We start from the raw sequence: 140,468 nt of genomic DNA, 5'->3' as shown, positions 1-140,468 counted from the left end.
AGTACGGGGTAAAATTCCATTCACTTCGTTTTCACTTGCAATGGCCATTGTACGCATCTATCGAACAGAACCTGAGAACCATTGCTAAACCCTTCCCTTCCATTTCTCAAAACCCTAATTTCTAGACGTAAATCAAACAAATTCCCAATAAAAATGTTGAGAAGAAGGCTATCGCTATTAATCGCAACCTCAATCCACAACGGTTCTTCAATCCACGCCAAACCCACGTCAATCACCCCACGGTTACTTCCATCACCACCACCTCCTTCGCATTTCTTGCAAAGTTCGAATTTTACCCCTCATTCCCATGTGGGTATTTTGGGGCATGATCTGAATCTGGGTTTGAGGGCTTACAGCATTCTGAGTTGAATGATTTGAGAGACAACAAAGGTGCTAGAAAGAAGAAGAAGGAAGGGTCGGGGGATTGGGTCAGGCAAGGGGAAGACTGCTGGAAGGGGTCATAAGGGGCAGAGGGCGAGGGGGACTATGAAATTTGGGTTTGAAGGGGGGCAGACTCCGATGCGGCGGACGATGCCGAAAAGGGGGTTTAAGAACCCCTTTAGCCTCACGTCTCAGGTATATTTGGTTTAACCTTTTCTGGGTTTTGCTCCTATCATTCATGTGATTGGTTTGGTTGCAATTTCAAGATTCTGTTCTGTAATGTCATTTTATGGAGAACACATAGAACTTGTTTGCTCTATTTTGGAAGTTTTTCGGAATCGAATCCCGTCCCATTTTGTGGATCAAACAAGAAGATATCTTATCATCCGAGGCCATTTCCCCATCAAAGTATAAAATGACTCTGTTTTTCTGTTTATTTGTTTGTTAGCCAGACACCAAAAAAGCATCAAACACATTGTAGAAAGAGTTCGATGTGTTTGAATTAGATTTTTGTTTCCTAATTATGGAGTCATGGACACAAAAAAATAGTGTCGGACACGTGTTTGAGACAATCCGAGGAGTGTGTGTCCGAGGAGTGCCACCTTATTTTAAGTGTCCTTGCTTCTTAGGTGATACATCTCTAAGTTGAATTATATTGACTTTACAATGGCTGTTTTTTCTTTTTATTCCTTTCTGCCCCCTTCCTCTTCCTTCAAACCTCAAAGAGAGTTAAAATGTTAAGCATTTGCATGAATGAAGGGCTTCTACAAACTCTACACCATTAATCTTCTAGTTAAATATCAAAGTTACAAATATCGCACTTCCATGTCATAAACTTTTGAGCTAGTAACTTAAGTTAAATGGGAACAGGAACCATCGGATTTATAAAAAAAATTGCATAATATAATTAACACATCGATGCTCACTCTTTTGGCTAATTGACTGGTTAAACGCAACATATAACTATATAAGTACATGGAAAAGGTAAGAGATGAATAGTGTCCACTTGATTGCCCTAAATTTTTTATAGTCATACTTCCTAATGCTCATGGGATGTTTATGGCTGACAAATACTGTTTGTTGGCAATATACCATATGCAGTATAATTGTATTCAGTAATTACTAGTTGATCCCCTATATGTTTAGATTTTTGGCACTTGTGTGCCGCTGTCTTGTTGCTTGTGGATGCTATTTTCAATCGACCATATGGAGAATTGTCTTCCTGTTTATATATCCTGTCATAGAAATCCCATTCATATGTTCTTATGATGCAAATAGCTAAAACATTGGGAAATATTTCCGTACTGATCGTTAGGTCTTTTGTGTTTGAAAGAGGTTTTGGTGTCACTTTTCAATGAGTTCACACCTTGATGAATTGCCTTTATTTTGGCAGTCCGTGGGACTAGGAAAGATTGCGAAACTGATAAATGCAGGGAAGATAGATTCATCAGAGTTGATCGCGATGAAAACTCTTAAGGTAGAAACTTTATTACGGTTTTATTTTCTAACTAAACTTATTTTATGCTTTGGTTGATTGTGATGTTTATTACTATGGCCGTAGGATTCTGGAGCCATCGGGAAGCAGATAAGAGATGGTGCCAGATTAATGGGACGAGGTTCTGAACATATAAAGTGGCCTATTCATCTGGAGGTAATCTTTGTTCAAACACTACGCGTGTTGCTTACACTTTTATGGCCATGAACTGGTGCCTTAATAATGTTTCTCTTACTTGGTTTTGTTGTCTTTGTATGAATTTGGATTTAAATCCTCTCCATTCCGTACATGGGTGGAAATCTGCATTCTTTTCCTTGTTATGTTGACAACTCATCTCCATTAAAAAGGATGTGTCAAATGAGGCCTCTTCACATGGATTATATAAGCTAATGCAAACTACCCCGGTTTCACCAATAGTGGTTAACTAAAATCAGTTGTTCAAACAAACTATCATTTGTACTTTTTAAACTAACAATAGCCATTTTTCGGTTTCTTCCCAGCAACGCTACCCTTCGTGTCTTTCTTACAAGGACAATATAGTTGAAGTGTCTCTTGTTGTGATTCTGTCTTAGCATCACTTGATGCAATGCCTTGCAGAAAAAAATGGCCGTACAGTTGCAATGAGGACAACAGTTAAACAAGTTGTTAGCGGCATGTGCTTTTTAGTAGTTTACATATTGGCATTCTTTATGTAAGTAGAAGCAATGATGACATCATCATCAAGAAGTTGAGCTGTGGCAAACATAGTTGTCAGAATCGTACGATTCACGATTCGTATCGTACGATTCGGTGGGTAATCGATACGAATAGGCTGCCGAATCGGAAATAGCTGAGAATCGTAAGTGAATCGGTGATTTACGATTCGTATCGTACGATTCGATACGATTCGGTGGGTAATCGATACGAATAGGCGGCCGAATCGGAAATAGCTGAGAATCGTAAGTGAATCAGTGAATCGTTCGATTCACTTAAAATTTCCGAAATTCATTTTTCTCTCGTTTTGCTTCTTTTGTTGTTTGAAAAGGGTTCAAATATTTTTTTAAGGTCTAGTATTGTTATATGTCATCTATTTTCTATGTTATATGGATAGATAATAAGAAAAAGAGATTTATTACAAGAGTGAATCGAAAATGAGGAAGATAAATGGAATAGACCTTCTAAGGGTTTGTTTTGTACTTATAACTCTTTCGTAAAAAAGAACCATAAGTAGGCTTTACCATCATCTCTTGGTAGTTGCAATAAATGCAACTTACCTAATATTCCACGTTATTATCAAATCATCATTTAGAAGAAAGTATTTATTGATTTAGGTCTAGATTTTTCATTTGTAGTATATATTGTTGTTACCCTAATCAATAAGCATAGGTTTCTATGCATTATAGAAGTCATGACTGAATCAGAGCGATTCACGATTCGAAAAATGACCATTTCGATTCTCGATTCGATTCACGATTTGACAACTATGGTGGCAAATGCAAAGAAGAGTTGGCCTTGATCTTTTAATGCAGGTGCTTTGAGTGCAATGCACCATTTTTGTGATGTAAAAGCGGGAAAACTCCACCGTTAAGTTGAGAATAGTTTTCCTGCTTTTATATCAAAACGACATAGTGATTAGTTTTTAAAACCCATGTGAAGTGGCATCATGACATCATCTTGTGCATTCACTTTAAAAGAGATGAAATGTCTACATAGAGTGGAATGGAGATGGTATTCCATATAAAAGGCTGAATCCATGATACTCTTGCTTGAGGTGTCAACATTTTATAGATTGAATGGAGTGTCGGAGACATCAGTTCATGCATGGATTGGGGAGACTTGAGTTATTGAAGTTCTTGCTTATCCTGATTCAGTCTTTCTGTTTCTTTCTTTCTTTCCTTCCCGTTAGTCTTCTTTTCTTTATTTTTTTTTGGGTTGAGGTTGCTTAGAAGTACTTTCCACTGGACAACTTTTGGTCATGTTTGAATAAAGTTTGTGTGTCATGCAAATGAAACAAACAAGTTTCTCCTTAGCAAGCCGATGTAATCAGCTCATGGTTATGTTTTATGTTTTCCTATTTGTTCTTGTCCCCATAACGAAGCAGTAGTCTAGTCATGATCAAAAGGTTGTATCTGTATGCATATGCGTATCAAGACTGTCTTTCGTTGCACGCTTATCTCATCCACTACACTTTACTGTTTGGATTTTGTTTGGTGTCTCTTACTTCTTGACCCATCCAAAAAAATGAGAAATTAGGAGTAGCAATGATCCCAAACTTCCAAGTGAACATGTTTGTAATTTTGTAGTACAATCTTCTTTTCAATTTACTTTTGAGTCACTACTTTCCTCTTGCAACAGAGAACTGATAGTGAACGGTTGCAGGTTTCCAGGGTGCCTATTAGGGCAAAGGCGGCAGTTGAAACCGTTGGAGGGTCTGTGAGGAGAGTGTACTATAACAACTTGGGCTTCAGGGCACTGCTCAAGCCCGAATGGTTCGAGAAAAAGGGCAGGTTGCTGCCAAAAGCAGCGCCTCCCCCAAAACAGAGAGATAAAGTTGATAGCATTGGAAGACTCCCTGCGCCCACAAAGCCAATTCCTTTTACACCAGAGGAGATAGAAGTGATGTCCGCAGCACCTGTTTCTTGAACCTGATTTCGATTTTGTAGAAAATTGATGAAATCGTCTTGTAAACGGATTTTGTTCTGATGTTATTTTAAGTTGCACTTGTGATGCATGCTGAAAAGTTTATGTCAGTGTGTTGGGAAAGATGTATGTTTGATTAGGCCAGTGCCATTTGGAGGCCAAACAGAAGGAAGCTCTCAATTTTTTTCTTCTTATTTTCGTAGAACTAAAAATTGCTTGTTGAATCTCCTCTTCTTACTTCGTTTTCGGTTTCTTGTTATCCTGCATAGATACGATCTGATAGTGATGTATAACATTTTGTTGAATCACATTGGGATTATATGAATCCGTCCGCTTCAAAAGGGATCGAGGGCAAAAAAAATTGTCCTCTTTGAAACGGAATAGAAAAGAGTCTGGTCGTTGAAACCGAATGAACCGATGGAAATTTGCTTGGACCTCGACTTGATTTTCACTTCATCGAGATAAAGTTGAACGTAGTTTTGAAGTTTCGTAGTTATGCGTTGGCCTTGAATTCGAGTTTGAGAACCTTATGATCAGTCCAAGAGTGAATAAATAAATCAATGTGGGTTGGAGGAAGATCGATGATAGTATTTCAGAAATCACATTGGAAGTTCCTGCCATTGTCAGAAACTTCATGGGGACAAAAATTCCAAGGGAGAACAGGTAAATTCATGACGGAGGGAAAAGACATTGTCAACAAAATGAAGGGAGGTAAGTGATATTTCAAAACTCACATTGGAGTTCCTGCCTTTGTCAAAAATTCCAGGGGGTCAATTAAATTTCAAGGGAGTGCAGTGAAATTTACCCCAGAAAATAAATTCTTTGTTCAGATTCTCCCAGGTCCAAGTTTTAGACAGGAGAAGAGAAATCAGTTCTAATACAGGCCGCACATTGAAAAAATCAAAGGTTCATATCTGCTCACAAACTCTTCGTGAGAAGAATTCAAATCTTCATACGAGCAGTTTCTAAACATATCTGAACTATTGATTGCAGCATTAGACGGTCAAGATTTCGACTGTCTGCTCACGTCACTGGCGTAAAAGATGGGCATGTGCATAACACCAGTGCAAGTTGCAACCACTACTTTAACACCTCACTTAACAGTCACCCAACGAACACCGCACTATGTATGTCCTCACCCCCATATTGCCTAGCTTTAAAGCAAATTATGAGTTGGTTTCTGCCCTTTTTCCTCACTCCTCACCGACCATATATCCCTTGACAGTATGTTTTTATCAATCAATGAATACCTTTTTTCCTCAGAACAGAGAAACAAGTGTTGGGAAAAATTCGGCAAAAGGCAAAAAATCCAGAGAACAATTTCATTGATAACAATTACATGATCGAAACAAATTACAAATACATAACAGTAGATAAATTGTAAGAGCGAGATACAAACAGAATTTTCAAAACCAAACCGAGTCCTGTGTGGTACCACAGTCTCCTTAAGAAAGATTCGCCGCCTACCGTCGGTGTTGTAGGTTCGTGTTCGGCGTCTTCCTCCCAGGGTTGGCTCGGCTAAACCGCAAGCCGTCGGAACACCGCCGTCGACCGCCTTGGCGAACTGACTACCGTCTGCCTTTCTCTCTCAAAAACGAAATTCAGAATATGCAAGGATTGTGGAATTGCTTGTGTCCTGATCAAAACGGGATGCCTCAATTTATAGAGAGATGAGGGCTGAATAACTCCACACATTGAATTCTGCACAATGAATTCAGAATTTGAATTCTGCCATCAAGGAGGGAGGTTACGGGATTGATTACACCATCATGGCCAGGGGTTACGAAATCCCACAATTCAATACGTCTATTGATTGTGGGGTGTCCAGATACGACGAACCCGGGACTGGTTGCCTCGGTAGACCCTCCAAAATCCCGGTTTCATTCACCTGAAATTTCGTAAATTTCCAACAACAAGATCAAACATTCAAAATCCAAACCTACCTACATGCGCTTCTCCAACAACTGACCGCCCGATTAATTTATCTCTAGATGTATCCTTTATTTGTTTTGGATATGTTATTTGTCTTTAACGTGTTTATTATGTCTTTTACCAATTGTATTAGATTCACATGGTAGGTTGTAATCTTGTTCGTTAATGAAGTTCTTACTCTCCCACCAAAAAAAAAAAGGGATAAAATTGTGTCGAGGGAAAATTCCAAAATTGGCCATGTTTTCTCCAAGTAATTTTTTGTCAAAATGGTACTTAGAAAACACACTTTCACGAGAGTACTTGAGTTTTTTGGCAATAATGCTCCAAATCACTAGATTTTTCTGTCTGAATACGCAACCCCAATAATGGCTTTAGAGAAGTAGAATGGAAGCAGGAGGCTGGCAGCAGGGAAATATGAATTGCGCACAATCTATTCTTTATCCCTTCTTTATGTTTTGGAAGAGTAAAAAACTCATTAATGCCGTACTAGCAACAAAATCAAAACTCTTGTGTGCAAACTATTACAACGTGAAGAGAAAAAATGCCCAATGTACACCGACAACACTACAAAAACCAAAGAATATATTATGTCGGAGATGTGAAAGCAAAGCCTAGAGAAACAGTTGCAGAAGTGATTCCACTAGCGACAAGCTGATCCACATTAAACGACCAATAATCAACCAAGTAACGAACACCCAAATAGAGGACACTGTGTGCAGCGATAACACATGAAGACTAGCTAGATCATAGAACCTTCTTCTTATTTTTACCATGATTTGAATGGTTTGTTTTTCTCTCCTTTATCCCTTCTTATGATCTGTCACAATATTGCATGGGAAATGATATTGACACTCTAAAAATTGATGCAGGCACTCCAAAATCAGTGTAACTTCAAAGTCACTTTTCTTTATTTTTGGAGTGCCAATATCATTTCCCTGCATGAGAATTATTAAGAGATTTCCACTTTCACATATCCGTAAAGAGAACCATATATATCACATTCATTCCAAAACGTACACACAACACTCAAGTGTCTATGTAAATAAAATACTGCAATTATTAGTCATCACCATAAAAAAAGGGAAATGATATTGACACTCTAAAAATTGATGCAGACACTCCAAAAAACAAAGGAAAGTGGCTTTGGAGTTGTACTGATTTTGGAGTGTCTACATCAATTTTTGGAATGTTAATATCATTTCCTTAAAAAAAATGAGGCAACTATTGTCTTGACTGACAGTTTGAACACCAAATGGGTCGACGGAATGAGGCAAGATTTTTTGTGCCGAAAACCTGTGTCGCGGGGTTTTTCAACAATTGGATTGTGTGCTTTTTTTGTTTTTTTTTTAATAAACTTTTTTTTTTAATAAATTCAATGGCCTGAAAACCCCTCGGCACAAAGGCACAGGGAATTTCACGACAGAGGAGATCGGACCCCTTACGGAATGCCAATCTCGACCCGTTTGATGGATACCAAAAACTGATCTACAAAGATTATAACACTCTTACTTGAAAAAACCCGTGGGTATCCTCTGAGGTTCGATTTTATACAATATATCTGCACCAATATATATTTCATAAATGCCCTGAAATACACACACGCACGCAACGTACATACTTTCACGTAAATGCCCTCAGGTAAATATATACACAAAAACGGTCGGCAAAAACTGAACCGATCTGATCCCCGTTGGATACAATTACGGTGTAGGTGAAGGAAAACCCGTCACGTTTCGGTTTCGGTTGCAAATTTTAGGTTCAGCTCGGGTTTGGTTTTAGTTGCAAATTTTAGGTTCAGCTCGGGTTTGACGAAAACCCAGACTGCAACGACCCGAGATGGGTCCCGTCCAAACCGGTTTAACTTAAAAACCAAAAATGAAGTCAATACAAGCACACCATTTCAGACATTGATGAGTTCTGATTTTGGGTCTACCGAAGACCAAGATCAGGCCTAATTCACGACCCATATAGTACTCCGGATCATTTTACAATCACACGTTTATGTGGGTCCATACACTTAGCGATAGACCTTACAAAAATACCATGTAGCAATGCTTCCGGATTATTTTATAATTTCGCTAAAAGGATTCATGTTCACACGACTTTGTTGAATATAGTATAAGAACCACATGTAACTTCGTTCATCAAATAATATGCCCAAGCATAATGGACCATCTACCTTAGTCGTCCTCTTACACGTACGCAACGATGTGTTCACCAACACCCCCATTGCAAGTACCTTTCAAGGGTTACTGAAAAAATAGATACCTCGTCTCAAAATATTTATTCGGTCTGCAAGACAAGTACTTAAAAATAATGTACTTCGAACTTTTTTTATAAATTGAAAGAACTCCTTCATATGCAGTAAATTATTGATAAAATTCTGAATTTTCCCAGGAAAACTATGTCATCTTCGGTCCTCATTTAATGAACCGGACAAATCATTTTGGTACGGAAGAATTTCTATTATGAAAGTACCTTCTGCATGGACACTGCACCAAACTAGGTAATCTCCTTGCACTTTTCAATGAAGTCTCGGACCTCGGAAATTAACAAACCGGTATCAGGAATTTGGGATCCGGGAAAACCATAAAACCCATGAAACGCATTCGGATAGAACACGGACTTCACTTGCTTCCCACAGCTCCTCAACCAATCACAATAACTCTGCTGCCGATCCTTAAACGGGTCGAAACCGCCAACCGCTACCAACGTCTCTGGAAAATCCAACCCGGAAATATCAATTCTATTCGGCCCGCTCACATTTGACGCCTCGTGGTCCCGGTCCGACCCAACCGGCAGAAACGCCTTCCACATCCAATCGGCCCGGTCCAAATTCACAATCGGAGCCCTGTAAAGAGCTTTTTCGGATTCAGTACGATCTACTCCACCATAAAACGGCTGAATCCCCACGAGTCCCTTGATTTTCAACCTACTGAATTTGTACTTGCAAGACCTGAGTTCCAGCAATTTATAACAGGTGTTTAGAGATTATCATAATTGAACTAAGGCCATCCACAATGGTATAATCAAAAATGGATAATCAAAAGTTGACACATCAGCTTTTGATTATTCATTTAAAAGGTTATTAAGCTTACCAATGTTGAGGTTCACAATGGTCGCTTCTAATCCATAACCAAAATAAGGGGTCCACAGCCTAAAATTGGTTATCCAAAGCTTAAAAATGCTTTTGATTATTGAAAAATGTTGCTAGTTTTGGTTATCCAAAACCTAAAATTTGATTATTTTTAAGGATGTTGCTAAGTTTGATTATACCATTGTGAGTCATATTTTGCACAAATATTGTTAACTTTAAAAACAATTAACATTTGATTATACCACTGTGGATGGCCTAATGAAGCATTGTTAACCAATAATAATATACACAAAATCTCACTTATTAGGAAACAATATATAGTTTGCAACCATAAACACATTCACACAAATACAAACACGCATACATAGAAATACTCTAGAGTGGGCTCTACATGCATGTAGAAGCGCGTGTAGAGCATACATGTATTGTGAGTGTTTATGTGTGTGTTTGTGGTTGTACCAAAATTGATTAGTAAATGTGTGGTCAAAATACATAACATACATTCCAAAAAAAACTACTACTTCCGTCCGCATTTTTTGGTCCATCCTTGAAATTTACTTGTATGTCATTTTTTATTGCTCATATTTTTCAATATGGATTTTAAAAATTCATAATACGAATTTTTATAAATCTCAATTAGTCGTATTATAAGAAGTTCGCAAAATGATGAAAACCAATATAAATTAAAAGATATAAATAATAAAAAATGACAAATTTTAAAAATGGATCAACAAATGTGCGGGCGGACGGAGAACCACAAATAATACGTACTTGACAACTACGTGGTGGGCTATGTTCCCACCAGCGCTGTCTCCGGCGACAAAGCACCGGCCGAGGTCCGCGGCCGGCAGCAAAACGGCAGCGTTGTCGTCGAGGAATTTCAACGTGTCGAGCCCGTCCTCGTAAGGAGACGGGCAGCGGTGCTCCGGCGTACGACGGTAGCTGACGGAGACGACGACGGCGGGTACCTTCTTGGAAAACTGGCGGCAGAGGGCATCGAAGGCGAAAGAATTTGGGGCGGAGTTGAAGAATCCGCCGCCGTGGAAGTAGACAATCAGCGGTAGCTGGAGGGTGGCCGAGGAGGAGGAGGAGGGCGTGAAGAGGCGGAACCAGAGCTTGCGGTGGCTGGATTCCTCAATGGTGGTATCGGTGGAGGAGACGCCGTCTTTGGGTTCGGCGGAAGCAGGGGTTTTCGGGTCGAAGAGGTCCAGTAGGCAGCGGTTGACGGTGCCGTCGGGGCGGCGGGAAAGGTCACTGACGATGCCACGGACCACAATCAAGAAACGTACTATCAGCGGAAGGTCCGGCGGCCATTGAGGGCTGTTGGGATCCATTGCCTTCCCCCCTCTTGAATTCATGTATGCTCTCCTGAACTCACAAATCACAAGTTCCCTTTTCAATTCTTCGTGTTATGCAACTTCTGCCTAAATATGTTTAGGCATATAGAACATACTGCCAAACTACTCGAGTTAATGACCGCCGCAATTTCTCGAATTTAGATAAGGTGAAGATGATCTCTTGTTTGGTGTTTTTGATGTGGATCATGCGAACACGGGATGCGAACGCGGGATGCTGTCAAACACCCCTTGCAAAGTGGGCTGCCGAGTGGCACGGTCATTTGTCACGGCATGGATGGCTCATATTGAATCTGAGAACATTTAAATTTGAACTGTCAATTGCTCAGTTAAGATCCAAACCGTCGACTTCCGAGATGAAGGGCCTGATCGAAGGCTCGGTACTGTTGCCAAGCACCCCCGCTTGGCAGCATCTCCCAACCTGATGTGCGATGGGTTTAGTTAAGAATTCGTTTGATGATGCAAGTCATTCATTTGACAAGTCTTAATTCGTTTGATGATGCAGGTCATTCATTTTATAAGTCTTGATGTTTATGTTATCTGTATAAAATAATGAGATTGATGAGACCTCGACATCTATATGAACGAAGCATATTTGTCACAACAGAAATGGACGGTCACACTACGACTATTTATTTTTCTTTAAACAAATATTGCTTCGATCAAATTTTTGCAAACATTTGATCGATTTGATTTCTAACATCAACAATATGGTTACAGAGACATACAAAATGAATGACTTGGATTGTCAAATGAGATTTTCACAAATCTCATTTTATGAGGTATTAGGAATGTTGCAAAGTGGGCTGCCGAGTGGCACGGTCATTTGTCACAGCATGGATGGCTCATATTGAATCTGAGAACATTTAAATTTGAACTGTCAATTGCTCAGTTAAGATCCAAACCGTTGACTTCCGAGATGAAGGGCCTGATCGAAGGCTCGGTACTGTTGCCAAGCACCCCCGCTTGGCAGCATCTCCCAACCTGATGTGCGATGGGTTTAGTTAAGAATTCGTTTGATGATGCAAGTCATTCATTTGACAAGTCTTAATTCGTTTGATGATGCAGGTCATTCATTTTATAAGTCTTGATGTTTATGTTATCTGTATAAAATAATGAGATTGATGAGACCTCGACATCTATATGAACGAAGCATATTTGTCACAACAGAAATGGACGGTCACACTACGACTATTTATTTTTCTTTAAACAAATATTGCTTCGATCAAATTTTTGCAAACATTTGATAGATTTGATTTCTAACATCAACAATATGGTTACAGAGACATACAAAATGAATGACTTGGATTGTCAAATGAGATTTTCACAAATCTCATTTTATGAGGTATTAGGAATGTGTTAAATTTTGGCTCATGCTAATCATTGCCAAAGATAAAGTTGCAACATGGAAGATATCGATATTTGATTGGCTATTACAATCTTGGACTTTGGAGAAAGCATTTATTGCCATCTTGTATTGTACTATATGACTACGTAGATGGGTTTAGGCAGAACAAGTGGGAAGAAATAATACGCATTTTTGTGGGGAGAGATGATAGGGTTGTTGGGTTTAGAGATAATACTACTAGCATTTATTCTTGTGGAATCACCCACCGCCTTCTATGGTGGAGGCATGATTCGAGCCCCACGGTGGTGGTGGGTTCATAATTATGGACAACTTCTGAATTCTCATTGAACTAATTTGTAAACTTTTTCTAATTTCTGCTGATGTATACCGTGTGACAAAAAAATTTTTAGTTCTTTAGACTGTGAGAGTGGGAGTATGAAGTGGGCCGAAGCAGAACATCAAATTGGGCTGACGGGCTATGCAGGCCCGGCACTCTTCAATGGACATGTGGTCGAATCGGAACACAATGTTGGGCCGAAATGGCATGTCAATTGGGCCAAAAAAATAAAAAACGCTCCTGTGACGGCCTAGTAAATAAGCAACCAAAGGCAGGGCTGAGACAAGTCAGATGAGGTCCAGCCCTTTGTAGAATCGGAGAGTCAACACGGATTGTGGAAGATAAAGTCGGGTCTTGTGATTATTAGGTGGCACCCGATGCGTTATGGATGGCCTCACTCCAAGAAGCGGTTAGACCATGTACGGCTAGGGGTGTGCAAAAAATTCGTAAATCCGACGGGTCTTGGGCGGCGTCGAACATGTGGTTCGTACGGGTGCAGATTTATTTTCTATTAAAAAACAGATTGAGGTTTGGGGTTCGGGTTGGTGCATTTCTCACCCTTCGATTCGGACCAAACCCGACCAATGCATAAAGGAAAAACCAATTTTTGGTGTAACCCGACCCGACCCCAAGTAAAGAATCGGGCTCGCGGACGGTTTTTACCACCTATGCGGTTCGGTTTGCAAGCCTAAATATTCTTACCCGACATGGTCGGGTCGGGGTTCTGCTTTCGGGTCAAAACCGACCCACCTCATCCCGCCCCGTGCACACCCCTACATGTACCTAACACGAGCTTACTTGGAGGCTAGTTCTAGTCATTATATGTAAAGTTAGTTCTAAATCCTAGAGAGGCATCAGAGTGCCTAATTAATGGTAATTAATTGACTTCGGCCAGTTAGGAAGTCATAGTGTTCTGTCTTGCTGATCAAGCTTAGGGAAGGCCGGGCTCCCTCCAAATCCTAACCAGAGATCCAGAGGACATTCGAATAAACACCATCCCACAGTATACAAGGGAGTGGGTTTTATAATTTAGCTAATGTTTTTATTGCACTGATTATTTTCTCATATAATAAATAACGGATCTCTCTCATGTAGGGCTACACATGGTCTAAATTGGTTCAGTTTCCTATAAATTCGAGGATTGATCGAACCGCGTGTCAAGGTTCCAAGTATAAAATTTTGGACCGAATGCAAAAGTTCAGTTAAAACGATTTAAAGCCATTAAAGATACAACATAATTGTCTTTCTCTAATATTCTGTGTGTCAATGAACTTTTTGATATTTTTTGTTATAGAATTTTTTTAGTTTATAGACATTGCTCGTCTAGACGAATGAAAATCCAAAATATTCAATTGATTTCTATATGCCATAAAAGATAGTAACACGTGTAACACCGCATTAGTGTGATGATATTGCTTACCAAAAATAAAAATAAAAAAATTGTGATGATATTAAACTCCTCGCTATTGGGTAAATGTTAATATCTTACAAGAATAAATATCTGTTTATTAGTACTCCACTATTTAAGTTTGTAAGACACACGAGTTTTTAAGGATCTTTCTGGTAGTGAATTTTTTAAAAAATGTACGGAATTGAGAATGCAAGGGGATATAATATGAAATATTAACTGCATGTCCATAGGCAATGTTCAAATTCCTTAATTACCTAAATGCAAGGCACATAATATGAAATTGATTGAGTTTCTCTGTAGTTGACCGGAGAGAATGATGTACCGTCTAATTTGGACGGTTAATATTGGCAATTAGGTTCCGTTCTACTAAGATTCTTATTTGGGTTATTGTTCAAGTACTTATTTTTCACTTTACGATATATGTCATTCTCTCATAATATGTCACTTTGAATTCAAAAAATAAGTAAATAAGTATTTATTTCTCATAGCGGAATAGGGCCTTAATGGTTTTGTTGAATCTTTCATCGGTAAAAGTATATTATTACAGTTAAAATATTCAAAACAAATCTGGATAATATAAAAGGAAAATTCTATAATCAGCTTAATGGACTAACAATAATAAGCGTGTGAATGTGTATTAAACGGTGTAAAAAATACACAAAATACGTATTTTCCTTATCCTCTAATGTGTTTATTGTCAGCCTAGTGGGCTGACACTCTACCTCTGTCATATTCAAAACTGAATTGAAAATACAAACCAACGATTGCGATTATTTAGACTCTACCTCTGTCATATTCAAGACCGAATTGAAAATATTAACCAACGGTTGCGATTACTTAGACTCTACCTCTGTCATATTCATGCGAAATAATGGTTCTATGAATGTGAAGTGGATGATCAAAACAGAAAAAGAAAAAGGTGGAGTGAAGAGAGAGTTCTGGGGCTCTGGAAGAAACACCGTATACTCTCTGTCCATAGTAGGTGGCTCACTCCCAAAATCACATAAAGAGTGCAAACAAAAAATGTAGGAGTATATCAAACAAGAATGACTTCGATGTCTTCGGTCATTTTGGGAACACCGTAATTTTTAGCATAACAAAATCATTATGAGTATAACCAAAACTTATCATGAGCATAACCAAAACCATTATGAACATAACAGAACCATAGCAAAGCATAACTTGTCTTTTATGTCTTGATTGGGTTTGGTTATGCCTTATTTGGTTTTTTGGATATTCTTTGGTTATACCTTATTTGGGTTTGATTATGTTTGTAATGGATTTTAATTATGCTCATAATGATGTAATTATACCAAAAATTACGGTGTTCCCAAAATGACCGGGGACACCATATCATCATCCATATCAAACACATCCTAAACTATTTAGACTCCGTGAGCGTGAATATTTAATTGAAGAAAGTACATAAATATGGGCTTTCACATAATTCGGTGAAAGCCCAAACATAATGCAGGTGAAAGTACATAAATATCCTACTCCCTTCGTCCCTAAATAAGTGTCTGGCGCGCAAAACTAGGTTTTACAAAACATGCATATTTTCTATTAAAAAATTTAATTTTTTTTCACAATCTAATAGAACTCATTGCTATCTATTGATTTGTGAAAAAAAATTAATTTTTTTAACGAAACAAATGCATATTTTTGAAGGCCTAATTTTGCGCGCCGAACACTTATTTAGGGACGGAGAGAGTATCAATTATCATTCTTTCTCGTGAACACCTCCTCACATTTAGAAGCGTCCATGGAGAAGTGTTTGACGGATGCCAAAATGGACAAGATAAATGTCAACGGCGTTATTCTTGTGGGTGGGTCTACTAGGATTCCGAAGTTCCGGCAATTGTTGCAGGATTTCTTAAGGGGGTTGTTTTTTTTGTTTTTGTTTTATCTTCTGATGGGGAAATGTGCATTGAATGTTGTTGTATTGGGAATGTAGTTTGAATGGAATGCGATCGATTTGTTCCCCTATTGGGTTGGAAATGGGGATGAGTTTCTTATGAAGGCATTAATGGGGAGGAGTCAGGGTATATTCGTATAATAATAGAAAGGGTATATTCGTCAATTCATCCATTCCGTTAACGGAGTTTGTTTGCTTCTAAATGTGATAATTAAAAAGGTGTTTATGTACTTGCACCTGAAAATGTAGGAATATATTAAACGCACCCTAAATTACATAGACTCTGTGAGCGTGAATATTTAAGGAACATAAGCACGGTACGAAAATTGACAGGCTTGAGCCCGGAATATTTTGAAGTTTCACGTGATAAGCTCACACCATCCACGGCCAACAATGTTAATTAAATACAGTAGTAGTTAAAAAAGTGTTTTCAGTCCACGAACTCTCTTTTCCATCAGTGGTCCGTACCACTAATTTTGACTCAAAACCATAATCTAACCTACAAAATTGACTACTCTCAGCACTAATTAACGCGCCCCCTCTTCACTCCGGTCTCTGTATAGTCGTCTCCTTCGCCCTTCCCCGCAATTTTCCTCCAATCCCAGCGCGGATCTCGCTTCTCTCTCTCTCTCTCTCTCTCTCTCTCTCTCTATAATCATATCGAATCTGCAGTCACTTGCGTATAGTATAACTGTATGTATATATCTCTTTAGTCTTGTTTTGTGTGCTTCCTCTGCTAGTAGAGTAGTAGTATTTTTTACTCCGACATTAATTGGTTTGTCTGTTTTCAGATCAGATGCTGCCTTCCCCAAGCTGAAGCTTGGATTCAACGGAAAATATGAGAGCAAATACAGGAGCCAGCCCCGTAGAGCCCCGACAACGACTCTCTCTCACTAGGTTACTCTCTCTCTCTCTCTCTGGAGACGTATATACACAAACACGTAAAGTATTTTCAGTGAATTAAGTAAGGTGAAGCGTAAACACCATGAATGCCGCGTGCATCGATATTAAAACCTAATGGAGAGAACGTAGGTTATACTGTATACTATTCCAAGCCGAATCGAGAAGTGAACTAAGTTAATCGACTCTCGAGTTCGTGTTGTTTCAAACCATGCTCAAACGAGTTACCACTCTGTCGCGTTCGGCTCGTTTAACTCATAATGTTTTTGGAAATTGGAATTGCGTGAGATTAGCTCGTTTGAATGTCGGTTCACTTGAGAAGCAAACTAAATTTGAACGTATTGTTGGAGCTGGTTAAGTTTCGAACCAAGCTTGAACAATTCATAGCTCGGTTCTTCTCGTCCGGGACGTTTGTCGATCCTGGTGGATCCTTAGGATATTTATGAATGTAGCTGTGAAATCACTGATATGGTTTGGATATTGGATTTTGTAATTTTGGTTCAGACAGTATTCTTATTAAGTTTGGTTCATAGGTAGTATATTTGTTTGTGTATGCCCCGCTTACTATTACCCAAGCTTGACAATTAGGAGTCATTTTCTTTAGTTGTTCTTGCAATGGTTCTGTTGGCTGTGGGATTGTGATTGGGAGTAAATCGGGGTGGATGGAATAGAGAGGGGGTGGTTGTTTGTGCAGTTGACTGCGAGGCCCTTAGTGTTAGTTATTGGTGTTATATGAGGTTAGTGAGAAACATGCGTTCTGTTTTTATACTATGTACGTACAAATATCAACTGAACAAGTTTTTTTTGCCATTTACCTGGGGTGGACTATTGGATCTTGTCGATTCAAATAGTTATCTTCCCAGTCATTCCAGATTTAAGACAGTCATATGGGAACTATTAACTTCTATATAATTGTTTCAACTATGTGATGGGCAAATTAAAAACATATAAAATACTTCATTACTTCTTCACATTACAAATTACATGTCATATCTCGGTATCCCTATCCAATTCTTTTAGTTGAGCCCACATATCCTGCAAGCAAGAAAATTAGTGGGTCTGACATCTAGAGACTCTAGATACCTGTTGAGTCCAACATTGGTACTGGGGTTTTGGGGCAACAGAGAGTACGCTACAAGTGTTACCAAGCGAGTAACTTATCACGATAGAAGACGCCATATCGTGCTTTTTATCTACGAAATTGAGTCAGTGATTATTTCAGTGAATATGGGTCAATTTACTTAGTGGAAGCCATACATGAGGAGTTAGTATCATTTTCTGAGTGGAAAGAACATTTCTGCTTAGCTTGATTGCTAATTTTCCTTTAGTGTTGCCTGAATTTTTCTTCTTGTCCTTAAAGTGGATTGACTCTCAGTAAGGAATCTCTGCAACATCAGTTCAAAGGTTCCTTGCTGCAAATTTCTTGAACGCAACATGTTGCTTATCATGTTTTCTCGTCAATGCTATCATTGAGTTATTGTACAACTTTGTTGTTTCTTCGTGCCTCTCTTGTTCTTGCCTTTGGTCCTATTTAATTATTCTCTTTATTAGCTGACCATCTGTTTGTTGTGATTGAGTTCTCATTTTCTATAACAGTTTGATTTAACTCTTAAAAGATTTGTAATCATAAATTTTTTGGAATCTTTGGTTCAGTAACTAATTAGATTCTGGAATCAATCAAGATTCAAGACAACATTATGATAATGAAATAATGACTTTTGCATTGGATCACTCCAGAGTATTTGACCTTTGAATTTAGGGAAGTGAGAATTGGCAAAAGTGTTACGCTATGAGAAAATGGTATCATTTGTTGCCTAAATTGACCAATTCCAAACTGTTCTCTGTAGTTGGCAGTAAAAATTACTCAAAGTGGATAGTTTTCTACTTAGCCAGTTGGCTCCTGTATTTTTTCCAATTATAGTGCTTTCGGCTGTGAAACAATACTCTTTTGGGTTTAGTACATGAAGTTATGAACCTATGATATTGGACTGGGAAGGAAAAGGGGGGTACATTGCTTTTGCTGCCTTTTTTACTGCTGGTGATGAGACCAAAACAGTGTTCAGTGGATGAAAATGCTCGGTTTTTCTTGTTTATGTAATTGGCATACCATCCATACTGTTTTCCTAATCTTAAGCTACAATTTTGGATGAGGTAATCCATCCTGTGTCTGGAATACATATGCGATATCATACGTTCATAACTCTGCCAACTGCTATCTTGAAACTGTTATTGTTGCTTTCTGATCTTTAATGCACTCCTCACCTGTGTAATGTACTAATATTTTTTCTTGAAATTGGTCCAGTGACGATGCAGGCAAACGGAAATCTTTCAGAAGTAGAGTTTTTAAAGATAGTGTAAAACCCTTCTACATATCCAGCCAAGATAGGAACTCAAGTTGCAAACTCTCCACTTATCTTGTGTTAGTGACTATTATTATTTTGGGAACACTTTTCACATTTCTCCACTCTCCAGCGGTTTATAACACCGACCATATATCCAAAGAGGGGTCTAGGTATGTTACAGTTTTGTACGTTCTTTGCTTTTGCTGCTTTCAATTGAGTTTAGTACAATTTAAAACTTCTTACGACATTGTCTGCCATGGAGAATTGTTTTACTTTCCACATCTGTTTTGTCTTGCAAGAGCTCATGTTATGTAAGCATTTGAGTTCTCAATACCTAGTTTAATGCAATTCGGTATAGTAAAATTGTTTTTAATACAAAGTCATACATGATGCAGAACAACTTTCGTTGACAGTTGGATAAGGGATACGTCAACCTCAGATCAGCGGTATATCTCACATGTAGATGTCAACTGGGATCATATTTCTGAAGTAATTGAGAAACTAACCGACCAAAACGAGTATCAGGGTATAGCTCTCTTAAACTTCAATGGAAGTGAAATTGAACAATGGAGTCTGTTTATACCAGAAATAGAGCATGTTATTCTGAACCTAGATCATGTCTCAAACAATATCACTTGGGAGTCCCTGTACCCAGAATGGATTGACGAGGAAGAGGAATTTGAGGTTCCCACTTGTCCTAAATTACCAAAGCTTCAGGTCCCTGGAAAACCACGACTGGATCTCATTGCCGTCAAACTTCCATGCAACAAGTCAGGGGACTGGTCAAGAGATGTGGCCCGCTTGCACTTGCAACTTTCAGCAGCAAGGCTCGCTGCCACAGCTAGAGGGTATCATCCAGTGCGTGTACTTTTGGTGACGGATTGCTTTCCCACTCCAAATCTTTTCACCTGCAAAGAACTTCTTGTACGTGAAGGCGATGTATGGCTGTACGAACCCAATCTTAATATGTTGAGAGAAAAGCTCCAGCTCCCAGTTGGGTCATGCGAGCTTGCGGTTCCTCTCAAGGCTAAAGGTCAGTTGAAGTTGTTACTTTCTTACTTTTCGTTATAATTTCATCCTCATCAAGGTTTTTATGGCAGTGAAAGTAATGTTGATTGAATTGACTATGATTTTTGTGGCATGTGCAATTATCACGAAAACTTGGATGATGATAGGGTGAGTAAACAACATTGTCATATTTATTAAATCATAAGATAAGGGCCATTGGGAAATGTATGAGCATGTCTACTTACTTTTAGTATGTTTCACTCAAAATTTTGAAAGTGCTGCGTCCTAAATGGACTTGCAAGTGATGCCATTATGCAAATATAGAGTATTCAAAGTATGAAAGCAGGGACAGTTGTAAACCATGACTCTATGCTATCAGCAAATATTACCTTTTTCTTAACATTTAAGCCTGATTTACTTTTGCTGAGTATGTGATTTTATGTTCTAGTTATTCGACCTTGCTTCCCACACTGCCTGAGCCCCTTCCAATAAATAGTTTGATGGGTGACTGGGAAGTACAGTATTTTTCATGTAAGGCCCAGAAAATAAGCTGCTCTGTAAATCAAGTTGCTCTAACTTGAATAAAGCAACAACTTAACATAACATCCTTGTGCAGAGAACTGGTACTCAGCAGACGCACGACGAGAAGCGTATGCAACCATCCTTCACTCAGCTCACTTATATGTTTGTGGAGCCATTGCTGCAGCTCAGAGCATCCGCATGGCAGGTTCAACTCGAGATCTTGTAATACTTGTCGATGACACAATCAGCGAATATCACAGGGGAGGCCTGGAGGCTGCAGGGTGGAAAATCCGTACAATTCAGAGAATTCGGAACCCAAAAGCGGAGCGTGATGCCTACAACGAGTGGAACTACAGCAAATTCCGACTCTGGCAACTGACAGATTATGACAAGATTATATTCATCGATGCCGACCTTCTCATCCTTAGAAACATCGATTTTCTTTTTGAGATGCCGGAAATATCCGCAACGGGAAATAACGGGTCATTGTTCAATTCTGGTGTGATGGTTGTCGAACCGTCTAATTGTACGTTCCAATTGTTGATGGATCATGTTGATGAGATCGAATCCTACAATGGTGGGGACCAGGGGTATCTGAACGAGATCTTCACATGGTGGCACAGGATTCCAAAACACATGAATTTTCTGAAGCATTTTTGGGAAGGCGACGAGGAGGAGAAAAAGGAGAGAAAAACAGTTCTCTTTGGAGCGGACCCTCCTGTCCTGTATGTCCTCCACTATCTGGGATTGAAGCCGTGGTTATGCTTCCGTGACTACGATTGCAACTGGAATGTGGACATATTGCAGGAATTCGCAAGCGATGTTGCGCACAAGAAGTGGTGGAAGGTCCACGATGCCATGCCGGAAAACGTTCAAAAGTACTGCTTGCTGAGGTCAAAGCAGAAGGCCGCATTGGAGTGGGACCGGAGGCAAGCCGAGAAAGGAAACTACACGGATGGTCACTGGAAGATCAAGATAAAAGACCCACGCTTAGAGACGTGTTTCGAGGACTTTTGCTTCTGGGAGAGCATGTTATGGCACTGGGGTGAAACGAACTGGACCGATAACGCCACTGCTGCTGCTCCTCCACCACCGCCCGCAATCTCCACCGCATCCCTCTCTTCTTTGTAGTAAATACTGAGTTCTTTTCCTCCAATACAAGTTTTCTCTACAGAGATGAATCAAGAGCTTCTACAGTTTCAGATTTTACCCAATGCAATGAAGAAGTGTATTTTTTAAGTCTTCTTGGACAGCTTGAAGCTATTAACCCTTGTGCAATTTTTAGTAGGAGATCAAACATTTCACCTTGTACGGAGATAAAGGGTGTGAAAGCAGGAATACATTCGTATATTGTGGGTCATACTTGAATGAATATGGATTACATAATTCGAAATTTACAATCTTTGATACTCATCTATTCTTTTACAAAACCTACATTAAATAATCGTTAATCAAATAAACTTTCTTTTGAATTTTTTAGTATAAAAAAAAAGAAAGCAAAAGCACAACGGAATGCTTCCTCTGTCCTATTTTAATAATCCCATAATTCTATTATGGAACGTCCCAAAATACATGTTCACTTTTCAAATTCATTCGTAGAATCTTGGTGAAATTTCATTCTCCCCCTTGTGTTTAAATGAAAGTACTACTACTTCCCGTCCTTAAATATATGTCCATGTTTTTATTCTGGACATTTTAAAAAATCATTTATATCTTCCAAAGTATATTATTTTTTTATATACAAATATAAATATTGTTTGATAGATTTCAATTGGTTCTATTATACAAAATTTTGAAAATTATGAAAAATGGTATAAATTAAAACATATAACTAATTTTAAAAAATTTGGAAAAAGAAAAAATTAAACATTTATTTAGGGACAGAGGGAGTAATATTTACCTCAATTAGATTTGAAATGTCAACTAACTCAACTCTATTAGATTTCACAACGTACATTAGTGAATACTTTTTTGGGATTGAAGGATATAATTGAAAAGTGAAATATTTTTGAAGCAATAATCTAGGACTTTTTAAGTTTTGTCCTTATTCAAAAACAATTTGAGTTCGTTAGTTTTGCGCAAAATTTTTGTGAATTATTGATTCGTTTCAACGAGAGAAATCAGAAAAGTAAATTTTTTATTTTTACTTTTCTCCACATATTTTTAAAAATATGCACTTTTAAGCCAAAGAAATATACTACAAAAAGTGGCACTTTTTAGTTAAAAAAAAAAATATTTTAAATTATTAAGGTAAAAGTAAATTTTTTTTTTTTGGGTTTTTCAATACCTCTCATTCAGGTGAATCAATTTTTCATAAAAATTAAACACAAAATTAACAAAAAAAAAAAAATGAAATAAGGATAAAACTCACTTTTTGATTAGTGGAACTCAATCCCATTAATATGTTTCCTTAAAAAAGTGAAATCGACCATGAAAATGGGACACGGGGGAGCACGAGACTTTCGTACAAAGCTCACGTGCCAATCGACGCCGTCTTATATTATCTCCCTTTCATTCTCTCTCTTCAATAACCACTGGCGCAATCAATACAAGGTGCAGTCAATCTAATCAATTCCTTCGCTAACGAACCCTCTCTCCACACTGGACTCCAGCACCACGACGACCTAGGGTTTCTCCCGCGATCCGTCTCACTCTCCCACTGCCTTCCGACTCTGAGGTAAACCTCCCTTCTCCACTTCCCCTTTTTCCTTTCTGTATCTATTCTGTCGTACGCGCGCAATTAGGGTTTCTTGAATTCTCGTGTAGTTTTGGCTCGCTTTGAGTCGCTGCAATGCGCTCGCTCGAACCGAATCTGGCGTGCGCTTGTTTAGAAGCAGCTCAATAGTCGTGCACACAGTTAAGGGTTTCTTAATTGGCTTGTTTGAAGAAATGTTGGCCTCATGAATGTTTGTAACGTACATATGCCTCTGTGTGGGTATCGGGCGAAGATGGGGGGTGTGGACATTGCGCGCGCGCGCTGACATGAGTGGTTAGCATGAATCATGAAAGCTAGGTGCCGTCTACTTCAAAAGTAAATAAGAACCGTGAGTGTATTACTTTAGTTGCCCACATTAAATTGGCAGAGTTCGAGGACTCTTACTTGCTAACCGCGATAAACCTCTGCTTCCCTGATTTCTGGCTGATATGAAGCGGCCTACGAATCTTAAATGTTGTTTGTATCCCTCACTCTACTTTGTGCTTGCGGATGTTTTCGAAGTGGTTCAACATCTCTCGATTTTGAATCTATTCTGGTTCCCATATAGTAGCTCAGGGTTTTAAAATAAGTCTATGTTTGGGTGGTATGGCTTAAAGAGAGGAATGAGAATCCCCTTGATTTTAACAAAATTCCTTTGTGGAAGCATTCAAGTGTTACCTTTATATTTTAAGACGTGAAATTTCCATAAGCATGGGCTCATCTTTTTGCTTTTGATTCCTCCATGAATGTGAGTCTTATGGTGTGGGAATGAGTAGCTTTGTATGAATCTCGTTCTGTCTCGGATATGTAACCTTGGATATTTTTCTCTCAGAGGACCCAAACCAATGGAATTAGTGACACGGGATGAAATTTCATTCCTCCACCACCCTTCCATTTAAGCCAACTTTCTTTGATTATATGGTGTGTATTCAATATATTTGGTCGAGAATGAGTTAGCTTGTTTCAAGGTTTGTAAGTAGTATTAATTTGTGTGCAGTTACAGGGTTAATGAGATAGGGTGCATAGGCTTCATCGACATGGTAGTCATGGAGGAGGGAGTGATTAGAGATGGGATTGTCAGGTTCAGCCTAATTTGTTTTGGAAGGAAGGGGGCGGCAGCCATGACCAAATGACATGGAGTTTGGAGATCTTAGTGGTCGATAACGATACTTGAGAGTGGTTTTGGGCTTTCCAATCACTTTCATAACTCTATTGCTTTGAAGAGGAGCCTTTATGCTTCGTGTGTGGCTTTTGATCCCTAAAATAAATTGCGCTGAGGATTGGTGGGACTTTACATCCATTAGCGTTATTGGTTGTGCTTATAAGCTCCTGGCCAAGATTTTGGGTTCTTCATGAGATCATTTTGAATCCTCAGGAGGACTTTGTTGAAGGCTATCAAATCTTGGATGCTGTTTTGATTGAGTGGAATTCCATATTGCGTGAAGGTCAACAAGGCCGTTTAAGCTGGATTTTGAGATGTCGTACAATCAATTCAGTTGGGATTTCCTCTACTTTTTTGTGATGAGGGTATTTGGAATGAGTCGATTGCCTTGTTTTGCTTGTAGATGGATCTCTAGTAGGTTTTATTTATACATTTGAGGGGCTTAGAGTAGAGGGATCCTCTCTCCTCGCTTTTTCCTCTAAGGGATGGAGGCTTTGAATCATTTGATCTTGAAAGCTGTACAAGGAGGCATTTTGAGAGATTTGAGATGGGGATTGTCTTATGGACCCTTTGTTCTCTTCTCATTTGCCTTACGTAGGCGGTAGATTCAATTTTTGTCAGATAGACCTGGATTATCTTAGAGTTTGTTGGGTTTGTGAAGCCTTATTCAGTCTTGGTTTGCCTCTTTGCTATCTATGTTAGGGATCCGCGACAACGCCCGCGACGGGTGCTCAGGGGCAACACCCAATGTACAAGGTGCAACACCCAATGTACATGGTGCAAACCCTACGATATAGTTTCATGCTATACGCAGCACCCAACGTAATCTTTACACTTTCTTCATGAGGTACATATTGAAAACTAGTGTGAGCCGTGAATGTACCTAATTGACCAATTGCGGAACCACAATCAAATCTTTGTGTTGTTCCTTTGTATTCTTGCTTGATTTATTCTTCGGCAAGTGTGTGTATGTGTGGTAGGTCGAATTCTCGAGAACTTGTATCAGAGCTCCGGGTTTGGAAATCAGGGGTTGCACAATGGTCGAAGAAGGGAAAGTCGAAGTTGAGAAGTTTAATGGTTTAACCTATGCTTTCTTGAAGATGTAGATTGAGGACGTCCTTAATCAGAAGACTTGCATCTTCCGATTGTGGGGGAGAAACCAAAAGTGATAAAGCAAGCAGATCGGGATATTTTGGATTGCAAAGCCCTAGGGACCGTGCAACTGAGTCTCACGTCTTTGGTGGCCTTGAATATCGCCAAAGACAAGACGACGACAAGTTTGTTTTCAGCCTTAGAAAGGATGTACGGAAAACACTCTGCGGTAAATGAGGTCTACTTGATGAAGAAGTTGCTTAGCCTAAAGATGTCTGAAAACGTCATTGTGGCTGAACGTCTCTGTGATTTCAACATCGTCACGAATTAGATGATTTTCGTTGGTATTGACTTTGATGACGGGGTCAGAGCTCTTGTACTCGTAAGTCGTAATGAGTTTGCCATTGGAAGGAATTGGTCATGGCAGTGAGTGAGTCCCCCAAGTTTGCGAAGATAAAAGTAGAGGATGTTGCTGAACTTGTGTTTGGAGAAGAAGCTCTAATGAGAGCTATGAGGGAAGATTTTGCATTAGTTCAGCTTCCAGTATTGGGGAAAGGGGTAGAAATGATGATGCAGCGAAATTTCGGGAAGGTCTATTTGGTGGTGATGAGGCTTGCAACATTGTTGGAAAGGAGATGTGTGAAATTGAAGGATGTTGGACTTGTGCTTAGTAACATTGTTTATCGCCGACGGAAAGTGGAGTGGAGTTGTAACATTATTTCGGCTCGTCAGTTGTTGGAGAGTGGAGTTGTAACATCGTTCATTGTTGACACATGGAAGATGAGTAGGGGCTCCTTGGTTTTTCCTACGATAGAAAGAAGGCACCCTGAGTAGGGGCTCCTTGGTTTTTCCTACGATATAAAGAAGGCACCCTAAATGTATCCTTGGGTTCTCTGATACCGCTTTTGTAACGTCCCAAAATCAATACAGAGTCACGTGACCAGCCAGTGATAAGATCACCAAGGCCTCCATAATCAATACCATTCAGAGCATTCCAAATACTATTTTATAAAGAAACAGTGGAAGCGTTATTATGTACAACTCTAGAGTGACTAAGTGACATAGCTTGACATAACTTATGTTAAAACCTCAAACTCAAAACCAATTGGCAGTGAATGGAGAGGCCGCCTAGGCTCATATACTAGTTTTGGAGGAGATAATTAACTAATGTGGGACAAACTCCAACACTCTCTCACGTGCGACCTCTGACTCGCATGTGGAGAGTTAAACAAAAGATCCGTAACACATGGATCACAAGAAACAACTGTGCACTTATGGCACAAACTAGGGGGAACATCTGATACCATGTTAAAGCATCCAACTCAAATCCAATTGACAGTGAGTGGAGAGGCCGCCCAGGCTCATATATTAGTTTTGGAGGAGATAATTAACCAATGTGGCACAAAATTCAACAATTTACAATGACAGTAGTGGAACCAAAATTACAGAAGTATGTAGCACTCCTTATTTACAAACTTGACTTCAACGACTATAACTCAAGCAACTGTACATACCCACGACCTTGCTATCTACATCCATCTGGGAAAAAAAATAAGGATTTTTATAAGCCAAAGGTCGGGTGAGGAACGTATACCAAGGTTATAGGTTTGACCATGGAAATATTCATATTAAAAGATATTCGTAACTTCCAAATATTAAAAGTAGAAGGTATAGGAAACCATTAGATCCATGCTTTTTAGTCCAAGAAAGACTCTTTCTTCGGTCCAAGAAGTAGGACCCATTCTCATTCACAGGTCCATTTACAATGATTCCATTCAATGGTTTCTTTTATTGCCAGTCGGTTGGGGAGCGACCACATTATAGAGTGGTATGATATCGATACCTGTTTAGCGCCTGGCTGCACCTCCAACCTTATAACCTCAAGTCACTAGTTTCTTTAAACGTCCCCTAGCGCTTGGGACACCGTTCAGATGAGTCACGTCATTATAAGCATGTATTGGCAGAAGAGTTCACACTTTCAAATATATTGCCATGGTCTAGATAAAAAAAAATGTCAACATCACAACTGTACGAAACCATTTCTAAATTTGCCATTTCTCAATGCTTTCAACTCATGTAGAAACATATGTTTCACATTTCCCAGCACTTAAAAAAGCAATTTGCAATCCAATTCAAAACATTTAAATAAGTGCATGTAACCAAGGTATGCATAACTCACCAAAAAGTAGCTGTAACTTGACGCGCGTCACTTCACTCCACAGTACTTGCACCTAAACACATTATTATAATGACGATTACTCACAAAATTACTTTTACTACTAACTTAATTAAAGCTAGGGTGGTATCATTATTAGTACTTAGTTTCGGGCATCATTCCTGAACCATCTTAGGGTACAATTCATAAATTAGGGGCTGTTTTTCCTTATCCCATGCCTGGGGTTATACATCATAACTTGAAGGCCAGGATTAAGTTGTCTCTTCTTCAATAGAGAAGGGGTTTCAATAGAATCGCTGGGAAAATCCCAAATTCCCTTCAGTGACTTAAAAAGCAGAGAGTAAGGGACAATGTTGGTATTGTATGCCCCCTTAAAAAGTTGAGTTCTCCGTACGGAGCAAACAAAATGAGACCAAGGGAGTAAATTTTGCTGTGCATTTGTAAAGAAGCGGAGTGTCAGATTATTGTCCTAAAATAATTGGTTAGCAACCAAAAGGGAGATTAGTGGTTGAATGATTGTTTGCTCATAGTGTAGTTCGTTGAAATTGATGTACATGACAAAATTGATTATGACATGTTTGTGAAAGGTTTCAAAGTATGATTTGTGGATGGCAACGATGAAATTAAACTTGTTTGCATTTCTTTTAATGAAATCACATTTATGATTCTACTAAAGGTTTTCTATTTGGAATCATCTTTGGAAAATTACCATTACCATTGCTAAATTGTAGAAGTTGTGGCTAGTGGAATGTCCCCATTAGAAGATTTTCTGTGGCTGTGGATCACCCTTGCAAGTGAAGTGCAATTCCAAGGCAAACCCTAGGACACCCCAATGATCAGTCAAGCAAACCCAACAAGGTACATAGAGTTCATTATCCAGTAAGCCCATGAATACAAAGTATACATCTGCGCTGCCAAATGAACACCGACACCACCGACGCCCAAAGGCAAAGCTAGCCAAGCTCCATCACACAAGCAAGGCTCAAGAGAAGGCACATTAGCACCACGCATTGACCCAAGGCTGATGACATCACATGCATGGTGTAGTGCAATCAAGTTGAACAGAGTGCCGAACATTGAAATCAATTGGGAACAAGTTAAATCCTACTTAAATCAAGTTGTTGTCAAGTAGCTCACTCCACGTAGAGGCTTGACAAGCCGCCCAACTTAGAAATGGCCAATCCTGAATCGCATGTCCATGCAACACACATCATATGCTTATTGGCGTACCGATTGCCCACCTAGTGAAGATCGAATATGCAAGATGCCCCACTAAGATCCTCTGTAGTCCATAGCAGATGGATGTCAACCTTGTCGAAAAAGCAATGCTCATGTTCGTCACCATTTGTCGTATTCTTGCCTTGTCCACAGTCAACCCCAGGGGTGGTAGAGTCAGAACAAGGACTCCTTGTTCATCACCAGTCAGGCAGGATGAAACATCCCCCCTATTTGAGAAGTACTAACTTAGGCCTGACAGTCCTAGAAATTGGACTTCAGACTTGTTAGCTGCTCCAGAATGAATTTATCATTTGTTGCTCCGGTGATGTTGGGTTATTTGTTTTTCTTATTGCTGGAAAGGATTTCCTCTTCCTCTTGTAGATTGCCTTGGTGAAAATGGAGCTTTTTGACAAAATTTCTTTACTGTACAAAGGTAGTGCCCCTTTTGGTGTATGTTAACTAAAAAATGTAATCTACGTATTAAAAAATCATCTTTCTAATATGATTGAAAATTGAGTTAGCTAAATAATAGGTTTCTTGAGGGGAACAAAGCCGCAATCACTGCTGGATCATGGAAAAATGAAGCCATAATCTGATAATCTTGTGATCCGGTCAAGAACTATAAGAATTTAGATGATAATATCATGCTGAATGGTTTAGTTTGATGGATGGCCATTAGTTGGTTAGCCAATCTGCGCAATATTGAGACATGACGAAACCAAAGTGACCAAGATACAACAAACTTTAGATACTTATTTTATACTCTCTCTTTTTATCTACTACTAATTTTTCTTACCTTGGTGATTGAAATTCAGAGTGACAGAAATTTGCTCTGAAAAATTTGGCTCCTAATGTATGTCGTCGGATAACTTTTCTGTCAATTTCTTGCATATGACAAAAAAGGACACATAACCATAGTGACTAGGAAACTCGTTTCGACCAAAAAACTTGTTCCCATGATGGAGGCAGAACTCTTGTCAAATTCTAAGGAGACTTTCAGAAACATTTCCTAATTGTTCCAGAAACTCTTGGTCCATTTTTGTTATTTGTCTGGAACTTTTGGCAAATGTTTTGAAAGCTCCCTATAAAGGTGCTAATTTCAAGAATTTTCTCATGGTGTGACATTTATACCCGATATGCTGTACAGTGAGTTTTTTCTATGCTTCGTTACATGGACTGGAGTATGGATATTGGAGTCCTGTCCAAGCATCAGATCTTTATAAACTTAAATATTAGGATAGTGGGAAATGTGTCCAAAGGACACATTGTTTACACTTTTATGTTGCTTATTGTATTACAACAATATTAGGTATGACATTCTAAATTGTGAAGATATGTATTTAGAAGAGTAAAGGGACTCTGGTTTAACTACAAAATACAATACAAATGTAAATATTTCCCTTCTTTTCCTGTTATATAGGTCAAAAAAAATTTGAGGATGGTATTGAGGTGAGTAAAAGAGTCTGGTGGTCACACGTACTTTGAGGGGAATAGTAGAGTCCGTGTAACATTAATAAGTTTCCATATACAAAAATTGTGCACCATAAGTACTTTGATTGCTTTTTAAATATCCAATTCTTTGTTATGATATTTCTCCTGATCTTAATTTTCTATTTACAGAAACCCTATTCAACAGTGCATTTCATTTGTCATTATTGTTATGTTGTGGATCACATTTGACGTTCTGTTCTTTGTATTGTTTATACTTTATTTTCTTTTGGTTCCCATCTTGGCAACCATGCGCATCTATTACAAATAAGTTTTATATGTTATTTTTATTTTTGTTTGGTGCTTATCAATTATCATTGATGAACTTAGAGTCTTAGACGGCTGGGCTTCTTAGTATATTGTTATTTCTGTTACCCAATTTGAAATTTCTCTCAGATAATTACCTATTTGTGGTGCTTGAGAGCTAGAATTGGCTAAAAGGCTTTGTCATTGTTTCTCACACACTGTTCTGTATCTGTATGTAGATCTGGTGATTTTATTTGTGTTGTTGGACTTTGAATAGAAAACATTGGAAACAAAATAGATTGACTTTCTTACTGTGATTTTCTGTATTAATAATTTTCATCCTCTTTCGTTGTCCAGCTTAAACTGCATGTTGTTGCCGTGAAGTTAACCTACTGCCTTAACAAGGGAGTACACAATGAGTGGGAGCGCCAGAAAACGTAAATCTCTATGGGATCGCATTGGAGAGCCTCAGCTTCCAGCTGAAATCAGCGAAAAGGATTCTTGGCGTGAGAAAGAAAGCTATTCCAACCTCCATGTTGGTCATGGTTCAAAGTGGTCTGACTTGGAAGACGACAATGCATTCAGGACCAAAGGAAGCGGTAACCAGAAGGATGACAGGAGAGACTTAGATGATTTTCCTGAAACAAGAAAGCCTTGGGATGGGGATAAGAGCCATCATGTATCTTCGGCCTTTGATAGATTGCAACCACAAAACCACAGCCATTCTCCTGAAAATAGTAGGAACGTGTCATCCAGGTTTGTTATTCAAAGAAACCCATATATTTTCTATAACTACACCTCATATTTCTTTCCATGAATAGTTTTTGCCATTTATTCTTAATGTCGTACTCTGTAGTTTTTCTTCATATAGAAGAGGGATGACCTCTGCTTCAGTGGTAAAAATACTCAGCCTACTAATGTTTAGATTGTGGGTTTGAGTTTGAGGAGAACCACTTTGTGCATCTACTGCCAAAGGTTTGGTCCATACCCAGCTCCTCCCAGAGCTCATTAATGGGTCTGGCTTGGTGTAATAGTGAATATATTTTTTGTAGTTGAACTTGAATATTGTGATTGTACTCGCTACACGTTTGACATTATTGAGATCTTTATGTTGGCGTCTTGTTGTTTTGATGTAGGTACAGAAGGAGCAGCAGGAGCATAAGCAGGAGCAGGGACAGGGGCAGGGGTAGGAGTAGGAGCCCTAGCCGAGGAAGGGGCAGGAGTAGGGACAGAGACTGGGACAGGGGTAGGGACAGGGGTAGGAGCAGGAGCAGGAGCAGGAGCAGGAGTAGGAGCCCCCTTGGTAATTACAGACAAGAATCCTACAGATGGACTGACAGAAGTAGAAGTGGGTTGTCTCAACCATGTAGAGACTTTGCTTCTGGTAATTGCAGGAGAGGCAGTGAATGCAAGTTCCTTCATCAGGATAACCTCAATCACAAGGATGGGGGGCGATTTGAGAGTGAAAAATCTGAAAGATGGAGAAGTACACAGGAACGGGGAGGAAATAGTTATGATGGAGGGAAGGACGAGCCCAGGAGGAGCAGTGGTAAATCTACAGTGCTTTGTAATGATTTCATGAGAGGTAGGTGCAGTAGGGGATCATCATGCAGATTTTCCCACGATGATGATGCTATGGGTTACAATAGTGAAAGAAGCAAAAGAGATTCTTCGTTTGATCATGAGTACAAGCGGCAACCACGTACGAATGGCAATACACCTTCCAAGTTTGGCAATACGCCTTGCAAGTTTTTTTTAATGGGGAACTGCAATAGAGACAACTGCAGATTTTCTCATGATGGTGCAGGGCGAGACGTTTTTGAAGGAAAGTCACAGGATGATGGTAGGGGTAAAGTTTGTGACGACACGAACAAATCATGGAATGGTCCAAAATGGGGCGAAGGAACTGCTGTCTCAGACGTTTTGCAGTCTATTGGTTGGAGTAATGCTAGAAAAGAGGCTTTTTCTGTTACAAATGATGATGAAATGAGTAAACCGTGGAATGGTCTAAAATGGGGCGAACCAACTGTTGTCTCAGACGTTTCACAGTCTACTGGTTGGGGGAATGTTGGAAAAGAGACTTTTATTGATCCAGCACCGGCTGAGAAACGGACTGATGATAGAAGGTACCACAGTTTCGAAGACGAGAACAAAAAATGGAGTGGTCCCAAATGGGGTGATGCAACTGGTGTCTCAGAGATTGAGAGGTCTACTGGCTGGGGTAACAGTAGTGGTGACAATACGAATTTAGCTGATCCGGCTAATGCTGAGAAACACACTGATACTCTCCATGGTTTGCAATCTAAAACTCCATACCGAATATCAAAATATGTTCGTGAGCAAAATATAGGGCAAGAAGCTTCAGGTGGGCCCCATCCTACTACATTCATGCATTCAGCTTTTCCTGAAGATTCTATTATTCAGCAGCATCACAATCCTTTGGGGGATAATAATGCAGTAACTGATGATTTTAATTCACATGGGGTGGACGTCTATGCAATTGTTCCGGATCCTACTTTTGTGTCTGGACAGAACAACAATCGAGAAGCTGATAGTTTTCCAAGTGCAGGTGGACTTAATCAAAGTCAGCACATGGTTTCTGTGAACCCCTCCAATGGACTTGATATCGATTTGAACGGACCGGTGCAACAGAACTACTCCCCATCCACTCAACATGGAGAATCTGTCCAGAAAATAGTGAACTCCACCATACCTCTGAACATTGTCAACAATGAGCAGGGCGGGCAAGTAAGTAATTTTCCATCGTCTCTGATGCAGATAATTGGGAATGGGCAACTTCCTCAACTATATGCAGCACTAAACCCCCCGAACTCCACTGAATCTGTGCCTTCACTTCCCCAGGATACTTGGCCCGATCCAGCTTCGGTATCTCAAACTCAATATAATCTCAGAGCTGATAGCATAGAGCCGACCAAGAATAATTCCAAACAAAACAGTGAAATACTCTTGAAATATTCATCTTCGCAACCCGCTGTTGGGGTTGACGCTGTCAAACCCCACAAGAATGAGTTTACTGAGGATAACTCTCATAGAAGTCCACAGTTGAGACAGCAGAATCCAGTTGCAGATTCAGTATCAATAGCTGAGAAACAGAAGCAAGATCTGGAAAACACTCATCCAGGAAATGTGGATGCAAATCCCAGGATCGTAGATGGCAATACTGAGAAGGATGAAAAGGCAATGCGGCCGTTCAGAAATGCGCTCGTGGAGTTTGTTAAGGAGATTTTGAAGCCCAAATGGAAGCAAGGCCAGATGAGCAGAGAAGTTCACAAAAACATTGTAGGGAAGGTGGTTGATAAAGTGACCAGTACAATTCAAGGTGCTAATATCCCGAAGACGCAAGATAAAATCGATCAATATCTAATGTGTTCTAAGCCCAAGCTTACTAAACTTGTAGAGGTGAGTTCTTAGTTGGCTGCATCTATTTTTACTGGCACATCATGCATTTCAGATAGTAAACCTAATAGACAAGTTTTTATTGGGTCCATTTAGTTGCCATGTCAAATTTATTAAGTTGGCCAGTTGATTTTTATCTTGTTCTTGTTTAGGTAGGGAGGAAAATTGGTCCGTGTTTCCTTGAACTTTTGCATTTGTCCTGTGAACCAGCGGCACTATCGTGTTTCTTTCCACAATAAGTCGTGTATTTGCAACTATATCTTGTGAAGTTGGTATTTATGCAAACTCTTGAGTTTTAGGATTCTAATCCTTGATTTTTCCACCTCGCAGGCATACACGGAGAGATTTTGTAAGGGCCCTTAGAGCACCAAGTGCTGCTGATATTTCCCTTGCTGTATTGGACCTTCAGCAGGGTTAGATGTTAGGTTTTGTTGTTTATATGTGGTTTTACCTTATAGCTTTCAAAAACTGTGTAGTTTTTGTCTTTAGACTAATTTTTGCAATTTTTCTCCATCTGATTTTGTATTCTTGATTGGGATGTGATATTAGAACTTATCTCATACTCGGTGGCTTAGATGAAATTACGACAATGATTGTTCTTGCCTTGTTTGTGGTTATCTTTTCAAATGACGCTTGTAGCTCATTTATCTGCAGTATGGATGCTTTTACTTCAACTTTATCATGTAAGCGGTTTCGTACTTCCTGTTCTGGCTTTAGATTCTTTGCAGCCAGCTAATTACTCATCCCGGGATACAGCTAGATTTCTCAGTCCTCCTTTGAATCTTCTTATTCCTCTTATGTTTTGCTTTTTCATCTTGTAAAGGATATGTTTTTCCTTCTTCTCCTCCTCCTTCATTTTGTATAGGATACGCCTTGTGTTCATGGATGTGCCCCCCCTTTTTTTTTCCTTGGTTTCCAATTGATTTGTTTCCCATCGCTGTCGGTGTCATGATTTTTCAGGATAGAGTTCAGACTTATTTGACACTCACATGGCCTTTTGCTCTCGTGGATTCCCTCTTTGGCGTTGGTCATGGCAGTTTCCTCGCAATGAGACGACATTATTTTCGAAATCTGATGCTGTTAGTCTCTTAGAAATGATGATCTTGAAGACTCCAGTCCAGCCTATATTGTTTTGATGCTCCATGTTTAGGGTGTCCTTGTTGCTTCCACTGTGGATTTACGTTTTCTTGATTTGTATTTAGTCATTGAGCTAGAAATTGGGCAAGTTCAGCTTCTGAATTTTTTCTGGGGACTTCGTGTCCAGCTTTCCGCTGTTTTCAATCTTCAGATCTCCGTTCACTTCAGCGTTTTGTAGGAAAGAACGTTAGTTGTAGATAATATTGGAAGAGAGTTTTGTTATTTTTTACCGTTATTGTTCACAAACAGCTATACAGTCACCGAACCAAAAAGCAGTGGTTGGCCACCGATCGTCATGTGGGGCCCACTGAGGGCTCCGTACGGATGATCCGAGTTGTTCAATAATTAAAAAAAAAAACAAGGGGATCGCAAAAAATCAGCTCGATCCGATATGTATAAGTGCTTGGATCAATCTTCTCATCTTTGGAAAATTGGAAAAAATAGAAGGATTGGTTTTCCGATTTTTAAAAAAAGGATACAAGTTTGTCAACAACTTATTACTTGGTGGAAACGTTGTTGAAATAAATGTTCCTTTTTTGAGTGTTTGTTTTGTGAGAGTAAATTATATCCACCTTAGGTGGGAAACTTGGGTTTTTCACCACCATTAATTGTAGGCTCCACTGTGCGTATATTATAATAATTTGAATCGTTCATCTCGTAAGGCTCGCAGAGTAGTATATCTTTACAAAGAATCAGCTTTATCGGACTTGGATAGGTATAAAAAATTAAAGTTTGGTTTAAAAAATCGACGGTAGATAAGTTTAAAATTAAACTATCCATAGCCGTCTATTTTATAAACTAAGATTTAATTTTTAATATACCTATCAATATCCGATAAATATGATTTTTTGTGTGAATGTACGACTATGCGGCTCCTACAAGACGAACGGTTCAGATTACTGAAAAAAATACACAGCGGAGCCCGCAGTGCGTGGTGGAAACTATGGGGTTTGCACCTAAGGCAGAAAGAATATTTTCTCTTCTTTTGCATGCATATTTATGAATTATGACCAATCAAATTGAGCTTAGAGGAAATTAACTTATACAATTAAGGTGATTATGTCCCACAAAAAGACAAAAACACTGGCATTTACGGTCTCTTTATTTCAAAAAAAAAAGGGGGTGGTAGAAGATGGGAAAGAGAGAGCCGTGAAGAAGTGAAAAGTCTTGGCCTTTTGGGGGGGGGGGGGGGGGGACCATCAATCCATTTCCCTACTTTTTTTAGTTCTATCCATCTCTCTTTCGAATTTCAAGAAAACAAAATAGACGGACAAAAGTTGTTTGGTCTTGCTATTGTCAGCCTACTAGGCTGACGATAAGCACATTAGAAGATAAAAAAAAATACGTATTTCTGTGTACTTTTTATACCCTTTAATACATATTCACACACTCATTATTGTCAACCCATTGGGCTGATTTTAGAATTTTCCAAAGTTGTTTGCTTCTATCCGGCAGCAGCAGTGGGGGGTGGGGCGCGGGGCACCTTGCGGCGGCGATTGCGGTAAGATGAAGGGACGTTAAGCTCCAAGATGCAGATTTGTTTTCTCCAATTTCCTCCCGGCCACATCCATGAAAGGAGAGTCAATCGAATAAGTCAATGAGGGAAGGTTTCACATTAGATTAGAGGGAGAAAATAGGGCTAGTGAGTCAAGAAGGACAAAGAAAGTGGGTGGGGCTATCAAGATTTAGAACCAGAAAGAAAAAGAAACAAGGAGTCTCAGTTTCAATCAAATAGCTAAGAATCTAACAGAAAAGACAGAAGGAAGAGGCTTTGCCGTGGGTTCAGGGCGAGGAGAGGCATCCTATGTCTTAAAATAAACGGATCAGTGGTTCTAACACTCTGCAACTGTTTCTACCAATTTTTCCCTTCATTTTTTGTTTTCAAGTTTTTTTTTAAAAAAAAATTCTGTTTGGGTCTTTTCTTTTCCTTTTCGGACCTATTTGGGTCTTCGTTGTACCACGTATGTGTTTAGGCCCATGAGCCTCGTAGTTTGTATCTGATTTCTAGTATCAATATAAGTTGCATTTGTTGGTTCCTCAAAAAGAAAAACAAAGAGGGGGACAAAAGTTGGTAGAGATTTATCATTTATAATTCATACATATTAGTATGAGAATAAATTCTTTACACCGTCGGTGTAAATATTTATTTCTTCCAAATCAATTGCATTATAATATGTATTAAAACAGTGGTTTCAATTAATAAAATATGACGACGTGGTGCAATGCAATTGATTTAGAAAAAAAAAAAATTGTGCCGACGTTATAAAGAATTTATTCTCTATTAGTATTTGTCTGGTCCCATAACTTATTAGTATTTGTCTGGTCCCATAACATTTTGTGTAGTGTCCAGTCAAAGGATTCCCAAGAGGCCAAAAAGGCCGTTTGTCCCATTTTTTTATACTCTCTCTCTCTCTCTCTCTCTCTCCTCTTTTCCTGTGGGTTCCCTTCTGTTACTAATCTATATATTATGGAGCAACAATTTTTTAATTATCTATATTTTAGACCATTAAATTTTTACATATTTTTTCTATAGCTGAGATTTACAGGAAGTAAGACTAGAAATATGCTTGAAAATGATGAATATTTGGAAGAATGATGAAAAAAAAACTAAAATTAATATTTTCTAATCTTATTCTGATTCCTTATTTTCGAATTTTCCTTACTTTTCTAACAGGCTAACAGTTATCGGTAAAAAATGTTTACCAACATTTAGGGTTGTCTCTCTCTCCCTCACACGTTAATTCTAAAATGGATTCCAATTTTGAATCCAAAACTGCTTTCTCTCTTACACATACGTTTAACTCTCTCTCTCTCTCTCTCTCTCTCTCTCTCTCTCTCTCTCTCTCTATATATATATATATATATATATATATATATTTATTTATTTATTTATTGTGGGCCTTGTCATTTTTTGAAATGTATTCAGATTACTAAAAGGTTAGTTGGTTCAGAAATTGAGGGGAAAATTTGATTAATTATATATTTGGTTATTTGATTCACTACAATATGTTGGTGGCACCAAATGTATTGATTTTGTTACATCTTGATTCTAAATCATAGTTTCATCTTCGCCTTCATCGGGTTGAAAATTGAAATCCAACGAAAATATACATGTGCCTGTGTTTTTGCCGCATTGGAGTTAATTTTTTTATTTAACTTAATTTTCTATAGTACATAACACAAGGGTGTAGGGCCCATCCATACTTAACAAAAGACAAGTTGTTGTAGTGGATGATTACTTTGATCCAATGGTTTAGGCACATTTTCCTCCTTTTAAGTAAACTGCTCACACTTTTTGCATATACTCCCTCCGTCCCAAAATGATTGTCCGGCCCGCAAAACGGAGTGATAAAAATAATGCAATTTTTTCAAGAAAAAATTCAAACTTTTTTCACAAATTAAAAATACTCATTGATATCTAGTAAGTTGTTAAAAAACTTTTGATTTTTTCTTGCAAAAATTGTATTATTTTTAACACCCCGTTTTGCGGACCAGACAAACATTTTGGGACGGAGGGAGTATTACACAATTGCCGTGTGGGTTTATTTACTCCCAACAATTGTACATTAATGTCTCTGTAATTTTTCAAAAAAAAGGAGAAAAATACCAAAGCTTTTTAGATTATGTGTAATTTAAAGAATATATATATATAGGAGAGTATTTCGGGGACAAAAAAGACTCTCCATCTCAACCATTGAAGCCAATATATGGCTGAGATTAGAAGTTCACAAAAAATTACTCCTAGCCGCAAAGAATTATTCATGGCCACGATGAATTACTCTTGGCCGCAATGAATTGCTCGTGGCCTCAAAGAATTACTTTTGGCCTCATCGAATTGCACTTAACCACATTGAATTGCACTTAACCACATCAAATTGCACTTGGCCAAATCGAATTACTTTTGGCCTCATCAAATTGCACTTGGCCGCATCGAATTGATGTGGCCAAAAATAATTCGATGCGGCCAAGAGTAATTCGTAGTGGTCAAATACAATTCGATGAGGCCAAGTTCAATCGATGTGGCCAAAAGTAATTCTTAGCGGCCAAGTGTAATTCTTAGCGGCCAAGTACAGTTCTTAGCGGCCAAGAGTAATTCTGTGCGGTCAAGTGTAATTCTTCGCGGCCAAGAGTAATTCTGTGCGGCCAAGTGTAATTTTTCGCGGCCAAGAATAATTTTTCGCAGCAGGAGTAATTCTTCGCGGTCAATAATAATTCTTTACGGCTAGGAGTAATTCTTTGCGCAGGAGTAATTCTTCTTGGCCAATAGTAATTTTGCACAGCCAGGAGCAATTCTTCGCGCCAAGAGTAAAATTTTGCAGCCATGAGTAATTTTCTTCACGGCCATGAGTAATTCTTTGTGACCAATAGTAATTCTTCGCATCAGATTCTTTTTCTTTTTAACTAATAGGTAAGAGAACAAAATTGTTGTTCAATACAACTTGAGCTCGTAGTTTGGATAATTTAGAGTTTCATGATCTGTCTGGGATTGAAGATTGTAGATTTTTTGTTGGAGCCTTTTGGGTAGACAGAGTTTCAAACTCTACTCCTTACTTGGTTATATGTAATCTTGAAACTACTTTTCTATTTTTCTAGGTTAGTTAAAGAAACAAATGCGATAGGGGTGTCACTTTTGAGTGAGTAGACGTTCAAAAAATTGAATTCGAGTTGGAATCCCGTGTGATTATTCATTCTTAATATTTCTGATGTTATCCCTAAATGCAACTAACGGAATTAAACAGATTTGATAACATTTGTTGTGTTAGACTATTTTATGAACTTGATTAAATGGACCATGTTTGAAACTTATTTTTAAAATAAAAATTTCCGAGAAGTTGATTTTGTTGGGAGAAGGGAATTTTTTCTAATTCACGATTATTTGTAATGCTCCTCTCGCATGAGGTGAGATCATACGCATATCCGAGACTCACCTCATTTGAGATGACGTTAAAAAGAACCGCTGTATCCACAAATTAAACTCAGAAAAGTGGAGTTTGATATTTCATTTAGATTATATTTAGAAAACATTGCACCGTGCCTTTAGGTATAGGCAATTTCTAGTTACTACATATTTGGGAGGCAGCTGAAAAACTAGGAGATCACTTTCTCTTAATAGGAAAAATGATTCAGCTGTTAGTTTGAAGCAACATATTGTGGAAAAATTATACAATACTCCCGGTGGATACTCCCCCCGCATATAACATGTGGGGCACACGTAGGACCCACATGTAGGCCACACATGTGATGTGAGGGAATGAAATATACACCGGAAGTACTGAATAATTACCCTTATGGCATGTGTCCATGACCCTCCCGATCAGCTAGGACGTGTTGCAAGGAATGGATGAATGCCGATTTTTCCTCCCGTCCACAAACCAACATGCCCAATGCTGTTTGTAATGTTGCATAGATCACATTGTCGGCCAGTTCGATACAGAAACACTTCCCCCGGCGCCTCCCCCCGCGGTAAGAATACAGAAACACAGTGATTGTTAAGGTGTTTGTTTGATAGTAGTTGGTATGATCCACGTACGTATAGCGTCACTTATGGGATGTCGATTTCAAAATTTATCGATCCTCCTAGAATGCGGGAGCTAACATTCTGATTTTGTGTAGAGCAGATTTGCGGTGTCTTGGATCTTACGCGCTGGGGCGAGGGCTTGCAATTTGAGTTTGAGGTTAGCTTCCTTGACGTTTTCAGCATATATGTATGTGTGAAAAAAGGAAAAAATGAGAAGGAAACCAGGTTAATCAGAACAATTTAGCATTGGCATATGTAGAAGACTATGGTACACACCTCCAGAAATTTTGGTAATAACAAATATTTGGTTACCAAAGAAATGCGTAACCCACCAAAAAACATAAAAAAAAACTTGACTAACACTAGAAAAGCTCTTAGCTGACCAAGAAAATACGTAACTATTTGGGTTGTATTGGTACTCCACTTTGCGCGTAACTTCAACCAAACAAATGCCATTGATACCATAAAAATGCTTAAGTACGAAATGAGCCAAGAAATATGCATATGTACGTAACCGTACATGTACAACAAAAACATTCATAACAAGAGCAAAGAAACATTCGTACCATGCACTCTCCAATACTATTCGTACCATATAATTCCAAGGGAAACCCATTTTATAACTAACCAAAAACGTGCGTAACATACACCAAAATTACAAGAGTCGATCGAGGCAAATTAATGATAAGCTTGCATGACTTTTTAGCTAGTTCTCTGTAATTTAATACTCCCTCCGTCCCAATTTATTTGTCCAATTGTCGAAATACGTGTTTTTCAAAAGTATACTTATATCTTACAATTTATAATGTTTTTTTATGATTTTGAAAATTTTGTATAATAAAACTAATTGAGATCTATCAAATAAGATCCATATTGCATATTAAAAATATTACGAATTGAAAACTATAGCCAATTCTTTGAGAGGTCAAACGCTCTCACAAAGTCAAAAAGGGGACAAACAAACCTGGACGGAGGGAGTATATTACTACTACTATTCCTTAAGCCGATCCTGGTTTTTAGTTTGCAGTTGGTGAATTCATAACGGGGCTCTAGAAAATTATAGTCAATGGTGTTTTCCACTTGTATTTTGACAAAAAATAAAGTTGTAGTATTACTATATATATAGTATATATCAACTTGATCTTTAGACTTAGTTTTTCATCTGTCTGTGAATTTCTCTGCATGGTGGATGCATGGGAGAGTGGAGGGTGGGCATGGGAGCCTCAGAACGAAATGAGAAATTCTAAGTATAAAGAAAACGTACCTCGAAATTATCCTAAAAAGATAAATTAATGATACAGAATCACTTTGAAGTGCATTTGGACTGTTGATTTACCTTTTCGGGATTTTTTTTTTTTTTTTTTTGTACCCAGCACAAAACTGTATCAACTTGAAAACACATGGTTAAGAGGTACGTAAACATATTGAAACGCCATTTGAAATCTTTAATATGGTGTAAAAGAATCATTAAAAAATTATTAAAAATATAATTTTTTTTGTTTAATGTAAAATATTGAACAATTTCTCGTAATAAAGACACTTTGAAATAGACGGATGTGATATTTAGGTGTCATTTTGATAATTTCAGCCATTATTTATAGAGCGTCAAAATAGAACATGCCTAAAAGAGACTACTAATTCAATTCGAGATCAGTAATTATCTGATCGAATCACCCTTTTTTTTGGGGATCAAAAAAAAAAAAAAAAATCACCCTTTTTTTTGGCCTAAAAATTTGGACGGTCAACAAAAACTGATCAAGGTTTCTATATCCAGTGGACCCAATATCTATCTACACATTTAATTGGGAAAACTTCACTTACGCCCCTTGTGATTTGACATATATGCGGATATACCCCTAGCATTCATTTTGTTATACATAACCACCCCGTGCTTTGTAGAAGATTGCCTCCGCACCCAATTCCGTCTAATTTGACAAATTTAGGAAATTGGATGTATATGTTTTCGTCTTTTTACTTGAATCTAATTAATATTAAAAATTTCATCTGAGCTGTTTTCATAATATATTAATCAAAGAGTAGGGCATCCCTATAAAAAATTATGTCGATTGGACATCGATAACCCAGAATTGGAGAATATTATTCTTGCTAAAATGGAAAGGTAGTAAATTATATTGGACTATGAGGTTTTCATTGTCCGATCAAATTGAAAATTGTTCCGGATATAATACTTGTGAAATTCTACAATATAAACGATTCAGATCTTATTTTATGTTAACTTTAACGAAAATCTTGCCGTTGCACATAGTACACAAATCACAGGGAGTTGGTATGTTCTACACAATGAAATTCAATGGGTCTATCAACGTACCGATCAAACCATAGCGGTCTATAAGTGAAGTTTCCTTTATTTAATTCGTTATTCAATTTTGTCCAAATGTGGATCAACAAAAAAAAATAAAAATAAAAATTGACCAATCAACTCATCATGTATATATTTTGATTCATTTAATAGATAGTACTACTATATAAGACGAACAAATCCAATCATAAAAATGAGATTGGCAGTTTATGGACTCGCCAATGCTCCCTACTTTACTGTTCAGATTGTGAGCATGAGAGAATCCACATCTTTGGGATTCAGTGTTAATTTTTTTTTCCATTACTTTAAAGGAAGAAAATTCTTCCTTTTGTTCTGATACTGACTCTTTTTGACTGGTGCATTTATACTTTAGCAGTTTTGTGAAGATGCCAAGTGATTCTCATTAACAACAATTGATCCTTCGTCTTACCAGTCCTACCCAACCTCTCTCTCTCTCTCTCTCTCTCTCTCTCCCCTACCTATTGCCCCTCTATCCTAAAGGAAACAGATTTGTTCCAAAAAGCCGGCATATCCTGCCAAAGAGTCCCACACGCATGCATTTACGCCCCCAGCAGAACCCTGCAACTTAGGAGTAAACTACATCTCTCTTGCACATTATAAAACTTGTATGTATCTTACCTAAAGGTATATCTGAGCTGTGCACCTAATTATAGTAAGTTCCCTTTCGTTAACAAAAGCCACCCAGAATTCACGTGCCCTCTCCCAACAGAATTCTTTTCAATTTGAAATTCCTGACCCATACCCTTTTTCAGTATTTGCTTTTCTTGGAGTTCCATTGGAAGAGTGTATAAAAGGTCTCTGGGTATTCAGTTTTTCATCGAGAATCTTGGGAATTCAAGTGAGAGATCAAATGGGTGTGTGGTGGTTTTGTGGGTTGTTCGTTGGGTGCTTGGTTTTTGGTGTGAATGGGTACCCGAAGGAAGATCTGGTGGAGAGTTTGCCTGGGCAGCCTAATGTTGGGTTTAGGCAGTATGCTGGGTACGTGGATGTGGACTTGAAGAATGGGAGGAGTTTGTTTTACTACTTTGTTGAAGCTGAAAAGGACCCCGATCATATGCCCCTCACTCTCTGGCTCAATGGAGGTTTGTTTTGCCTTTTGTTTTCTTGATTTAGGCCAATGTACATTAATTTCTCTCTCTCTCTTTCTCTCTCTCTCTCTCTCTCTCTCTCTCTCTCTCTCTCTCTCTCCATGATTAGAGAAAACAGCTAGTTCTGATTCTGAAAATTGTCTTACTGTTCCATATGATCACTTTTCCCCCTAGTAAATGGGTTAATCCGTTAATACTGGTCAGACTACTGTGGTCTTCACTAATATCAGGGAGAAACCAGGATTTTGTAAACAAGGAGCCGACCTATGAAAAACAAGATTTTAAGATTTCAAGGTTCGGGAAGGCATTTAAATGTCTAAATAACACCCAGCTATGAGAGTAGTTCCGTCTCTGACTAATACCCCAAAGTCATAGTTTTCATGTGGCCAAGTACGCGGGTTCCAAATTTTACAGTGACAGTTTTGTGTTCCAAATTTTACACTGACAGTTTTGTCTAGCTACCAAAGCCATAATCTTTTAGCCTAGTCAGTGGGTTCCAATTTTAAGAGCAAGTTCACCCATGAGTGACTCATTAGCCTACCAAAGCCATAATCTGTCTGAATTTTTTGGTAATATCTCAGTTCACCTGTTGCTTTGGCACGAAGGATGGCTTTGCCAAATATCTCACATCATCCAAGCCAACTCAACTGATATGCATCGAAAAATGAGATTAGTTTATTTCAATGGTCTAGATTGGAGATTGTGCCAACATTGCTGTTCTTTGAATTTTTGATACTACAGCTGGTAAAAATATGATTTTGGCAAAGTTATTTCGACAGTAAGGGATGGACTTGCTGTCATGTGTAAGTTATCTATGATGCTTAGTCTGTAGCTGTTGTTCACATTGTGTTCATGGGTCTTATGCCTTGTTTGTCTTTCTATTCCGAACATCTACTCACTTTTAGTTTTTGCTAATTTCCTCAAGAATCTTTGAAATTTTAATGTTTTTAGCTTTCTGTGATTGTTATTGATATATACTTTGCCAAATAGCAATTTGTTGCTTTGAAATCCCTTTCGTTTTTTCGTCTTGGTTTCCATTCACTTGGCTCGACTTGAGATGCTTTGATGCTCAACTGAATCTAATATCCAGAGAGCATAATTCAGAATTTAAGAGTATTTTAGGGTTTAAACGACGATTGCAGCTAGAATCTTAGAATAGAAATAACCCACAAAATCAGATCTTCTTAGGCAATTGGATCCAGTAAGGATTCAGTTGAAAACTTAAAGAAAACTTGGGAACACATTGCTGTGGGTCAGTGGGTGTAGTTATTTTCATTCATCAAAACTTTAACCATAGTTTACCAAAAAGAAAAAGAAAAAGAAAAATTCCAATGTCAAGTTAGTCCAAAAAAAGAAAGAAAGTCAAGTTAGTCAATAGTCATGTAAAAGTTAAAGGAGGGAAGCATTTCTCCTTTTTAAGCTTTAAATATAATTAGATCCTCTGCAACTATAGTTTGATATGTTTACCATGGATAAGGCAGATGCATTATCCTCTGTAATGCTGGTAAGCAGAATGAAATGTTCAAAACTATAAACTTTAGTTTGTGAAGGTAGAAAATTAAATGCTGCGAAGTTTGAGGTTGGCTTTCTGTGTACAGGCCCAGGTTGCTCCTCAATTGGTGGGGGTGCCTTTACAGAGTTGGGACCTTTCTATCCGAAAGGCGATGGCAGGGGCCTCAGAAGGAATTCAATGTCATGGAATAGAGGTACTTTGACATAAAATGATGTTTGGACTTGCATCCACGGATTATGCGTACAGTAGTTCAGTTTTACTGATTAAGTTCCTGTTTTTATCTTTCGTAGCATCAAATCTGCTTTTTGTCGAGTCTCCAGCTGGTGTAGGTTGGTCATACTCCAATACTACTTCTGATTATGACTGCGGTGATGACTCCACAGGTAAGAAAATAATTCCAAGCTAATAAGTATAATTTTTGCAATTGACTAACTTTTCAAAATATTGTGTTATGAGGATAGATGAGTTTGAAGATGAAATGTGCCAATAGTATGCAAAACAGCAGAAGGTTTTACTCAATTCTCATTTCTTGTTTTTGGCAGCCAGGGACATGCTCACGTTCATGTTGAAATGGTATGAGAAGTTTCCCGAGTTCAAATCCAGGGATTTGTTTCTGACAGGAGAAAGCTATGCTGGTAAGAAAGTGGAATGGAAATTTCTAAGTTTATGGACCTTTTTTTGGGTGAAAACCCTGTAAATGATATCCTTTTTAGGATATGGAGAGTTGGGAAACTGTAATTGAAAAATGCTCAATTAACAATTTAACATTGCTGCAAGGCAAAAGTATGAGTTCCTCATTGACATTAGTTTTTCCCTTCACTATGACTGAAACGGCTTGCTTTCTATGGTTTGGACTGTGTCTCCACAAAATAGACAGGAAATGCTAGATTTCTTCAGTTTCATTCATGTGTTTCTGCATCATGTTGGTTAGCAATCTTCCCAAGTTCCAATCAACATAAAGAGCTTCCTTATCTACCTGTATCTCATGGTTCTTGTTCTGATTCGGCTTTCCATGAAACCAAAACGGAGATCTAGTCACTTTGTAGTTTCAAGGCCAGATTCGATCAATTCTGTTACCGTACTAGCTTGAATATGAACTTTAGAAATTGGCACATGAATCATAACAATGTGACTGAAAATAATTAACTAGTAAGCTATTTCTGGTGGTGATCCATATCATAATTTCAGTGTTCCCTATTTAGCCCTGTCAGCAGTTTCATTTACATGACAAATGTGTCTGTGCAGGGCATTACATACCACAATTGGCTGTTGTCCTTCTTGACCATAATGCACATTCCACTGGCTTTAAGTTCAACATGAAAGGCGTTGCTGTAAGAACAACTCGAAACTTGTCTCCCTGTAAATCATCTTGTTCATGTACTTTGATTCTACTTAATTAATCGGTACTCGCTACTCATATGTTCCATGTTTCTTTAACATTATTTACACTAGATTGGGAATCCACTTCTAAAACTTGATCGGGATATTCCGGCAACTTATGAGTTTTTCTGGTCACATGGAATGATTTCTGACGAAATTGGCCTTGCCATCATGAACGACTGTGATTTTGAGGATTATACCTATGCTAGTCCGCACAATGCCACCGATTCGTGTAACAATGCTATAGAGGAAGCAAACAGTATTGTAGGTGATTACATTAACAATTATGATGTGATCCTTGATGTTTGTTACCCTTCTTTGGTACAACAAGAGCTGCGGTTGAGGAAATTGGTAAGTTTCCTTTTCTTACGATCACCAACTCTTCCACTGTTTTCATGAAGATTGAATGATGAATTTTGTGATTGCAGGCTACCAAGATTAGTGTTGGAGTTGATGTGTGCATGAGCTATGAAAGGCGCTTCTATTTCAATCTTCCTGAGGTTCAGAAGGCTCTTCATGCCAATAGGACCAAACTACCATATAGCTGGTCTATGTGCAGCAAGTAAGTATCCTTTCTAAGAAATAAAAAGAATATGAGGTTTATGCCTTTTTTAGATAGCGATTTTATGTTATCTTCTCAATGGTAGTGTGACGGCCACTTCTTGTGCCTGTGTTTGGATCTTTTGTTTGTGGATGGATTTGTGGTGAGAAACAGAAAGGAAAAAGTAAAGAAAATACAAGAAGATAAGTGACGATGCCAAACTAGTAATTTGGTTTTTCCAATCATTTTGGTTTCCCTTGGTAAATCACTTCACAAATCCATAATTCAAAATCAATCCAAGTTAACTCAATTGGACTTATCAAACTGAAGTTTATTGTAGGACTTTGATGATGTCATTCTTTCCTTGTAGTGATTCCAATCTAAATTTGAGTGGTTCCTTCTAAGCCGAGTAACCTCTTATTTAGGTACCAAAGCTTATCATTGATAGGGACGCAGAAGGGGTGTGTGAGCCACCTCTGCTGGTTGGGTGGTGGTCCAGTGGGATGGGGGAGGGCAGCCGAGGGTTAGAGCTAGGGTTCGATTTTGTGGCTCTAACACCCCCAGAACCAAGTATTTTCATTGGTTATTGGATTACCTTCAAAGAAGGATTAACTGAATGTTTCTACTACCGTCGTACAATGGGAAACAAATCAAAGGCCAAAACAAGTCTGCTGGAAATGAAGCCTTATGGCCTGTGGTTTGTGGATCACGGGATCCTAATTTTTTCTATTTCCAACAGTCTCATGGACATATATTTACTATTTTCCCCCTCCTTTATTGGCAGTGTTCTGAACTACAGCAACGATGATGGTAACATCAACATGCTGCCTTTGCTTAAAAGGATAATCCAAAACCACATCCCTGTTTGGATTTTCAGGTACTTATTTGTTTATTTTTAAAAACAGAATTAGTTCCCTTGTGCAACATATTTCTATACATGATTTGACGTTTTCAAATTCAACAACTGTAGTGGGGATCAAGATTCTGTGGTGCCATTACTCGGCTCACGGACACTAGTTCGCGAACTAGCTCACGATCTACATTTCAAGGTTACAGTCCCATATGGAGCTTGGTTTCACAAACAGCAGGTACTTTTGCCGTCTTGTTTCTCTGTGTGAACACTACCATCTTAAACCAAATGACCCTTTTTTTTCCCACCCCACCCCAATCTAATTCATTTTGTTTTCTGGATTTAAATAGGTGGGAGGTTGGGTGACTGAGTATGGAAACATATTAACATTTGCCACAGTGAGGGGTGCAGCTCATATGGTACCCTATGCACAGCCGTCAAGGGCTTTGCATCTGTTCAGCTCATTTGTCCGCAACCGGAGATTGCCAAACACAACACGTCCTGCCATTGACGATTGACATGAGCCGCAAACTGGGTCACTGTTGATTTCGAGTCGTTTTCACATTTTCTTGAGTTTCCCTAAAGCCAAAGGTTTTCAGCACTAATAACCAAAGGAAAAAGGACGAACAAAGATAGATTTCAATTTACCTGTGAAAACTCACGGGAGAATTTTAGTGTTTTTAGTGTAGGAATTTGTCTTTTAATTAATGAATGCATTGTTTCCAACTGTGATTCAAGAACTAATTGGCTTGATTGAATTACTGCCGATTTAAGCTTTACATAGCAAAGTGAATTTCTCAGATGCATATGCTTCTGTAATTAGAAATTTGGGTTAGTTGGTGAGACTGAGATGTCAGCTTTATCCTCTAACTTTTTCCCCACTGAAAGTTGCTTACAACCTTGTTCAGCTGCCTTGTTCCATAAGTTCTCCCCACCTGCTTCTTTGCTAAAATAGTGAATTCAGTATGCAATACAACATTCTCCATTTCCCTCCCTCCTAACTAGGTCATTCAGGACTTCGCTTCGACTAATCTTCGTATATAGGTTGTCTCCCGTCCACCTTATATCATGCAGTTACTGAGGCTATACGTTATGTGTTACGCCTAGGGGAAATGGGAAATGGAGTGTTGACTACTAGTGCAACGGCATTTCGGATCACACTCATGAGCTCTGGCCAGCGGGCATAATGCGGTTTAAACATGAGCGAAAAGATGCCACTAGACTTTCTTTCTTTCTTTCTTTTTTGTTGGAGAGTGTCAATAAAGATTCCACTAGTCTGAAGCATTTGTTTCTTTGATTTTTTGGACAATTCTCCCATCATTCACCGTTAAGCTTGATTTGTGAGTTTGGCTATGCTTACAAGTATATAGACGTGATACACAAGGATTTCCTTTTTTTGCTTCAATTGGATTTCCTTTTTTGCTTCAAAATAGCAAAAAGAAAAGGATGAAAAAACAAGGAAGCATGTCTTAGAATGAGAGTCAAGTCTCAGGAAACTTGGAAGCATTGTATACACAACGTAGTCAGAGCCTTACTACAAATAAGCACTCAAAAACACAGCCTTCTCCACCAGTCCAAAAGCTTGTTCATTTCATTCCACAACATTCAAATGGCTTCCTCTGACACTAACTTCCCCCAATTCCCTCCCCCACCACCCCCGGCAGGAAAACCCCCGCCCCCTCCACCGCCTCACATCCTCCCTCCTCCGCCTCCCCACATCACTCCCCCACCACCTCCACCATCACCGGACAACGGTCCGACTGTCATAGTCATAATCTTCATCTCATGTGGCGGTATCTTTTTCCTTGCATTCCTCGCTATTGCTATCTACTGCTTCATCAAGAAAACAAAGAAGGAGGTTCAAGAAACTGACATTATACATGTCGATGAACACTTGAAGGTGAAGGAGGGTATAGTGCAAGGCCCCCACGGAGCGGAAGCGGTAGTGCTATCGTTGGAGGATGATGTGCATGTTGTGGAAGAGATAAAGAAAAATGAGATGTTTGTTGAAGGAAAGCATGTTAAATCAACAGACGAGATTTCTAGTGCCCTTGAGGAAGGCACATCCACTTCGAGTTCAAGGCAGCACGACCATCTGGAGCACAGGCTCTAGTAATGCATTGGTTTCTCAAATGGTTTTGTTAAAACCTGAGGACCTTCTGCCAATACTAAATAATGCCATGTAGCTAATATAAGCTATTGGATGGAACATCTAATAATTTGGCTTGTCCAGCCGGCCAAAATGTTCGACTCCCATTGAATTTGTTTGGAATGTGACTAATAAACGCAATGAGTTTGTTTGTAATAGTGGTTTGGTGTTGCGATTGTGATTTTACGGAACTTTCATTATAAAGAGGCACAATGTATATTCCTCTTTCTTATCACTATGGAAGCTTAAATAACCTCCAAGAGTGAGCTGCAACAAGTGCTATGATCTCTTGCCTCCAGTTTTTTCTTTGGCCTAAAAACTTTATCCTCCTGTTTCTATTGAAAAATCGTCGAAACAAATGACCTTCTGAGACAGAATTTGTCACTTGCTATCCTCTTGCCAAACATGCAAAGATTTTACCTACTCTTTTCCTAGTGCATACCAAAAAGGAGTACAGAGGGGGAACATATTCAAGCTTCATTAAGAAAAAAATGTAATCATCTCATGAATTATGAATATGTCATTGATATGATTTCTCTTAAGTATTTCCCTCTCTCTCTCTCTCTCTCTCTGATTATCTCATCTTGAAACCCAGAATCTTCAAAATTTAACAAATCAATGATGTAAGCTTTAGTCAATGATGTAATAGTAAGTGTGTCTGTAAACTAATAAGTCATAGTAGTTGTACAAAATAGTTGGTGTCAGGTAGACTAAAAATAGTAATTCACAATTATGCATAGGTACTACCCGATTGAAAGACTCAACTGAATAATCCAAACTTGTTTTGGGATAGCATATCTGGGAGTGTGGCCTACTACTTCATATTCATCAGAATTGTTGAGCTGTTTTACGATTTTGATTTTCGAAGAATCGAGTTGTTCAACCACCATGAAAAATTGAATGGGTAGAAGGATTTATACCCTTTTATGCTTTCAAAAATAACGAGATCCTCACAGATATATGTTTTTTCGTGGATAAATTGAGGTATTATGCAATGTCATGCAGGTCAAGGGAGTATACGTATAAAAGGTCCAAAACAATGTATTCCAATTCCGAACTAGTTTTAGATAACGGTCTTGCTATTGTCAGCCCACTGGGCTGACGATAAACACACTAAAAGACAAGAAAAACACGTATTTCTGTGCACTTTTTACATCTTTTAATACACATTCACACACCTATTATCGTCAGCCCATTGGGCTGATTTTAGAATTTTCCTTTAGATAACAGTGCTATGATTGATTTTTTTTTTTTTTTTGGATACTTCGGAATATACTATGACTGATTTGATTTCTCTGGACATGATCAGAGAGTGTTTATTTGCCAATTGAGTGGTTTGCTTTGGGATACATGAATTTTAATTACCATTGCTCCTAAATTGTGGAATGTGATTTTGTATTTTTATTTTTGGCTTATGGTGCGCGTGGGTAATGGGCATCATTCTTTACCATGCAAATTAACAAAGTTGGATTAGATGCGTGTCACAAAATCATATATTTTAAATTAAGATACGTTTACAAATACATATAGGTTTACGTACCTTTACACATACCAAATCTTAAGATACGTATCGCATCAAAGCTATTACAGCTTCATTCTTTTCTAAGCCCGTTCATTTTAATTTTTTGGCCTTTTTTCAAAATTTTGTCCTCATTTTTTTTTTTTTTTTTTTTGTGTTGTTGTTGTTGTTGTTGTTAGTCTTATGCCAAACTTCTACGGATTATTGATTCGTTTTGATAAGAGAAATTGAAAAAGTAAAGAATTATTTTTATCCAAATATTTTTGAAAATATCCAAGATAAAGCTCATGACCCGGCTTTTGGGGCTTTTTGAGCTTTATCTTGGATATTTTTAAAAATAATTGGATAAAAGTAAAAAATATTTACTTTGCCTATTCGTCTCGACAAGACTAACAAATAATCCATAAAAGTTTGACACAAGATAACAAACATGAAAAAAATTGAATAAAGACAAAAGCTTCCAAAAGAGCTAAGGAATTAGTATTAATTGAACTAAAATACTAATTCCTTAGCTCTTTTGGAAGCTTAATGGTAGACAAGGTTTTCATATCTAAAGACAAGGTTTTCATAGCTAAAGACAAGGTTTTCAACCATCTTAAACATGAGAGTACTTCACGAGGTTCGGGAGCTTAATGGTATACACCTTAACAGTAGTATGATAATCATTGGAACACGACTTCTCAACACATTATCCATTACAAAATACACCGAGAGAGCCTAGTTTCAATAACTGATTTTCTCTCTTTTGGTGGAGCATGATTGTATATTTAACAAAACAGATTATACAAAATTTGTGTTTATAAAAAAAATTTATAAACACAGTGGGCTTGCAAGACAAATTTTTACTCACAGAGATTATAATCAGAACGAGGCCGTAGAAACAGATCATCTTTTATTAAGTGTAACAGAGACAGAACTAAAGGAAACACGAACGAAAATGCTACGCTGCTAATTAGAAGAGAGTACTCGTTACGAATTACGAAACAAAACATCAAGGCTGATAATTAACAGATGTATCATATGATAGACACGAAAAGTCTACTGCATCGGACGCCACGGGATTCCCTTCGCTCTAATGCTCCATGCGGATGATGCATCGAATGCTTTCCCCTTTGAGCATGTAGTCGAAGGCCTTGTTGATCTCAGAGAACGGGACTTCATGAGTGATGAACTTCTCCAGTTCGAGTTCCTGCGCATGTTATTAGGAAATCAAGTAAGGACAAGCGAAAAAACTATGGATATGGATTTTGCATTCAAGGATAGCGGGAAGTTGGAAATTCACCTTGTTCATGTATTTTTCTACGACGCCGGGAATGTCTGACCGGGGTTTGTAGTTTCCAAAGAAGGTCCCCTTGAGTGTCCTTTCGTTTAAGAAGTTCATAGGATGTGTCTTGAACACTGCATCTTTGTGGGGGACTCCCACCAAAACAGCAACTCCCCAGCCCTGATATTGCACAGATTGTATTCGTTACCACACGTGTGTGTATCCGTGTATAAGAAAGTGTGCACGCACGATGGGGGGAGATGAAGAACAGATAAAATAGCAAAAATTTGAAAAGATTACTAAAGACTGATAGCATCGGAAAATGGAGAACGACGAAATGGTGTTTGTTCCTTTATAAGTAGGTTGAGATAATGGAAGTGATGGGGAATGGGAAACTCACATCATGAACACATTCGAACGCTGAAATCATGGCATCGATGTGCCCCGTACATTCGATGGCTCTGTCGACTCCTCCATCAGTCATCTCAGCAATCACCTGAAGAGCAGGTCAAGAACGCAAAGAACCTTAATTAAGATACGGATGCAACTGAACGGTTATGAAGTTAAGACGGAAAAAAGAAGAAAGAGGCTTGTAAGATTAGCGAAGGGTTAAAATAAGTACAGATAAGTACCTCTTGAACTGGTTTGTTGTGGTCTTTGGGGTTCACATACTCGGTCACACCAAACTGCTTTGCTGATATACAGAGAGAACATCCATATTAGAATCCATTGTTTTCAACCGGCATTTGAATCACAATGATTGTCCATAATCTATTCTATATAGTACTGCATGATGCACTTATTCATTTGCGTTACTCTAACTAAAATTGAAGAAATACTACAATTGATGCGGCAAAAGCGGTGAATGTACTATAATGGAAAGGGCAAAAGCCAAGAGCTGAGTGTTACGCCTTTGGCAGAAATAGGACTTCTCTTTCAAATGATAAAAAAGGGTCGGTCAGTAGCATAGCTCTTTCTTTCCCCAGTCTCCTTGCGAGGAATCATATAATACATGCTAGGGATTTCAAAAACTGAACAGAACAAAGATACATTCATGTGTGGCAACATTTACTTTAATTTTTGAATGGAAGTGAGGCACGTTATAAATGCAAGAACTCAAATATAAGTCTAGTGACCCTTAATAGGATCTGGTACCTTGCTCAAATCGGCTTGGATTCAAGTCCACACCAATAATCCTCGAAGCACCAGAAACTCTAGCTCCTTCTGCAGCCTAATCACACAAATTACCATTCATCTATCAGTCACATATACTGGATTGTGTCGACACAACAGAACAAAAAGTATTTGAAATTGAAACTAGAGAAACTCACTGCTAGGCCTACTGCTCCCAATCCGAAAACAGCCACAGTTGAGCCCTTTAGTGGTTTGGCAACATTCACAGTGGCACCAAAGCCTATCAAAACAGGCGGCCCGATCAAGACTCTTATTTTTCAGCAAATCAACATAATATCGGCCAAAAATTCTGATTTTGTTTCTAAATTAACATCCATAAACTTGCATAACAACATACAAGGAGCTTTAATTGATTCGAGAAAAGACGGGGTTGATGGTTGAGTTTCATTATACAAGGTCACAAAAATTTAAGTAGAACTTTTTACAATCTAAAAGTAGTAAATTTGAAGTTACAAGGAAAAAAAAAAAAGAAACATAAAAGCAGCAAAAACTGTTTACTGTTTTTTTTTTTTTTCAAGAAAACCAACAATATAGTTTTTCCAGTTGTCCTAAACTGTTTTCGAACAATGAAATGAAGATATTGTATTGATGTGTGTTATGTCAAACTTTATGTTGTTTTCATATTTGGAAACACGAAAACTAAAAACTGAAGATAGCAAATTCAATACAAAACAAAATCTACTAAAATGAGATTGTCATTGTCTCATACCTGTGGAGATACCACAACTAAGAACACAAACTTTGTCAAGAGGAGCAAGCGGGTTGATGTTGGCAAGACAGCCAACATGTACCACCGTGTACTCGCTGAAGGTAGATGTTCCGACAAAATGGTAAATGGGCTTTCCGTCTTTAGAGAATCTTGATTTCCCATCATGGATCATCACTCCCCTATCCGTGTTAATCCTGAGCAGATCGCACATGTTACTCTCTTCCGACTTACAGTGAGCACATTCTTTGCATTCCCCAGTGAACACTGGAAGCACATGGTCTCCTGGCACAAGACCCGTCACTCCCTCTCCAACACTCTCCACAATCCTAAAAAAAAAAAAACACAGAGAGAGAGAGAGAGAGAGAGAGAGAGAGAGAGAGAGAGAGAGAGAGAGAGAGACAGAGACCATTCATGAGATTTATATATCAAAATCAAGCGAGACCAATATCCTCATCAAACAGATGAACGATAATCTTTCATCAAATTCTCTTGTCATATTAAATGAAATTTTGGAAATGGTAATATCGTTGGATGGGTTTCTTTCATGTAATATGTCGTGAATTTACATTCGCTGACAAAATTACGGTAAGGGTTATAGGGGTCCATAGCTGATCAAGATTTTAACCAAAACTTCACTAAAATAAAAGATTCAAGATTGGATATTGCCTAAGAAATCTGGTTAGTAAAATTATCTTGGAAAAAAAAACTCACCCTCCAGCCTCATGCCCGAGGATTCGTGGAAACAAAGGGTTCTGACCCTGCAAGATTGAAACCAAACCAATCAATTAAGGCGCAGAATCACTTAAGGCATCATCATTCATCACTATGGAACAAATCAGTTTTCATTTGCATTGCGAAATTGAATACTAATTGAGAGTCAATTACCTTGGCTTCCCAAAAGTAAACATCGGTGTGGCAGAGAGAGGTGAAGAGGATCTTCACACGAACCTCCATCTTCTGCGGTGGCGCCACCTCCACTTCTTCCATCACCAGTGGCTTCCCTGCTTCCCATGCCACAGCAGCTGCAAACCCAAAATGACACAAGGCATTACTGGACAATCAATTTTTCGTTTGCCCATGTGAGAAAAAAACAAGAGAATAGTGAATCCGAATCGAAGAAAACCCCATCAAAGAACACATTAGGCTGTGTTTCGGATCGTGCAGGGATCCGTCAATTTTTCTTTTTTTTACTTCATTTTCTACTTTCTTTTCATTAACCGTACACGGTACACAAATCCTTATCCATACTTGTACTTCTTGATTATCATTGGTCTGTCCTAAGTTTAGACTCCTTTCACCAGATTATTAGTTTCCCTTTGTGATCTAACCCGTGCAGGATTTGGGACAACTTAAACTAAACAAAATCAGAAAGAGAAAGAGAAGCAACTGAAATGCGAATATCAATGCGATGATCGATCATTTACCAGAAAATATACAAGACCCATCTGTGATTTAGGATAACTTAACCATAAAAAATCTAAAGGAAACAAAAAGTGAATGATGTACAAACCTTTGCAACGTATGACTTGACCAACAGTGTTCGACATCTCCTCCTTTTTTTTTCTTTTTCTCTACTGGAAAAACTGAAAACAGAAGCAGGCTTTCAACTCTTTAAAGTTGTTTGTATGAGAATGAGGTTGAGGATGGGAAGGGACTATTCTTTGTGGGGTATTTATACTGTGAATATGGAAGGAAGGAAGAAATAAATAAATTACGAATCTTCTATAGTACATAGTAATCTGTTTATGGTAGTAGCGGTTATCCCACAATGACTTGTTCCTCAGGAAAAGACATCCAATTTTTTGATAAATAAAACATACTGTAATACTTTTGTATATATATATTTTGAATTTCTTTGCATCCAATTAAAAGTACTTGATGAGTTCCTTAATTTGATGGGAAAAAAATCTCAAAAATTATGCACCAAAGTATTTTATTTTTTTATTCACAAATTACAGATTGTCATTTGTATATAATTTTAATTTTAATAATTAGAACCTAGTAAAAGTATATAGTTGTCTTTTTGCCTATCACCAATGGAATCATTGGCTAAATTACAATACAATAGGCGATGCCAAAACCGCTCCCTGGTTTTAGTTCGTGGTATAACTGTTGCTAGTTTTTTTATTCTTGCAAATTTCACTTACACCCTCCTGTGGCTTGGCCTATGTGCAGATACGCCCCGACAGTTTAATTTGTTGGACATAACAATCATTTGCTTTGTGAAAGATTGTACCCGCACCAATTTTATGTAATTTGACAGATTTTGGAAATTGGACATAAATATCTTCATCTTCCTTCTTGAATCAAACTAACATAGTGATAATATATACTTCGAGTCTTTCGTAATACATTAATCAAATAGTAGAGCATTTCTGTAAAAAACGATCAGACATGTTTAACTCAGCAGAAGGAGAACATTATTCTTATTAAAATGAAAACAGATTTAAATTTAAAATTATTTTCGTCATTACAAATTATTTTCGACCATGAGATTCCATTAATCGATTAGAATTTTGGTATAATTGTAGTACTCGTCAAACTCTACAATATGAACGGTTCGAATACAATTTCCTGCTAACTTTAATTAAAAACTTAACTGTGCACATAATACACAAACCAGTGACCACAAGTGAGTTTTGTGCTACGAAATGAAGTTCAGGGGATCCGTCCGCATGTTCATCAACCCAAAGGAGGGTTTAAGTGAAGTTTGCCCTACATTTTATTTATGTATGAAAAGTCACACAAAAACTGTGCTTATCCATCTATCATTAATTCTAATGGTTTTGTGGAAAACATAGACCAATGGGAATCAAAAATTCTTTCTCTATTTTGAAAACGAAAGGTTGAGATTCGCTAAGTACATGGGATCACAAATGAAATTTAACATTTCAATTTGTGTTTTAGGCCCCGTTTGTTTCGACGTAAAATCTTTTACATTGTAAAATATTTTTTCGTAAAATGATTTTTGAACAAATAATTTTCATGCAAAGTATTTTTTAGTATTTGATACACAAATAAATCTACCATAACAAAATATAACATGAGAAACAGGATAAGGGAGGAAAGAGAAAAATATCCAATGATCACCACCTGTACACTTCATTAAAGGTTAATAAACTCTTTAGAGTTTAATTTCCAAGAGTGCAGGGGTAATGAGAGTGAGAGAGAAGGCCGGCGTAAAATGATTTACGGATAATTTAAAAGGAAAATATTTTCAGTCATATAGGGTAAAATGTTTTACTTTGAAAAATATTTTAAACTGTTTTTGTCCAACCAAACGACGAAAAATGATTAAAATATTTAACTGGAAAACATTTTACATCAAAACAAACGAACGGAGCCTATATAAAAGGCTAATTTTTTTTTTTATTTTTTATACTTATAATCCTTGATTGTAGGGCTGCTGACCAAGTATACACTTTGAGTGGTTAAGGTGGTGAGAATTCTCTTGAACAAAAATGTAGGAATAAAGACCGTGAAACAACAACTTCCGTCCAAATCGATAGTGCATTGGCTTGAAACAATACACTCGTATTATAATGAGAGTCTCTCCCTGCAACCTTCTAAACCCTAAATGGGGCTTCACTTCCCTAACCACAAATTATGGAAGTGGTACAACTACTTCCATCCAAATTGATCGAGCATTGGCTTGAAAGTTGAAACATTACACATGCGTAATGTACAGTTACATAAAGCATCAATTTTGGGGGTAATGCACGAAGAGAGCTGGTGTGCATTCCAAATTTATGCCTGGAGGTGAGACGGTCCCAATAGTTGTTATGGGTATGGGTGACTCTACCATCAAATGAGAGGGTTCAAGATATAATTAGATTTTTGGTCAACATTATATGCACTGGGCTATTAGTCCAAGGTCACAATAAATGAAAAACATTCACTTAAATTTGAGAGTAAGCAAAAAGTTTATACTCTAAAAAAAAAAAAAAAATCAGGACAAATAAATTTTCAACTGAAATAAAAACTTTGTATTTCATAAAATTTGTATCATGAAATTTTGAACCACAAAATTTCTAGACATTTTCGTGATTGACCTAAAATCCTAGAACCGTTCTTGGCAAGAGGAGACGAAAAGAGAGATTGAGAGCAAACTTTAAAGTCCTAGACATTGACAATCTGGCTAATCCATTGGTTTAGTAAAGTATCAAATTCTGATTCGGGAGGCCTGTGGTGATCCAACTCATGATAGGGTTGTAGTGCCCAAAACTGTGTTGTTTTGGGGTTGCAAGGGTAGGAAAAAAAAAAGGCTGCAAGGCTTGGTTTGGGGGAAAGTGGAACAAAAAAATTTAAGTGCTTCAAATTTTAATTTGTTTAAATCGGTGCGAATATTTTATTTTTTAAATTATTTTATCCTAAATTGTTATAATTAAATTTTAACTTTAGGACTCTCGTTAATTAGCTCTAAAAAAGTCGTAGAATTAAATATTTCTTAGGGCTAACTAACGAGAGCTATAAAGCTAAAAATTAATTATGACCTTTTAGGATAAAATGATCAGAGAAATAGGATCTTCGCACTGGTTCAAATGGATTGAAAATTAGAGCCCTTAATTTTTAAACCATTTTTAGATAGTTTATATATTAAAAAATATTGTTAAAAAATCAAGTACTCCAAATTTTAATCTATTTGAACCGGTACGAAAATCTTATTTTTCTGATCATTTTATCTTAAAAAGCCATAATTAAATATTAACTCTTGGGCTCTCGTTAATTAGCACTAAGAAAGTCGTAGAACAAAATATCTCTTAGGACTAACTAACGAGAGCTATACAACCAAAAATTAATTATGACCCTTTATGATAAAATGATCAGAGAAATAAAATTTTCATACCGATTCAAACAGATTAAAAATTGGAGTATTTAATTTTTCAACCATCTTTATACAGTTTATATATTACTCCAAAAAATATGGTTAAAAAATTAAGTGTTTCAATTTTTAATCTGTTTGAACCGGTACGAAGATTTTATTTCTTTAATTATTTTATCCTAAAGGGTCATAATTAATTTTTGGCTCTAAGACTTTCGTTAGTTTGCCATAAAAGATATTTATTTCTACGACTTTTTTAGGGCTAATTAATGAGAGCCTTAGAGTCAAAAAATAATTATTATCCTTTAAGATAAAATGATAAAAATATATATATATATATATATATATATATATATATATATATATATTTGCATCCGTTCAAACGGATTGAAATTTGAAGCACTTAATTTTTTTCCTCGGCTTTCCCCCAAACCAAGCCTTGCAGCCTTTTTTCCCAACCCTTTGCATCCTCAAAACGACACAGTTTTGGAGCACTATAACCTTGTGTCGAGTTGGGTCACCACAAGCCCCCGAATCCATCAAATTCTTGCGTAATTTGTGTCGGTCACATTTAAAGTGCTTTTTCAAGATACGTAGCAGAGTCGGTAATCAAATGAGGTTATTTTGTTACACATGCATGATGCAAATTTTTTTTTTTAACGGAAGAACAACCTTACAGTCACATCATTAAATAGATCCGATCATGTAATCCAAAATTTCGGGGAGCTAGTGCGGTCACACTAATCACGGGCCGCCATTCATTTCAGGGTACTTATCCAGTGAAAAATTGAACCCCAAACCTTAAAAAATATTTCCAAAACCTGAACATTCTCTCAAAGGACCCAAACCTCCGAGACAACTCCTAGGTGTGAACATGCATGATGCATTTATTTATGACATCCATGATCTTTAGATTAGAATAATGCCGGTAATGGCTATCTAATCGTGGTGTTATCCTAAAACAGGTCGTCTACCCTCCGCATGTTTAGGAAAAGCTTATCCTGGTATTGTTTGCTGGTTTCATTAGTGCAAAACAGCCTTGTATGTTTTCTAGTGGTTTTCTTATACAGCTTTGAAGACGGGTTTGTACATAGCAGTGGACTAAATTAATTGAATTGACTTAGTTCTATTTTTCAAAAATTCGTTAATTAACTGAGGACCATTATTTTTTCGAATTCTCACTTGTCCTTGTTTTTTTTATAGACAAAAAGTTTATTCAATAAAACTTGACAAATAGTATATTATAAGTCGGGAAAGAGGGAAAAAAAAACACCTTATGGGACAAAGCACAACATCACCCGGTGAGCCAAACCCAGAACACCTTAAAAGGGTCCAGCTCAACCCACGAACCCAAAACTTAGATCTAATCATCTAAAACAAGTTTCGGCCAACCCACCACCTCCAGAAACCTGCAAGAAAAACTCGAAAGCCCTTATCAGATCCAAACCTACACTCAAAACTGAAATTCATAGTCGGCCTCCACACCACCACCTCTAGGAGGGGTCAGAGGGCTGATCGGAAGAAAGAGAGAGAGAGAGAGAGAGAGAGAGTGGTAGATTTATTAGATATTCTTGAACTGAAAAATATGAGAAATGCTAGGTGCAAAGAAAATGGGCAAAGAAAATACCCTTTAGTGTATATGAACGGCTTAGATGTACTACACGGTGAATCTGAGCCGTTCATGTACACTTTAAGGGTATTTTTTTTGCCAATTTTCTTTGTCTCTAATACTCATCGAAAAATATACTATCAATCACTATTAATTCTCACTCATCTTCACGAGAAGGATTAAAAAGTAAAAATTAAATGACCAAAAATATTCCATCTGTCCAATTTTCATTTTCATTATCTATTATTTTGTTTATCTCTTTTGCTTATATCTTTTAGTGTGGATCTTGAAAAATATGTAATATGAATCTTGTTTGATAGATTTCAATTAGTTCTATAATACAAAATTAGAAAAATTAGAAAAAAAATATTATAGATAGATATAAACAATTTAAAAATGGACAATGAAAATAAGACGAAAGTAGTAATATATATATATATATATATAAAAGAGTTAACTAAAGACAATGCTAAAAGGGATCAAAAGTTCTTACGAATATGATCACATTTATATGGAAACAAAATGAGTGCGGAATATTAGATCACAACTTGAAGAGCATATGTTCTCAATCAAAATTTTTATGCTATTTCGTATCCAATTGACTTGATTTCTTGCGTGACTGTATTATAAAAAGAGTTTTGTAGTGTCAATGAATCTGATTATTGAAATTGGCCCGAAATAAAATGAAACAGGTCAGATTGAAAGGTGCACTCCAGGCCAAAAACGGCAGACAGGCCGTGTTCTATTTAATAAAGAGGTGGGAAGCCCCAAAATAAAGATTGGGTGGATTGAGTGTCGATTGAGATGCGTTTTGTTCGTTATGATGCCTAGTCTTTCTATCCTTTTAATCACTTTATCTTTACTTCTTGTAATTTTACTGTGGTTAATAAAAAATTTCTTCGCCGTTCAAAAAAAAAAAAACCCATCAAGAAAGCCTGCCTAAAAAACAGCCCCAAGCACAGCAAAACAGCCCCAAGCACAGCTCCATCCCCCCGCTGCCCACCCACCATCGCCAAACGAACGACGTCGCCAGACGAAACTACACACCAACAAAACCTGCTAGAGAATCCTCCATTAGGTTTGGACTTGAGGGGGATTATTGGTGATGTACTCAAGCGGGTCACGTGTCATTTCTGCTTGTGTCTTTTTGAGTTTTCTTGAAATGAGTTTTGCTTCTTGTTCTTCTCGCATCTGACTCTGGTATATTAATTGAAAAAAACTGCCTCTGACTCTCTGTTAAAAAAAAAACCAAAAAAACAAAAAAAAAAACAAATCACACGAAACAGAACGGCATTTATTTTGTATTTTCTTTGTACTCTTTTACTTTTTTTACTCGAGAACGGCGTTTTCTTTTGCTGCTGTTTTGATGTAATTAGAAGGTTTAACATCGCCCCCTGAACATGTACATTGTGCTGAATATATGTAGCAGCTGCGGTGGCATGGGAAGGAGGGAAGCCACTGGTGGTAGAAGAGGTAGACGTTCTACCGCCACAGAAAATGGAAGTTCGTATCAAGATCCTCTACACATCCCTTTGCCACACCGATGTCTACTTCTGGGAAGCTAAGGTCAGAAATTGGACTTCGGGTCCAAGATTACTCTTAAAGAGAAGAAAGAATTTAACAAGAATGGTATTTCCATTCATAAGACGACGCGAAAGTTATCTTCTAACACAACAACAACTAGAGTGATGTTTTGTTTTTGATGGGCAAAGAAAATTTCATTGTCACGAAAGATAAAAAATGAAATCAGCAACATGGGAAAGAAAAATATTGTGAGAGCTTCAAGAGTACACAAACTCTCCTAGCTCTCAGGCTCACGTTTTTGAAGAGCGACCTCATATTTTTGAGGAATACTCATAAGATAGAGAGTATCGAAGTATGTTTTAAATACAAATGAGGCCATTCTCGATGTATCATAGAGATTTTCAAATTTCTGGGGTGTTATGAACCTATTGCGTACCTCATGTTTTATGAAGTTCATTGTCCAACGGTAAGGAATCCCTCTGCCAATTATTTGCATTCGACTGCCAGAACTATGATCATGCACGCTTTGGAAGTCAAAATCTCATGTCTAATCCGACCAATCGAATAGGACTCTACTTGCTACTACTGTTGTGTGCGTTGATAAAGCAAGCACTTGTGAAGCTATCTCTTGCACTTAAATTACCTGGAAGTAGTTTGAATTTGTTACCATTGTGTGATGACTGCAATTTATGCTTCATGCTGTAGGGACAAACACCTCTGTTTCCTCGCATATTTGGTCATGAAGCTGGCGGGTACGAAGGTCCCTAGAAACAAAAAATACGGAAAACTTAAATCAAGAGCTAGTTTATGTGCTTGGAGAACAAATTAGTTGCTATTTATACTTCTATAAATAGCAACTAGTTTATATATGCACAGCTCTGTAGTCATGAGTTTACTTGTATGGTTTTCTAATAATCAGAATTGTGGAGAGCGTGGGTTTGCGGGTGACTGAGCTACAACCAGGGGACCGCGTTGTCCCCGTTTTCACCGGGGAGTGCGGAGAGTGCCGCCACTGCAAGTCGGAAGAGAGCAACATGTGTGAGCTTCTCAGGATAAACACTGATAGAGGGGTCATGCTTAGCGATGGCAAGACAAGGTTCTACATTGATGGAAAGCCCATCTATCACTTTCTTGGCACGTCCACGTTCAGCGAATTCACCGTTGTCCATGTTGGTTGTGTTGCCAAGATCAACCCCAGAGCTCCGCTCAACAAAGTTTGTGTTCTCAGTTGCGGAATATCCACAGGTAAGGAGATATGATAGAGAAAATGACAATTGAAAATTGTTCAAAGTGACTTGACAATGGCGTTTCTTCTATTATGAACCAGTATAGTAGGCATTTCGTTTGAAACTGAAGGACCATAATTGGCCACTTCTTTCTGTATGGGAGTTCTTTATGAAATTTCTCTCTACAACGATGACTTCTGGCTTAATCTTGATTTACTTATCATTGGATTTTTCATTTGTGTGTGTTTGAAGGACTTGGTGCAGCTCTAAATGTAGCCAAACCACTACAAGGTTCAACTGTTGCTGTTTTTGGGTTGGGAGCTGTAGGGCTAGCTGTAAGTAAACAATTTTTTTGCTTGTTTTTCCATACTATAGCAATTCCGATGAGTTCATCAGAACAACATTTGGGCAAAATTTTCAGGCGGCTGAAGGTGCTCGGATATCTGGGGCTTCAAGGATCATTGGAGTTGATATGAATCCTAATAGGTTCAATCAGGGTGAGTTTCTAATCTATGTTTTCTTCTTTTTTTCTTTTTTTACTTGTTGGCTTTGCTCCCTTTCAACTTCTCATATTGCTATTTATATTACTTATGATGATGTTTCAATTTGTTTACCCCAACAGCCAAGAAATTTGGTTTTACTGAGTTTGTGAACCCAAAAGATCATGACAAGCCTGTTCAACAGGTGATTTACAACACTTCCTGTTATGTTTGCTATGTTGATTCTTGTGTTTCACACTTGATCGTTCCAAGCAATTCAATTCCAACTTTGCTTCGGGAAATGACTTACATTGAATGCATTTGTTGCTAATACCCTTTGAATAGTACTGAACCCTAAAAAAAATTGCTTGTTTGTTTGATTGATACTGAGATTTCGATGTTGATTGTCAGGTGATAGCTGATATGACTGATGGAGGTGTGGATCGTAGTATTGAGTGTACCGGAAACATCAATGCCATGATCTCTGCATTCGAATGTTTGCACGATGTAAGCAGTTTCTTCATTTCATTGTTGAGTCTTACCATTTTTTTCCCCAGATCCTACTAAGTGGGAAAATCATCAATCATAGCCCACCAATTTACCATCTGAAATTGAATATGTTTATACAGGGTTGGGGAGTTGGTGTGCTTGTTGGTGTTGCAAGCAAAGATGATGTATTCAAAACTCATCCTATGAACTTTTTGAATGAGAGAACTCTCAAGGGCACCTTCTTTGGGAACTACAAGCCCCGCTCTGACCTGCCTTCTGTCGTGCAAATGTAAATGAATAAGGTAATCTCATTTTCTTTCCGTAGTAGTCATTTATCGAAAACCTATTTGGGTACTTTCAATTCCCGGACAAATTTACCGTACTGCATTAGTGAGAAGATTTGGTGGCAATCAGTCGAGGAGAATACCTCGAACGTGGCATGTGGTTTCATATTGGACTTGGAATTACTACGCATGAGTGGAGGACGGACCCTCAAATGAGCCTAAATTAAAGGCAAAGAAATTTACCAGCTTCTTCGCCGTAAGGGGAAATTTAACTGAAATGCTCGCGAACTATGTTTGTCACTCTCAGCTAGTCTTGGTATGCTGTAGGAGCTGGAGCTGGAGCTGGAGAAATTCATCACCCATCAAGTTCCATTGGCGGAGATCAACAAGGCTTTCGAGTACATGCTGCATGGTGAAGGCCTTCGCTGCATCATTCGCATGCCAGCTTAGATCATCCGAGTTGAGGGTTCCTTGCCTTGAGAGTTTTTTTTAAAGTTTTAGAGCTTTGCAGTCGGTTTCGGGTAGCTTGTGAATGGAGAACGACTTAAAGGCTATCTATCTAGTAGTAACTTGTTTAGTGTGTTCTTTGTCGCTTCGTTGGAGGTTGTAACTTCTCCTAGCTTTTAAAGGAAATGTCTCTCTCTTATGTATATTTTTGTTTTGTTTTGTTTTTTGTTTTTTGGCCTAGTTCCCTTGGTTTGTTGTTCTTTAAATGTTTTCAATTGACTAAAGGGTTTTTAACCTGCACAATATATATTTGATGAGACGAAATTGCTGTCACATGGAAATCTGATTTGAGAGTTAAACTGCTAATTTAGTAATAGATTTTTACAGATTTAGCAATTATTTAACCTAACTAATTTTTTTTAATAAAGACAAAATAATCCAAAAAGTTTGTTAGGTTTGGATTATTTCTATCTTTAGTGAATTATTTAAAGATTTTGATCACAAATCTTTACTATTTCATTTTTTTTGGTCGAGATGAATCAATAATCCATACAAAATTAACTCAAAAATCAAATAAGGCAAAAAATATTTAAACAAAGACAAAAAAACCATTAATTTCACTAGATTATCAAGTCAAAACGCCCTCTTCGATTTGAGATTTCACACACTTAAGTGAATCTAGACCTTTCATATGCTATTCTTAGAGAATTTCTTGATTCCGTTGGGTCCATGTTTTTCATACTTCAAGGGCATATGCATCACCCATCTTTTTAGACGTGCCCGTAAGTGGTGGTCTTGTTTCCATTAGAGCATCTGTAATAGTAATAATCAAAATTAATAATCAAAATGTGTCACATCAGCATTTGATTATCCATTTAATCTATAATCAAATTTAACAACATTTACATCCACATTAGTTATTTTTGCATCCCTAACTAAAAAAACCCCCACAATAAACAATACACATTTGTCCAATCGCAAACGTGTTCCAATCACGCACCCGACTAAATTATTCGTTTCGATGAGACGATTACAATGTGGGGTGTTTCTGAGTTATTGAGTTTTGAATTTGGTTATTGCGTTTTGGTTATTGGTAAAAGTTGTTAAGTTTGGTTATAGAATGGGTAAAATTTGGTTATTTGCTAAAAGACTTATAACTTTACTTATTACAATGTTGGGTATTTTTTGAGCATTATTGTTAAATCTGCTTATTTACTCTCATTTGCTTATTACAATGAGATGATGCTCTTAGTGGAACCCATTCATCATAGGTCTGACATGTGCTCTTCGGTAAATTATTGATTAGGTGGTCTTGGGGCACCGAATGTGATGTTTCACATCCTTCTCCGCAACACATTTTGTGGGATCAATACTAAGTGTATGAATCCCATAAAATTGGGCGGTAGAGAAAAAAGTGTTAGCGCACCACGTCACGGCACCTCGGACCACCGAGTAATCACTCTTGTTGTTGTGGACGGAGTGGGTACAATCCTTTACTCGAGGCAGTGTCCTAAAGCATCCAATAACTTTTCACTGCCCAGTACCTGTATCTTGACTTTTCATTCATATAGATACAATATGTTACATCCATCAAATATTATACTGATCATGAGAGAAGAAAAGCAAAACCTTCAACAGTAATACCACGAACCAAAACCGGGCAACGGTTTTGGCATCGCCTATTGTATTTTCAGAAATGCTAATTACAAAAAAAAAATTACCCCGAAACTATCCCGAAAAGATTAATTAGTGGTTGAGACTCACTTTGATGTGTGTGACACAATTATCAAAGTGATTCTCAACCATTTATTGCTGTTTTCGAAATACTTTCGGAATAAATTTTCTTTGTAACTAGCATTTCCTTTGTATTTTACTAATAATTTAGCCTATGATTATTTCATTGGTGATATAGTCCAAAGACAACTGTTTGTAAAACCCCGGTTTTCCACTTAAATAATACTCCAAGTGAAGTCCATACAAACAACTTCTCAAAGACTATAAATACCTCAGAGTGGTAGTCTCTTGGCATTCTCACTCACACAAAAAACAACTTGAAAGAGTTGAAAGCCTGCCTCTGTTTTCAGTTTTTCCAGTAGAGAAAAAGAAAAAAAGGAAGAGATGTCGAACACTGTTGGTCAAGTCATACGTTGCAAAGGTATCACCCCACTGATCAATCACTCTTTGTTTGCTTCTTTTTATTTCCTCTAGGTTTTGAAGGTTGAGTTATCCTAAATCACAGATGGGTCTTGTATATTTTCTGGTAAATGATAGATCATCTCATCGATCTTCGCATTTTAGTTGCTTCTTTTTCTCTTTCTGATTTTGTTAGTTTAAGTTGTTCCAAATCCTGCATGGGTTAGATCGCAAAGGGAAATTACTAATCGGGTGAAAGGATTAGACTTGGGACAGATCAACGATAGTGATCAAGAAGTAAAAGTATGGATAAGGATTTGTGCACCGTGTACGGTTAATGGAAAGAAAAGTGGAAAATGAACTAAAAAAGCAAAACTGATGAGTCCCTGCACGATCCAAACACAGCCTAATGTGTTACTTTGATGGGGTTTTCTTCAGTACGGATTCACTATTTTCTTTTTTCACATGGCATACGAAAAATTGATTTGTCCAATAATGCCTTCTGTCATTTTGGGGTTTGCAGCTGCTGTGGCATGGGAAGCAGGGAAGCCACTGGTGATGGAAGAAGTGGAGGTGGCGCCGCCGCAGAAGATGGAGGTTCGTGTGAAGATCCTCTTCACCTCTCTCTGCCACACCGATGTTTACTTTTGGGAAGCCAAGGTAACTCCTTGACAATTAGTGTCCATTTTCTAAAATATAAATAAAGTGATTTATACCGTGATGATCCCTTCAGTGATTCTATATACACTACTATATGGTGTACCTCAAAAATGGTTTTGTTTCAATCTTGCAGGGTCAGAACCCTTTGTTTCCTCGAATCCTTGGGCATGAGGCCGGAGGGTGAGTTTTTCTTTCCAATATTATTTTAGTAACTAGATTTCCTCGGCCATCTCCAATCTTTTCGCTTTTCTTTTAGTAAAGTTTTGGTTAAAAGTTAAAACCTTGATCTGATAAGGAGCCCAGTAATCCTTACCTTAATTTTATCATCAAATGTTAACTTGCCGAGGATATTTGATAAAAGAAACCCATCCCCGATATTAACGCTTTTCGAAATTTCATCAAATATAACAATTAATTAACAAAGGAGAATTTGATGAAAGATATAGTTCATCTTTTTGATGAGCTAGGATATTGGTCTCGCTTGATTTGATATAGAGATCTGATGAATGATTGGAACCCTTTTCTTTTGTGTTTAGGATTGTGGAGAGTGTTGGAGAGGGAGTGACAGAGCTTGTGCCGGGAGACCATGTGCTTCCAGTGTTCACTGGGGAATGCAAAGAATGTGCTCACTGTAAGTCTGAAGAGAGCAACATGTGTGATCTCCTCAGGATTAACACGGATAGGGGAGTGATGATCCATGATGGGAAATCAAGATTCTCTAAAGACGGAAAGCCCATTTACCATTTTGTCGGAACATCCACCTTCAGCGAGTACACGGTGGTACATGTTGGTTGTCTTGCCAAGATAAACCCGCTTGCTCCTCTTGACAAAGTTTGTGTTCTTAGCTGTGGTATCTCAACAGGTACTAAACAATGGCAACCTCATTTTAGTAGATTTTTTGTAGTCTTGCGTTTGATATCTTCAGTTTCTGTGTTTCTAAAAATGAAAACAATGAAAAGTTTGAGAAAACGCGCATCAATGCAATACTGTCTTCATTTTCTTGTGTGAAAAACAGTTTATGACAACTTGAAAAGTTGTATCAAAGAGAGTTTCATAAACCAATCGGTCAACAATACCATTTTGCTGCTTCTATGTTGTTTTGTCGTTAAGCAAGTCTATGGATGTTAATTTTAGAAACAAACCAAAAAGTTTGCCTGATGCTATGTTGATTTGCTGAAAAATATGACACTATGTTGATTTGCTGAAAAATAAGTTTTGGGGCATTTGTTTCGATAGGCTTTGGTGCCACTGTGAACGTTGCCAAACCAAGAAAGGGCTCAACTGTGGCTGTTTTCGGATTGGGAGCAGTAGGCCTAGCAGTGAGTTTCACTAGTTTCAATTCAAATACTTTGTTGGTGTTGTGTTGACAAAATGTAGTATATGTGTATGATATTTGAATTGTAATTTCGTGTGATTAGGCTGCAGAAGGAGCTAGAGTTTCAGGTGCTTCGAGGATTATTGGTGTGGATTTGAATCCAAACAGATTTGAGCAAGGTACCTGATCCTATTAAGGGTCACTAGACTTATATTTGAGTTCTTGCATTTATAATGTGCTTCAGTTCTATTCCATACAAAAAGTATACGTGCCTTGCATCTTTGTTCCTTTCCATTTTTGAAATCCCTAGTGTGTATATGATTCCTCCCAAGGAGTCCGGGGAAAGAAAGAGCTATGCTACTGACCGAACCCTGTTTTTCGTTTTTTTAAAAGAAAAGTCCTATTTCTGCAAAACGCGCTACACTCAGCTTTTGCCCTTTGTTTTCTACTACATTCCCCCCTTTTGCGGCACAACCCTTATTTCTTCAATATTATTACATAATTAGAATAGAGAAAGAATAAGCGCAAGCATATAATAGGATAGGCAATTATGCACAATCATTGTGATTCAAATGCCAGTTGAAAAAAATGGACCGTTAGCTTCTAATGTGGCTGCACTCTCTGTATAACAGCAAAGCAGTTTGGTGTGACCGAGTTTGTGAACCCTAAAGACTATAACAAGCCTGTTCAGGAGGTACTTTTCTGTACTTATTTTCAGATATAACCTTCTCCTTATATTTTTGTGGACATTGCTTCCATATCTTAATCAAGTTTCTTCTCGTTCTTGACCTGCTCTTCAGGTGATTGCTGAGATGACTGATGGAGGAGTCGACAGAAGCGTCGAATGCACTGGACACGTTGATGCCATGATCTCAGCATTCGAATGCGTCCATGATGTAAGTTTCGCATATCATACTCCCGTCCTTTCCATTATCTCTACAAAACATATAATGGAAGAACACGTACTGCTTTTGCGTTCCCCTCTTTTTGACGCTTCAGTTTTTTATTAACTGTTTCAAACTTCTGCAATTTATCTCTTCTTCATCTCCTCCCATAGAGCTTGTACAATTTCTTATACGCATCCGTACATTGATAGGCATATGTTTATTTTGGTGCATCGGAAATTCGCGTTGATAGACATATGCTAATGAATACAATCTGCACTAACAGGGCTGGGGAGTTGCTGTTCTGGTGGGAGTCCCCCACAAAGATGCTGTATTCAAGACTCACCCTATGAATTTTCTAAACGAAAGGACACTAAAGGGAACCTTCTTTGGTAACTACAAACCCCGATCAGACATTCCTGCTGTCATAGAAAAATACATGAACAAGGTGAATTCTCGAATTCCTACTTCACTTGAAGGAAATCTATATTCATAATTTCGCCCCCAAATCGTTCCTAAAATTTCTGTTACATTTGCAGGAGCTTGAACTGGAGAAGTTCATCACTCATCAAGTCCCATTCTCGGAGATCAACAAAGCCTTTGATTACATGCTCAAAGGGGAAAGCATTCGATGCATCATCCGGATGGAGGATTAGAATGAAGGGAATCACGTGGTCGTATCCGGTGCAGTATAGTTTTCCATCTGTCATGAAATGATCATAGAAAAACTCAGTCTTGTTGTTTGTCTGGCTATAAGTTTAAGATGCTCAGTCTTCTGAGCATAGCACTTTTTTGTGTTAACTTCACTTCTGTTTATTACAACACTACTCTGTTCAAGTAATAGAAGAGTGTGCATAATCTATTCCCTTTTTTTTTTTTTTTTTGGTACTTTGCATAATCTATTTGTATGCCCCAGTTCTATTAACTCATTGTGTTCATCCGAAATGTAGTGCAAGTTTGGTGGGATGCAAATACTGTCTTGTTAAAAATGATATTCGACACATGAATTAGAGAAGAAAGCTTACCATAGAACGTTACTTACTTTTTACTTTTTTGGTGTACGTTTACGCGTAATATAAAGCAAATAGTGACACTTTTTACTTGGATTCTCCCACCTAATCTAGTCCAAGAGAGGGAAAAAAGCAATGGAGAAAATCAGGGGGACATATTTGTGCATCTTTTTTACTTTTAAGTTGTTATGTCCCAAAAAAATTTTAATGACTCAGAATTTCTGTTTCAGCATTCAAAAGTTGACAAAGAAAACCAGCTCTCCAATCCTATGTGCGATTAGCAAAAATATCTCAAACATTGGCTTCGAATTTGAAGGATTTAAAATTTATAAGCAGTTTAGTTTGCAAATGAACATCTCCATATTTTACTTCCACAAAATCCTCCCTCTCCAATCATAGCTTTACATTTGGAGAGGTCTTTTCTTTTCTTTTGTTTTTTTTTGTTTTTGTTTTTTTGGTTGAAAGGATGCGTTCACAAATGGCGGATTTTTCAAATCAAAAGAGATTTGGCAATGCCTTAAAAAATGGCCCTGCTGAAACCATGCCAAATTCACGTGAGAGTTGGTTTCTCCCTTTGGGAGGTGGGAACTGTGCAGTGTAGCTTTGTGCTGCACAGCCGTCGGCGAGGCCTTGCCGGCATCGGTCCGACAATCGGAGACGTCCACTGCGTAGAGCTCGTTGAGTACTACAAGTGTTCTAGAAATCAACCCGATCAAATATTATTGAGTGCCTCATCGGAATACATATAACTTGAAAAAAAAATGAATCCTAATGGATACGAAACACTGGATCAAAATTACTGAATCCATTTTTTTCAAGTTATATGTGTTCCGATAAGGCACTTAACGATATTTGATCGAGCTGATTTTTGGTGCACATGTAGAACTCGACGAGCTCTACGCGGTGAACGTCTCCGATCGTCAGACCGATTCCGGCAAGGCCATGCCGATGACTGCGCAGCACGCTGTGCAGCACATAGCTGCACAGCACAGTCGCCCGATCCCTCATTTTGCAGTTGGCTTGGAGCATTGTTCCACTTCAAATTTGGTTGTCGTTGTTGCCACCTAAGAATCGAAAACTCCGTCGGGGCTGCTCTTAGTAATTGGTCCCTGGGTAAGCTCCCCTTCGTACCCGCCAAACTCATCTATTTTGGCTTCATCACGGATTCCAAAATAAAAAGATCAAATTCTTTCATCTCATGCGTCTCACATTCATGAAAGCTAGAGTAATCAGGCCGTGCACACCGTAACCGTTTACTAATTTAAAAACGGTCATGGTGTGCACCACCTATAATTCCTTATACTCCTTTCTTTAGCCAATAAGTCATCACTTGCATTAGTTATACTTTTTTAGCCTCGTTTGCCTTTTATTTTCTGTTAATAAAGTTCTCAACGTTGCGAAAGAAGCTACTATCGAACATCACGTCATCACCCATCTTTCCAACCAATCTTCCCAAATAAAGTTTTGTCAATAGTTTTTGAATCCATCTTTGGTTTCCCAAACCCACTAGATATATCTTGATATTTTATGTAGATACATGTACCCATCACTGTTAAGGCTAAATTAAAATAACACTAACAAATTTTTTTTTTTTTTTATAGTCAGATGTCCAAACCAGCTTGTACACACCTTGACTAATTTCGAGACCTTGAAGTTAAGGAACGGGCAACCTCCGGTGACCCCAAGATTTGAAATGTTAGGCCTTCGTTTGATTCAAACTTGTGACCTCTCAGGAAGAGGCATCATTCTTTGGTCGAAAAATAGCGAAAAAAGAACAAAGAATTCCACAATCGGAGAGCTGGGTACGAAATATCTAACACAGTCAGCTTGATACTTGATAGCGTAGCTCGAAACACAGTCAAGAAACACAGTCAAGAGTATGATTACTTGATTCAACATTTCATTGGGCGAATTATGAGATTCACCTTGAATCTTCCGTATCCTAATTCATATCTAGGGTTTGAATCATGAGCATATAGATATTTGTATGTGTTGAATAGCTAATCTTACTTCTGATAGCCATCAACCAGAACGAGCTCAAAAAGAAAGCCAACATGGAAAAGCTCGCACAGAAGACCAATAAGAGAAAGCTCAAACAGGAAACCAACAATCCAAAAAGCTCAAACAGAAAGAGCATACAAACCAGTGGACAAATTCAACATATATGAACTATTGAGATTACACTACATATTGGAGTGCACAAGTTCATAAGTGCAACCACCAGAAGAAGTACAACCAGTGCAGGGAAAGAGCATACAAACTTAAAACTAGAAGTTGATGCTAAAAGAAAATTACCGGTGGCCTGACAAGGAGAAATCCCCCCAAAGTGGAAGATCTCATTGAAAACATGGACCAACACGAAACTTGAGCCGGGGTTTACAAGGTGAGGCGTGACAGAAGAAGGGATCTAAAAAATTTCCTAAATTTCGCTACGTCTTGAGGAATGTTCCTAAAATCAAAGACAAAAAAGGAGGCAAGGATAGCAATCCGATGTAAGAGGAGAGAGGGATCGAAAAGGTTCACATTCCATTAGAACGGGGAAGACTACAAACCCAACGCTCATTGCCTCTGCTGGTTCAGAAGTTGTTCCTTTGCCTGGAGGCGCTAATTTCGAAGCAAGTTCTTCATGTACTTTATTTTTTGCTCGGCTATGTTCTTGCGGTGCCGTCCTTGCTGACATTCTCGAGTGTCCTCTGCCTTGTTTTCAGGTGGAAAACTAGCCATTGAAATAGACAAGAATATATGAGATACAAAACAACACACAATGCAGGAGAACCTGAATTCCAAAACAAACAAACAGAGGAGATAGTAATACTTCAAGGAAAAGTGAACAAACGAGAAACTCCTCTTCTTAAGTCGGTGGAGTAGTTAGTTTTACTTACACTGCAAGACAGTCATGGATCATGGAGCCCCGGAGACAGTAGCTAGAGCAAGAGAGAGGATAGGCCGCAAAGGCCAACACCTCGATTACGGAGCAATAAACACGCATGTGGCGAGGAACATCACCTTCTGCCTCCCAGAGGGCAGCCAACTTTCCGTTTCCCAGTGAGACTAGAAACGGAGTTGAAAGCGCCGGCGGCATCCAGGGGTGACAACCGTTCCCCTTATGATTCTTTCCTGTAACCACCACTCTCTGGGGTTGGTTGTTAGGCTTGGAGAGATCCAGGCCAAACATAACCCCGGGATGGGCGTAGTCTAGATAGTAAAGGATCCCGTCCGCAAACGCGGATGCAAAAGTCCGCGGTGGGAAGTCATTATGGTATACGCTCCACGAATCAGTATCGACATCGTACGAATACAGTTTGGTTGAACCAGAGGAACGCATGATAACAATCCGCTTCTTCTTGTCACCGTTGTCGTGGTCGCTGAGGTCGACAACTGCGTGCCCGTTTATTAAATGAGGCACATCTACAATATCTCCAAATAAATCGGTTGGAGGATCTCGCAACACACGCCAAAAACCTTCTACACCGACGGATTCCATGTAAACCTCGGGCTTCAATGATCTAGTTACAGGAGGATCACTAAGATGATCTATGGACGACTTGAAAGACCCATGACGTATAGGTTTCCGTCGACAGCGACGCCGTGCGTATAGGCCCTGGGATAAGTCATGGAACGGTCTAGCTTGTTCCAGCCCTGTTTGGGACGAAGGGTGTCGAACCAATACACGTCGCTCACACGCTCAGGCGACCGTTCGTCGGGGTCGTTTGGATCGCCGCCGCCGATGGAATATATGGTGGAGCCCATTGCTGCACAGCGAGAAAAAGGGCGGAAAACGGGGGCTTGTTCTGTGAAAACGGGACTTAGGGTTATGTCGTGCGCCGGTGGTCCTCCTCCGATCTTGATTAAGAACCAGCCCAAGGTGCGATATCCCATTGATGCGCGAACGTATATGGAAGGATCTCGATCGCATTCTTCTCTCTGTGAAACGGTGGATATTCTCTTGCTTCTGCTTCTGCTTCTGCTGCTGGTGGTGGCGGCGGCGGCAGCGGCCATCTCGAATTTCTTCACTAATTCTTCACTAATTCGATCACTCCTGCTGTCCCCCTGAACGCTCCACTTTCCACCATCTCGCTCATCTCTCTCTCAAATCAGTTTTGTGAATTATTAGGCCTTCCGATTTAGGGTTTCAGATTTGTGTGCAATCCCGCCAAATTTGAATTTATTGTACCTCGAAGTCGAAGGTCGGTTGTGAGGACCGGTCCGGTTAATTGACCTTTTTGCCGGGTCATGCGTCCCATTCGGTTGCTCCGGGTTAGGGATCCTCTTTCACCCCATTTTTGTAGTAATTGGGAAAAATTGTTCAGTGGTTGCACCTAGGCCACCGCCAGACGCTGTGGTGGACACAGAATTTGTTTTCATCAGAGCTCAAATTACTTTTATTTTAACATTTTTAAAAAGGCAATTGATTCTGGTACTCTACTTTTTTTTTATGACACTCCAAAACTTGTCTTTTAGTGTGCTTACACTAAAAGACAAATTTTGGAGTGCCATCATAAAAGAGTGGAGTACCAATATCATTTTCCTAATAAAAAATGGTTTATAATATAAATATTGCTACTTATAAGACAAGATTTGTGTACATATACACACAATCGTATTTAATTCTATAATCATGACCGAAAAATGGTTAATTACTTGAAATTTTAGGAGTTTTTTTTCACACATGTATAAAAATTTTATCAACTTTTTTTTTCACTCGAGAGAGACTAATCGTATAGAACTTTTCCAAATCAGAAGCATCCATCCACTTCTAAGAAGCAGTGAGTTTGAGTCCCTTGTGAAACTACAAGCAGAAGGACAAAGATGTGCATCCAACGAACCAAGCATACTATTAACCTGAAATTATAGTGTAGTTAGTGGGATAATTGGGAGGTGTGCGAGGAAGTAGCCCCGGCTTGCACCCCCTAGTCCGCCATTGCCAGACATGATGCTCCACGTGCCTCCAACACCACACATTTACACGAGTCCAAATTAAATTTACACCACACATTCTGTGGATGTTAATTTTAGAAACAATCCAAAAGGTTTGTCTGATACTATGTTGATTTGCTGAAAAATAAGTCTCGGGGCATTTGTTTTGATAGGCTTTGGTGCCACTGTGAACGTTGCCAAACCAATAAAGGGCTCAACTGTGGCTGTTTTCGGATTGGAAGCAGTAGGCCTAGCAGTGAGTTTCACTAGTTTCAATTCAAATACTTTGTTGGTGTTGTGTTGACAAAATCTAGTATATGTGTATGATATTTGAATTGTAATTTTGTGTGATTAGGCTGCAGAAGGAGCTGGAGTTTCAGGTGCTTCGAGGATTATTGGTGTGGATTTGAATCCAAACAGATTTGAGCAAGGTACCTGATCGTATTAAGGTCACTAGACTTATATTTGAGTTATTGCATTTATAATGTGCTTCAGTTCTATTCCATAAAAAAGTATACGTGCCTCGCATGATGTATCTTTGTTCCTTTCCATTTTTGAAATCCCTAGTGTGTATATGATTCCTCCCAAGGAGTCCGGGGAAAGAAAGAGCAATGCTACTGACCGAACCCTGTTTATCGTTTTGTTAAAAGAAAAGTCCTATTTCTGCAAAACGCGCTACACTCAGCTTTTGCCCTTTGTTTTCTACTACATTCCCCCCTTTTGCGGCACAACCCTTATTTCTTCAATATTATTACATAATTAGAATAGAGAAAGAATAAGCGCAAGCATATAATAGGATAGGCAATTATGCACAATCATTGTGATTCAAATGCCAGTTGAAAAAAATGGACCGTTAGCTTCTAATGTGGCTGCACTCTCTGTATAACAGCAAAGCAGTTTGGTGTGACCGAGTTTGTGAACCCTAAAGACTATAACAAGCCTGTTCAGGAGGTACTTTTCTGTACTTATTTTCAGATATAACCTTCTCCTTATATTTTTGTGGACGTTGCTTCCATATCATAATCAAGTTTCTTCTCGTTCTTGACCTGCTCTTCAGGTGATTGCTGAGATGACTGATGGAGGAGTCGACAGAAGCGTCGAATGCATTGGACACGTTGATGCCATGATCTCAGCATTCGAATGCGTCCATGATGTAAGTTTCGCATATCATACTCCTGTCCTTTCCATTATCTCTACAAAACATATAATGGAAGAACACGTACTGCTTTTGCGTTCCCCTCTTTTTGACGCTTCAGTTTTTTATTAACTGTTTCAAACTTTTGCAATTTATCTCTTCTTCATCTCCTCCCATAGGGCTTGTACAATTTCTTATACGCATCCGTACATTGATAGGCATATGTGTTTTTTGGTGCATCGGAAATTCGCGTTGATAGACATATGCTAATGAATACAATCTGCACTAACAGGGCTGGGGAGTTGCTGTTCTGGTGGGAGTCCCCCACAAAGATGCTGTATTCAAGACTCACCCTATGAATTTTCTAAACGAAAGGACACTAAAGGGAACCTTCTTTGGTAACTACAAACCCCGATCAGACATTCCTGCTGTCATAGAAAAATACATGAACAAGGTGAATTCTCGAATTCCTACTTCACTTGAAGGAAATCTATATCCAATATCCATAATATCGCCCCCAAATTGTTCCTAAAATTTCTGTTACATTTGCAGGAGCTTGAACTGGAGAAGTTCATCACTCATCAAGTCCCATTCTCGGAGATCAACAAGGCCTTTGATTACATGCTCAAAGGGGAAAGCATTCGATGCATCATCCGGATGGAGGATTAGAATGAAGGGAATCACGTGGTCGTATCTGACGCAGTATAGTTTTCCATCTGTCATGAAATGATCATAGAAAAACTCAGTCTTGTTTGTCTGGCTTTACGTTTAAGATGCTCAGTCTTCTGAGCATAGCACTTTTGTGTGTTAACTTCACTTCTGTTTATTACAACACTACTCTGTTCACGTAATAGCAGAGTGTGCATAATCTATTCCTTTTTCTTTTTTTTTTGTACTTTGCATAATCTATTTGTATGGCCCGGTTCTATTAACTCGTTGTGTTCATCCGAAATGTAGTGCAAGTTTGGTGGGATGCAAATACTGTCTTGTTAAAAATGACATTCGACACATGAATTAGAAAAGAAAGCTTACCATTGAACATTACTAACTTTTTTGGTGTATGTTACGCGTAATATAAAGCAAATAGTAGGAGTAACTCTTTTTCGTTGGATTCTCCCACCTAATCTAGTCCAAGAGAGGGAAAAAAGCAATGGAGAAAATCAGGGGGACATATTTGTGTATGTTTTTTACTTTTAAGTTGTTATGTCCCAATAAAATTTTAATGACTCAGAATTTCTGTTTCAGCATTCAAAAGTTGACAAAGAAAACCAGCTCTCCAATGTGTGATTAGCAAAAATATCTGAGACATTGGCTTCCAATTTGAAGGATTTAAAATTTATAATCAGTTAAGTTTGCAAATGAACATCTCCATATTTTACTTCTACAAAATCCTCCCTATCTAATCACAGGGCCGGCTTATGGCCAAGGCTAGGGAAGCCCGCGCTTCCGGCCCCCCAAAAAAGTTAAAAACGAGGGTCCTGAAAATTTTATGATCGAAACCTAATTTTTTTTTAATGAAGACAAAAATAAGCCAATAAGCCAATTTTTTCTTTTTTATTCAAAAAAAATTGGATTTTGATCATAATTTTTTACTTTTTAGATTCCTCTCGGTATGAACTTTTTCTTATGTTCATTTTCATTTTATTTTTGAATTATTTGGAAAGAATTTTTATATTATTTGACTGGATAAAGAGCACTTTTTCCAAACAATGTTTTCTTAGTGAAGAGGAGGCTTTCGTTTTTACAAAAAATTATGCCGATAGAAATGGTTTTGCCATCCGAAAAGGCCGCTTCATCACAAAAAATGGAGAAGTTAAAAGGTGAGATTTTTTTTTTTGCCATCGTGAAGGAAAGACTCCTTTGAAAATTGTGGATCCTTCCAAAGAACAACGTAATAGACTATCATTGAAATGTGGTTGTCAAGCTCATATGCGTATCAAATTACGCAAGTCTTTTGATATTTTCCCACAAGAATGGCATGTCACTACATTTGTTGTTGATCACAACCACGAGTTATTATCCCCTTCAGAAACCCGATTCCTTCCATCAAATCGTACAATAACGGAAAAGGATGAAAAGCGTATATATCCTCTTGCTCAAAGAAGGAGGACTTTCAGTTAAGTTAGGCAAATTATGCGGGTCATTGAGCTTGAAACACATGTCAATCATGGTTATCTTCCATTTTTAGAAAAAGATGTACTGCGCGCGTAACCTTTTTACTAAAGTTAGGAAGAAGCAAGATGCCAATGATGCAATGGATCTTTTGCAATATTGCAAAATTGCAAAAGAAGAAGGGGAAGATTGCAAGTTTTAATATGTGTTTACACCGGATTAAGAAAGAAAGTTAGAGCACATTTTTTGGTCTGCTGCGCATTGTATTGATTGGTACAAAAAAATATGGTGACGTCGTTGTTTTCAATACTACTTATAAGATCTCAATGCATACCAAATGCCTTTCGGAATTTTTGTGGGAGTCAATAATCATGGGAAGACTATTCTATTTGGTTGCGCCTTACTTCGAAATGAGACAACAAGTACTTTCCGGTGGTTAACGAAGGTAACCTATAATTTAATTTTTTTAATAGTTATTATATGTCAATTTCTTGTGGCTATGATACTAATCTCTTTTAACTTTGACATGTAGCCTTTTTTGTCTGTGATGAAGAAACCACCTAAAACCATCATAACAGACCAAGATCCATGGATGACGGAGGCAATTTCAGAAGAATTGGCATCCACCAAACATAGTTTTTGCATATGGCACATAACTTCTAAATTCAGTGGTTGGTTCACCTCCATTCTCCGAAATAGATACCAAGATAGGTGTGCTGATTTTTATAAGTTATATAATTTGGATGCACCTGAAGACTTGGAAAGAGAGTGGCCTCAAGTGGTTTCAAAGTATGAGTTGCACACCAACAAGCATGTCATTGGGTTATACAAAATTAAGCATTTTTGGGTGTCAGCTTATCTTTGCGGCTATTTTTTCGGATGCATGACAACAACGGGAAGATCGGAGAGTATAAATGCATTTATAAAAACGGTTTATCAGCTCTCACACCAATCTTGGACAATTTGTTAAACAGGTTAGTAGACATGTTCATATTATTTTTTTACATTCCGATATAAATATCATTGTTTACCTAAAAGTTGTAATAAAAATTTAGGCCGATCTTGCAATTGAAGACATTGACCAAGTACAATTGCATGACACAATGTTGGAAACGTATAGAGGTTCCTCGTTGAGAACAATGTCATCATTGGAAGAGCAAGCTCATAATGTTCTTACACAGTATTGTTTCAAAAAGTTCCAAGAGCAGTTTGGGAGAGCTACTTTATATTCATTGACCCATGAGGATGGCCATATGTTTGTGTTGAAGTATTACGAGGAAACACGTTACAATAAATGGCACAAAGTGTTTTGGGATGGGGAAATGACAATATGTAGTTGTAAGCATTTTGAATTTTGGGGAATCCTTTGTTGGCACATTTTAAGTGTGTTTCTTCGTAAGGATTGCTATAAAATTCCTTCTCATTGTTTGCCATCATGTTGGTGCCGTCAAGCATTGCAAGTTGAGGATCGTTCCAAGTTTTGGGAGAGGATTTCCAAGTTTCGGGAGAGGAATTATTGCCGGATGAAAATGTTGATATAGAAGTTGGTTGTCCTCCGATTTCGAAAACCAAAGGTCGTCCGAAAAGAAAACGAATGAAAGGTGGAAGGGAAGGAGGAAAACAAACAAACATTTGTAGATTGTGTAAGGGTATCGGACACAATTTTACTACATGTCCAGAGAAGGAAAATATCATTACTGGTTCACAAAAAAAGAAGAAAGCCACTTTGAGCGACATAGGATTGAATCCTATATTTTGTGTGAGGTATTAGAAATTGGAGACTTTGAGCGACAGAGAATTGAATTCTATATTTTGTGTGAAGTATTAAAAATTGGAGTTTTGGTCAATTTTTATTTTTAATTGTTATCTTGCCCGAGTTTTGTACGGTTGTTATACAACTGTAATTTTTGTCCTCTCTTTTAGATGTTAAAAATTGAAACTCTTGAATTTTTATTTAAGAGTTTGTGATAGTATTATCCAATTATTAATTTCCCAAATTATACAGATATTCTAATGTTAGATTTTATTTTTTCTGATTATTGTTTTGATATGGTTGACCCAACTGAGCTTCTTCGTCATATCACCAAATCCAAAAGCGAGCATTCCCTCTCCTTGTTACGTTGGTCTTTACAGCAGAAAAAAGAAGAAGAAGCCAAGATTGGTACGTAATCTTATCATTTGCACTGAAAACTTTTCGCCTACCTAATTTTTAAATGGAAATGAGGGTAGTATTGTCATTAAAAAATAGCATTACAAACATTTATGGGTAGTTTAGAAAATAGTGGTGAAAATTAATATTTTGTGAGTGCCCATAATTAACACAACTCATGGATTAAGTATATTTATGGGAAAAAGACATGAGATTATGCATGTCAATGGACCGGATCCGATCCGAATCCGATAACATAGATCCGATAATCCGAATCCGGTAATCCAAATACAAATCGGATAGGATTAAATCCGTTATCAATCCGAATCCGAACTTTTTTTTTTTTTTTTTTTTAAAACAATAATTTTTTTATTTTGAAAAAAAAAAGTTTAAGAAATTTTATTTTTATTTTAAATTTTTTGTTTACCATTGGGCTACCACTTCACTTGTCTCGATAGGGGCATTGTTGTGTGATAACGTTTACATTTGCAACTTCAAACCAAGCATAAAAATCTGGATCATTTTCTTTAATTTCCTAGTATTTATCAGTATCAAACAAAAAAAGGGGGATTTCCTTTGAATCCTCTCCTTTGCGTTCCATTTGCAAAAACCCAAAATTTTCAAAGGATTTAGCTCCAGTGTAAAAAGGTTATACTGTTGGTTTAAAAACTAAAGACGAACCAGCTAATCAAGAAAACGTATCAACCCACCCAAGGAACTTCAATTGCAAGGAAAGATTAAGCCATTAGCACAAGCTAATGCTTCACTGCCATTGCCTTCAAGTACACTATTTGTATGTGCCAACGAGAGCTTCTTGCACGAGACACCTTCTCAAGAAAATCATGCCTAAGCTCTATTCATTGTTGAAGAAGTGATGAAAAGGGTGTTGCCGATCCAAAAATAACAAATAAATGAGGGAGGGAGTTATTTCCAATCACATACGTGGGTAAACAATCAATCAATCCCTAACGTGTAGGTTTCAGGTGCAGGTACCCTTTCATAATCCATTGATTACAGTTGATAATTTTCTTTGTTTCTTAGGACAAATACATCTACTCACATGGTTGAGACATACTCCCATTGAATTTCATTAACTATGTCAGGTCATAATATAGTATGCTGCTCATGCACGTGTTTATATGTTCATGAAGTGTCCACGTAACACGCACGCTGCCGTGTCTGATATCCTAAAATTTAGGGTTTAGGGAGGTCCGTAGTTAGAGACGCGGCACACATATTACGCGACTACTCGTACCTGAGTTCATGAATATAAACACGCACCTAGTAGTAGTATGTTTGCTTAGTCTCTAATTGGTACATAAACTGTGAACCTCACCAATCTTCTTGTGTATGAGATGTATTGCAGCAATTGTAAGTTCACCAACAAATTACACACACTGACACACACAATTCATAGTTTCAGCTTGTTTTTTTTTTTGGTCACTTAAAACAATCTTTTGCTGAACAAAATGATCTTTCGGTATTAGCAATCTCAGAGTTCCGCAATCACGATTTGCTCTTGTACACAATCTCATCATCCACGTCAAATGCCGGATTACAGATGCGCCTGAAGAGCCTACCAATGCCCTGCCACAAGAGAAAATGCAAGAGTGATACTATGGTGCATGTTTTTCCCATTTCAAAAAGAAAGAACAAGACAGTTCAGTAAGCAATCTAGTTTGATTCATGTGCTTTTTAACAACTTTTAAAGATGAAGACAAGAAATGAAAAACTTTACTCAATGAATCCATCGTACAAATACACTGAGAGATTACAGCTATTTATACAACTCTAACTGTCATTAGTTACAAACTAATCACAGCACCACTAAGTAACAACCACTTAGTGTAACAAACTAATTCTCTAACTGAATTAGTGGAGTGGAGAGGTGAGCTATATCTTCTGACTCATCTGCTGACTCAGCTTCAGTGTGAGTTTTTGAACTTAAACTGTGTTGGACTGAGTTGGTTAACAGCCGCCCGCAAGCTGATGGGGGCACTTGTGCAACCATTAGCTTGGCCCGAAGAAGAAGAAAACGATCACTAGTGAGGGGTTTGGTAAAGATGTCAGCAACCTGGAAGCCGGAGGGCACATGTCTAACTTGCAGCTGCTTATGACTTATCTTTTCTCTGATAAAATGAAAATCGACCTCAACATGTTTAGTCCGTGCATGAAACACTGGATTAGTGGCTCAGGAAATCGCAGAGACATTATCACACCAAATAATAGGAGCAGAGGGAAAAGAAGGAACATATAAGTCTTTGAACAGTTGTAAGAGCCACACAATCTCTGCAGCCACATTGGCCAATGCTTTATATTCAGCTTCCGCAGAGGAACGAGCAACTGTGGCCTGCTTTTTTGCTGACCAAGAGATGAGATTAGCCCCAAGATAGACACTGTATCCACCAGTAGACCTCCTATCTAAGGCATCCCCAGCCCAATCAGCATCAGTGAAGGCAGTAAGATTCAGTGAACTCGTGGTAAAACATAAACCAAAGTCTAAGGTGCCCTTGATATATCTGAGTATTCTTTTAACCGCAGTAAGATGCTTTTCCAGAGGGTAATGCATATGTTGACAGACAGAATTCACAGCAAATGCAATTTCTGGGTGTGTAAGAGTTAGATATTGGAGAGAACCAACCAAAGACCTGTAGAATTCTGGATTAGAGATGGGTGTATCACCCTCCAGGGCTGCAACTTTGAGAGAGGAAGGAGTACGACAAGGTCTGCAGTCCTCCATACCAGCTTTGTGTAACAGATTAAGAGCATATTTAGTTTGGGAGAGAATCAAACCATCAGGTGTCTTAATAGCCTCAATGCCCAAAAAATAGTGTAAAGGACCCAAGTCTTTGAGAGCAAAAGATGAACTGAGCTGCTGAATCATGGTGGTAATAAGAGAACTATTGTTGCCAGTGACAAGGATGTCATCAACATAGACTAGAATATAGAGTAAATCTTGATCCTTATGAAAAACAAACAAAGAAGAATCAGCTTGACTATTCTGAAAGCCAAGAGATACCAGACATTTGGAGAGCATATCATACCATGCCCATGGAGCCTGTTTAAGCCCATAAAGGGCCTTATGTAGTTGACACACATGAGTGGGAAACTCAGAACTGACATACCCCTGAGGTTGCCTGAGATAAACTTGTTCTTGAATAGTCCCATGGAGGGAAGCATTTGACACATCAAGCTGTCTAATGGACCAACCAAAATGTAAAGCCAAAGTCAGGACCACTCTCACGGTAGGTTGTTTAACCACAGGGCTAAACGTTTCTGTGTAGTCGAGACCCTCTGTTTGCTGAAAACCCTGAGCGACTAACCGTGCTTTGTACCGAGCCACCGATCCATCAGAATGTCTTTTAATTTTAAATATCCATTTACATCCAATAACTGGTGCACCAGAAGGAGGGGAAACAAGGGACCAAGTTCCTTGTGACATAAGAGCAGTGTATTCTTCAGACATAGCTTGTCTCCATTCAGGAAAGATCATTGCTTCTTTAAAAGAAATAGGTTCTGTGACAGGAGGAGTATGAGTAAAGAGAGAGAAGGGAATTTTAGGAACAGTAATACCATTTTTGCCTCGTGTAAGCATGGGATGAGTAGGAACTAAGGGAAGAGAAACAGGAGAAGAGGAAACATGAGGAGTAGATGAAGTATGAGGAGAATGAACAGGAGGTGAAATAGGAGAAATAGGAGAAATAGGTGGAGAAGTTACAGGAAGTGAAATAGGAGAAATAGATGGAGAAGTAAAAGAAACAGGTGGAGAGGTAGTGATACTAGTGGAAGAACTAGCTACAGACATAGGAAAAATAGAGGGAATGACAAAATGAGGAACAGAAGTAGAGAAAGAAGAAACTGAAGATACAGGTTGAGCATTAGATAGAAGGGTATGATAAGGAAAATCATGCTCAATGAACTTCACATGCCTGGAAATATAAACTCGATGAGTGTTAGGATCTAAACAACGATACCCCTTTGTACCAGAACAGTAGCCTAAGAAAATGCAAGGGGTTGATCTAGGTTCAAGTTTGTTAGAAGTATAGGGCCTTAGCTATGGAAAACAACAGCAGCCAAATGGTTTTAGAGCCATATAATCTGGAGCCTCATGATAAAGTCTTTGAAAAGGAACATCAAATTTGAGGGAAGAATGGGGTAAACGATTAATTAGAAAGATAGCTGTGGTGATTGCTTCAAGCCAAAACCCAATAGGAAGATTGGCCTGTTGCAGAAGAGCTATGGCAGTTTCCACAATATGACCATGTTTTCTTTCAACAAGACCATTTTGTTGAGTAGTGTGGGGACAAGTGGTTTCATGAAAAATACCAAATTGAGCAAAGAAAAATGACATTACTTTGTTAAGAAACTCACCTCCTCGATCAGATCTGAAGGTCTTGATAGAAGTGTGAAAATGATTGGACACAAACATGTTAAAAGCTTTAACATGAGTAGAAACCTCGGCTTTAGTTTTTAGAGGAAATAACCAGCAATATCGAGTAAAATCATCCACCAAGAGCAAGTAGTACTTATATCCAGAGAAAGACAAAACAGGAGATGGTCCCCAGACATCAACATGTAAGAGATCAAAGGGTGCATTGGTGTGTGTAGTGGAAATAGGAAAAGCAAGTCTATGACTTTTGGCTTTATTACAAGCATAACAGTCTAAGCTAGAAACAGGAGAAACAGACAAGTTGTATTTATTTGACAAATGCTGAAGTAAAGCACTGTGAGGATGGCCTAACCGCCTGTGCCATAGTTCAGCACTAGAAGAGGAAGGGGTGCTGAGAAGAGCAGTAGCTTGGACTGGGGCTTTAGAAGAAGGAAGATGGGGATAGAGACCCTGGTGGCAGGGCCCCTGATGTAAAACTTGGTGAGTTTGTTTGTCCTGGATGAGATAGCCAGAAGAATCAAATATTATTTGACAATAATTGTCCAAAGCAAAATGATAAACGGAGAGTAAATTGTGGGAAATTTGAGGAACGTGAAGAATATTATTAAGGTGAAAAGAGTGAGAAGGGGTTGGAAGCAAACCTTTTCCTGAATTAGTGACAGAGATTGTCTGACCACTGCCCACTGCCACAGTAGAAGATGATGGTGCAGGAGATGATTGTGAGATATGAGAGCCATTAGTAGTCATATGGGCAGTAGCCCCTGAATCAAAATACCAAGGACTAGAAGAAGAAGAAGCTTGATCACCATAGAATCCTGGTCCATTCCCTGGCTGACCAAATGAAGCACTCTCAGAACTAAAACCATGAGGATAGCCTGAACCAAAATAAGGTGGTGCTGCATAACTTGGACCAGTGTGATAGGTAGGAGCTGAGCTGCTAATGAGCACCAGTGCTTGAGGTCTAGGGGCTTGAAACCCCTGGACATGAGAAGGCTGAAACACTTGATAACCCTGGAATTTCCAAGAAAACCAAATCCCTATCCATAAGGTGAGAACTGAGAATTGTAACCTAAAGAAGGTGGTCGATACCCCAGATTTTGTCTATAGTAACAAGTAGAAGCTTGATGATTAAATCTCCCACAAATTTGACAGCTACCAACTGGAAAGGGGAAGTCCATAGGAAAATTATTCTTTGGGAAAGGAGGACCCCTTGACCTATTCTGATTCCTGTTAAAAACATTCCTGTGTCCCACAAAGTTGTTGGAGCCAAAAGTGGGATTAAAATTATGTATCTGTGAGGGAGAAGATCCAAACTGTGGTGGTGGCTGTGGACCTAATTGCATAGGATACTGAAAAGAACCAACAGATGATGCCATTTAAGGATTATGTGTGACAGATGTGTTTGCAGCAACATTAGGTCCCTGACTCATAGATCCTGATGTTGTGTAAGAAGGATAGTAGATGAAGAGGATGCATCTGAAGAATGATCCAAGTATAGATCTTCTGACAGGAGCATAGCAGAAACTGCACTAAATGATAAAGGCGTAGTAGCACATTGTGCTCTAATCGTTTGTTTGAGAGACAAATAGTCCTCAGGAAGTCCATTCACAGTATGAAAGACAATCTCTCCATCATCCATAGTAGAACCAGATGCCTCTAGCTTTTGCACAATTGCTTTCACAGAATCTAAGTACTTTTCCATCGATGTTGTTTTCTTAAGACTGTACAGGCGTTTCTTGAGATCTAGAATATGTGTTTGAGAAAGAGCACTAAATTTTTCCACCAGTTTAGTCCAAACTTGAAATGTGTGACACAAGCCAACCACATGTGGCAAAACAGAAGGTGTGAGAGTAGCCATAAGACAAGATAGGAGCATGCGATCAATTGTTTGCCAACGCTCAAAGCTAGGGTTTGGAATCGTGTTCCCTGTAGCATCTTGTGTTTCAGGAGATGGAATCACAGATGATCCATCAGCAAATTCAAACAACGAATTAGCCTTCAAGGCATTTTCTACTTGAGATTTCCAAGCGAAATAATTCGAAGATTCAAGTTTTATGGTGATAAACGATGGAAATTTGCAATTAGAAAAGCGAGAGAAGCAGGTAGATGCTCAGTTGTCTGAGACGATGCTGGAGTTTGAGTTGATGGCGAAGGTGCCATGACTGAGAATTGAAGAGAACAGCGAGCAATCTGAAGCAGAATCGAAGAGAGAGATCGAGATCTGGCTTTCGCCTCTTATGGCTCTGATACCATAACAACTTTTAAAGAAGAAGACAAGAAATGAAAAACTTTACTCAATGAATCCATCGTACAAATACACTGAGAGATTACAGCTATTTATACAACTCTAACTGTCATTAGTTACAAACTAATCACAGCACCACTAAGTAACAACCACTTAGTGTAACAAACTAATTCTCTAACTGAATTAGTGGAGTGGAGAGGTGAGCTATATCTTCTGACTCATCTGCTGACTCAGCTTCAGTGTGAGTTTTTGAACTTAAACTGTGTTGGATTGAGTTGGTTAACAGTAGTTCTGAAGTCATCTCTATCCTGTGTTATTAAGGAATAAAACGCTTCAGCACGAAATGAGAATGCCCCGGAGGTAGACAAAAGAGGAGGAATGTGCAAAGTTAGAGACCTCAATCTCCAAATAGCACCGGAGGTAGACACAACTGACTTTCGCCAATTAAAAACATAATGCCCCTATGGACCACTTCTCATCCAATTTTGGCCAACTTCCTTTATATATAAGCATAAGCATACATATTACAACGAAGAGGGAGAGCCAACTAGCAAACTACTGACTTTCGCTGATGGAGTAGGTTACAATTCACCGAAGAAGGAGAGCCGCTAGCAAACTCCTTTTCGTTCATTCATGTGAATAATTCTTTTGTAGACACCTGTCCCTTGTAGTATGAAAGAGAAGGAAGAACTTACGGAATATATTGATGGATTATTTAGGAGTGCTTGCTCCCTTTTTAGGCACTCTCTTGGAGTGGCTTGGTTCTAATGGGGGGAAGCTCGAGGGGTAAATAATTTAATCCGTGTACAACTCTTTTGAGTTTTGTTAATTGCTTTTGACATCTTTTTTTTTTTTTTTGGCAGGTACGAGTTCATGGAGTTTAGTGAAGCGCCATTTTAGTATCTTGCTTTAATATCAGAGCTTTGTAATAGATATGTATGTATGACGACACTAGTACGTTTTATTTGGGTTTATATGGGTGCTACATTGTTAATATGCATGTATGACGACACTGATACATTTTAATGGGGTTTATTTGGGTGATACATTGTTGAAATGTTTGACATTCTTCAATACATTGCTTATAAGCAATCTAACACCAATAAAAAACAGAGTACAAAATACACCAGTATCCAGATTTTAGATACCTTTTAGATACTTTTCATGCGAAACATCATCGTCAAACCTTCGATCTTGACTTTATTTTTCTAGCTACTATCCACCCAAACTTTCAAGATGGAAATAGAAGACAAGAAAATTCATCACTAAGACCTTTGGGAAAGACAAACAGATCATTGACAATAAAAACATAAGAAATTCATCATGGCAGAGTAATCTTACAACATGATTTCACATTATCAATTACATCATTTATATTGAACTCATAACTTAAGACATGCTTTGAATATCAAATTACCTCCTTTTCGGACGGTTTATTGTAATGCTCGTCGAAGTTTCGAAAATCCCTAAGAATCTTCTTGAAGGACCCAAACTTAAAATCTTCTTTCTCCTTTCCAAGCTCATTCTCAGGAACTAATTTTCCCTTTCCTTTTTCACGAGTTTTTCGGTCTTCCGCAGCCTTCTTATAAACCTCCACAACACGAGGATCATCAACAAAAGACAACAAATTGAAGTTCTGCTTATCCAGCTCACAGTCAATATAATTATTTGATTCCCAAGCAGGCAGAAATTTGTTCATCACAATAACAAGATCATACAATCTTCAACTTTTCATCCGGCTTCCAAAACGCCGAGTCATCGAGTAACCAATGAATATCAGTCAACCTGGACAAACATATATATATTATTTAAGCATCAAAACATTTAGAGAGACCAAAACTAAACACAACTGAAAAAAAATGCAGGAGATTACTTGGCTTGTTCTGTAATCAAAAGAGAGAGAAAACTGTGTAGGTCATAAGGAATGTTTTGCATCTTAAAAAATGGATCCTCCTCAGATTCAGTAACACCACTCCCTTGTCTATAAGGCCAGGTTATGGCCATGACATCTCTCAACTCTCTTATATTATGGTCAGGTTATGCTCCTCTGATTTTGTTTCACTTCGGCAAATAGTCTCAAATGCAGTGGCTAAATTTGAGAAATGCAACATGGGTCATGGAAATTAATCCTTTGAAATGGTTAATATTTTGTTTTCCCCCTAGTTTTTATGTTTTCAAATTGGATCCTTTGATTTGCTTTTAATTTTGTTTCAATTAGTGTCAAATGCAGTGCTAAATTTGAGAAGTGTAACTTTTGTTTTTCAAATTAATTTTGTGTTACCCTTGTTTTGCAGTACCTTATTCTTCATTAGAACTTCTATTTTATAAATAAATAAAAAATTTGAAATAAAGTGGACAAAATTTAAGTTGTCAAATTGGATCTTGTGATTTTTCTTTATGTTTTGTTTCCCCCCTTGCTTTAGTAACCTAGAAAATCACCTCAATTGGCCCAAGAAGAGATAAAACATAAACTATCATAGAAAACCCTCTTCAATGTAGGTCAGATGACCTACCAGAGAAAACACTTCTTCAGTCTATCTCTTCATTCTCTCTTGTCCGAACCTTTCTAATTTCAGATAATGGATCGGAGGAAAATTCTTTGATTTTATATGTATTTCTACTCCCTCGCATTTTTTTTGGGAAGTGTTTTGGGTAATATAATTCGTCATTTCCTTAGCGAACTTTAATGGTTTTTGATTGTAAGAGCTTTGTAATGTTTTTGCAAGGATTTTTGGTTTTAAGGGCTTTGTAAGGTTTTGTGTATTTTTTTGGTAAGGGCGTTGGTTTTTTTATAAGGGTTTTTGTTTTTTATTTCTAAGGTAATGGATCAATGGAAAATTCTTTTATTTTATATGCATTTCTACTTCCTCGCTTTTGTTTTTGGGCAAGTGTTTCAGGGTAATATATCCGTTATTTCTTTTGCGAGCTTGTAATGGTTTGGGGTTGTAAGGGCTTTGCAAGGTTTTTGAAAGGGTTTTTGGTTTTGGAGTTTGAGGGCTATGTAAGGTTTTTCCAAGGTTTTTTTTTTTTTTTTTGCGAGGTTGCAAGGGCTTTGGGTTACAATTTGGATTCTTTTGTTTTTACAGAGATGCCAATTGCCAAGGGGTAAATGTTCTCCGCTGTTTCTGACCGGGTCTGTTTCCAATTGTCTACGTGGGTCGAGTGCTCGTTCGTATGACCAAGTTTCTGAGAATCCAAGCGGGCAGAGTCCTGAACCTAGTGTGTAGAAGAAGTCTCCGTCGAATGAGCGTGTTCTTGAGAATGCCAGTGGTCTGATTCGTGGTGCCAGTGGTATGATTCGTGGTGCTATTGGGTTGATTCGTGGTGCTGGGCCGAGTCGTGGTGCCAGTGGGCTGATTCATGGTGCTAGTGGGATGATGCCGAGTAGTAAATGTTCCCCACTATTCCAGTGTGGGTTTGTTTCAAATTGTCTACGTGGACCGAGGGCTCAGTCGTATGAGCAAGTTCCTGAGAATCAAGACTCCGCGACTCGGCCCACTCGCACCACAATTCCGCCCAATCGCACCGACTCTGCCCACTTGCACCGCGAATCAGCCCACTGGCATTCTAAAAAACACACTAGCCCCAGGACTTTGCCCCTTGACTTCTCAAAAACTTGTCACTTGAATTCTCAAAAACTTACTGAGCCCTCGGCTCACGTAGACAATTGGAAACAAACCCACACTGGAACAGTGGGGAACATTTACCACTTGGCATCTCCACAATGGCACCACAAAACACGACTCGGCCTAGCACCACGAATCAGCCCACTAGCACCACGAATCGGACCACTAGTGCCATGAATCGGACCACTGGCATCCTCAAGACCACGCTCACACTCATTCGACGGAGACCTCCACACACTAGGTCCAGAACCCTGCCCGCTTGGATTCTCAGAAACTTGCTCATACGACCGAGCACTCGGCCCACGAAGACAATTAGAAACAGACCCAGTCAAGAATAGCGGGGAACATTTACCCCTTGACAATTGGCATCTCTCAATTGGCATCTCTGTAAAAAAACAAAAGAATTCAAATTGTCACCCAAAGCCCTTACCAAAAGGGCTTTTAACCTCGCAAAAAAAAACAGAAACACAAACCCTTGGAAAAACATTACATAACCCTTAAACTCCAAAACCAAAAACCCTTTCAAAAACCTTACAAAGCCCTTATAGCCCAAAACCACAAACAATTACAAGCTCGCAAAAGAAATAACGGAATATATTAGCCAAAAACACTTACCAAAATAAAAAAGCGAGGAAGTAGAAATACATATAAAATAAAAGAATTTTCCATTGATCCATTACCTTAGAAATAAAAAACAAAAACCCTTACAAAAAAAAAAACCAACGCCCTTACCCAAAAAAAAAAAACCAAAACCTTATAAAGCCCTTAAAACCCAAAACCAAAAACCCTTACAAAAACATTACAAAGCCCTTGTAACCCAAAACCAAAAACCATTACAAGTTCGCAAAAGAAATAACAAATTATATTACCCAACACACTTGCCCCCAAAAAAAGCAAGGAAATAAAAATACATATAAAATCAAAGAATTTTCCTTCAATCCATTGAGTCCGGACAAGAGAGAAGGAGGGGATAGACTGAAGAAGTGTTTTCTGTGGTAGGTCGTCTGGCCTACATTGAGGAGAGTTTTCTATGATAGGTTATGCTTTATCTCTTCCAGGCCCAATTGAGGTGATTTTCCTGGTTACTAAAGCAAGGGGGAAACAAAACATAAAAAAAAATCACAAGATCCAATTTGACAACTTAAATTTTGTTCACTTCATTTCATAAAATTTAAAATTTATCCAATTTGACAACTTAAATTTTGTTCACTTCATTTCATAAAATTTAAAATTTATTTTATAAAATAGAAGTTCTAAAGAATAAGGTACTGCATTAACACAAGGGTAACACAAAATTTTTAACCATTTGAAAAGGACTAATTTGAAAAACAAAAGTTACACTTCTCAAATTTAGCACTGCATTTGACACTAATTGAAACAAAATTAAAAGCAAATCAAAGGATCCAATTTGAAAAAATAAATTTTGTTCGCTTTATATCATATAAAATAGATAGTAGTTGGGGGAAAACAAAATAAAGGATTAATTTCCATGACCAAAGTTGCACTTCTCAAATTTAGAACTGCAGACTATCTGCCGAAGTAAAACAAAATAAGAGGAGCTTTAAGGATTAATTAGTAAAACAAATTGCTGAAAAGACATTATGGAGTATGAAATGCAAAAAACAAAAATAATATCAGATCATTTTAAAACGACAAAAAAAAATCTCAATAATAGCTTTTATAGTAAAAATGTCAGTTCTGACCTTTCCAGAGCACAAAAAATTTAGAAATGGACGGAAATTTGCCACAGGAGTGATAGCCTCTGAAGAGAGGCCCAACCAATCGCGTGCTCCTTCCAAAAGTTTTCCACATCCGAAATCAAACAACCAAAAAACCTGATATTCAGGTAAATTTTTACTAGGACTAGGAAAGTAAGATGAAGGAAAAAGTAGTAGGCGTTATAACTTGGAGTATTTATAACCTTGAATCTGACTGGATCCATAGGCTGCGACCAAGCTTTGTTTTTTCGTACACAAACCCGTGTGAATGATGGATCTGAAAAAACAAAGTAACCATCTCCATAGACAAAAAAAAATATTGAAAGCAAACCACCAACACCATAGGAAGCCGCCGTTCCGATGAGCGCAGGTCATAAAAACTCCCAAGGGCTACAATCTACAAGGCCCTCTCATCTCTGAAAACGTATAGATCGAAGACCTCAAGGTTGGCAGATAGATAAACCTTGGGAGGAGTCATAACTTGCGATCCAAATTTTGAAGAATTTGAGCACCTGGGGAGAGAGAACTTTGGTTTTTTTAGGAGGAGAGAAGAGGAGAGGCTGTGAAGAAGAGAAGTCTGGAGATGAGCAAACTTATTACTTACCCAACCCTACCCTACGTTATATTGTGGGAATTAGGGTTAGAAACGTAGGGGCTGTTTGGATGGGTATAACGAAAATTTTAACTTCATACTCACACACTTATTTACACGCTCTCAATCATAATAGAAGTGGGGCCCAGATATATTGAATGTGTAGTGTATGCGGGCTTCATCTCTATTATAAATAAGAGTGTATAAATGAGTATGAAAGTAGAATAATTTTTTCTCAAAACACGTTGTTGCACACCTTGAATGAAAAAAAATATCAACAACAAATAAGGTGAAACACGTTGTTGCACTCCCTTAGGTGGTGTTCCAACTAAATAAAAGGAAGGTTTTGGAAAAAAGAAGGTAATTTCAAGCTCAAAAACCATCTGTTTACGCAAATAATTTTTCTACCAATATGGATCTTGTTTGATAGATTTCATTGAGATATTTTATACGGTGCAAGAAAAATTAAAAAATTATTTTTTATTTTTATTATATTTGAGTTTGAAAATTGAAGAAAAAAAAGTTTTAGAAAAAGAATGTTACCTGGAACACCCCCTAAAGGCTACCACGCCTCAAAAGGCCAAACAGTACTGGGGCATCATGCCCCCGTTTTTTTGCAAACTATTGGATTTTTTTTTTCAATCTCAACTCTTGGATCCATCTCCGTCTCTCTCCGGTTAACCTCCTGCACCTGTTAAAATTATTTTGAAAACATCAAAAAATGTTGAAGTACAGTTTTTAGTTGTGGTAAGTATGCCTTATTTAGTGATAAGTATCTGCATAAAATATGATAAGAAGATTCAATATTCATAATAAGTATAATGACTTTTTTTGGCTAAAAAACGCAAAACCATCTTACTTCTTAGAGGTGGTTTTGATCCAAAGGCCAAATTAACCTAAAATTTGATCTAATAGTATCTTCAATGGGAGATGTCAAATCTGATGTGGAGTTTGTAACGGTAATATTTGACACTAATTGACAAACCAACCCAGATGCCTTCTGTTAGGCCAAATCCTACGTGACTTTTGACATGGATGAAGGGGGAGGAAGTATGCCAACTTTGATTATCTACATCTTGCCTGCCAAATTTAAAAAATGATTGTTTGGATTTTGACATTAATAATTGGAGAGGGATAGTTTGATGTCAAATAAATAGGATTTGGCATAAGAGTTGGAAAGAAAGGCTTTGATGTCAAATTGAAGATTCCAAAATGCCACATAAACCTTCAAAAAAAAGTTTGACATCTTCAATATGAAGTCATGGGTTGGAGAATGGGAGATGTCAATTTCTAAATGAACATCTTAACGGTAAAAATTAACACCAAAATTCAATCCAACTTAACAGCTTTCTCTGATGCCAAATACACGTGGATTTGAAGACAAACCTTCTCATGCCAACTTTGACAGCCACCCTCCTCCATGCCAAATTTCAAAAAATGATCATTTGTATTTTGACATAAGAGTTGGAGACGTATAATTTGATGTCAAATAAATATAATTTGACATAAAGGTTGAATATGAGGTTTTGATGGTAAATTAGAGATGATAAAATGTCACATCAGCCTTCAAAAAAAATTAACATCCCCAATTTGATGTTAAGGATTGGAAATGCTCTAATGGTTCATATTAAATGAGAGCATGATGCCCCAATACCGCATTGGGGCATCGTAGAAATTTTGTCCCTTAAATGGTGTAGTTGAACTGTTTGTATTTTTTTGAAACATGTTGCACTCTGCACAATACTCCCTCCATTTCTTTTTACGTGTTCCGCTTCGTAACTCCAACTTATTATGAAAATATCATCATTATACATTTTATATCAACTTTTACCTCCACTTTTCCTACTTACCTTCTATGGAGACATTATTATTACACTTTTATTCACTAATTTTTTAAAATGGAATCTACTTTTAGGGGCAAAATGAAAAATATACCAATTTTTACCCACTAACTTTACAAAATAGATACTTATTAACCGATAGTCCAAAATAAAATACTCCCTCTGTTCCAAAATGACTGTCCCGTTCGGTCTCCAATGCAAATTTTAAATTATTAATATCTTTCAATTTATAATATTTTTACATATTTTAAAATTTTTGTATAATAGAATTAATTGAGATCTATTATATAAGATCCATATTGCACATAAAATTTATTATAGATTAAAAGATATTAACAATTTAAAATTTTCATTGGAGACCGAACGGGACAGTCATTTTGTAACGAAGAGAATACTAGACTTTAAAAAGGGGACGGAATGAGTACTAATGAAGAGGGGAAAAAAAAACTACAAACGAGCAGAAAATACTCATTGTGGTGTTGAACGGTTTTTATTTACCCAAGAAACACGTTATACTCTTTAACAAAAAGGAGAAAAAGAAAAACCAAACAAAATAGTACTCCTTTCGTTCCAATTTACCTATCACTTTTTGAAGTTCGTGTCACTTTTCAATTAATTATATCTTGTAATTTATAATGTTTTAGGTGATTTTGAAAACATTGAATTATAGAACAAATCGAGATCTATCAAATAAGATCCATATTGGATATAAAATTCATTATCACTTTAAAAATATAACTAATTTTTTAATCTAGTTAGAATAAAACTGGGACAAATAAATTAGGACGGAGGAAGTACTTATCTGGTTGGAAGAGTACAGAGCTGTATCTCCATTTTCTTTCATCGATTTTCAATGCGCCACGTCGGTCAATATTTACTTCCCCCGCTTTAAACTCAACCGCCTCATCCTTGTACTTGGCGTATATCTGACTTGTTCTTTTCACAATTCAAAAAGAAATTTTCAAAAAATTCTCTCTAAATTCCTCATAGATTTTTCATACTTCCAACATTTCTCTCTCTATCTTTCTCCACTTATTACCCCTACTATTTTTCAAAAAAAAATTTAAACTCCAATCCAAACAAAACTAACCATTCGAAAAATTATCATAAGTGCGTCTGTCTGTCCTCAACCACCTCATAAAGACTAAATAAATAAAATTATCATAAAGACTAAATAAATAAAATTAAAAGAATGGTGTAATTGAGAAATGATTTTGTCACTTATTTTTTAATTAACGTCACTCCCCTACAAGTGTATTTTTGCACCAAAAATACACTTGCAGGGTAGTAGCGTTAACAAAAAAGAGAGTGACAAAATCAATAACTTGTTTAAATTTGTATTTTAAACATTGTTTGGCCTAACTTTTTCTGAAGTGATCTATTCCAATGGTTAGACACATATGAAAATAATTTTCGCACCTCAATTTTTGATAATGCCACTCCAAAAAAATTTTAAGTGTAACTTGATATATATAATCTTTACATTAATAAATAAGTTTTGGAGTGTCACTATAAAAAATTAGAGTGTCAAAATCATTTGTCTTATTTTACATCCCTTCGAGTTTGACTGAAAATTCAATTTGATCATTTATCTTTCAATTTGGACAAACAAATACTTCCACTTTTCGAATTGGTTCCAATGTCAACCCTGACTTGGATACCGTTTGATATTTGGACGGAAAAAGGTCACTCGTGGCCAGAATTGTGATTTTAATAAGCTAAGGGGGGTTAACTGTGATTTTAACATTTTGATTTAAAACCCAAATCGGTTTCAGTACTGTTCACCGTCGTGCCACTCTCAGCCAGATTTGGGTTCGCCATAATTTTCGATCCTAAGCTTTTAAACCTTGTATATTGGGTAATATACTTTGAGAAGCTAGAAGAGATATTATTTTACCTCAAATCTGCCGAAAAACGATGAATGGGTTTCGATAAATTTCATATATTCGGAGAAGACGTCGGAGAAGACGACGGAGAGGAGGACCTCGGGGTGGGCCGTGGACTGAGGTGGTGGTGGATTTGTGATGTTCTTTAATGTCTGGAAAGATTGCAAAGCGGGATTCGAGCGGTGGGATGGTGTAGAACGTAAAGCCATTTTCTCTCTCTCTAAAACTCCATTGGAGGCGGTGGAAGCTTTCTTTCTCTTATCTTTTGTTACTGATTTTTCAGGTGAATGTGGAGTGTTTTGTGTGTGATTTTCAGACCTCAATTGTTGGTATATATATAGAGGAGTGAGGGGGATGAGAGATCGAGTAAATGGATGGAGTAGGGAATAATGGTGATGGCCAGCTATGGAGGAGGAGGGTTGAGGTAGAGGTTGGCAGTGGTGCTGAAATGGGGAGGAAATAGGGAGTCGGTTGGTGCTGCTAGTGGTGGTAAAGCTGGGGGGGAATGTGCAATTTTTTCCTTTTTCCGGTCCAAATATCAAACGGTATCCAAGTCAGGATTTACATTGGAACCAATTCGAACGTAGAAGTATTTGTTTGTCCGAATTGAAAGGTAAATGGTCAAATTGAACTTCCGATCAAAGTCGAAAAGATATAAAAGAAATTTTTCTAATTGATTACTAATTCACGCTTACAAAGGTGCAGCCCTATGGTTGTGCACCCCTATGGTTGTGCACCCCCATGGTTGGGTCATATATTCTTGACCTAACAACATGATTTTATCCATTTATTTTTTCCGGCTACAACAATTCGGATTAATCGTACATTACTCCCAATATTAAAGATCAAATTTTCCCAAGATAAACGCGTTTCATTTACTATGAATAACATCTCTGACTAATACTGTATGATTTTTTGGCAAACACTAGGTACCCAACGAGCCTAAGAAAATAAAGGGTCTTGAACCATTTCTCCCTTTTTAACCGGAATGAAACCCAAAACGGTTGCAAGGCCAGCCTAAATGGCCCTATGCAAAGTTATAAAATTGGACCCTTATATGATTTTATTCACAAATATTTATAAGATAAACGTTAAAAACACTTTATTATAAGGTTTACAAAAAACATAATGTTTTCTAGCTTCAATTTATTAGTAGATGTTAGCAGTTTGACATAAAAAAAAAATTTACTTTTATGAAAGTGGTAACAAAAAGAGCATATTTAAATTTTCTATTACATTTACATTATCAATCTCAAAATTAGAAAAAGTAATTAAAGGGTTAATTGAACCGAAAAATAAGTGAAAAAAACAAAACCATAAAGTAGTCAAGTGATTCAATAAAAACGTTAGCTGAAAGTAGTCAACGTATTGGATTCATAATCAACTCAGTTTTATGAAGAAAAAAAAATGATTCATCATAAAAAAAATTATATAAAGCTCCAAAATAATGGAGGAACTTTAGGTTGTGATATTGTTTATGCCAATCCACATTAGTAAAGGAACCACGAAACAGATTTTTTTGGAAAGCAGGTTGGCTAAAAATGCATGCAATCTGAGTCGTTCATTGCCATAGCATGAATGACCCAGATTGACCCAACACACATGTTCTTTCACTCTAAACCGGAAAAAAAAGGCAATAAGAAGATTCCAAACTTAAATCGGGAGGATCCCGCTGTTGTCCGCCTACCAATCCTTAACTCGTTCAGATGCACATAGCAAATATTATACTCCTATGTACCAATAAATTTCTATTGATATTTCTTCCACCGTAACACTTCTTCCCTTAATACTTATCACTTTTGGAAATAATTGCCTATCGAAATTAGGGGTGAGAAATTTTTTTCCCAAAACCGACTGAACCCTCACCAACCCATGGCAAAAACCTTGGGTTTTTAATCCAACCCTAGGGTTGCAAACGGGTCGAGCTGCTCACAAGAGCTCGAGGCTTGACTTGTTCAGGCAAGACTCGACTCGACTTGTTCCGTAATTGAGTCGAGCTCGAGCTTGAGTTTTTAAACCCGTGTAGTAAACGAGCCGAGCTGAATGCTCTAAAGCTCAGCTCATTTGCATAAGCTCGGCTTGTTTACACTTGGCCAACCCAACCCGCTATAATTACATTTGTAAGATAGAAGACAATTGGAAACCACACTTTATCAATGCTAAAGTACACCCTACCAAACTTTGTGAGAGCTGCTATTGGTACAACAATTGGCGCATAGATAACGCATACATCGTGCTTTTGGGTCTATCTCAGGTCCAACAAAGATAATCGTAGAAAAGAGCAAAAACGACGTCGCCCAACAATGAAATTTGAAAGCAGAATTGGTGGCTTGATCTGAACCGTTCGTTGATTTCATTAATGTCCTATCAGCTTGGGAAGAAAATGTGTGAAAGATGTGTGGAGAGAGAGAGGTGAGGTGAGGATCTAAGTCCTTGGTCATGTGTTTGGTATTAGTTTTATTTTCTGCGAACTTGATCTCGCCAAGCGAGTTTGAAATAGGGTTGCACGTACTGTACTTTGATTGCCCTCTTTAATGGTTTATTCAGTCTCTGGACGCATATTTGCCCCCATAGGATTCCTCTCCATTGTGTAGGCTTTTCGCCTCACAGTTGAATACAACTTCTCACATTTACCTCTGAAAAAAGATATTCCTTCCACGGTAATACTTCTTCCCTTTAGTGCTTTTAATACTTTTGAAAAATCTTGAGCCTATCGAAAATAGTTGTGAGCAAAAAATTCGCCAAAACTGACCCACGCCAAAAACCACGGGTCTTTAACCTGACCTACGGTTGTAGACGAGCCGCGTTGCTCACAAAAGCTCGAGGCTTGACTCGTTAAGTTAAGGATCAGCTCGGCTCGATTTGTTTCGTAATAGAGCTGAGCTCGAGCTTGAATTCTAGACCCATGTAGTAATCAAACCGAGCTCCACACTCTAAAACTCGTTGTTTGTACTTGGCCGACCCTACCCGCTGCATCTACATAAGATTTAAGACAATAGGATACCACCATATCAATGCAAACTAGTTTTCTTTCACTTTTGTTTTAGACCAAGAGAAGCATAATTTGTCATTCGACTCGTTCCATGTATTTGGTTGAACACCAAATTTAAATTCTTTTAAGTTTGATGACTAGATTCAATAGTATAAATTTCTATTCATGAAAGTAACTAGTTGAATCCTGCCAACTAGCGTGTGGGCTCATCTCTGATTTATTTTTTTTTTTGCCGGATTTTGGGCTTTGTCCCAATTTGATGTATATCCAACTTTTGGTTGGTACACCTCTACCAACATTTTTTTAATAAAATGTTTTCTTTTGCCGATAAAATAAACCCCGATTTTCAAGAAACAAAACAGACTTTTGCACAATGTATGAGTTAGCAAAGTCAATATCAGAAATAACATGTACCTCTTGAAATGGATTGATGAAGACGAAAAGTGTGAGACCCCTTTTGTGAGAAATCGTTGGCACATCTGTGTTATGTGTTTCGTTCTCTTGCCACCCTTCCACAACTCCAAGAACGTCTTCATAAGGGCTGGAAACCTCACCATCATTCAAAACACTCGTGACAATTGAAAGCAAATCCATTCGATTGTTTGTCCCACCCATATATTGTGCCTCTCAATCTATTTGCACAAGAAAATGAGTTAAAAGAGTTCAACGCCCATTACATAGGAACCACAGAAGTGGGCTTTGCAATCCTAGGTAGCAGCAAGTTGCCTGTACTCAATGTTTTTCAAGAGAAAGATACATCTTTTCTGTAAGCTTCCTACTATTGTTCTTTTATCGAAGTGCATGTCAATCGTAATGAACGAAAGAATATATGCTAAGTTGTCCTCAATTAAGTACGGAACTTTGATTCTTCCCAGAATTCGTACTCTTCTAAAAATGCATACGCGTGATTAGAACCAAGGAAGTTATTAGTTTTAGGTAAACCGTTAGCAACTGGTCCTATTGTGGCTTTTATTGTCAAAAAATCTAGGGACATCGACGGATTGGAGCCCGATTTTGCACCAATCGCCTTGCGGGATCCACTCTGGATCTCGTACGGATGATCCGAGTCATTCAATAATTTTAAAATAAAAAACCGAGAGAACCCTATACAAATCGACTCCATTCGATTTGTTTTTGTGCTCGATCTAATCTTCTCATTTTTTTTGATTTTTCAAAAAATGAGAAGATTGGATCGAACATCTAAACATATCGAATGGAGCTACTTTCTCACATGCCCATTTGGTTTTTTATTTAAAAAAATTATTGAACGGCTCAGAACATCCGTAAAAGGCCTAGAGTGGATCCCCTAGGGCGGACAGTACAAAATCGGGCTCCAACGCATCGGTTTTCCTAGAAGGACTCTTTTATTATGGACCATTCGTTTTTTTATTCTGCCAAACGGAGTCACTTCTGCAGTTCTGCGGTTCAATCCAGAAATCATAAGGGGGATCATGTGATCAAGTTAAAATTTCAGGGAGGCAATCCGCACGATGCCTAAAGAAAGAGGGGGTAAAGTGTACTTTTCTCATTTTCTTTCTTCAGTATTTAACCGATTATTTTCCTCTCTCGAGCCATTTTCCACTTTCTCCTTCCCCTTGAATCACTCACTCCTCTGCACAATGAAATCATCATCCCGTGAAAAAACAAAGCTGATCGCCGACCTTACTCCGCCGGAAACCTCACCGGCGGCTGAACTCGTAGCCAGCAACGTCGACCTCCTCACACAAATCCTCCTCCGTATCCCGGCGGCCAAAACCCTAATCCGATTCAAGTCCGTGTCGAAACCCTGGCTCTCTCTCCTCTCCGACTCCCGATTCGCCTCCGCCCACTCCCACTCCCACCCGAACCCTAACCCCCCGATCTCATCCCTTTATTTCTACTACATTGATAATCTCGACTCCGTTTCCCTCAACGGCAGCCTTGCCTTTCCCTTTCTCTCCTTCCTAGGTCGATGTCTTCCAGGTTATTTTGTGATCATTCACTCGTGCAGCGGTCTACTGTTGGTCGAAAGACCTCAATTTGCTGACGATCGTTACATCGTTTGTAATCCGACCACACAGAAATTCCGTCTACTTACTCACCCCGGTGGAGGTTATTACACATCAGGTTGCTTGGCTTTCGATCCATCAAAATCGCCTCACTACAAAGTTGTATTGCCTCGACCAGCCTCTACTCCCTCTTTGGAAATCGATATCTTCTCATCGGAGACTGCGTGTTGGAACAAGATATTTCTACTGGAGAGATGTTATAGAGATGGTGCGTTTTGGAATGGAGCTGTCTACTGGCTATGTGACCAATATAATCTGCTGAGATTCGATGTTGAGACGGAGAAGATGATTGGGATTCCTTACGCGGAAAGTAGTAGTAGAATTCTCCCTATAGACAAGACTAGGTATTTTGGAGAATGCGGCCATGGTGGCCGTTTGTTTCTGATTCAGAGTCCTCGGGTTAATTCTGTGGAATTTGAAATCCTTGAGATGGACAAGGACCAGTGCCGTTGGAACGTCAAGTTTCGAGTCGATCTCAGGCCCTTGCTATCTGCGTTCCCTTATATATCTGCGTTCCCTGATATAGCAGGCAATTTTTATTACTCTGCGGTGATGTGTGTCGTCGAGGGAGAGAAGGAAGATGACTTGGCGCTCCTCTTGGCTGTTCCAGACAACATTGTTTCGTATAATTTGCAGAAAAAGACTTGGAATGTGCTTTGGGAATCGGAACAACATTCGAAAGAGGATGACTTTTGGGATCCTCTTCAAATCCCATGCGATGGTCGTAATTGTGTTTTTCCGTTTGCTGAAAGCCTATCCCCCGTTTGAGAAATGTCCCAGGTGCTGGAGCACGTCTTCCTTTTGTTCAACGTTTCCTTGAATCTTCAGCTTATTACAGTTAGTGTTGACACCTTGAACATTTTGGTTACAGACTGTGTTTTGTTGCATAACTTTCTTATCATGTGGCTATAGTCATCCACAGTTAGCGTTGTATTGTTTCATTTTCAGAAAACAGTTTCGCGGAGAACCTCTTGTGCACTCATAATGCATCATCAAATTCCAATTAGTTACGATGTCGTGAAGTTCACCATGACTCCATGACTGACCACCGAGGATGAGCGAGTAGGAAATAACAAGGAAAAAAGAAAATAGACTTTTATTACAGTATTACCGAAAATCTGTCAAAAAACTGCCACCGAAGTTTCTCTTGCTTCTCATTCCTGCTAACAGTATGAAGCAACATGGTAAAAGAAGAAGCGTCTATCTCGTTGATTTCCAAGGTGTTTCTAAGAAATAGAAGCACGCTTGCCGCAAATTGAGATTAAAAGATGTGATCAGGTCGACACAAAAGGGTAGAGAAATCTTACTACTAATCTGGCAAGAAACTTGATTTATGGGGAGTGTGGAATTAAGAGATGGCGTGGTACGCTGTGGACTGTGGAGTGGTGAAACATGTATTTCTGCTGCAATTTCTTTGTGTGTTTTTGCCAAATTTTCAGTCCAAATTCAGTCTTGGATCAAACTTCGCCTGACCACTGTTGTTGCTTCTACGGTTAATGAGGTGATTCTGTGCATGGGGTAGTGGCCTCACAGCTAAGGTGCTGTTTGTGGGACTTAATTTGTTGTATTTTCTTTCTCTTTAGGTTGTTGCTCTTTTTTTTTCTTCTTCCAGGGTCCGGGTTTGGCTTATGAATTTCGAGAGATAGGTTGCCAACTTTGTTGGGATGCTAGTGAGCATATGTTCTTTTTGTTTAACTTTATGAATTAGTGTTGATACCTTGAACCATTTTGGTTACAGACAGGTGTTTTGTTGCATTCTATATCTTTCTTATCATGATGCTATCGGCATCCACAGTTAGTGTTGTATTGTTTCATTTTCAGAAAACAGTTCCGTGGAGAACCTCTTGTGCACTCATAATGCTTCATCCAATTCCAATTATTTACGATGTCATCATGTTCGCCATGACTCCATGACTGAACACCGAGGATGAGTGAGTGGGAAATAGAAAGGAAAACGAAAATAGACTTTTGTTATTAGTGAAAATCTGTCGAAAAACTGCCACCAAAGTTTTTCTTACTTCTCGTTCCTGCCTATGTAGCACGGGCACTTAGTCAGAGCTCACGTACCGGTGTCGGACACTTCTCGGACACCGACACTCCCGAACACTCTCCGGACACGTGTCTGACACTTCTCCCGGAGTGTCCTATTTTTTTATCCAATATTTGGGGTCCTACACTCTCTCGACACTTTACAGACACTTTCATAACACTTTGGGGGTAAAAATGCAATTATAAGGGATCAAAGTGTACACTTCGGGGGACACTATAGGGACACTCTCTTTGTTTGAATGTGTTCTCTCTTTCTTTCTCTCTCTGTGATCAGATTTAGGGCTATCTCGTTATAATATTATTAAACTTTTATCTTATTCAATTATTTGAATATTTTTTTTAATTATATATATAACGTGTCCCCCAACGTGTCATGTCCCCCATTTTTTGAAAATTTGCGTGTCGGGGTATCGGTGTCGTGTTGTGACCGGTCCGTGTTCCGTGTCCGTGCTACATAGGTCCCTGCTAACAATATGAAGCAACATGGTAAAAGAAGAAGTGTCTATCACGTTGACTTCCAAGGTGTTTTTCAGAAATAGAAGCACGCTCGGCTTACCTCAAATTGTAATCAAAACGTGATCAGGTCGACACTAAACACCGAAGGGTAGACTTGTAGAGAAATCTTACTAATCTGGCAAGAAACTTATCAGCATGTGGCAAGAAACTTACCCTCCTCATGTGAATGAGGGTGTGGTTGTTTATATTGATTGTTAGGGTTTGCAGGGTGAGGGCTGTTTAAATCACTTGATTGGGTGGGTGGATCGGGGTGTGTGTGTGTGTACTCAATGGTGGTGCTGTCTTAGGTTGGGTTGGTGAGTTGGTGGTGTGTATGGGTGAGGGTGGAAGGATGTTAGTGTCAGTAATTTATGGAGAGTTTGGATTTAAGACATGGTGTGGACTGTGGAGTGGTGCATATGTATTTCTGCTGCAATTTCCTAGTCTTGTTGTGGGACTTAATGTGTTGTATTTACTTTCTTATCTTTAGGTTGTCTACTTGCCAACCATTTGCTCATTTTTTCTTCCAGGGTCCGGGTTTGGCTTATGATTTTCAAGAGTTAGGGTGCCAAACTTTGTTGGGATGCTATGTCTTCGTAGTGATGCCGTTGCTCGTGATCCTTTTAGTATTTGTGATACCATGTTCAAATTAAGATTAATAAATCCTTTTTTTGTTGTTCGAAAAAAGGGACAAGCATCTGCTGCTCAATTTACCCATGTTATGAATTTCTAGAGGAAGGAATCCTGCTTCTCTCTTCTACGCTTTTCTTGTTTGATCAGATGAACTGATACATTTTCGAATACCTATACGTTTCTGGGCCTTAGTCTTTTTCCAAACAAGCAATTTATTCATTCCAGAATGAGCAGTTTATACATTACAAATTACAACAGAGTTTTGGTACGTTATCATAGGGATCAAATGTACAAGGCGGAAAACATGATGAAAGCAATGTCGAAAAACACAATTTTTGTGTTTCCCGGCATGAATTCGGCGTAAGTGCATTAGAAGCCACTCAAATGATCATCCAGGTAGCTTTGTCAACTAAGAGAGAGAACAACTTATACAAAAGTAAGATAAATTATTGAACAAGATTGAAGGCTCAAATATGGTGTAATATACCATTTCATTGACGAGGAGATAGTTGACATGGGGTGAGCACAATCCCATAGATTCAAGCATCAGATCATCCGTCTGTGGAGGCATCACCCATATAGTACAAACTAAGAATTGCATGGCAATGTTTTTAAACAACAAATGCGCTATACGAGACTGTTTATTCCTTATGAGGCTGAGGCGTAGGACTCGAGGTGTTGATGGGTTAGCATTTAGAAGTTTCATAGACAATAAAGACAAAAAATTTATGAAAAGGGGAGTGATACCGTGTTTTCCTTCACTATAAGCAATATCACTATCTAACAAGATTTATAACGGAGTTGTTTCACTTCCCTATAATCCGTCATCAATTTGACGAATTTAGAAAGCAATGGACTAATTGAATAACGCCTCAATAGGTAGGTTATGTGTCTAACACTTGAGTGTTAATTAGACATTGAGCTGAAAGTTTGGAGGATTTTTTGAGATATTCCCTGCTCTCTTTTTTTCAAGGTTATCAGAATCATCGGGTGCGGTTTAGAGTTTAGTCGAGAATCACCTGGGATCGTGTCATCAAATTCGGCGGACGTGAGTTAGTTAATAAAGGTGAGGATGGGTTTTAGGTTTTCTTTTTATTTTCCTCTCTGTCGGCTGTTTTGGCCTGGTTTTTCTATCGGCGGGTCTCCCCTGCCCGGTCTGTACCGGTCTAGTTTCTAGATCCGGTGGGTGTTGGTGGTGGGTGAATAATCTCTCTTAGTTAGGGTTTGGATGTTTGGCCGAAGTTTTTAGCTGCTATTAGGGCCTCCTTTCGCATCTGGGTTGTGCCGGCAACTTCAGCCGCGTTTGGGGTACTATAGCTGGGAGTTTTCGGTGTCCAGATTTCATTTGCGCTTTCTCAAGTTTGAGCTGTGGTCCCTTGGGATTCTCTACTACTTGGACCTAGATTGGTTCCTAATCTAGACATTTCGTCCCTTGGGATTCTCTACTACTGTGTCAAAGTCTTGATAGTTTTGGTTCATTCTTGTATCTTTAATGGAGTTTGTATTGCCTTCGGGCTTGTTACGAAATGAAATTGACATTTAAAAAAAAAAAAAAAAATTATTTCCATATCCTAGGTTTGTACGTTTCTGTACAAGAAAGAGGCAATAGAAGGAAAGGAAAGTATAGAAGTACGTTGAAGAATCAAAGAAGATTTCAATGAGTCAGTTGAAGATACAAAAGGAAAGGGCTTCACAATTTCTATCTCCGATAGTCAAGGAAATTGAAGAAGGAAAGAGATTAAGGAAAATCTCTCCATCTTTTCTAACGGCCAGATGGGCTTCGAAAAGGAAAGAGAAAATCCTGTGCTAGAAGGCAAGGACTGATTTTATGCAACGGCTAGGAGAGAATCATTCAACGTTCAATTGGGGATTGAAGAATATAGGAAGAGAAGAACAAGCGGAGAACTTGACAACTCTTGAAGAAAAAACGGCAGTGAGCTACATCTTGAATATCTATTAATCATCTCTAAAGCTTTCTCTGGAATATTTTATTACACTAGTTTGAGTGTTGTTCTTGAGCCATATTTGTAAAAAGGATTGTACACCCTTATTCATACTCTCTTGTGAGAGTTTTATCCTTTTGTGAGTGGTTTTAGAGAGAAAATCACTTGAGGGTTTGATGTTACTTGTATCGGAGTCAAAATTAGTTGGGTTAGGTGTGACTAGCACTGAAGTCAAAATTAGTCAAAGCGATTTGGGGATAATTGCTCGTTGTAAAAGTTGTCTAGCACTCGCAAAGCTAGAAGATTTTAACTATTGGAGATAGTATTAGCAAATCCCAAGTTGGACACTTGGGGAGTGGACTACGCCGTGAAGTTGCGGACCGAACCACTGTAAATCATTGCGTTTGATTTCTCTTTCCTTTACTCTTTTGATTTCAGTCTTGCATATCTATATTACTTGAGCAAACTGATATATCTCTGAATTTGGCTTAGGATAAACTAGCTTACTTAATTAGTTGAATTCGTCCATATATTCCCTAAAATCTGCTAATTAGTTTTTCGTATCTACTGAGTTTTCTGGTTTTGAGCTGACTCCATCTGTTAAGCTTGTTGGTGTATTTATTGGTTGAGTTGACTCAATTGTGTTGCAGCGTTGTTATGTTTTTTTATCTTGCATTTAGTTTTTTAATTTGATAAAAGTCAATGAGAAACCCAATTTACTCTCCTCTTGGGTTGCTTTTGGACCAACAGAATTGTTCATTTCTCTTTCATGTTCCTTTACATAAAACACTTTCATGTACCTTATCAAAGTTAGTGTTTCGTTTCATATCACGTGGCAAACCCAAATTACCCTCTCGAGCTTTTCTAGTTTCTCTTAGTTCCACACCACTTGCTCCTGAATATCCTTCCCAAGCTCTCACTCCTCTTCACCAAGTCACCATGACCAGGAAATCTTCATCCGTCACCGACTGTACTCAGCCGGAAGCATCGCCGGCGTTTTGGAATGGAGCAATCTATTGGCTATGTGACCACAACAATCTCTTGAGATTTGACGTTGAGACAGAGAAGATGGTTGGGATTCCGTACGCAGAAAGTGGTAGTAGAATTCTCTCTCCAGACAAGACTAGGCATTTTGGGAAATGCGGCCGTGTGGGTAAGAAGAAAGAGAGAAGGAAAAAGGAGAATCTGTCGAGCAAAAAAGCTACTAACAAAGTTTTTATCTTGCTTCTCATTTCTGCTTAACATTATGAAGCAACACGGTACGACAAGAAGTGTTGGAAAATTTCCATGGGAATGGCCCCCAACATGTCGATCCCTTGGGTGAAAAATTTTCATCTAACTCATCGCCATTTGTATAGTGACAACGATTCCTATGGATATTGTGAGTGGGTTATATGGACTCTTGTCCGTTAGGTGCGCTCTTCAAATGGAACGAAAACGAAAGGTGTCACACCTCTTTTATGAGTAACAACTGGCACATCTGGATTGTGTGTTTTGTCCTTTTGCCACCCTTCCACAACTTTGAGAATGCCTTCATCGGGGCTAGAAACCTCACCACACCACTCGTAACAAGTGAAAGCAATCCATTCGATTGTTCCTCTCTACCTGTTTGCACAAGAAAATAAGTTGAGTAGAGTTCAACGTCCATTACATAGGAAACACATGATGTGGCTTTGCAATCCTATATAGTTAGTTAGCTGCAATGTTTTTCAAGAGAAAGATCACATCTTTCAAAATCCTTGAGGTGGACAAGGACGGCTGCTGTTGTATTAATGAATTTTGTTTTCAGTTAATTTCTTTTGTAGTCTTTAATCTTATTGGAGTTTGTGTTGAATGGTGCTAACAAGTTCACAGGTAATATTTTGCTTTCGTGTTGAACGGTGCCCGGTTTTAGGTTTTTGTTTATTGGATGAAATTGCAAGATTTTTCCTTATTTATGCTTACCATCCTATGCACACGTTGTAAAAAAAAAAAAAAAAAAATCATATGCACACTAGATGTTTGATATTAGACCTATGTTGGCATTTCATTTCCAACATAATGGTATGAAGTAAGGAACTAAAATACCCCATTGCCATTTCATCTCATGAGCTTGATTTTATGGTTATTCACTGGCCATGGAGAAAAGTCCGTTCTAGGTTGCAAACAAATATTACAAGCAGCTATATTTTTCTCAATTTGTTCCCTTAACCAATTTTTTTTTCTTTTTGTTTCCTTTGACAGGCCAAACATCCCTGTAGTACTTCAATCAGTAAGATCTCTCGCTATAGGTCTCATCCGAACCAGAAAACCTAATTATTTTGTGAGTACAAGTGTCTACATTTTGGTTTATTTGTTTACTAGCTAGCAAGAGTTCTTTTCTGTTTTCCCTTTTGATTTGATCATTGTTATGAACGTTGAACACATGTTTCAAATGCAGAAAGACAGCGAAGTATGGCTTATTTTAAGCAGACAAACTCACAAGACCTATTGCAACTATTGATTTCTTAAAGCAATTTTGTGGTGGCAACGAGTAAAAACCCTCATCAGACATATAGCTAGAGAGATTCTTTTTGTTTATCTAAACTCTGATTTTGTTAGTTTACTTCCTTTTTTCTTTTTTTTTGGAATTTTGGATTTGAAATGGTCACATATGACTTCAATAGTAGACCATCTTCATTATTCTTTCCAATTAAATTTTGATGACTATACACAATTCCTAAGAGGGAAATATAAAGCTTTGATTTGATTTCTTTTTTGTCGAGGTTTATTGTTGAGATGGTACCATAGGCAAGATTTAGTAACTATGGTTGCTGGGAGAAATCAACCATGAGGTTGTACCCAAACAGGAAAATTACTTGAAATTGATATATGCCAGGGTTAATCGCATAAAGCTAATTGATAAAATTGATTTATAGTGGCCCAAGTCCCCCAGCTTTTCAAATGTTTGCTGCCATAGTTTTCCTTATTTTTTGTTTCCTACTTTTGTAGAGTTAGAAACTCAAAATACCCTGTATAGGCTAATTCTTTTGTGATGACACCGAGCTTATATAAAACGAAAGTTGTGGTTAATTAAAAATATACCCCTGTAGAAAAAAGAGTTTTATTTCTACGAAAAAGGTTTTAAGAAGTTGTAGTGCAGTGGATCTAGGACATTCCCAAATTTGTGTACTAGAAAATTATGGTGTGAGATCTCTAATTTTGCCAGGGATCATTCGGCACTTGGACATGCCCAAATTTGTGCGATTGTTTGTTTTTTTTTTTTTTTAGGTTTCTTTGTCCATCAATCTAGGAACAATTGCTGCAATCGAGTAATTTTAGATCATGTTAATGATCATGTTATGGGAAGTTACCAGATTTACTGATGATATAGGTAACTAATTTGGTTTGGCGAAACTCTATGAAGCACCAACACTTCTAAAGATCGCCGTATTCGTATCAGACACTCCGAAGACATGCAGCACGTCGGGAACACGTATATGTCCATTAGATTTTAATATTTTCAATGATGGGACAAGCCGATGACTCGATGAAATGCGAGTTTACATTCATTTCGTGTCCATTTGCTGTGTACTTGATCATGTTAAAGCAAATATAAAATCTAAGAGAAATGCGAGTTTACATTCATTTTGTAAAATTCTATAACATTGTTTCCATAGCTCTTTACTTATTTTCAATTTCGGCTATAGTTTCTAATTATTTTTGAAAAACTATTTTTTACTTTCTATGGTAGCGGGAAGGAGGTGATGGTAGTGTTTTCTTGTGTTTCTAAACAATTTTTTTTAAACAAAAGTCAAATGATCCTATTTAATCCTGTTGCACCAACGTTGAGATACAATATGGAGGTCATACTGTTGGCCATCCGGAGTCATTATATCATCATCTTCTTCTTTTTATACTGTTGGCTACCTTCTATCTTTTTTGTTGACAGTTGTTAAGTGTTGCATCAATTATGGTAGCATCGAATTTCAGTGGGTAGGCTGTAGAGACCCGTATTTTCCAAAAATGGTTTAATGGTTTTATAAATGCTAGAATACCGAATAATGAGAAATTTGTGGGTTTATTTGATTTGGGTCTTAAATGATAGAATTGTAACTTGAGAGAGAGAGTGTGTGATTAAAGGATATGGGAGTATAAATAGGGGTGTGTGTATGTAGGAGATTATTTCATCTCCTTTTTTCTCTCTCCCTCACGTCTCCTCTCTCTCTCTCTAGCCGGCCATACCTCTCTCTCCTCTCCCTCATCTTCTCTCATCAATTCCACCTCCATTGAGTATGATTCCGGACAAAGTCCAGGAATTAAAGTTGTTCTACGGAGCGTGGTCTTTCCGAATATCCAAGAAAAATTACGATCGGACAACGTGGGCTTCGGTTGACTTGGTCAAAGAGTTGGGTTTTGCTCAAAACCCTTGAGGTAGGGATTTCTTACTCTCTCTATGTGTTTATGAGTTGATTGTGTGCTTAGATCGTGCCATGATTTGTTGTTGTTGTTGGAATTTTGTCTTTCGAAGTCTGAAAAATTCGCTGAAAGTTCCGGGGTATTGATACCCCAAAACAGGGTATTGATACCCCAGCCTTTTCTGGACAGCAGCCGTCCAGGTATTGATACCTCATTTTGGGGTATTGATACCTCCCCTGTTTTCTGGGCAGTTTTGACACGTCTTGCTCTTCTCATGCTCATTTGAACCCCGAATCACTTTTAGCACTCTCTAAACACTTTGAATCGCTTCTAAACTTGATTGTTCGTACCTCGAAAGATTTGTTGACCAATCGACCTCCTTGGGCTCTCGTCATAACTTAGAAAAGTGGAGAATTGAATGATTAGGATACTCGAGCATTATTTATGCTCTTTGTCGATTGAAGTAGATTTTGTGGCATTTATTAACGAACGATATAGATTTGTTAAGCGTTATAACATGATGTGATGATTGGTAAATTGAGAAACATACTATAGAGTCATCATTGAACATCGTAGGCCAAAAGTAAATCGTAGGGCGCATGGTTGGTTGATGAGGGCCTATCGAATAGTCTGAGCGACAATAGAGTAATCCGTAACTTCCCTATTGCTTCGCCTTCAAACCTCGCCTTCAAATATAAGGTTGAATACCCCAAGCGTAGGGCTAGGTCGTCGGTAGCATAATATCCGGAAGTCCGGGATCGTACCCACAGAGAATTCGAATGTAGCTTAATCGGATTGTAGGTTTTATAAGGTGGATTGTGGCGTTTAAGACGGCCAACTTGGTTTTGCTTTGAAACGATGAAAATTGCCAAGGCAAAAGACTAGGAAAACGCCTAATTAACTTAAAGGAGGCAAGTCTAGGGATCGTCTAACCCTTGACTTAAGCCGTTACCGGTTCTCAATTATAACTCAGGCGGGAGTCACGACCGCGTGCTCACGCCCGGAGAATTTAGCTTTAATGACTACGTTTATCAAAAGATGTGATTAACCGGAATTAAATCAACCTATTTTTGCTAATGTATCTAACACGTAGGGGGCCACGAGCCCTCAATATGTCGATTGCCAAGACCGGTTGACTAAACTTCATACCAAGGAGTTAACACGCCTCGCTTAGACCAAAAAGGCTAGGTTAATGAAATTTCGAAAACCAAGATTTTAAGCCCGAAGGTTTGAGAACCAAATAACCACCTAAGTACTCGGGAAAGATTACCCCGAGACTTGGCCTATCAACTACTCACACATAGCTAAAGCATGAAAGAAAGCATAAAAACGAGACATGACTTTTAACCGATGAAAACGAAAACAAACTTGATATTATAAAAGATCTAGTCCGTAGGAACAACTTTAATAAACGATAAATTAACAAACGAGAATTACTTACTTGAGTTCTTAAGAAATTAACTTGAAAAGCTTAAAAGACCATTAATGGAAGAAAAATAAAAGCTAATAAATACCTACATACAAAAGGGAGAGAGGAGACCCCTATTTATACACAATGGGTTTCTCTCTCCTCAAATATCTAAAAACATACCATAAAAGGCAAGTATTCCATAAATGGAAAGCTCAAAAAGTAGCAAAATATCTGGCCGAAGGCTCTCCGTATCGATACAGAATAAGCAAAGTATCGATACTACATCGTTAAGCTGAAAAGGCCAATCTCCCGTAACAATCCCGTATCGATACAGATTATGGCCGTATCGATACGGGAAGCTCTGCTTGGAAAGGTAACAAACGCGTATCGATACGCCTTAAATCAGTATCGATACGGAATGCTTATCTCTGGTTCTTCAAGCCAGCCTCCTAATCTTGACACCCGACGACCGTTGGCTTGCCCGATGCTCCTCGTCTTCGTTCTTTGGTCACTTTGGCACAAGTTCCACTGAGCGATGATTCTTGAATTAACTTGGGGGTTGACTTTGCACTCAAAATACGCCTTTTAAGGGCGTTTTGCCTGAAACACTAAACAAACTACCTTACGAGCAATATTGACTAAAAACGACAATAATAGCTAAAAGCACTTCTAACTAACGGACTTAAGCACCACGATCAAGCAATTTTAGGTGTGTATCACCTATTCATCGTGTTAGTCTTACAAAGTTCCTTTGGGTGCTCGTTCTATGGGATTTTTAGTGTAGAACCCTATGAGTGGTGCGTTGTAAAGTCATTAGTGGGTTCGATGCATGACGTGGGGTGTTGTGATAGACGTAGAGGAATGACGCGGACTTAAGGTATTTAATGATGTATAAAATGACATGTTTGTGAGTTTATAACGCACTGAATGACGATGAATGAAAGACTATGACCTTGAAAAGTGTTGTCATCTTGTATTCGGTTTATTAATGCTTATATGTTTATGTGAATTATGAATTTGAATTGAGGGTCATGCAACGCAAGGTGAGGTAATGCGGAGACTCTAGAGGGCCCGCAACGCAAGGTGTGGTAATGCGGAAACCCAGGTGGAAAGAATTCACTGTAACGCAAGGAGTGGTAATACAGTTGAATGTCTCGCATGATGAAGGAAGTTATGATTGGTAATAGAAGTTTGTGTTGTTGTTTGAGTTGTTTATTGCTTGAGATGGTAACGGTTGAACAAATGAATGAATGATCGATTTTATCAAAGTTTTTGAAAAGAAAGGAATTTGGTTTTGGAAAAAGGACTTTTATGAAAAATCCTCCGGTATTCCTAATTAACGAATCAACGGTTCCGGTATTTGGGCACAAATCAACGGATTCCGGTATTCAAGCGAATCAACGGAGCTTGATTCGTGAAGGTCAAGAGTCTTCTCAAAGTTATTTTGGCAATCAAAAGGAAATATTTTCTTTTTATAAAAGAAGCTTGTTGATAAATGGTAAGAGATGGGAAAGTTAATAGTGGCAATCAATGAGGAGTCTTAAAATGATTTGAGAAACTGTATTGGGTTGATTAGATTGATTTGTGCTTGAAGCTACTCCTAGTTGTCGTACGAATGGCTAGGGATATCCATAAGACGTATTAAATTCCATAGTCGTTGTCTGTTGGTTCATAGTGGTACCATTTGTATCTTTGTTCGTATTGAAAACCATTCATTCCCTTCGCATGTTTCATCGCATTTACATATAGCTTGAGTATAGAAGTTTCTACTGGGCTAGTGTAGCTCAGCCTATCATTTTCAGGTGCATCTCAAGGATTTGACGTGGAGTGCATGGCATGCGAATTTGATTTCATGTCTTTGAAAACCGTCATTGGGAAGTGGTTCAATCATCTTTTGCTCGATCTCTTGAAGGAAGGAAATTGTAAATTTATTTGAAGTCTTTTAATTTCAGATATTATGTAACCTCTAAATTTACTCTTTTAACTAGCTGTGGAATTTGGGCCGTAGTGCCAATATTGTAAATCTTTAAACTTGGGAATTTGGTTTGTAAATGATCATTTGGAACTCTCTCTTTTGGGTATTATCTATACTATGCGAAGATCATTTAATGAAATAGATTATTTATTTATGTTAAAAATCGAGGACGTGACATAGGCCCCCACTATGTACTAAATTCAATAACCTTTAGTGATATGGAAAACACTTTTGATTGACTTTATAAATGTTTATGAGTTGAATTGCAGCTTCGAAACAGTTTTGATTCCTTAAGTAATATTTTTGATTGAGAGTAGGCAATTTTGTTATTGATGGTGCAAGAAACTTTTATATCAAGTTAATGCTTTTTAATAAGTGCCTTCGGCATGGTCTCATTTGTTGAGAACGTGTTGCATCGTGCCTTTAGGCATGAGCACAATCGGAATTTTTTTTTTGTCATTTGTTAATCCTAATCTACACTATCCTGTGGGACTTGGAAAAGGCGGATGGGGCGCACAGGCACAATTGTTAGGGATTGAAAAATTGATTGTTCTTTATTTGTAGATTCAAGTTAAATAGGTCATTGAACATGCTCGGGTTGTTGTTTTCCGCATATTTGGATTCATTAGCCATGGGTTGATATATTGCTACGCGAGTTCATAATTTATTTGCATGTGCTGATCGTTTGAGTTGTGCCTTCGGACACGGACATATCAATTGGAATAAATGAAAGAATACTATAAGTTGTCCTCTACCGAATTCGGAACTATGATTCATATTCATCCCAAAATTTGTACTATCTTCGTCCCAATTTAATTGTTACTTTTGGAAGTTCGTGCCACTTTTCAATTGATTATATCTTGTAATTTATAATATTTTAGGTGATTTTGAAAACATTGTATTATAAAACAAATCGAGATCTATCAAACAAGATCCATATTGGATATAAAATTCATTACCAATTTAAAAATATAATTAATTTTTTTATCCAGTTAGATTAGAACTAAGACAAATAATTGGGACAGAGGGAGTACTTTTAAAAAAAGTAAACGACTTGGTTAGAACTAAGGAAGTTGTTGGCTTAGTAGGGAAACCGTTTGCGACTACTAGAATTACGGACCTCTTCGTTTTTTTATTTTCTATATAAACGGAGTCATTTGTGCGGTTAAATCGAGAAACCATATGGGGATCATGTGGTCAAGTGAAAAAGTTAGGTTGGCGATCCCCACGACACCTAAAGCGCGAGGGGGCAAAGTGTACTTTGATTATTTTCCTTCATCTATAAAAAGTTGCCCTCTCGAGCACTTTTTTCCTCTACACCAAAGGGCACCACCATGATGATGATGAAAACATGTTCGCGCAAAAAAAAAAAAGCCGATTGCCTACGGTACTCTGACGCCGCAAACCTCGCTGGCGGCTGAACTAATAGCCAACAATGTCAACCTCCTCACACAAATCCTTCTTCGTCTACCAGCCAAATCCATAATCTGATTCAAGTCTGTGTCCAAACACTGGTTCTCTCTCATCTCCGACTCCCGATTTGCCTCCACCCACTCCCGCCTAAACCCTAGACCCTTGGTATCATCCTTATATTTCTACTACCAGGGAATACTCGAATCAGTTTCCCGCTCTACCGTTCCCTCTCTCTCTTTCCTAAGTCGTCTTATAGGAGATTTCACGATTCCACACTCGTGCAACGGTTTACTTTTGATCAAGAACACTCAGTACACGATTTTTGACTATCATGTCAAAGCGAAATACATTGTTTGTAACCCGACCACACAGAAAATTCCATCTACTTGCTTACCCCGGTGGAAATTTTTACAGTTCCGCTTGCTTGGCTTTCGATCCATCGAAATCGCCTCACTACAAAGTTGTATTGCTTAGTCATATCTATTCTCTCTATTGGGAAATCGATATCTATTCATCGGAGACTGTGTGTTGGAAGAAGATATTTCTGCCAAATGGACAGATAGGCAGACCTAAAACAAAAGGTGTGTTTTGGAATGGAGCTCTGTATCGGCTATGTGACCAATATAATATGTGTAGATTTGACTTTGAGACAGAGAAGATGATTGGGATTCCGTACCCGGAAAATAGTAAGATTCTCTCTCCAGACAAGACTAGGTATTTTGAAGAATGTGGCCGTGGTCGCCGTTTGCCGTTTGTTTCTGATTCAAAGTCATTTGTGTTCAATTGTGAGATTCAAAATCCGCAAGATGGACAAGAACTGCTGCCGTTGGAATGTCAAGTTTCATGTTGATCTCAAGAACTTGATATCTGAATTCCCTGAGATGGGAAGTAAAAAGCAGTATATATTTACAGTGATGGATGTTGTTGAGGGAGAGAAGGAAGATGACTTTGCGCTCATCTTGGCTATCCCGGGTAAGATTATCTCATTTAATTTGCAGAAAAAGACTTGGAATGTACTTTGTGACGGTTTGAGTAATGTCCCCGTTTATGCTCGTGTTTTTCCATTTGTTGAAAGCTACCCTCTTTGAGAAATGTCCCAAGTGCTGGAGCTTATGATTAACTTCCTTTTGTGATCTTTGCAATGATTTTTACAATTACAAGTCTTGATACTTTCAACGATTTGGTTACAGATTGTGTTTTCGTGTTGTATCTTTGCTATCTTCATCTGCATTGGCAGGGACGGAGCGGTTTTATAATTACAACATTTATCCTACATAACCATAGTTTATTTGATATGATAAACTCTATCTTATATCGCTTATTTAAGCCACAAAAACTTGATTAATAAATTCTAGAAGTTATTTTATATATAGTTGTCGAAATCGTACGATTCACGATTCAGAGTATCATCGATTTGAACCCATACAAAATATCGCAAATGGGGGAGAATCGTAGACAGAATCGATTCAAGAATCAGTGAATCGTTAGAATCGTACGATTCAGTTTGTTTTGGAGCCCGGCAGTTTCGGTCGAATTTTTGCCACCGAAATGAAATTAAAGTTAAATTTCAGGTTTTGTACTAATTTTATCTGCCATACGAAGGGTCGAAACCCTTTTAGGAAGATTTTAAGAAGATCAATTTGGTTCTCCACAATCGTAATCCAAAAAAATTTGGGTTTTACATACTTGTGGGTTCCGGAAAAACAGAGCTCAGAGAACAGAGCTTCACGCAGCATCTCAACCAGAATAAAAGACATCGTCTACCGTCGAACTGTTGGCCGTCGATTAGGAAGAGCGTAGCCGCCGGTAATCTCTTCCACCGAATTTGTTTGTCATCGAATAGGCAGAGTAAACAATCCACATTTACACTAATCTCCAAAATTAGTTGTCCAACTAAACCCTCACATGTCAGACATATAAGCTTGTGCAATATCGTTCATAAGCTCATTAATAAGATTCTTGCCAATGGACTCCGAGGTATCATGCCCTCAGTAATTTCGGAAAATCAAAGTGCCTTCCTTAGCATCTCATGAGATAATGCACATGGTGAAACCTAGAAGGCGTGGGATTAAGGGCTGGTTCGCGCTTAAATTGGATATGGCAAAGGCATATGACAGAGTTGAGTGGAGATACATTCAGGCGGTGCTCACAAAATTCGGTTTTTATCAAAACTGGGTTACATGGGTGATGAGTTGTGTAGAAACGGTATCATTTTCCGGTGTGGTGAATGGCGAGAAAGGGGAATTTTTCCAACTGAAACGAGGTATTCGCCAAGGTTTTCCGCTATCACCATCTCTTTTCATCCTTTGCGTTAGAGTTTAGATTGACCCCTGAATATGGAGGCAGAAGAAACATGCTCTGTTCTTCAAAAAAAAAAAAAAGGATTCGGAGCTAATATTCCCCGAAACCCGGCATTGGTTTGCCAAATACACAACCTAAATTAGCCTATATTAATAAACAAGAACTCCATGAAGTATCCATGGAGCTTTAAGAGCAATTTGCTCCAGGCAGCGTTAAAGTATAAGTTCCTCTGTTTTCTTTGTTTCCATCGTCAACAGTTCCTCTGTCTTTTTTTTTCCCTCTCTTCTGTAACGTTTTATCTTGGCTAAAATCTCTGCTTCTTGACATTTGAGATGTAGAGAAGTTATTCGGTTTGCAATTTGTTGACAGAGAAGATGGGAGAGCTGAGAGAGAATAACGTTCAAGGAGAAAACTGGTCTTGGAAAGATGAGAGAGAGAAAAAGTGGGTCTTGAAAACCGAAAAGAAGAGAGAGCATAAATGTGGAGTAATTTATTCAACGGTCTTGTTATTGTCAACCCACTATACTGACGATAAACACACTAGAAGATAAGGAAAATACATATTTCTGTGCACTTCTACACCCTCTAATACACATTCACACACTCATTATTATCAGTCCATTAAGCTGATTTTAAAATTTTCCTTTATTCAACCATCTTGTTAACTTCCATCCGTTAGTGGGAGAATAATATAGTAATATGTTAATAATTCAAAATAAGTTTAGATATTAATGTATATCTCTCGAATTTTAATGCATTTTCCCAAATATTCATATACTTATTTCGGATATTCATGCACATTTTACCTTTTATTCTACATTCTTTGGGCGGAGGTCAATAGTCCTGGACTATCTTGTGGCATGCCCGCGTTGTGCTCCCAACCAATCACGTAGCGAAAAATTTTACAAGTGACACATAGTATCCTCTCTTGTTGGGTGGTTGAGGGAACAAAGGTTGACCTACTTAGTATGGATAGCTATAATTTACTGGTCGGGAACATCGCGTAGAACATACCACGTGGTACTCCGGGACTATGAAATAATTTTTACATGTACTTCTCACGTGAGGAGAGAGGATTTAAACGTTTGTGTTTCATGGGTTGTCTGTTGGCGAGGCAAAATTCTAAAAATCAATCATCTGACTCATGGAACAGTTGGTAAGCTATTATTGGGCCAAGGCTACCACGTCTTGCTTCCAGCTGCCACCCCATCGGTATCTAAAAATCTCTTGCTGCTTTCTAACTACTCCAATTACTAGTATTACTTTACTGTTCTTTACGATAATATCTTCTTTTTTTGGATCAGCAACTAAAATAATAAATATCTTCTTCCTCTTCTTCTTCTTCTTTCTTCAATTCACAGTTTAAATATCCCCCTCAAGAGAACTTCCACTACCATATATATCTCACTCCCACAACTCCATACTGTTGTAAACATACCTTTTTTTTTTTGATCCGGTTGTAAACATACCTGATAGTTACTGTTTTCAGTTTTCTAGTGGAAATTAAGGAGGACGGGAAGAGATGCCGAGCACTGTTGGTCAAGTCATACGTTGCAAAGGTTTGTAAAATATACGTGTCTGTGATGTTCATTGTCCCATTGATCTTTCATCTTTTCGCATATTAGTATTTGGTTCTCTTCTTTTACTGGTTAATCACAGATGGGTTTGTTAATCTGGCGCTGATTTATCGGCAATGGACAATTTTATAGAAAACTGGACAAAAGCACGTTGAGAGAAAGAAAAAAAAGAAAAGGAGGGGCATGGATATCAAAACTAGGTGGATTTCCAAACCTACCTTATCATCTATCAACTTCCGGTGGATGCCTAGGCTTTGGGAGCACTGCTCAAGATTTGGGGTTGGATTTCCCACCTGCTAGGCACTAGGTGAGTACCTGAAGTAAGTGGGAGGCTGTGACTGGTGTGGCCGTACTAGCTCTCCGGAGGTTTGGGTTGTGCAATCGGGTCCATTTAGTGGCCTAGCTGTAGGGCTATTCCTCCGATACCAAAAAAACACACCAAACCAGGATTAATTAGATTAGCACCTTGGAAGAGGAGTTTCCTTTCTCCTAGCGCCTAAGTGCTCACCTGATGCCGTTGGGCTCAAGGCCTCTTGGCGATTTCTGGTTCTCTTGCATGTAGGTTTTATGGAAAATCAATTGGCTAATAATCATGCATTCATGCCTTATGTGTATCATCCCTTAATTTGATCCTTCGCGTATTATTGGTTTTTTCTTTCATCCCTTTGATTTCATTCTCTTAACTTTTATGAATCATGTACAGGGTTTTGTCAATATGAGCTATTAAATGAAGTTGCATTCATGTCTGAATTGAGAACATTGGGATGTGATTTAGGGTAGATTCGAGGGGGATCATTGAGATTTGAAGACTATTAATACGTTCTTTGGAGCCTTTGTCTTTTCTGATTTACTACTTGTGCTTCTTTCCCCACCACCCCGCCCCCCCCCCCCCCCCCCTCTGGCAATGTACTATTTGTGCTTCTTTTTCATGTGGGTTTTGTGGAAATGGGTTGGCTCATAATGCCTTCTTCATTGTGGGTTCCAGCTGCTGTGGCATGGGAAGCAGGGAAGCCACTGGTGATCGAAGACGTGGAGGTGGCGCCACCGCAGGAGATGGAGGTTCGTATGAAGATCCTCTTCACCTCTCTCTGCCACACTGATGTTTTCTTCTGGGATGCCAAGGTAAAAAAATGTTCACTTCATATTAATTTCCCGGAATCATAATCTCTTGACTTGTTCCGTGATGTTTCCTTCAATCTACCTATATATATTTTAATGATTCATGCTCCCTTGTGACACCCAAATCTGTTTAATTATATGTTGCAGGGTCAGAATCCTCTATTTCCTCGAATCTTCGGACATGAGGCAGGAGGGTGAGTGGATTTTTCTTTACAAGAAAGTCTAAACATTACCGTAAACTTAGGACACTGGGAATTGGATTATACCTCGATTTGGTGCAACTTGGTGAAAGGGTTGGAGCTCCTTGTTTCCATTTTTCATCAAACTTGCACATGACAAAGGATTGGAAGATCCTGTCATGTCTAAAAGGAACAGTTTCGCTGATCATGATTTTTTTCCCTATAGGATTGTGGAGAGTGTTGGAGAAGGAGTAACGGAGCTTGCACCAGGAGACCATGTGCTTCCAGTATTCACTGGAGAATGCAAAGAATGTGCTCACTGTAAGTCCGAAGTGAGCAACATGTGTGAACTTCTGAGGATTAACACAGATAGGGGAGTAATGATCCATGATGGGAAATCAAGATTCTCTATCAATGGCAAACCCATTTACCATTTTGTTGGGACATCCACCTTCAGCGAGTATACGGTGGTCCACGTTGGTTGTGTTGTCAAGATCAACCCACTTGCTCCTCTTGACAAAGTCTGCATTCTAAGCTGTGGAATCTCAACAGGTACCAGAAAATGATAGTCTAATTCGAGAAGGAAATCTGTTTGGTGATGTTTAAGTTTTTCATTGTTCGAGTGGGAGTTTCGAAACTACTAGTCATTGTTGTTCACATTGGTTTACGGAAGAAATTATGGAAACCAGCCATTCTGATGTTGCTTAAAAGTGGGCTGTTTTCAAGAAACTTAAGCATAAACAGTAGCAAATACCTGTTGCCAAACAAGTTTTCTGTCTTTCCCAATACGAAGAAAATCAAAATAAATGAGGATCTGCACAAATTTTTGCCTGGTGCTTTTGCTGAATAATCAATTTATTTGTTGGGTTTTTGTTTGGATAGGCTTTGGTGCAACCGTTAATGTTGCAAAACCAACGAAGGGCTCAACGGTGGCAGTTTTCGGATTGGGAGCAGTAGGCCTAGCGGTGAGTTTCTTTAAGTGCTTTCTCTAAGTGCCATATAGTTACTTGGAGTCTGTTATCACAATCTATCAGATATGTAATTACGGTAATTTCGTTTAATTAGGCGGCAGAAGGAGCCAGAGTTTCCGGTGCTTCGAGGATTATTGGTGTGGATTTGCATCCAGACAAAATTCAGCTTGGTTGGTGATCCTATTAACAGTTTGACTTATATTTGCTTTACTTGAAACACTTTGCTGTCTTGAATCACTGCCGTTTACCTTGATTCCATTATGATCTACTCCATATGTGATGATCCCAATTAGTTTACGTAACTCTCCCAAAAGTAAATTTTATTTGGAACATGTAACTAGCTTTGCAACTTAGGCTGCATTTACCTCAATCCTAGGAGCATTTCTTGATTGATGATGAGAAACAGGACTGGATAAATGCATCATAGGAGAGTATAGCCCACAATTATTGTGATTTATTGACCTTGGTTTCTAATATGGCTGTTCTTTGTATAACAGCAAAGCAGTTTGGTGTGACGGAGTTTGTGAACCCCAAAGACTATACCAAACCAGTTCAAGAGGTATTTTCCTTCTTTTTTAACCATTCCCTTCCATTATTTAGTACTTTCGTCAAGTTTCTTATTGTTCTTGGCTCCCTCTTCAGGTCATCATCGAGATGACTCAGGGAGGAGTCGACAGAAGCATCGAATGTACTGGACACACTGATTGTATGATTTCAGCATTCGAATGTGTCCACGATGTAAGTTTCCCAACCTTGAATCTTCAATTATCTGCACCAATAATGTATACAGGGCGATGAAGCACCGACACCTCTAGAGGTCGAAGAATCGCAGTGTCAGGACACGGGGACACGGCGGGACACCTCAGAGATACGTACGGGACGTGTCCCATATTTTAATATTAAATTTTGAGGGGGACAAGGCGGGACACCGCTGGGGACACGACGGGGACACCGATGGGGACACAGCAGGGGTCAAACTGTAATTTTTTTTTAAATTTTGGGGGACAAACTGTAATTTTTGAAAAAATTGGGGGTTAAACTGGAATTTTTTTTAAAAAAATTTGGGGCCAAATTATAATTTTTTTTAAATTTCTGGGTGTTAAACTATAATTATTTATTTATTTAATATAAATAAATAAATAAATATACACGTGGCGTGTCCCCCGCCATATCCGTGTCCCCATTTTTTTAGAATTCCATTGTCCCGGTGTCGGTGTCGGTTTCGGTGTCCGTGTCGGTGCATCATAGATACAGGGAAGGACCCGTTTGGTGTTCTCCCCCTTGTCGGAGGCTTGTAACGTTACTTTCGATGCCAAAATTGTCCCCAAATAACCACTTCAGTTCATCATCCCTTCACAACTGCTTCAAGTTTGTTTGTGAACTGTTAGAAGTTTGGTTTCCTGTGGATTTCGCGGTTCACTCATCGAACGAATACAACTTTGCATATTTGTATACATTTACATATAGACTTTGTGAACACCTATTTTCATCTTATCATCAATGTTAGAGTAGAGCTGATAAATTACAAACTTACCATAACAGGGCTGGGGTGTAGCTGTTCTAGTGGGAGTCCCCTCCAAAGATGCCGTATTCAAAACACACCCTATGAATTTCCTAAATGAAAGGACTCTAAAGGGCACCTTCTTCGGAAACTACAAACCCCGGTCAGACATTCCTGCACTCGTAGAAAAATACATGAACAAGGTGAATTTCCAAATTCCGACTTCACTTCAAGGATATCTAGTATCCGTGATCTACTGTTCCTGAATTTCTTGTAACATATGCAGGAACTTGAACTAGAGAAGTTCATCACTCATCAGGTCCCTCTCTCAGAGATCAACAAGGCTTTTGATTACATGCTCAAAGGCGAAAGCATTCGATGCATTATCCGCATGGAGCATTAGAATGAAGGGAATCCATGGTATCTGATGCAACGGAGTTTTTCACCTTCTCTGGAATGATAATAAAAAGACTGTTGTCCAGTCCGTTCATGCATATAGGTTTAAATTACTCTTTGTAAGCCTATGTCTGGGTTTTTATGTCTTCTAGGTGTTCATATGCTTCCTTTAATTCCAATGTTTGTCCAAATTTTGGTTAATAGAAGAGAATGCTATGAATCTGTTTTATGGTCTGGCTTCTGATTCTCTGTTTGTGCAAATATAGAATGACGGTTTAGTCCAAAGCAAAGCTTTCCATAGGCATCCCTGATGGCGCTTCGAATCACAAAAACTGTCATTCCAGATGGGGATAAGGTTGCGTGCATCTTTGCCTATTTGTGGAACATATTATATTCAACTATCCAACAACAAACTATGGGGAGAAGATAAGACGGCATGAAAAACTGACTATGGCCAGGGTCATTTATGTTCATTTTTCACTGTACCTTTGTTCTGATGAATGGACAACCATAGAATCTCGAGGCTTAGCTCAAATAAATGAGCATGCAATGTAAGAGCATCCGCAATGGGAATAATCAAAATGTGTCACGTCAGCATTTGATTATCCATTTAGTTCATAATCAAACTTAACAAATTTTACCTCCACATTGGTTATTTTTGCATCCCTATAAAAAAATCCCCACAATACGCAATGCACCTTTGTCCAATTACAAACCAGTTTTAATCACGCACCCGACCACACCAAATTATTTTTCTCGATGAGACGATTCTAATATGGAGTGTTTTTTAGTTTTTTAGTTTTGAATTTGGTTATTGGGTTTGATTATTGAGTTTTGGTTATTGGTAACAGTTATTAAATTTGGTTATGGAATGGGTGAAATTTGATTATTTGCTAAAAGACTTGTAACTTTGCTTATTACAATGTGAGGTGTTTTTTTAGCATTGTTGCTAAATTTGCTTATCCATACCAATTTGCTTATTACAATGTGGATGCTCTAACATAGTAATTGAGAAAATTGGGTAAAAGAAATCCTCTCCCCCCAACCACCATTGAGAGTGCCCTTTTAAAGCAGCAGCGTGCTTGTGTGTGAGAGAGAGGGAGGGAGGGAGATGGGCTTCAAATTACCATTGAAAACTTCGTATCGAAGGGAACCAAAGATATAATCCTAGTTATAGCAATGTAACCCAAAGAAAATACTATCTGCAACTGAGAAAATGCCCTAAGTCAGTCTTACACCTTCGTTACCGATCGCGGTTAGGCAAGTTTGACCACATTTTTTTTACATGTCAATGGAACTCCCATGCATTGGAGCGAAGCCACTGGATTCTACACAAAAACACATATATCCAATACATTGGTTGTTCCATTACTGGGATTCAAGAAATGAGACCACATCTAAGGGAAAGAGAAATTCTGAAAACTACTTTCCAAAAAAAATAAAAAAATCCTGAAAACTAAGAGGAATTATCCAAATCTTAGTCGTGCATGGATGACCCACTAAACATGTCCGTCGCTTTGTGTCCAATTGCTTCGCTGGGTCGGGCTTTCCTAGGTCCATCCCCAACAATCCATCGGCACTTTTATGGGTTTGTTTGGATTTCGGGGAAAAGAAAGAAAAGGAAAGGACAATTAAAAAAGTTTTTCTTCCATTGTTTGGTCTCGATCCATCTTGAAAAGAATCAAAAAAAAAAAAGATAGATACAAAACTAACAAATAAAAAAAAAATTCAAATAAGAACAATAAAAAAAAAAACTCAGAAAACCCTTAGAGAAACTCATAGCAAAACTTGAAGTGGAGATACATAAAATTATCTTCCACTGAGAGAATGAATTGGCCGACAAGCGTAAACAAAGACACATTCGACGCTACACAGCAAAACCCCGCCAAACCCCTCCCTCCCTTTCAAGAGCGAGAAAACTCTCTCTCTCTCTCTCTCTCCCCTCCGAAACAGTAATGCTAGCAAACCGTAGCTTCCATGGAGTACCTCATCCTCCGCCCCTTCACTTCACCCGTTCCAACCGCTGCACACTCTCTCTCTCCTCTTCCTTCTCGCCTCGCTCCGAAACGACTCCGCTCTTACCTCCTTCTCTATCCACTGGTCCATCAGACAAAAGAAGGTCTTCTCTGTTCTGTATTCAAGCCCAATCGGAGCCGTCCGAATCGACCAGCGATGCGGCCGCTCTGTACTCCCAGCCTTTCTCCGTCAAAATCCCGGTCGGCGATAGACATGTAAGTAATTCGAAGTGAAATTCATGTGATTGGATTAATTAGGCTATTCTCTTTTGGGGTAATTGTTATATGTGGCTACAAATGAACCGAGTGGTTTGGGAACAGAGAGGCTTGACATGATAAAGGCCGGTTCGAGTACCGAGCCTCAATATTAGGCTAGTTGATAAATGAGCCGAGTCCAGCCGGAAGCTTTACTCCTTTACTTTATTACTCGCCTGTTTGCTAAAAACTTAATAAAGGAGCTTGAACATTTTAAAGCTCGTTTCGGCTCGTTTGAAGTCCTATTCGCTTCTTTGAGATGTCCAAAGAAATCTCTCTCTCTCTCTCTCTCTCTCTCTCTCTCTTTAATGTTGAAGGAAACAAGTTACGAAATGCTGTTTATTAGCTAAGCTGTTTGAGGTACTTAATTAAAAAATGGAGAGAGGCTAAAAAAATAATTCCAATTTTAGCCAATCTGCTTGGGCTGTTTGAGGGGCTTTGGGGCTGAATGGAGAAGTTAACCAAATGAGGCTTTTGGTGCTAAAATGACTTGTTGACTGCACAAAATGACTTGGCTGACGAGAGAGAGGAGAAGACTAGTCATGCTGTAAAATTACAAATTTGCAATAGCAGGATGCCAGAAACTCACCTGAAAGGATTACCTGAAATTTCCTCCTGCAATGTGGGTCAGGTTGCTCCAATATCCCACACAAGTGTCAGTAAATCTACACTAGTGGTCAGCCAATAACTAAGTGACTGAACCCACACAGTGTGCACGGCGGTAGGCTATGTTACCATATGTGGATAAGTAACTCATGTAGGAATCCACTTGAGGTTTAGCCAAGAGATGTTATTTGGGCTCATTGGTTCTGGTCATATATAGTGAAGATTCCCAGGCAAACTTCAATTGTAGGACCTAAGTCACAAGTTTGCCGAGTGGGCACGGGTGCGGGAGCACAAGAGCGTTAGACAATGCACCGAGATTATCAATATTCTACTTTTAGAAAATATGTCATGGCAGTAGCATTACTAAGCATTGGCCTTAGGTTTGGAGCACACTTTTATCTATAAGTTATTCGTACAGGAAAATTAGTATCTCAAAATTAGTCGGATAGGCCCCGCTAGCAACTAATCGCCGATTAATTCTGAATTTTGGAACACTGTTAACAGTAGAACTTTACTCCAAAATTATGAAGAGCTCATTTCCAAATGATAGAGATGTCATCTGCCAAAGGGCCAAACCACAAGGAGGTAATCCTTACTTTGCCATATATTTAATTATTACTATACATAACGTGTCCCCCAACGTGTCAGTGTCCTAGTTTTTTGGGAAAATCACGTGTCCGTGTATCCTTGTTGTGTGGTGTTCGTGTCTCATGCTTCTTAGAGCTGAACTGCAAAAGGAATAGCAGGTTAGTGTTGTCCGGACGTACTCCGACCGAAGGGTACTCCTAAGTTCGTCTCAGTGTATCTTTCTAGGGTTATAGTTTACCTTTTGTAGAGAGATTGTACTTGGGCTCCCATGACGTCACTCAAACCATTTTTCCAAACGACGTCACGCATGACAATTTCCATATGACACATAGGCAGATACTGCGTGGCAGAGCCATGGCACCCATCTATCCCAGTTGTTCTGCCAGGTTTGACCTTATCCATCTGGCTCGGTTCTTATGCTGACTGCATGGGCAGTACACTTGTTCTTGGATTGTCCAACCCATACCAGTTGGTCTGCCTTTCGGTTAGTTGGCCTCAACCATATTTGGTTCGGCCCACTGTTACAATAATTCACTTCGCTCGAAAGTTGAATATCGGATACAGGGAACTTTTCCTTCCAGATGTATTCCATTTCTTCCAAACATGTCCTCAAGTTTCGCAAATTTGTTTCCTATAGATTACTGGTGCATTTGCATCCATTTCGTTGATACTTTCACAAAACAATAACCCTGCATTTTGCCTGAATTGCCTTTTACAGATGTGGTTGAGACAAGTGACATGGGGAGACAAGCTAGTGCTGCTGTTACAGTAACAGATGGAGAAACTGTATGCTCTCTCTCTCTCTCTCTCTCTCTCTCTCTCTAAAGCATTTATACTGATTATTTTGTCTGCAGGGCATATGCGCTTATGTGTTTATATGTACGTCTCTTGTGTGTTTATTCAGTATTTTCGAAAGACAAAACATGTTACCCTGACTAATGTAAGAGAACCATAAGAATTTGGTGCAATATAGAGAAACTGTATGCTCTCTCTCTCTCTCTCTCTCTCTCTCTCTCTCTCTCTCTCTCTCTCTCTCTCTCTCTCCCCGTGTGTGTGTGTGTATCTATATAAAGCATTTATATTGATTATTTTGTCTGCAGGGCATATGCATTTGTGTGTTTATAAGTATGTCTCTTGTGTGTTTATTCAGTATTTTCGAAAGTCAAAACATGTTACCCTGACTAATGTAAAAGAACCATAAGAAGTTGGTGCAATTTACATACAATTTGCACAATAAGGGGCTTGTCAGTGCTGGTTCTACAGACGTGAAGCAATAATAGTGGTTTTGTCCTTTCAATATGTTTCTCGATGATGTACTAATTAGACTGTTCTTCGACGTTATGTTGGACAAATGTAGCTGACTATGTTTATACAAATATGCTTTTATTGGTGTTTCTTTAGGTGGGGCTTTTTTTTTTTTTTTTTTTTTCATTTTTCTTGGTCATTTTGTATTAAAATTCAGCCATTGGGGTGCTAGAGAGATGTTTTGCTCCATTGGGGTTTGTGTGCTAAATTTTTTAGCATCTTCTCCTAGAAACCTTAAGACCTAGTATTGAAGGGGAGTGATTTGTAGGAAAATGGGACATTTTATCTGAATTAGAAACTAAATAGTTGAGATCTCCAAATGAGTCAGGGTTCGCAGAATTTATTTTGAGGAGCAAAGCCTGTGTCGCCTTCCAACCTCTCTACCGTTGCATTTCAAGAGAGAGGTTAGAGCTTATTTGTATGAAGTGGACGCGGACACAATGCATGAGCGGGGGAGCGAGGTTTTTAAAATATTACACTGACAAATATTAGATTCAATGATAATGATTGTTGGGTGGAATATTTTCTACAGTTGTAGTGCATATGTTAACATATGAATAAAATATTGGAGTGTTGTGCCAATTACAATTCTTATTTCCTACATTTTAAATGCACGGAAATATTAGATAAAGGCGAAGTACTAATTTAAATTTGATCTAACCTTTTACGTTAATTGATGTATCTCTTGTTAATTGATGTATCTCTTGCTATCCCAGTTTAACAAACAACCTAAGGTTGGTTTTTGGCCTGGACGCGATTAAGAGTTCTCTGGGGGAAAAGTGTTGCTCTTGTACATAGTTTTTCATTGTTAGCTTATTTATTTTCCTTTGGTGGTTGTATATTATGCTTGATTTAGTTAGCAGACCTTGTATTATCAATGTAAAATCCTGTGTTTTTTTAATTTCAGGGTGTCTAGGTCAACTAACACGTACCGCGACTAATTTTTAGATGATCAATCTCATGTATTGGAGGGTTTATTTATATCAGGGTAAAGCCCCATATACGTATTGACTGGTCTCCAAAAGAGTTGATAGCACTCAATAGGTTTTGAACTTGAATGTAAAGGGGGGCAAACCCCCAAGTACCAAACCTTGGTCACTAGGCCAACCCTTTAGGATTAACACATAGTGTCGTGGTATGGTGAGTTTTTTTTAATGTAAATTGCTTGATGTGCGAGAAAACTCTATCGCTTTTAGGCAAAAGATTTCTTGAAATAAGTTATTCCTATTGCATCCCAACTTCTTTTTCTTTTATGTTTAGTGGTGGGTTAAATCATAAATGAGTATTTATGTTTGTGATGGAAACCTGGAAAATGGAGGTGTGAGGGTACAAAAAACCACTGGATTATACTCCTAATGGTTTTGGTTTTTGAATCTTGCATACAAGACTGCAGAGAGCTGTCTGTGTGATCGTGGCCGTGACGGTCCAAATTTTAAAAAAACTCTTCGCTAGTTTCCTCCCATGAAAACTATTTTTAAAATCTGGACCGTTGGATTAAAAAATGAATGATTGGGAGGTAACAGCAGAGACCTCCCTGCACACAGATTGCTGAAAAGTGAGGTCCTTGTTTTTTTGGGTAAATAGTCGTGCCTAAATTTGGGCCGATTGGCTGGAAGTTCCAAAACATGAGTACAGTTTGTTTTGGTTTGCATATCAATTGGGTTAGCCCGTGATACGGTTTCTGATTGAATCTGATCATTGGGCCACCACATGCATTCGATCCACGGGACCCGCCCCAGTACTGGGCTGCACCGGGCAGGTGCTTGTAGCAGTGTATTGAGGGTTGATATTATATGGGGCTAATGTTTAAGGTTAAATCTTGTTTTTTTGCTTTAACCTCACTAAGCAAATAGTCTTGATACAAAATAAAAATATTACTCCTAGATCAGTTGCATATCAATATTCAATTGGATGGATCAACTCTAAAACATAATAACTGAAGAATATAATTCCGATAATACATTCTCTAATGTTTAATACTCTCTGTCTTATAATTCTAGTTTATTGAGAAAAGTTATCTTTCATCGGATTAAGGGACAGATCTATAAATCTAGCTTAGTGGGAGCACTTTTCTGGTTTCCCATTCATTACAATACTTTTGATGGCAGTGGTTGTTACTTCTTCTTATCCCCTGTTCTTTATTTAGGGAAGACTAATTCCCATGACTTAGCTGCTCAAATCAAATACTACTCGGCATAATACCAGATCATCACCCACACTTTTTCCTTTTTACTTCCTTTTTTAGTCAATAAGTCACCACTTGGATTACATTTTCAAGCTTAATATGCCTCTTCTTCTTCTTCTTCTTCTTCTTCTTCTTCTTTTTTTTTTTTTTTTTTTTTTTCTGTTAATGAAGTTCTGAGGAATACTAACAACCATCACTCATCTTTCTAACCAATCATCGCAAATAGAGAAGTTTTGTCAGGACTGACAAAGCTCAGGTTCAAGTCTCCATAGTTCTTTATTGGGGCTAAACATACTCCTAATACCATCCGTACGTGGTGAGACGTTACATTCGGCCTTGACATAGGCACGGTGGGGTCTCCTACAAATATTGTTGTGGTGAGATGGGATAATTATCTGACAGAAATGACGAGATACCATTAAAAAAAAAAAAAAAACACCCACTAGACATGGTTTTAAGAGTGCCCATGTAAAGCAGTATCTTGACTTTCTATATGTAGTATAATATGCCTATTATATACGGATACTTGCGTACCCATCACTGTCAAGCTAAGAATGCTACATAGTTTTGAGCTAAGAATAGGAAAAACCATAGTCCCAAAATACCATGATCCAAAACATGGGAACGGTTTTGGCCTTGCCTACTGTTTTTTAAGTATTACTTTACTTTGCAATAGTGAGGGCTAAACTCCACTGAAATAATATCTTGAACAGCAACCATATAAGAAAGCTTTTATTCATCATTTCTTCCTTTCCATTCACAGTATAAGTACACCTCAAGAGAACTTCCACTACCATTTCAGACACACAACTTCATACTGTTCTAAACATTCCTGATCTGTTTTCAGTTTTCTAGTGGGAAGAAAGGAAAGGAAGAGATGTCGAGCACTGTTGGTCAAGTCATACGTTGCAAAGGTTTGTAAAATACGTATCTTGGATGTTCATTACCCCATTGATCTTTAATCTGCTTCGCATATTATTTGGTTCTTTTATCCTTTCTGTATTTTTGGTTAATCACAGATGGGTTTGTTACTCTGGTGTAAAATGCTGATTTGAGAATGTAAGGATTTTTGATGTAGCGTTGGGATTCAATGGGGTCATTGAGATTTGATCACCATAAATGTGTTTTGCCCATTTCTGATTTGTCCTTGTGCTTTTTTTCTTATCGGCGAAAGTGAGTATGGTTAGAATATTAGATAAGTACTTTCTTCTTTATCAGCAATGGACAATTTATAGAAAACTCGACAAGAGTACATTGAGAGAGAAAAAAGGAGAGGCATGGATAACAAAACTAGGCAGATTTCCAAACCTAGCTTATCATCTCTCAACACCAAACAAGGAGAAGTTAGATTAGCACCTTGGAAGAGGAGTTGAACTTCTAACCTCCTTTCTCCTAGCGCCTAAGTGCTCCCCTGATGCCATTGGGCTAAGGGCCTCTTGGCGTTTTCTGGTTCTCTTGCATGTAGGTTTTATGGAAAATCGATTGGCTAATAATCATGCATTATGTGCATCATCCCTTAATTTGATCCTTAACATATTATTGGATTTTTCTTTCATCCCTTTGATTTACGGGGTTTTGTCCATCTGGGCTATTAAATGATGTAGCATTCATGTCTGAATTGAGAACATAGGGATGTGATTTAGTTTTGATTTAATGGGGATCATTTTATTTGAAAACTATTAATATGTTCTTTGGAGACTTTGTCTATTCTGATTTATTATTTGTGCTTTTTTTTTTCTTTCCTTTGGCAATGTACTATTTGTGCTTCTTTTTCATGTGGGTTTTGTGGAAATGGATTGGCTCATAATGCCTTCTTCATTTTGGGTTCCAGCTGCTGTGGCTTGGGAAGCAGGGAAGCCACTGGTGATCGAAGAAGTGGAGGTGGCGCCACCTCAGAAGATGGAGGTTCGTCTGAAGATCCTCTTCACCTCTCTCTGCCACACTGATGTTTACTTCTGGGAAGCAAAGGTAACAAGATTTTCTCTTTATATTCATTTCCCGGAATCATATTCTCTTGACTTGTTCCATGATGTTTCCTTCAATTTCCCTTACCTATATTTTAATGATTCATCCTCCCTTGTGACACCCAAATCTGTTTCTTTTTATGTTGCAGGGTCAGAACCCTTTGTTTCCTCGAATCCTCGGACATGAGGCAGGAGGGTAAGTTGATTTTTCTTTCAAAACAAAAGTCTCAATCGATTAATATATCTTGAGCCATTGCCAATCCTTGTTTTATACTCCATCAAGCTTAGTTTAACTTTTAGATCAAAACTTGACGTGACATAGAGCAATCCAATTTTTAACATTTTTTTACCACAAAGTCTCTTTAAAAAGTCTTTAACGTAGTGCAAGAAAAAATAAGTTCTCCTAAAACAATACCATTTGGAGAGTATGATTTGAGTGAACATCGATTTGGCACAACTTGATGAATGGGTTGGAGTTCCTTGTTTCCCTTTTTCATCAAACTGCTACACGATGGAGGATTGGAAGTGCCCGTTGTGCCTCAAGTGAATGGTTTCGCTGACCATGATTTTTCCCCTGTAGGATTGTGGAGAGTGTTGGAGAAGGAGTGACGGAGCTTGCACCAGGAGACCATGTGCTTCCAGTATTCACTGGAGAATGCAAGGAATGTGCTCACTGTAAGTCTGAAGTGAGCAACATGTGTGAACTTCTGAGGATTAACACAGATAGGGGAGTAATGATCCATGATGGGAAATCAAGATTCTCTATCAATGGCCAACCCGTTTACCATTTCGTTGGGACATCCACCTTCAGCGAGTACACGGTGGTCCACGTTGGTTGTGTTGTCAAGATCAACCCGCTTGCTCCTCTGGACAAAGTGTGCATTCTAAGCTGTGGAATCTCAACAGGTACCAGAAAATGATAGTCTAATTCGAGTAAGGAAATCTGTTTGGAGATGTTTAAGTTTCTCATTGTTTGAGTGGGAGTTTTGAAACTACTAGTCATTGTTATGTTGTTCACATCGATGTGCGGAAGAATTTTTCAAAATTATGAAAACCAGTCATTCTGATGGTGCTTAAAAGTGGGCTGTTTTCAAGAAACTTAAGCATAAACAGTAGCACATACCCGTTGCCAAACAAGTTTTCTGTCTTCCCCAATACAGAGAAAATCAAAATAACTGAAGATCTGCACAAAGTTTTGCCTGGTGCTTTTGCTGAATAATCAATTTATTTGTTGGGTTTTTTTTTGGATAGGCTTTGGTGCAACTGTGAATGTTGCAAAACCAACAAAGGGCTCAACGGTGGCAGTTTTCGGATTGGGAGCAGTAGGCCTAGCAGTGAGTTTCTCTAAGTGCCATATACTTGAGTCTGTTAGCACAATCTATCAGATTTGTAATTACAGTAATTTCATTTAATTAGGCGGCAGAAGGAGCCAGAGTGTCCGGTGCTTCGAGGATTATTGGTGTGGATTTCCATGCAAACAAATTGGAGCGAGGTTGGTTATCCTATTAACGGTTTAACTTATATTTGCTTTACTTGAAACACATCGCTTTCATGATCACTGCCGTTTTTCTCTTGATTCCTTAAGATCTACTCCATATGTGATTAATCCCAATTAGTTGCATAACTCTCCCAAAAGTAAATTTTATTAGTTGGAACACCTGGAATTGCCAATTTTCATGGCCAACTGCATGTAACTATCTTTGCAACTTAGGCTGCATTTACCTCAATCCTAGGAGCATTTCTTGATTAATGACAAGAAACAGGACTCATCATACGAGAGTATAGGCCACAGTCATTGTTATTTATAGACCTTGGTTTCTACTTTCTAATATGTCTGTTCTTTGTATAACAGCAAAGCAGTTTGGTGTGACGGAGTTTGTGAACCCCAAAGACTATACCAAACCAGTTCAAGAGGTATTTTCCTGCTGTTTTAACCATTCCCTTCCATTATTTAGTACTTTGGTCAAGTTTATTATTGTTCTCGACTTTCTCTTCAGGTCATCGCCGAGATGACTGAGGGAGGAGTCGACAGAAGCATCGAATGTACTGGAAACATTGATGCTATGATTTCAGCATTCGAATGCGTCCACGATGTAAGTTTCCCAACCTTGAATTTTCCCTTATCTGCATTAATGTATACAGGGAAAGGACTGGGGGTGGTGTTCTCCCCCTTGTTGGAGGCTTGTAACGGTACTTTCAATGCCAAAATTGTCCCCAAATAACCACTTCAGTTCGTCATCTCTTCACAACTGCTTCGAGTTTGTTTGTGAACTGTTAGAAGTTTGGTTCCCTGTGGATTTCGCGGCTCACTCATTGAACAAATACAGCTTTGCATACTTTTATACATAAACATATAGGCTATGTGAACACCTATTTTCATATTATCAATGTTAAGAGTAGAGCTGATAAATTACGAACTTATCATAACAGGGCTGGGGTGTAGCTGTTCTAGTGGGAGTCCCACACAAAGATGCTGTATTCAAAACACACCCTATTAATTTCCTAAATGAAAGGACTCTAAAGGGCACCTTCTTCGGAAACTACAAACCCCGGTCAGACATTCCTGCAGTAGTAGAAAAATACATGAACAAGGTGAATTTCCAAATTCCGACTTCACTTCAAGGATATCTATTATCCATGATTTGTTGTTCCTGAATTTCTATTAACATATGCAGGAACTTGAGCTGGAGAAGTTCATCACTCATCAAGTCCCTTTCTCGGAGATCAATAAGGCCTTTGATTACTTGCTCAAAGGCGAAAGCATTCGATGCATTATCCGCATGGAGCATTAGAATGAAGGGAATCCATGGTATCTGACGCAATACTCTTTGTAAGCCTATGTCTGGGTTTTTATCCGTCTTCTAGGTGTTCATATGCTTCCACTAATTCCAATGTTTGTCCGAATTTTGGTAATAAAAGAGAATGTTATGAATCTCTTTTATGGTTTGGCGTCTGATTCTCTGTTTGTGCAAATTTAGGACGACGGTTTAGCCCAACAGCAAAACTTTCCATCGGCATCCCTGATGGCGCTTTGAATCGCAAAAAAAGGTCATTCTAAATGGGGATAAGATTGTGTACATCTTCGCCTATTTGTGGATCCTACAATTTTCAATGATCCAACACCACTAAAGTGTGGGGAGAAGATAAGACAACATGAAAAACTGACTACGGCCAGGGGTTGTTTGCATTCACTTTTCACTGGACCTTTCTTCTAATGAATCGACAACCATAGAATCTCAAGACTTAGATCCGATAAATGGGAATGCAATGGAACATAGGAATTTAGAGAATTGGGTACAAAAAATCCTTTTCCCCCCAGCCACCATTGAGAGTGCCCATTTGAGAGAGAGAGAGAGAGAGAGAGAGAGTATCTGCAACTGAGAAAATGTGCTTTACGCCTTCGTTACCGATCACACTTAGCAGTTTGAATACATTTCCAATACATTGGTAGTTCCATTACCAGGATACAATTCTAGAAATTCTGAAAACTATGAGGAATTGTCCAAAATCTTAGTTTTATATGTACGGCCCACTAAACATGTGCGTTTTGGTCTCTGCATGTCCCATTGCTTCTCTGGGTCGGACTTTCCTAGGCCCATCTCGAACGGTCCAACCACATTAAGGGTTTGTTTGGATTGAAGGGAAAAGAAACAAAAAGAAAAGAAAGTTAAAAAAAAATTTCCTCCCATTGCTAGGTTTGGAAAGAAAGTGAGGAAAATATGAAAACTAAGTTTTGAGCACAGTAGACTTTTCCTCCACTTACCTCCCACCAACTTTGCTAGCACCACACTTACTTACACACCCATAATACACCCACACTCACATGAGTGGTGGATCCCGCACACAAATACACCCACACTCACATAAGTAATGGATCCCGCACAGACGAGCAGTGCGTGTGTGCGGGATCTATCACTCATGTGAGTGTGGGTGTATTTGGGGTGTGTAAGTGGATGTGGTACTAGAATTATTATTCATTTCAATTACTTTCCTTTTTTTCCATAAGTTTCAAACAAACCCAAACGAAGCCAAAGAGTTTGTTTGAAACTTATGGAAAAGAAAGGAAACTTGCAAAATTTCCTCTGCTGTCTTTGGTTTGGGGAGAACAACGGAAGAAAATGTTGGGAAAAAACCTCGGCAATCACATAATATTCCAGAGAATAATTTCATTAACATTGATAATGTAACAGTTACATAATCGAAACAAAATACAAATACAAAACAGATTGAAATAATCGAGATACAAACTGAATTTTCAGAATATCAAACCGAGTTCTGTGTAATGCCACAGTCTCCTTAAGAAAGATTCGTTGCCTACCGTGGGTGTTGTAGGATCTTGTTCGGCGTCTTCCTCTCAGGGTTGGCTCGATTAAACCGCAAGCCGTCGAAACACCACCGTCGACCACCTTGGCGAACTGACTACCGCATGTCTCTCTCTCTCAAATAACAATATGCTGGAAGGTATAGTAGCACACTTGAATTTTAATACATTCTCCAAAACGTGAGCCTTTTTTATATAGAGTAAAGGAAGTATGATAGGTGTAATGCTGCCATTAACAGGAGAATGAATTCTGCCATTTGAATGAGGGAGGTTACAAGATTGAATACACCATCATGGTGAGGGGTTACAGGAGTTACGCAATCCACACATCAATACGTCTATTGATTGTGGTGCGTCCAAATACAACGAACCCGGGACATGCACGGTTGCCTCGGGAGACCTTCCAGTAGCCCTGATTTCATTCATCTGAAATTCTGTAAATTTCCAACAAAAAATAGCAAATTCAAGTTTTGTGCACAGAAAAATTTTCCTCCCAATTCCCTTGTATTTTCCTCCTTTTTCTTTTCTTTTCTTTTCTCTCATTGTTCTCAAGTTTCAAACACAGTGCAAGTTTTAATGTAGGGGTCTAGACTAGCTTGTGCGAACCTCAGACTAGTCCCTACAGTTCTTCTCACAGTCATTTCACACGCTTATGCATCAGGGTGAGGTTGCCCACAGAGTTGCTGGCAAGTGGAATTCAAAGATTCCAAACCCGTTGAGCCACCCGCATAAGAATTGATGTTTGTATTCATCAAACTAACAATACATGGAATTACATGGCAAGACTAGTGCACTCCTATAAACAACATAAATGAAAATGAGTAAGATTCAATTGACTACTGGCGGTGTTTGGAAATATTATCTACTTCTAGTTTATAAAAAACATGTTCTCTAAAATACAAGAAGAAAATAACCGAGGTCACAAATGAGAGAGGGGATGGCTGGAGGTGTTGGGGAGGACGGAGATTAGGCGCACATTTTCTTCGAAATTGATTAG

General features: G+C 38.3%; 12 protein-coding genes, 1 long non-coding RNA gene and 2 pseudogenes across 27 annotated transcripts in view; 12 read left to right on the top strand and 3 right to left on the bottom strand.

The window, feature by feature from the left end:
• LOC131306611 (uncharacterized) overlaps nucleotides 1–4,707 on the top strand; it is a 13,616-nt gene extending 8,909 nt beyond the window's left edge. Inside the window, 4 exon segments of the mRNA XM_058332963.1 lie at nucleotides 1–576; nucleotides 1,775–1,858; nucleotides 1,943–2,032; nucleotides 4,235–4,707. The exon segment at nucleotides 1–576 is cut by the window's left edge and continues 62 nt beyond it. Coding sequence (XP_058188946.1) covers nucleotides 154–576; nucleotides 1,775–1,858; nucleotides 1,943–2,032; nucleotides 4,235–4,498 — 861 coding nt within the window. The 5' untranslated portion in view covers nucleotides 1–153 and the 3' untranslated portion in view covers nucleotides 4,499–4,707.
• A 4,027-nt stretch (nucleotides 4,708–8,734) lies between these two features.
• Nucleotides 8,735–11,332, bottom strand: LOC131306610 (probable carboxylesterase 18). Its single transcript, XM_058332962.1, has 2 exons — nucleotides 10,296–11,332; nucleotides 8,735–9,383 (listed from the first exon to the last, which is right to left on the bottom strand). The coding sequence occupies exons 1-2, from the start codon at nucleotides 10,880–10,882 to the stop codon at nucleotides 8,930–8,932; spliced, it is 1,041 nt and encodes a 346-aa protein (XP_058188945.1). The 5' UTR covers nucleotides 10,883–11,332; the 3' UTR covers nucleotides 8,735–8,929.
• Nucleotides 11,333–16,404: 5,072 nt separating this feature from the next.
• LOC131306609 (putative UDP-glucuronate:xylan alpha-glucuronosyltransferase 3) lies at nucleotides 16,405–22,055 on the top strand. 4 transcript variants are annotated; one of them, XM_058332958.1, is made up of 5 exons: nucleotides 16,405–16,583; nucleotides 16,682–16,787; nucleotides 19,093–19,302; nucleotides 19,528–20,165; nucleotides 20,757–22,055. In XM_058332958.1, exons 2-5 carry the CDS (start codon nucleotides 16,729–16,731, stop codon nucleotides 21,791–21,793), a joined length of 1,944 nt encoding a protein of 647 aa, XP_058188941.1. In that variant the 5' UTR covers nucleotides 16,405–16,583; nucleotides 16,682–16,728; the 3' UTR covers nucleotides 21,794–22,055. The 4 variants fall into 4 exon arrangements, with proteins under 4 accessions (XP_058188941.1, XP_058188943.1, XP_058188942.1 ...); XM_058332960.1 differs by having other exon boundaries at nucleotides 16,426–16,587; XM_058332959.1 differs by having other exon boundaries at nucleotides 16,428–16,575; nucleotides 16,683–16,787.
• A 1,124-nt stretch (nucleotides 22,056–23,179) lies between these two features.
• On the top strand, nucleotides 23,180–35,439 carry LOC131306608 (zinc finger CCCH domain-containing protein 55-like). Of its 4 annotated transcripts, none has more exons than XR_009193939.1 (5): nucleotides 23,180–23,339; nucleotides 31,097–31,495; nucleotides 31,876–34,159; nucleotides 34,487–34,581; nucleotides 35,117–35,439. XR_009193939.1 is itself a non-coding variant. In XM_058332956.1 (5 exons), exons 3-5 carry the CDS (start codon nucleotides 31,155–31,157, stop codon nucleotides 34,517–34,519), a joined length of 2,658 nt encoding a protein of 885 aa, XP_058188939.1. In that variant the 5' UTR covers nucleotides 23,186–23,339; nucleotides 28,519–28,645; nucleotides 31,097–31,154; the 3' UTR covers nucleotides 34,520–34,756. The 4 variants fall into 4 exon arrangements, 3 of the variants coding, with proteins under 3 accessions (XP_058188938.1, XP_058188939.1, XP_058188940.1); XM_058332956.1 differs by lacking the exon at nucleotides 35,117–35,439 and adding an exon at nucleotides 28,519–28,645 and having other exon boundaries at nucleotides 23,186–23,339; nucleotides 34,487–34,756; XM_058332957.1 differs by lacking the exon at nucleotides 35,117–35,439 and adding an exon at nucleotides 28,532–28,645 and having other exon boundaries at nucleotides 23,192–23,339; nucleotides 34,487–34,756.
• A 5,490-nt stretch (nucleotides 35,440–40,929) lies between these two features.
• On the top strand, nucleotides 40,930–50,829 carry LOC131306607 (serine carboxypeptidase-like 42). 3 transcript variants are annotated; one of them, XM_058332952.1, is made up of 11 exons: nucleotides 40,930–40,968; nucleotides 43,923–44,234; nucleotides 45,839–45,946; nucleotides 46,044–46,136; nucleotides 46,296–46,388; nucleotides 46,999–47,084; nucleotides 47,206–47,484; nucleotides 47,562–47,695; nucleotides 48,459–48,551; nucleotides 48,645–48,762; nucleotides 48,875–50,829. In XM_058332952.1, exons 2-11 carry the CDS (start codon nucleotides 44,003–44,005, stop codon nucleotides 49,040–49,042), a joined length of 1,404 nt encoding a protein of 467 aa, XP_058188935.1. In that variant the 5' UTR covers nucleotides 40,930–40,968; nucleotides 43,923–44,002; the 3' UTR covers nucleotides 49,043–50,829. The 3 variants fall into 3 exon arrangements, with proteins under 3 accessions (XP_058188935.1, XP_058188936.1, XP_058188934.1); XM_058332951.1 differs by having other exon boundaries at nucleotides 40,935–40,968; nucleotides 43,508–44,234; XM_058332953.1 differs by lacking the exons at nucleotides 48,459–48,551; nucleotides 48,645–48,762; nucleotides 48,875–50,829 and adding an exon at nucleotides 48,100–48,446 and having other exon boundaries at nucleotides 40,931–40,968; nucleotides 43,505–44,234.
• LOC131307025 (protein TRACHEARY ELEMENT DIFFERENTIATION-RELATED 7A-like) lies at nucleotides 50,134–50,637 on the top strand. Its single transcript, XM_058333450.1, has one exon. The coding sequence runs from the start codon at nucleotides 50,134–50,136 to the stop codon at nucleotides 50,635–50,637; it is 504 nt and encodes a 167-aa protein (XP_058189433.1).
• Nucleotides 50,830–53,067: 2,238 nt separating the features above from the next.
• On the bottom strand, nucleotides 53,068–57,069 carry LOC131306603 (alcohol dehydrogenase 3-like). Its single transcript, XM_058332945.1, has 10 exons — nucleotides 56,870–57,069; nucleotides 56,245–56,381; nucleotides 56,071–56,117; nucleotides 55,360–55,685; nucleotides 54,788–54,870; nucleotides 54,612–54,687; nucleotides 54,089–54,150; nucleotides 53,857–53,952; nucleotides 53,475–53,636; nucleotides 53,068–53,381 (listed from the first exon to the last, which is right to left on the bottom strand). Exons 1-10 carry the CDS (start codon nucleotides 56,904–56,906, stop codon nucleotides 53,265–53,267), a joined length of 1,143 nt encoding a protein of 380 aa, XP_058188928.1. The 5' UTR covers nucleotides 56,907–57,069; the 3' UTR covers nucleotides 53,068–53,264.
• A 941-nt stretch (nucleotides 57,070–58,010) lies between these two features.
• Nucleotides 58,011–66,428, top strand: LOC131307024 (alcohol dehydrogenase 3-like; annotated as a pseudogene).
• A 1,760-nt stretch (nucleotides 66,429–68,188) lies between these two features.
• On the top strand, nucleotides 68,189–79,192 carry LOC131306604 (alcohol dehydrogenase 3). 3 transcript variants are annotated; one of them, XM_058332947.1, is made up of 10 exons: nucleotides 68,189–68,394; nucleotides 68,896–69,032; nucleotides 69,166–69,212; nucleotides 69,569–69,894; nucleotides 70,269–70,351; nucleotides 70,451–70,526; nucleotides 70,980–71,041; nucleotides 71,148–71,243; nucleotides 71,518–71,679; nucleotides 71,771–72,093. In XM_058332947.1, the coding sequence occupies exons 1-10, from the start codon at nucleotides 68,358–68,360 to the stop codon at nucleotides 71,885–71,887; spliced, it is 1,143 nt and encodes a 380-aa protein (XP_058188930.1). In that variant the 5' UTR covers nucleotides 68,189–68,357; the 3' UTR covers nucleotides 71,888–72,093. The 3 variants fall into 3 exon arrangements, with proteins under 3 accessions (XP_058188930.1, XP_058188931.1, XP_058188932.1); XM_058332948.1 differs by lacking the exons at nucleotides 70,269–70,351; nucleotides 70,451–70,526; nucleotides 70,980–71,041; ... (1 more) ...; nucleotides 71,518–71,679; nucleotides 71,771–72,093 and adding exons at nucleotides 77,332–77,414; nucleotides 77,514–77,589; nucleotides 78,048–78,109; ... (1 more) ...; nucleotides 78,586–78,747; nucleotides 78,846–79,192 and having other exon boundaries at nucleotides 68,218–68,394; XM_058332949.1 differs by lacking the exons at nucleotides 71,148–71,243; nucleotides 71,518–71,679; nucleotides 71,771–72,093 and adding exons at nucleotides 78,216–78,311; nucleotides 78,586–78,747; nucleotides 78,846–79,192 and having other exon boundaries at nucleotides 68,223–68,394.
• Nucleotides 79,067–84,600, top strand: LOC131307023 (protein FAR1-RELATED SEQUENCE 11-like; annotated as a pseudogene).
• A 2,706-nt stretch (nucleotides 84,601–87,306) lies between these two features.
• Nucleotides 87,307–95,128, bottom strand: LOC131306605 (uncharacterized). Its single transcript, XM_058332950.1, has 4 exons — nucleotides 94,519–95,128; nucleotides 90,607–90,974; nucleotides 87,586–87,955; nucleotides 87,307–87,439 (listed from the first exon to the last, which is right to left on the bottom strand). Exons 2-4 carry the CDS (start codon nucleotides 90,886–90,888, stop codon nucleotides 87,366–87,368), a joined length of 726 nt encoding a protein of 241 aa, XP_058188933.1. The 5' UTR covers nucleotides 90,889–90,974; nucleotides 94,519–95,128; the 3' UTR covers nucleotides 87,307–87,365.
• Nucleotides 95,129–103,463: 8,335 nt separating this feature from the next.
• On the top strand, nucleotides 103,464–104,660 carry LOC131307021 (F-box protein At5g07610-like). Its single transcript, XM_058333449.1, has one exon. The coding sequence runs from the start codon at nucleotides 103,464–103,466 to the stop codon at nucleotides 104,658–104,660; it is 1,197 nt and encodes a 398-aa protein (XP_058189432.1).
• Nucleotides 104,661–105,230: 570 nt separating this feature from the next.
• LOC131306600 (alcohol dehydrogenase 3-like) lies at nucleotides 105,231–126,466 on the top strand. 4 transcript variants are annotated; one of them, XM_058332940.1, is made up of 10 exons: nucleotides 105,231–105,255; nucleotides 122,020–122,048; nucleotides 123,052–123,188; nucleotides 123,333–123,379; nucleotides 123,591–123,916; nucleotides 124,247–124,329; nucleotides 124,430–124,505; nucleotides 124,833–124,894; nucleotides 124,978–125,117; nucleotides 125,584–125,871. In XM_058332940.1, the coding sequence occupies exons 1-10, from the start codon at nucleotides 105,248–105,250 to the stop codon at nucleotides 125,840–125,842; spliced, it is 1,167 nt and encodes a 388-aa protein (XP_058188923.1). In that variant the 5' UTR covers nucleotides 105,231–105,247; the 3' UTR covers nucleotides 125,843–125,871. The 4 variants fall into 4 exon arrangements, with proteins under 4 accessions (XP_058188923.1, XP_058188924.1, XP_058188922.1 ...); XM_058332941.1 differs by lacking the exons at nucleotides 105,231–105,255; nucleotides 125,584–125,871 and adding exons at nucleotides 125,878–126,039; nucleotides 126,123–126,466 and having other exon boundaries at nucleotides 121,938–122,048; nucleotides 124,978–125,073; XM_058332939.1 differs by lacking the exon at nucleotides 105,231–105,255 and having other exon boundaries at nucleotides 121,938–122,048.
• On the top strand, nucleotides 113,177–116,952 carry LOC131306606 (uncharacterized). Its single transcript, XR_009193938.1, has 2 exons — nucleotides 113,177–113,404; nucleotides 116,603–116,952. It is a non-coding gene; the product is annotated as an uncharacterized LOC131306606 (long non-coding RNA).
• Nucleotides 126,467–128,085: 1,619 nt separating the features above from the next.
• LOC131306599 (alcohol dehydrogenase 3-like) lies at nucleotides 128,086–138,227 on the top strand. Of its 2 annotated transcripts, none has more exons than XM_058332937.1 (11): nucleotides 128,086–128,463; nucleotides 134,034–134,100; nucleotides 135,018–135,154; nucleotides 135,300–135,346; nucleotides 135,731–136,056; nucleotides 136,402–136,484; nucleotides 136,567–136,642; nucleotides 137,003–137,064; nucleotides 137,148–137,243; nucleotides 137,581–137,742; nucleotides 137,826–138,227. In XM_058332937.1, exons 1-11 carry the CDS (start codon nucleotides 128,188–128,190, stop codon nucleotides 137,940–137,942), a joined length of 1,449 nt encoding a protein of 482 aa, XP_058188920.1. In that variant the 5' UTR covers nucleotides 128,086–128,187; the 3' UTR covers nucleotides 137,943–138,227. The 2 variants fall into 2 exon arrangements, with proteins under 2 accessions (XP_058188920.1, XP_058188921.1); XM_058332938.1 differs by lacking the exon at nucleotides 128,086–128,463 and adding an exon at nucleotides 130,407–130,482.
• The last annotated feature ends 2,241 nt before the right edge of the window (nucleotides 138,228–140,468 follow it).

The sequence above is a fragment of the Rhododendron vialii genome, chromosome 11a (genome assembly GCF_030253575.1).
Source record: "Rhododendron vialii isolate Sample 1 chromosome 11a, ASM3025357v1".
NCBI classification, from domain to species: domain Eukaryota; kingdom Viridiplantae; phylum Streptophyta; class Magnoliopsida; order Ericales; family Ericaceae; genus Rhododendron; species Rhododendron vialii.
The sequence above is the reverse complement of the archived record's forward strand: the minus strand, read 5'-3'. Positions and strand labels throughout refer to the sequence as shown.

Coding starts and splice junctions, on each gene's coding strand:
- LOC131306610 (XM_058332962.1), bottom strand. CDS start 10,882: ATGAATTCAAGAGGGGGGAAGGCAATGGATCCCAACAGCCCTCAATGG. Junction 9,384..10,295: donor GCCCACCACGTAGTTGTCAA/GTACGTATTATT, acceptor GCTGGAACTCAG/GTCTTGCAAGTACAAATTCA.
- LOC131306609 (XM_058332958.1), top strand. CDS start 16,729: ATGAGAGCAAATACAGGAGCCAGCCCCGTAGAGCCCCGACAACGACTC. Junction 16,788..19,092: donor CAACGACTCTCTCTCACTAG/GTTACTCTCTCT, acceptor AAATTGGTCCAG/TGACGATGCAGGCAAACGGA. Junction 20,166..20,756: donor GGTTCCTCTCAAGGCTAAAG/GTCAGTTGAAGT, acceptor ATCCTTGTGCAG/AGAACTGGTACTCAGCAGAC.
- LOC131306608 (XM_058332955.1), top strand. CDS start 31,155: ATGAGTGGGAGCGCCAGAAAACGTAAATCTCTATGGGATCGCATTGGA. Junction 31,496..31,875: donor AGTAGGAACGTGTCATCCAG/GTTTGTTATTCA, acceptor GTTTTGATGTAG/GTACAGAAGGAGCAGCAGGA. Junction 34,160..34,486: donor AGCTTACTAAACTTGTAGAG/GTGAGTTCTTAG, acceptor TCCACCTCGCAG/GCATACACGGAGAGATTTTG.
- LOC131306607 (XM_058332952.1), top strand. CDS start 44,003: ATGGGTGTGTGGTGGTTTTGTGGGTTGTTCGTTGGGTGCTTGGTTTTT. Junction 45,947..46,043: donor TTCAATGTCATGGAATAGAG/GTACTTTGACAT, acceptor TATCTTTCGTAG/CATCAAATCTGCTTTTTGTC. Junction 46,389..46,998: donor GACAGGAGAAAGCTATGCTG/GTAAGAAAGTGG, acceptor GTGTCTGTGCAG/GGCATTACATACCACAATTG.
- LOC131307025 (XM_058333450.1), top strand. CDS start 50,134: ATGGCTTCCTCTGACACTAACTTCCCCCAATTCCCTCCCCCACCACCC.
- LOC131306603 (XM_058332945.1), bottom strand. CDS start 56,906: ATGTCGAACACTGTTGGTCAAGTCATACGTTGCAAAG. Junction 56,382..56,869: donor TCAAGTCATACGTTGCAAAG/GTTTGTACATCA, acceptor TTGGGTTTGCAG/CTGCTGTGGCATGGGAAGCA. Junction 54,871..55,359: donor TAGTTGTGGTATCTCCACAG/GTATGAGACAAT, acceptor CTGTTTTGATAG/GCTTTGGTGCCACTGTGAAT.
- LOC131306604 (XM_058332948.1), top strand. CDS start 68,358: ATGTCGAACACTGTTGGTCAAGTCATACGTTGCAAAG. Junction 68,395..68,895: donor TCAAGTCATACGTTGCAAAG/GTATCACCCCAC, acceptor TGGGGTTTGCAG/CTGCTGTGGCATGGGAAGCA. Junction 69,213..69,568: donor CTTGGGCATGAGGCCGGAGG/GTGAGTTTTTCT, acceptor TTTTGTGTTTAG/GATTGTGGAGAGTGTTGGAG.
- LOC131306605 (XM_058332950.1), bottom strand. CDS start 90,888: ATGAACAAATTTCTGCCTGCTTGGGAATCAAATAATTATATTGACTGT. Junction 87,956..90,606: donor ATAAACCGTCCGAAAAGGAG/GTAATTTGATAT, acceptor TGGAAATTCCAG/GGTTATCAAGTGTTTCAGCC. Junction 87,440..87,585: donor TGTCACTAATTCAGGAAAAG/GTTTGCTTCCAA, acceptor TATCTCATCCAG/GACAAACAAACTCACCAAGT.
- LOC131307021 (XM_058333449.1), top strand. CDS start 103,464: ATGAAATCATCATCCCGTGAAAAAACAAAGCTGATCGCCGACCTTACT.
- LOC131306600 (XM_058332940.1), top strand. Junction 122,049..123,051: donor TCAAGTCATACGTTGCAAAG/GTTTGTAAAATA, acceptor TGTGGGTTCCAG/CTGCTGTGGCATGGGAAGCA. Junction 123,380..123,590: donor TTCGGACATGAGGCAGGAGG/GTGAGTGGATTT, acceptor TTTTCCCTATAG/GATTGTGGAGAGTGTTGGAG.
- LOC131306599 (XM_058332937.1), top strand. CDS start 128,188: ATGCTAGCAAACCGTAGCTTCCATGGAGTACCTCATCCTCCGCCCCTT. Junction 136,057..136,401: donor AAGCTGTGGAATCTCAACAG/GTACCAGAAAAT, acceptor TTTTTTGGATAG/GCTTTGGTGCAACTGTGAAT. Junction 137,065..137,147: donor ATACCAAACCAGTTCAAGAG/GTATTTTCCTGC, acceptor CTTTCTCTTCAG/GTCATCGCCGAGATGACTGA.